Source organism: Sus scrofa, chromosome 1 (assembly GCF_054392235.1).
Source record: "Sus scrofa isolate SSC_HxYL_T2T_F1_AM1 chromosome 1, Sscrofa_HxYL_maternal_Yorkshire_Landrace_v2.0, whole genome shotgun sequence".
Taxonomy (NCBI): Eukaryota; Metazoa; Chordata; class Mammalia; order Artiodactyla; family Suidae; genus Sus; species Sus scrofa.
In genome coordinates this window covers 206,884,372-206,992,096 of record NC_139383.1, presented here as the reverse complement: position 1 = coordinate 206,992,096, position 107,725 = coordinate 206,884,372, and the positions used below count along the sequence as shown (strand labels likewise).

At 36.1% G+C, this 107,725-nt stretch overlaps 2 protein-coding genes and 1 non-coding gene across 10 annotated transcripts; 1 reads left to right on the top strand and 2 right to left on the bottom strand.

Annotated features, from left to right (window-relative positions):
* The first annotated feature begins 1,600 nt into the window (after positions 1-1,600).
* IFT74 (intraflagellar transport 74) lies at positions 1,601-96,398 on the top strand. Of its 6 annotated transcripts, none has more exons than XM_005654488.4 (20): positions 1,601-1,692; positions 5,361-5,499; positions 12,749-12,884; positions 15,166-15,214; positions 16,636-16,734; positions 16,899-16,959; positions 19,750-19,809; positions 21,036-21,097; positions 47,676-47,814; positions 49,615-49,677; positions 53,473-53,616; positions 54,824-54,864; positions 57,056-57,135; positions 79,884-79,937; positions 81,488-81,585; positions 82,626-82,752; positions 90,426-90,589; positions 91,088-91,213; positions 94,558-94,618; positions 96,083-96,398. In XM_005654488.4, the coding sequence occupies exons 2-20, from the start codon at positions 5,380-5,382 to the stop codon at positions 96,199-96,201; spliced, it is 1,803 nt and encodes a 600-aa protein (XP_005654545.1). In that variant the 5' UTR covers positions 1,601-1,692; positions 5,361-5,379; the 3' UTR covers positions 96,202-96,398. The 6 variants fall into 6 exon arrangements, 5 of the variants coding, with proteins under 5 accessions (XP_005654545.1, XP_001926178.2, XP_084839445.1 ...); XM_001926143.6 differs by having other exon boundaries at positions 1,601-1,895; XR_014820543.1 differs by lacking the exon at positions 57,056-57,135 and having other exon boundaries at positions 1,601-1,895.
* On the bottom strand, positions 32,722-67,269 carry LRRC19 (leucine rich repeat containing 19). 3 transcript variants are annotated; one of them, XM_084983328.1, is made up of 6 exons: positions 67,010-67,269; positions 45,562-45,663; positions 39,038-40,506; positions 37,186-37,699; positions 35,627-35,812; positions 32,722-35,065 (listed from the first exon to the last, which is right to left on the bottom strand). In XM_084983328.1, the coding sequence occupies exons 3-6, from the start codon at positions 39,155-39,157 to the stop codon at positions 34,737-34,739; spliced, it is 1,149 nt and encodes a 382-aa protein (XP_084839454.1). In that variant the 5' UTR covers positions 39,158-40,506; positions 45,562-45,663; positions 67,010-67,269; the 3' UTR covers positions 32,722-34,736. The 3 variants fall into 3 exon arrangements, with proteins under 3 accessions (XP_084839454.1, XP_001928336.1, XP_084839458.1); XM_001928301.5 differs by lacking the exons at positions 45,562-45,663; positions 67,010-67,269 and adding an exon at positions 45,458-45,530 and having other exon boundaries at positions 39,038-39,127; XM_084983332.1 differs by lacking the exons at positions 37,186-37,699; positions 39,038-40,506; positions 45,562-45,663; positions 67,010-67,269 and adding an exon at positions 45,458-45,530.
* A 4,515-nt stretch (positions 96,399-100,913) lies between the features above and the next one.
* Positions 100,914-101,010, bottom strand: MIR9832 (microRNA mir-9832). The gene has a single exon (NR_128519.1). It is a non-coding gene; the product is annotated as a microRNA mir-9832 (primary transcript).
* Between the last annotated feature and the right edge of the window lie 6,715 nt (positions 101,011-107,725).

Genomic DNA, 107,725 nt, shown 5'->3' with positions numbered 1-107,725 from the left:
AGACTGTCAGTCCATCCTTGTTAAGAGACAAGGAGGGACAACTTTGAAAATTTATGTCCTGCTTTTAGACAAGTAGGGGAGTGGTGGAGAGCTTTTCTTGTATCTGGTTCTTTTCAACTGCCTGTAGCTCAAGCTAATTATTTACCAAAGTGACATATTTTGAGGTGGCCAATTCTACCACCCTTCACCACAGTGACCAAAAGGATAACAAATTACCACTACAGATATGCTGGGCTCAGATGGGATAATTACATGAAAATATTTTACAAGCTTGGATAACATAGGCAAATGACATTTCATTTTGTATCACACTGATTTTAAACTACTTGAAGACAAGCATACAAAAGAATAGATCAGGACAAAGAATTATGAAAGTTGGAAATAATGTAAAAATATTAGAAGTCCACTATAAAGTTTCCATTATGGCTCAGTGAGTTAAGAACCCAACATAGTGACCATGAGGATGCAGGTTCCTTACCTGGTGTCTCTCAGTGGGTTAAGAGTCAGTGTTGCAGCAAGCTGAGGCATAGGTTACAGGTGTGGCTCAGATCCAGTATTGTGGCTGTGGCATTGGCCCCAGCTGCAACTAATTATGTTTGATCCTTAGCCTGGTGACTTCTTAGGCCAGAGTCTACGGTGGTAAAAAGAAAAAAAAAAAAATAGTCCAATATGTATGTATGTTATGATTAGAACTCCAATCACATTTAAGCTATTATAGTAAGACTGGAAGAAAATAAACTGCAAGTTACTTCTTTACTAGAGAGGTGAGATTTAAGATGAAGTAGTTACAATATATACATATATATATATATATATTTTTTTTTTTTTTCTTTTCTAGGACCGCACCCTGGCACATGGAGGTTCCCAGGCTAGGGTCTAATCAGAGCTGTAGCCGCTGGCCTACACCAGAGCCACAGCAACGTGGGATCCAAGCGCATCTGCAACCTACACCACAGCTCAGGGCAACATTGGATCCTTAACCCACTGAGCGACGCCAGGGATGGAACCTGAAACCTCGTGGTTCCTAGTCGGATTTGTTTCCGCTGAGCCACAATGGGAACTCCCACAATATATTTTTAAAAAATAATTCTTCTAAGACCACTTTGCATTTAATTTAGCCTTTCTCACAAACCTAGATCAAAAGAAGCCTGAAAGGAAGCCTAAAGACATAAAGCTTTCAATGAAATTAGGGACTGTGCGGTACCAGAATCTCATCCATACTTAATGTTGTATCAGTATGATGTGCAGTCCTAACGGGAAGAAAAACTACCACCAATTAGAAGTAGAAAGACTGTACAATGCTGCCTACCACGGAATAACTTCCAAGTAATTCTTACTAAAAACTCTGGCGTATTACAAGTGAGGCTATACAGCGATATAGTCAAACTCGCTAGGAATGAGTTCAAGTCAGGCTCACAATCAGAAAGCTTACTCTGATTATAAAGAAAACCAAGATTTTCAAATAAAAAATTTCCTTCCTAGCCAATTCGCAGTTTTCCCTTTATTCTGCAAGAGTGCTGAACTATATGGGAAACGTTAGTCCTAAAATCTCGCGAGAGCATTTCAGTCTCGCTTGCTTCGCTGAGTTGGAGGACTGGCCAGTCTGGAAGAGTATCCGTTGCCAGGATACGCGGCGGCCGGCGGCAGGCAGCTTGTAGTGAGGCCTTGAGAGCAGAGGAAAGCTGTTCACGGGTGAGAGGAACATCTCGAGTGAGCGAAGAGGTTCGCGGCCCGACTGGTGGGCTCCGCGGTGGTGGAGGCATCGGAAAGAACTTCGAGTGCCCCAGGGCAGTGCGACCCCCTTACTTCTGCACCCTCAGCGGTGCGATTCCCCGCCTTCCGCGCCCTTCAACGGGGCGACCCCCTTCCTTCCGCGCCTCTCAGCCTCGGCGGAGGTGAGAAATCCCGATTCCAGCTCTCCTCCTTGCTTCCTTTACGGGTTATCTTTGAAGATGCTGATACTCTCCAAACAAAATACATTTGGCTCTTAGCTGTTCTCCTCGGACCTATCTCCGGGCCAAGGCAGTCCCATTTCTAGTATGGCAGAGCGTGAGGAGACCTCTTCAGCAGTCTCCTGAGGAGGGGTCTGCCAAGGGGGTGACCAGAGGGAGGGATTCCGGCGCCTCGAAGAGAAAATTCACTGTGAGCTGAGGGATTTTACTGAGAGTAAATAGATTTCTGTCTGTTGGTCATGGTGGAAGGGACTTTGCAACTTTCCGCTTCATATATGTTAAAATGGCCAGTTGGGAGGATCATGATCATAAAAGTAATTAGGAGCCAGATATTTTGTATGACGTACCTGGAGTCGTCAAAATGACCGTGCAAGGTAGAGCTCACTGTCACGCTTTATAAATGAGGAAACACTTCCAGAGGGGAGAATATGGCTGGTAACTGTCCTAGCTACATTAGTATCCCTAATCTTTCTGGAACCTCTCTGGTTGTGTGAATAATCCCAGAGATTGTGTGAATTTTTGAATGACTAACCTTGGAGTTAGTGGAATATTTGTTACTAGAGACGACGTAGTATCCTTAACCCACTAGGCCACCAGGGAACTCCTCATCAGCCTATTGTTAAAACTCTGAGTATAGATGAGGTGGCACAATGAGAAATCAAAGAGGAAAAAGAAAAATAGACTGTGGATGGTATCTTGAGAAATACTGCTAACAAGGGCATGTAGAATAAAATGAAGGAAAGTGAAAAAGGAGAAACAAAAGAGGAGAGTGTCCTGGAAATGATTTAATGTAGGACTGGACACCAGTAACAGAGGTGGCATTTACATCCCTAGCTGCATTGACAGGGAACATTTAAATGGCATAGTAGGAATCCAGGAGACAGTGGAAATGGAAAAGGTAGAGAATGACAGCTATAAGCTAATTTTTAGAATTTGGCTGCCTAGAAAAAGATATATGGAACAGAACTAAAAGTGGTTTCAGGATCTAGAAATTCGTTTTTAAGGTTAGGAAATAATGGAGTTTGATAGCCAATTGAAAGAAGGGGTAGGTTTAAAGACATGTATGAGCTGGATAATGCCCCAAAGGAGACTGGGGCAGGAGTGGGAGAGAAGAAGTTGGGCAAGGAGAGGAAAGCTAACCTCTCAAAGGTGTTGGAGTGAAGAAAAGAAATCATAATAGAGACTTATCTTGAATGAGAGAAGGAATGGCTGTTGAGATTGGAGGGCAAGGTGGATATAGGTAAGTTTATGTACTCCAGATGTGGATTTCACATCTTAATTTTTTCAGGAATGAGTCATCTGCTGAGAGTGGTAGGAACAGAGGTTAAGTAGAAAAGTGATTAAGGACCATAATCATCAAGAACAGAGTAGCTAATCAAAGGTAAATAAAATAATTTCTGAGATGAGAGTCCAGCAAAATTTGGTGACTATGACTTTGCAGTTCTCTAGTCTGTACAGTTGTGGAATTTCCATTAACAGTGTTAGGCTGTCCAGGTTGAATGTAGAGAACAGTTTGTGATTTTGCCATAAGGCTTGAAGAAGAGTTCGAGGATGGTAATTAGGTGATGGTGTTCAAAAGACAGTTTAGTGTTGAGAAGAAATGAAGTCCTTGAAACTGATCTTGACAAAATTTTTTTTTTTGCTTTTTTAGGGCCACATCTGAGACATATGGACGTTCCCAGGCTAGGGTTCTAATTGGAGCTGCAGCTGCCAGCCTACACACAGCCACAGCAACACAAGATCCCAGTCACGTCTTCAGCCTACACCACAGGTCACAACAATGCTGGATCTTTAACCCACTGAGCAAGGCCAGGGATCCAACTTGCATCCTCATGGATACTAGTCTGGTTTGTTACCACTGAGCCACAAAGGGAACTCCCATTAATGGTTTTTGATGGAGATTGCAATGGATTTTTCAGTGTTCATCTTACTTGAATTTCCAGCAGAAAATGGCTTGGCTGACCATTCCTGCCTTCTCTTGGCATCCGTGACAAACACTCCTGGTTTCTCTGTTTGCTTTTGAAATCTTCATTTTCAGTCTCATACTAGTTTCTCTATTTTGCAATCTGTATGTCTTGGCATTCCTTGGTCCAGAGATCTTTTTTTTTTTTTCTTTTTCTTTTTCTTTTTTTTCTTTTTATAGCTGTACCCATGGCGTATGGAAGTTCCCAGGCTAGGGGTCGAATCAGAGCTACAGCTGCTGGCCTGTGCCCCAGCCACAGCAACTCGGGGTCTGAGCCACGTCATACCTTTTATATTATAGACCAGTATATGCATATGTGTAAACTTATATAAATATAACTGAAATGAAAATTAAATGAAATATTTACTCTATGTGCCATGAACTCTCATATTTTCTATTTTATATCATATTTAAAACATATTTGTTATAGCCTGCTAAATTGTTTTCATAAGCCACTACTAGACTGAGACTAATTGTTTTAAAAATGCTATTTTAAATTATCAGCCAAAACTTTAAATAATGTTATATTATGATGAGTAAAGGAGGGAGCTGATAAACTGGGGGAGAATGAGTGAATAAAGGAAATGGTTTAAGGGAAATGTAGTTAGAATAAAGATGAGAAAAGGGTAGGAAAGGAGATTAAGGCCAGAGAATAAAGTAATTAAGATATTTGAGATGGGAGTTCCCGTCGTGGCGCAGTGGTTAACGAATCCGACTAGGAACCATGAGGTTGCGGGTTCGGTCCCTGCCCTTGCTCAGTGGGTTAACGATCCAGCGTTGCCGTGAGCTGTGGTGTAGGTTGCAGACGCGGCTCGGATCCTGCGTTGCTGTGCCTCTGGCGTAGGCTGGTGGCTACAGCTCCGATTCAACCCCTAGTCTGGGAACCTCCATATGCCACGGGAGCGGCCCAAGCAATAGCAACAACAACAACAACAAAAGACAAAAAAAAAAAAAAAAAAAAAAAAAGATATTTGAGATGAAGCAATTCTAGATGATGACAAGCTCCATGTCTGGCCATGGCTGTGAACAACTTGAAATGGAGTTGAAAAATGGTTATTGAAATTTAGATCAAGGAACTATAAAGCTACAATGTTACATATTGAATCCAGTATCCATATGGAAGTCATCCAGGATGTTGGTGCTACTGGAGTAGAGACTGAACAATTTAGGAAAGACTTTAGTAAACAGCGGAGTGATTAGGAGGTCCCTAGACAAAAGCAGTCAGGGAAGATCTAACTAAGATCTGGTTCTAAATGGAACATTAAAGTCAAATTTGAACAGAATTAAAGCAGACTTAACTTTGTACATAGTAGTACCTAAACTGGCAGTTTGCAAGAAAACTCATTATGAATTAAATGTTTGAAGGAAGGGTTTGTGGTTACTACTATCTTGCTATCAATATCAAGATATCAAAAGAGAATTGAACTATTCTTGTTTCCAAACAGTGGTTAAAGTGAGCAAACAATGGCCACTAATCACAAACCTTCAGCAGCTCGCCCTGTTTCACGAGGTGGCATTGGACTGACAGGAAGGCCTCCTTCTGGAATACGACCCTCATCAGGAAATATTCGAGTGGCAACTGGAGTAAGTTTAAAACAAGTTATTGAATTAGTGTGCATATATTCTGGTAAAAATTGGAAAGCATGTCTATAAGAAGAGGTTCTTCTTTATTTTTCTTTGTTCTATAAGCATGGTATTATATGTATTTTTTTTCCAAAAATATCTAGAAGTATAAACTTGAGAGAGTGTTTGAAAGAGATTGTTAAAAGAAGAAGCATACTCATGCTAATATTCAATTTTATTTTAAAGCTAAAGTAATTTAAGTGGTAGAGTGTATTGGTGCCAGAATCAAGTAGAATGGTAGAGACAGAATCAGACATGTAAGAATTGAATTAATGATTAAGGTGGTGTTTCAAATTAGTTGGTAAAGCATGGAGTTTTCAATAGTGCATTCAGATACCTGATAAACCTTTTTTTTTTTTTTTTTTTTAAATCTTTTTAGAGACACACCTGTGGCATATGGAGTTTCTCAGGCTAGGGGTGCTTGGGAGCTATAGCCGCTGACCTACCCTGAAGCCATAGCAATGTGGGATCCAAGCTGCATCTGCCACCTAGAGCACAGCTCACAGCAATGCCAGATCCCCAACCCACTGAGCAAGGTCAGGGATCAAACTCGTGTCCTCATGGATACTACTCAGGTTTGTTAACCCCTGAGCCACGATGGAAACTCCAACCATTTGTTTTTTAAAAGACAAATCCCTCCCTCATACAAAATTGTAGATATTTTAGAAACTTCATATTTAAAAAATGAAAGCATAAGTATATTGGAGGAAAATACAGGCAAGTCTTTTGTATAAACTTGGTGTGAACTAGGCCTTTGTAAAAATGACAGAAAACATCAAGTGCTGAAAAGGAAGGTATTTTTATAGTTATGCATTTGAATTTGCAAAAATTGAAAACACCATGTAAAAGTTAAAAGAAAAATAACAAACTCAAAAAAATATTTACAACGTATGTGTCATACATAGAGTTCAGACTCTTAAATGAAAAAGAAAGTTCACTTATTTGTAAGAGCTGTTTCTGTAGTAAGGCTGTAAACCCTATCAGTCAACATTCCTTGAGATTTCTTTGGGGGTAGAGGAGGGAATATCATTATATGGTTCTAAAATTCACCTTATAAAACTATTCTAAAATTTACCTAGCACAGTACAAAAGCAAAATAAGAAAAAGTACAGCACTCTAATGTAAAAATATAAGTAATAAGTAAAATAATGTTCTGGTTGCCATAGCAACCTACACACTCTAGTAAATGTTAAGAACTTAATGTATAATAGAATCATAAATAAATGAATCAGTAGGAGAAACACACCACATTAGGAGAAAAAAATTTGGTAAATTTTATAAACTGGTAATTCTAAGCAGAATAAGTCCTGTAAGGATATTTGTTACATCTTCATTACAGTTATAATAGTGGAAATTTCAGACAGCCTAAATGACTTTGTAACAGGTAAATCTTAATACATTATGATATGTCTATCCCTATAATAGGCTAGCAAGTAATCATTAAAAATTATTTTTGGAGTTCCCATTGTGGCTTAGTGGGTTACAAACCTGACTAGTATCCATAAGTATGTGGGTTCGATGCCTAGCCTCACACAGTGGGTTAAGGATCCAGCATTGACATGAGCTGTTGCTGTGGCTGCGTGTATGCCAGCAGCTGCAGCTCCAATTTGACCCCTAGCCTGGGAACTTCCATATGCTACATGTGAGGCCCTAAAAAGAGAAAAAAAAAATTAAATACGTGAGGAAATAATACATCTTTATAATACATTATTAAATGAAAAAAGCAGTATGGTATCAATTTAAGATTAAAGATGTACATTTATATGTACATAGAAAGAAATGAATACACCAAAATATTCATAGTAATTTCTCTGATGCTCACAATAGATGGTTTTGCCTACCTCATAAGGTGTATATGAAGTATTCAAGTTTGGACAGTAGATGAATTGCAAGTAGAGATAATGCTGGGTCCTATGCTTAATTCATAAGTAAAGCAGAAAATTTTGGAGGGAATAATTTTCTTAAAGTTTTCAGATTTTTCTAGAGTTTTAGCTAATATTATCAACATCATCATCAACTTATACTTAAATGATTTTTATTCATTTATGTGTACTGAACTAGGATATCTTTTTCTATTAATTTAGTAAGAATTTTTTCTATTAACTAAATATTTATAAAAGGAATCTGAAATTTATTGGCCACCTATTGTTTGCTGGGTGCTTTAACTATATAGTTTTGGCAGTTTTTAAAACTAATGCTTGTTGTAAAATATACAAAGGAAAATCAGCGTTCCCTTCTTCTACCCCGGGTATTACCATTTTCTGAAATGTGGCATGTAACCTTCTAGACTTTTTTTCTGTCCATTTATAAACACCGACACACATGCATATAGGATTGTGTGGTTTTAGAATATTCCAAAATAAGGATAGTGCTATATGTATATGTTCTTATATATCTTGCCCTTTTCTTTCAACAATGCAAATATATTTCTGTGTGCATTTATAAACATTCACTCCATTCTTTTTAATGTGTGAAGTTTTAATTTATGCTTTTTTCTCTATACTTTCAATTAGTAAACTTTTTAAAAAGTAGCATAGTTTTGGAGTAGCTATCATAATTATGCTTTCATAGAGCCAAGCAAGAAATTATTCATAAGGTTTACCCAAGGAAAGATTTAACATTTTCTCCCGAAGATCACTCAGGATAACCCTGAACTCATTTCATTTGAATTTGTAGTTTACGGTATTCCTGTATACAATGTATTCTCTAGAATATGGTACTGTTACCCCCGTATTCAACATATTCAAGTTAATTACCAAGTACTTCTCAGAATTACTTGAGATCTATGTTAGCTGATAGGAAGAGGCTACCTGATAAGAGAATTGAAAACAATAAGAATGGTTGTATCGGAGTTCCTGTCGTGGCACAGTGGTTAACGAATCCGACTAAGAACCATGAGGTTGAGGTTCAATCCCTGCCTTTGCTCAGTAGGTTAACTATCCAGCGTTGCCGTGAGCTGTGGTGTAGGTAGCTGACGCGGCTCCATCTCCGATTCGACCCCTATCCTGGAAACCTCCATATGCCGCAGAAGCAGCCCAAGAAATGGCAAAAAAGACAAAAAAGAAAAAAAAAAAGAATGGCTGCATCTAGCCCCTATCTAAAATTTATACTACATATTTAAATCTACCACTTTACTCTTTGGTAGAGAGTAGGGAAAAAGAAAATAAGGAAAGGAAAATAAGCAAAAGAAGGATATCTTGGAACAGTTTCAGGTTGTCTTTTTTTTCTTTTTTTATGATTTTTATTTTTCTGTTGATTTACAGTGTTCTGTCAACTTCTACTGCACAGAAAAGTGACCCAGTCATACATATATATATATATTTTTTCTTTTTCTCACATTATCCTCCATGTTTTATTTTTTATTTTTTTATATGTAATGATTTTTTTTTTCCCATTATGGTTGGTTTACAGTGTTCTGTCAATTTTCTACTGTACAGCATGGTGACCCAGTTACACATACATGTATACATTCTTTTTTCACACATTATCATGATCCATCATGAGTGACTAGACATAGTTCCCAGTGTTACACAGCAGGATCTCATTGCTTATCCATTCCAAAGGCAATAGTCTGCATCTATTAACCCCAAGCTCCCAGTCCATCTCACTCCCTCCCCCTTGGCAACCACAAGTCTATTCTCCAAGTCCATGATTTTCTTTTCTGTGGAAAGTTTCATATATTAGATTCCAGATATAAGTGTTATCATATGGTATTTGTCTTTCTCTTTCTGACTTACTTCACTTAGTATGAGAGTCTCTAGTTCCATCCATGTTGCTGCAAATGGCATTTTTTCATTCTTTTTTATGTTTATGGCTGAGTAGTATTCCATTGTGTATATACACCACATCTTCCTAATCCATTCATCTGTCGATGGACATTTAGGTTGTTTCCATGTCTTGGCTATTGTGAATAGTGCTGCAATGAACATGCGGGTGCCTGTGTCTTTTTCAAGGAAAGTTTTATCTGGATAAATGCCCAAGAGTGGGATTGCTGGGTCATATGGTAGTTCTATGTATAGTTTTCTAAGGTACCTCCATACTGTTTTCCATAGTGGTTGTACCAGGTTACATTCCCACCAACAGTGCAGGAGGGTTCCCTTTTCTCCACACTCTGTCCAGCATTTGTTCTGGACATTCTGACTGGTGTGAGGTGGTATCTCGTGGTAGTGTTGATTTGCATTTCTCTAATAATCAGTGATGTTAAGCATTTTTTCATGTGCTTGTTGGCCATCTGTATCTCTTCCTTGGAGAAATGTCTCTTCACATCTTTTGCCCATTTTTTTAATTGGGTTGTTGACTAGAAGAAGGAACACTCCCAAAGACATTGTGTGATGCTACCATCACCCAAATTCCAAAACCAGACTAAGATGCCACCAAAAAAGAAAACTTTATTCAACTTTGATGAATATAGATGCAAAAATTCTCAACAAAATTTTCACCAACTGAATCCAACAACATATAAAAAAGATCATATACCACAACCAGGTGGGATTCATCCCAGGTTCACAAGAATGGTTCAACATACACAAATCAATCAATATCATACACCACATTAACAAAAGATACGTCAAAAACTACATGGTCATCTCAATAGATGCAGAAAAAGAGTTTGACAAAGTCCAACATCCATTCATGATAAAAATTCTTACCAAAGTGGGTATAGAGGGAACATGCCTTAACATAATAAAAGCCATTTATGATAAACCCACAGCAAATATAATATTCAGTGGGGAAAAGCTGAAAACCTTCCCACTAAAATCTGGAACAAGACAAGGATGCCCACTCTCACCACTGTTATTCAACATAGTATTGGAAGTCCTAGCCACAGCAATCAGACAAACGAAAGAAATAAAAGGCATCCAGATAGGAAGAGAAAAGGTAAAACTGTCATTGTATGCAGATGACATGATACTATCTATAGAAAACCCTAAGGACTCGACCCCAAAACTACTTGAACTGATCAACAAATTCATCAAAGTAGCAGGATATAGGATTAACATTCAGAAATCAGTCACATGTCTGTATACTAACAATGAAATATTAGAAAAGGCATACAAAAATACAATACCTTTTAAAATTGCACCCCCAAAATCAAATACCTTGGACTAAACCTGACCAAAGAGGTGAAAGACTTATATGCTGAGAACTATAAAACATTAATCAAGGAAATTAAAGTGGATGCAAAGAAATGAAAAGATATTCCTTGCTCCTGGGTTGGAAAAATTAATATTGTAAAAATGACCATACCACCTAAAGCAATCTGCAGATTCAATGCAATCCCTATCAAATTACCCATGACATTTTTCACAGAACTAGAACAAACACTCCAAACATTTATGTGGAACAACAAAAGACCCAGAATCGCCAAAGCAATCCTGAGAAACAAAAACCAAGCAGGAGGCATAACTCTCCCAGACTTCAGGCATTATTACAAAGCCACAGTGATCAAGACAGTGTGGTACTGGTACCAAAAGAGACATACAGACCAATGGATCAGAATAGAGAACCCATAAATAAACCCAGACACCTATGGTCAATTAATTTTTGACAAAGGAGGCAAGAACATAAAAATGGGAAAAAGACAGTCTTTTCAGCAAGTATTGGTAAAACTGGACAGCTGCATGCAAATCAATAAAACAGAACACACCCTCACACCGTGCACAAAAATAAACTCAAAATGGCTGAAAGACTTATAAGATAAGACACCATCAAACTCTTGGAAGAGGACATAGGCAAAACGTTCTCTGACATCAACCTTACAAATGTTTTCTCGGGTCAGTCTCCCAAAGCAACAGAAATAAAAGCAATAATAAACCCTTGGGACCTAATCAAACTGACAAGCTTTTGCACAGCAAAGGAAACCAAAAAGAAAACAAAAAGACAATTTAGAGAATGGGAGAAAATAGTTTCAAACGATGCAACTGACAAGGGCTTAATCTCTAAAATTTACAACAATTTATACAACTCAAAAGGTTGTCTTTTATATCTTCCCGTGCCTATACATAACTATGTGAACTGACAAGTAGGGAGTCTTTTGACCTCTCCTTAGGGTGTTTAATGTTAGATTGGATTTAACAGACCTGGGGTAGAGAATCATGTAGAGTAATAATATGAATACTTGTTGAATGATGTAAGTTTTTTAATACTTACATGGCTAATATATAAAATGTAAAAATGTAATTGCATTATTTTTTTAAAAAGAATTTATTTTTATGATTTTAAAGGTAATTTGAAAATATGAATTATATAAAGTATAACATTAAGTGATTATAATATGATTATATAGGGATAAACATTGTTAGTTACTATTTTTTTAATGTAATACTCGACTTTATTTTACAAAAATGGAATTATAACCATTTTCTATGGTTAAATAAGGACAAATACATGGACATTTTGCTCCGTTTAGTTTTGGGAGTATTATAAGTAATGTCTAAACATAGAATCTTAAATTTTTTTTGTTTGTTTTTGCTTTTTAGGGCCACACTCACAGCATATGGAAGTTCCTAGGCTAGGGGTCAAACTGGAGCTGCAGCTGCTGGCCTGCGCCACAGCCACAGCAACCTGGGATCCGAGCCATGTCTGCAGCCTACAGCTCATGGCAACGCCAGATCCTTAACCCACTGAGTGAGGCCAGGGAGTGAACCCACATCCTCATGGATACTAATCGGCTTCATTACCACTGAGCCCTGACGGGAACTCGCAGAATCTTAATATTTAGCAAATGTGTTATTTAATATTTATAGAAGTTTAGATGGTAATTTTATTTAGTAGTAGTTCAGACATTTTAAGATGTGAGGAAAATTTTACAAATTATATAAAATCTTTAAAAAATATTCTCTTCTCAGTCTTAACAATATTAGAGGCACAGTGTTTTTTTAGTGTATTAAAATTGAAATCTTGGAGTTTGCATTGTGGCTCAGTGGGTTAAGAAACCGACATACTGACCATGAGGATGCAGGTTCAATCCCTGGCTGCACTCAGTGGGTTAAGGATCTGATGTTGCCACATGCTGTGGTATAGGTCGCAGATGCGGCTCAGATATAACATGGCTATGGCTGTGGCTTAGGCTTGTATTCTGCAGCTCTGGTTCAGCCCCTAGCCTGGGGCTTATATATGCCTCAGGTGTGGCCCTAAAAAGGGGGAAAAAAGAGGGAATCAACTTTTCCATTAAAAAAAAATAAAATAAAATTGAAATCTTATTATTTAGATACCACCTGGAACAGCAAGACCAGGCTCTCGTGGTGGTCCTGTAGGGATAGGAGGAGTTCTGTCTTCTCAGATCAAAGTTGCTGATCGTCCTGTAACGCAACAAGGTTTGAGTGGAATGAAAACTGGGATGAAAGGTATCTATTTTAAGAAGATGAATATATTTTGTATAAGAATATTACAGTATCATATTACTAAATCAGAATTTTAGAGTGAAAAAGACTGTCTTAATTCTTATTCCTTGTTTCACAAAATTGTTGTAACGGTTAAATAAGAGCATGGATGTAAAAATTTATTGCAAACTAGGGCGTTATATACATATATGAGCTATTTTAATCTTCATTTTTATGAACATAGAATTTCACTATAACTTGAAAAATTTTGAAATAATTTGAAGAAAAGCTCAGGGGTTAAAATTAGATTTCTAGTACCATCTAGAAATATTTTGAATTTTTTAAAATTTTCATGTCAAAATGACACTAGTAAGGTATTTGCTTACTTATGAAGAGTGAGTCAAAAGTGTCACTTTTGGTAATAATATTCCATTATAGTGCTAAGTAAGAAAGTGAGGTTAACATATAGATTTATGTATCTCAATTATGCTTCTCTGTATGTATTTAGAAAGACATAATAAGTAACACTATATGTTGTTGTTGAGAAAGTTGGTCTGTATTATATATAAGTCAAAGTATGGTGAATTGTTTTATAATGAGTTTTTATTTCTGCATTTGCAAATGTCTTATCAGGGATGAAGATACTCTACCGGTACAAAATTAGGTATAAGATATCTCACTAACTGCTGTAATATAGTATATCATGCCTTTCAGGAGACTTAAATTTTCTTACTTGCATTGTACTACCACCCACTCACTAAATATTTAAAACCAATTAATTATTTAGAAATGCTTTATCAAAACTGTGAAGGAAATTGAGTAAAAATTTTGTAGTTGTTTTGTCTTTAAAAATATATTCCTAGAAATGTTTATATGTTTAATATTACTTACTTACAGACATTAAGGGTAGAAACGTAGTAATTTCTCCTTTAAAACTGAACCAATATCATTTAAGATAGTCATTTTCTACCAACATGTGAAAAAGTTCTGATTGTTAACCAACACGCACCATAATCTCCTATGCCTTTTGCTCTTACCTGCTCCAGTGCCTTGTTTTCTTTTCTAAGACACTCTCCTTCTCATCGTAGAATAGTCAGTACTCTGTAGCTTATTCTGTCATGCTTTGAGGGCACTTCACCTCTCTCAAGGTTTGTGACATTTAACCTAGGAATTCTTTTTTAGCCCTACTGAAATTTAAGTTCATGTTTCTAAAAGTCTCTGAAACAAATTATGAAAAATCATAATCTCTTGCCTACTTTGAGAAATTTATAATTTATCTAAATCTGCCGTGTCCATTATGATAGCCAATAACTACATGTAGCTATTTAAATTTAAATTAATTAAAGTTAGGTAAGGAGGAGTTCCTGTCGTGGCTCAGAGAAAATGAATCTGACTAGCATCCATGAGGACACAGGTTCAATCCCTAGCCACACTCATAGGGTTAAGAATCCAGCATTGCCGTGGCTGTGGTGTAGGTCACAGATGAGGCTCGGATCTGGCATTGCTATGGCTGTGGTGTAGGCCAGAAGCTACAGCTCCAATTCAACTCCTTGCCTGGGAACCTCCATATGCTGTGGATACAGGCCTAAAAAGACCAAAAAATAAATAAATAAAAACTAAATAAATAAATAAAATTAGGTAAGGAGTTCCTGCTGTGGCTCAGCAGTAATGAGCCCAGATAGTATCGGTGAGGACACAGGTTCAATCCCTGACCTCGCTCAGTGGGTTAAGGATCTTGCACTGCTGTGAGCTGTGGTGTAGGTTGCAGATGCTGCTCAGATCCTGATTTGTTGTAGCTGTGGTGCAGGCTGGCAGCTGGAGCTTTGATTCAACCCCTAGCCTGGGAACTTCCATATGCCGTGGGTGGGGCCCTAAAAAAAATTAGGTAAAATAAAAATTTACTTCCCAGTAACATCAACCACCCTTCAGGTTTTCAATATTCCTGTGTAGCTAGTCATTGAACAGTGCTGATGTAAAATATTTCCATTGTTGCAAAAAGTTCTTCTTGACTAACCTTGTTCTAGACTTCCTTAGTCCTGGTTTCCATTCAGTCGATCCAACCTGTCGAGTCCCCTGGCTTAATAGCCCTATCTCTAGTCCCATCCTTGTGGTCTTGATTCAAGCTTCCATCTGTCATGATGCTAAGATACTGGTTTTGTTTTCCATTTCATTGCTTCTTAATTTTCAGGTTTACTGGGGCGTTTGTGAAGGCTATCAGAGAATTACAGCATATAGTTCTGGTTGAGCTTTGGTATTTTGGTGGCATTTTCAAAGTGAACACTAATACTTAAAAATTTTTTTTTAGGTCCCCAGAGGCAAATTTTAGACAAATCTTATTATCTTGGGCTTCTTCGGTATGTTAAATACTCTTTTTTTCTATGCATGATCATGAAGTTTTATCTACGGCTTATTAAGATAACTAGGTGTCTATTGATTTCTAAGAAAAATTTTGTATTCTAACATGATTGCTGGTTAATTTGGCTGTAAATAGATACCATCACAAAATATGATAAATCAATTGGGCTGAAATTTAAAATTTTATGTATTTGAATGTATATGAACTATGTATTTAGATTCACTGTTTTTATGTAATAATAAGAATAATCTTTTATGCTTCTTTCACTAAGCTGAAATATATTAATCATACATCTAATAAGAATGGGAAAATCTATATACTTTATAATAAATAGTACAGTTTTACATAAATATACATTGTCAGTTGCTATAAATATGGTATAGTTTTCATTTATAAGCTTTGTTATACATCTCTAAGTATGCAGCTCTAAATTAAGATTTTTTTCTTTTTTTCTACCTACCTTTTTCTTTTCTCATATACCCTACTGTCTTATTTCCATTTTTCCAGTTTATTTTCTTGTTCACCCATTCTCTATATCTGCTTTCTTTCTTACTTGCATTCCATTTAATGCATCCTTCTATTGTGTCCTGCAAACTCTGTTTTCTTCTAAGTTCTTTTGTTGCTCAATTACTTGAATCCTTTTGATTCTCAAACTCCTAGAAGGCAATAAAAGAAGGTAGGCTTTCCCCATCTGTCCTCAAAGCTAACAGCAGTAACAAAGATAGTGAGACCATCAGTTGAATAACGTCTTTTAATATCCAGCCACTTTTTAATTAAAAGAAGGAAGGGAGATAGGGCTATTTCTCATTATTTCGTTGCCTCTCTTCTCCAGGATTTGTGCTTCTGTATTAAAAAATAGTTTTACCTACTTGTGTAATTGACTCTAGAACTGGTTCTCAACTGGCAGCGATTTTGGCCCCCAAAGAACATTTGGCAATTTTTAGACACATTTTTGGTTGTCATAACTGGGACTGGGGGCTATGTTGCTGGCATCCAGACCAGGGATCCTGTTAAACATCATGTGGTGCACAGTATACCCTACCACTTCCCACCAAAGTATCATTCAAAGACCTAACTAAATGTGCTACACTTGAGAAACCTTGTTCTAGAGGATAGCAAGAGCTGTGAGGGTGACAATTAGGCATCTACTTCTGTCTGTAGATTATACCAGATTGACCAGGTTTCCATTCTGGTACTATTTCATCTTTTTTTAGTGAGTAGAGAATCTGTATCAGTTTATCATTTGGGATATATCTTGTACCTCCTCCTTAATCAAATAAGCAACTTAAATTGTTTTTTTAGTGAAATTTTACAAAACCATTTTTATTATTGTACATTTATGAAAAGTTTGTTTTGTTTGACTAGAAAGACTTTTCTGGATTGGAAGTCTTGCTGACTTTTTAATTTCTTTTCGCTTAGAAGTAAAATAAGTGAACTTACAACAGAAATTAATAAACTTCAAAAAGAAATAGAAATGTACAATCAAGAGAATTCAGTATATTTGTCATATGAAAAGAGGTAAGTAATTTTGCAGTTAAAATATGCAAGGTATTTTCTTATTATTAGTAACATTTAATGTAATATGTTTCAGGAGTTTAATACTAAATTTTTAGTTATACGTAATATTAATAACATTCATCTGCTTTCATGTGTTTATGCATGTATATATTTTATGTTTGCAGAGCTGAGACTTTAGCTGTTGAAATCAAAGAGTTTCAAGGACAACTAGCAGACTACAACATGGTATTTAGTCTTTTCTGAGTGAATTTCTTTCAAATATTTTCATTGCTTTTTACTTTAAAAATGTGATTTTAAGTAGCAAATAATACATGAGTACATACTTATTGAGAAAGGTTGAAACCATATGCAGTGCCCCTTTGCTTTCTCCCTCACTTCCTCCCCGGAAATAATTTGTCTTAATAGATTGATATGTATTCTTCCATTTTTTAAAAAAAATACATTATATTAAAAATACAGAGACACACAGACTTTTTTTTCCCCATAACAGTGTTAAAGTAATAATTTTTAAAGTGGATAAAATTTATCAGGTACTAGCAATGTGATCGTTTTCCAAATATTTTTCTCCCTATGCAATGTTGTCCTCATGAAATTTTAGAAATGTAATTACTTACCTTCATCCATATGTTTCATTCATAATACAGTGTTTGTGGGAGTTCCCCTGTGGTGCAGCAGGTTAAGTAATGTGGTGTTGTCACTGTAGTGGCCCAGGTCGCTGCTGTGACGTGGGTTCATTCCCTGGCTCAGAAACTTCTATATGCCACAAGCACAGCTAAAAAAATAACAAACCAAAATACAGTGTTTGTCTTCTGTCAGAGTAGAGTATCTAACATAAATATTGTTCCACCAAGGATGATCCTAATATGGACTTCCAGAAGAAATAATCCCTTTGGCAGTGTTGATTACTGCCTCAATCGTTGAGGTAATCTTTGGCCCATGAAAATTTCTAGTGTCAGAATTTTCTTCCTTCTAATTCTGTAGGTACTGTAAGCAGCAGTGGTCTCTGGATTTACTGCAAAATTTTATCTCCCTTCTCCAATTAAAAAATAGTGTTACGCAGTAGTTTCCTGGTGGTTCAATAGCTTAAGTATCTAGCATGTGTCACTGCTATGGCTTGGGTCATTGCTCTGGTGCAGGTTTGATCCCTGGTCCTCAGAACTTCCACATGCCATGGCAACAGCCAAAAGAAAATAGTGTTACACAAAATAAAAAACATGCTACCATAATGATTAGGTAAATTATGATATACCTACTTGATATTGTTATATTGTACTCATGAACTCTGATTATAGTATATGTAATTCCCATACTGGTTGGACTACATAATCTGTAATACTCCATGCAGTTTTTTGTAAATGGTATTCTGTTCCAAATAAAAAATAGATTTTTTTATAAAATATGAAATGGTATTAGATGAAAGATTTAAAAATTTTTTTTTAATTTTTTCCCGCTGTACATCATGGAGATCAAGTTATTCCTACATGTATACATTTTTCCCCCACCCTTTGTTCTGTTGCAATATGAGTATCTAGACATAGTTCTCAATGCTACTCAGCAGGATCTCCTTGTAAATCTATTCTAAGTTGTGTCTGATAACCCCAAGCTCCCAATCCCTCCCACTCCCTCCCCCTCCCATCAGGCAGCCACAAGTCTCTTCTCCAAGTCCATGATTTTCTTTTCTGTGGAGATGTTCATTTGTGCTGGATATTAGATTCCAGTTATAAGTGATATCACATGGTATTTGTCTTTGTCTTTCTGGCTCATTTCACTCAGGATGAGATTCTCTAGTTCCATCCATGTTGCTGCAAATGGCATTATGTCATTCTTTTTTATGGCTGGGTAGTATTCCATTGTGTATATATACCACTTCTTCCGAATCCAATCATCTGTTGATGGACATTTGGGTTGTTTCCATGTCCTGGCTATTGTGAATAGTGCTGCAATGAACATGCGGGTGCATATGTTGAAAGAGATTTTTTTAGTTATATTAGAATGCATTAGCTAAGTTAGTTAATATAAAAATATTCATTAACATGTAAATTATGCTGTTTGTAGTTTTAAAGAGCTAACATCTGATATAAGGAGAGCACTTAGATTTCTAACATACAGTAAGTTCTCAATAAATATTAGATCTTATATATCACAAGAAAAATGTGATGAAACTTAGTGTTTTAGAATCAATTACACTCAAGTAGTTTGCTTTTAGTAGCCTATTAAAATTCTGACTCCACAACTTGCTGGCTTCACTTAATTAAGTGAAATAATACATATAACAAGGTCAGAACAGTGTTTGGCATAAAGCAAATAGGTAAAACATGTTTGCTGTTGCTGTCCTTGCCTGACTTTTTGAAGTAGGCTTACTAGTGTTCTCTTTGTGCCTTGCCCTATTGATTTGTTTTTATTTAATTTTTTTGTTAATTTTTGGAAGACCAAGAAAATCATTTTATATTTTCACTGATGCAAATTTGTAAATCTGTTAACACTCCTCTCCCCAGGGAGGCGGGGTGGGGGGGGGAACAAGAGATCTTCCCCTCAAATTTTATCTTCTTGATGACCTTCTTTATAAACTCAGACATCTTTTCAGAACAGGCAAGGCTCTTTGAGGTTCAGTCTGCAGGAAGAGTAGTTATTTCATTACTGCTTACTTTTCCACCTGAAAATATAGTATATTGATTGCCCTAATGCACATAGTATATGCTTATTTGGGTGGCTCAGTCTTAGAGAACTATGTCTAGTCACTTGTGATGGAGCATGGTAATGGGAGAAAAAAGAATGTATGCATGTACGTGTAACTGGGTCACCATATACAGTAGAAAAAAATTGTATTGGGGAAATAATAAAATAAATAAATAAATAGTCATCCCAATGGCAAAAAAAAAAAAAAAAGAGAAAAAGTAAAATAGTTTGGAGTGTTAATACGTAAATGACTACTCATTATTTATAAAATTGACTATTATGGATTATAGAAAAAATATATGAAGACTATTAAAAATTCTTTTGTACTTTTGTTTTTAGTTGGTAGATAAACTTAATACCAACACTGAAATGGAAGAAGTAATGAATGATTACAACATGGTAAGAAAACTTGTAGTGTAAGCAATAGAGCTACATAGCCTCTCAGACAAAGAATTTATATCTAGAAATAATTTGATCAAACCTAGTGGACCGTAGAGGTAGGTATTACCCTGATCCTAAATATTACCGTTAGAGTTGAGTTACTTTAGTTGCTCTTTTAGAATTTCTTCTTGTTAGTTGGCTCTCCCAAGTTGATGCTTTAGTGTCTTTTTACAATGCTGTGTTTCAACTTGTCTCTCACTAAGTTTTAGTTAGGGAGTCTCATCTAAATACCCTTGTATATAAATTAGTTTGCAGTACTTCTGGTTTAATATTTACACAAATGGAACTGAGTACGCAATGGAGAGTTTTATTAGAAAGGGAGAAAATGAATAGTTATCATATGATGCGAGACATAATACTGCTTTTGATGGGTGAATGAGAATTTTTGTTCAATGTTCTTAGAGTATTTGGTAGAAAACAGAAAAATGATAGCAGCTAGCTTATTTTGATTATAAACATTTGTAAGAAAATAACATGCAACTTGTAACTTAAGTAGCTTATGATTTATTTATACCAAGACTACTTCATGAAAGCATAGGATTTATAAAATGACTTTTATAAATTGAAGTTCTATAAGGTTGTGATGATGGTTGTACAAATATAAATATAATAAAATTCACTGAATTATTTTAAAAAATAAGTTGAGGTTCTAAAAGCATAATAATTTAGTGAAATTATTCTTAGCATTAGAACACAGGAGAATTCCCAATTTAAAAACTGTGTTTTTAATGCCAAATGTAAAAAGTAGAAACTTTGTGTGAGATAGACACAAATTCTAGGCTGAGTACTCTTTGAGTCAACTAAGAGTACTCAGGTAAAATCCTGAATGATATAAGAATAAAAGTTACATTGGGTCTAAATTTAATATATAACTAATAAATCATTGAATGCCCAATAAATTATTGAAATTCGATTTATATAAATTAAGTTTACATTATTTGACAGATAACTAAACAATGAATATTTTTTGTGTGAGATTACAATGCCTGTGAAAAAGACCATTTCTTTTTATTTGGTGTTGTGGTTTGTTAAAGGAAACAAATAGTATATATTTTTTAAAACTTTGAAATGTAGCATTAGGATTATTATAATAATCTTTAGTTTATAATGAGAATAACCTTTAAAGAAATAGTTTAGCTTAATGGTAATTTTTATTACTAACTTTTGTGTTACTCTTAATTCAGCTTAAAGCTCAAAATGATCGAGAAACGCAAAGTATGGATGTTATATTTACTGAAAGACAAGCGTGAGTACTATCCATTTAGAAATCAAACAGATTTATAAGTGACTTGTAGTTTAACTTCTGAGTCATTTATTTCTTTACAAAGTTTATTAATTGTTTTTCTGTTGCATTTTTTATTTAAAAAAGTTGACTGCAATACAAATTGTATCATTTATATATTTATTATCTTCATTCAAAAAAATAAAATTTCTATGTCTAGGAGTTTAAAATCTAAGAATATCTTCATCTGTCCCATTTGTAATTTTAACCTGAGCTTTTTAACTAATTTGTGAGATTTAAGCCCTACTCTAATGAAAGGCACATTATTATTCAGTGAGCTATTTATATCATTTCATTCTTTCATTATTCAATTATTAATTGATAACTAATTTTTAGTAATCTATATCATCAACATAGATTATATATATATATCTTCTAGTTAAAGATCAACTGCCAAATAACTTTGATTTGGGTAATAAGTAAATGTGATAGTAACAATAATGCCTACAGAGATAATAAGTGGATGTAATATCGTTATCCTAGTAAGTTTAGGCCACTATAACAAAATACCATAGACTGGGTAACTTATAAACAACAGGAATTGATTGCTCACAGTTCTGGAGGCTGGGAAGTCCAAGATCAAGGCAATAGACTAGTCCTGTTCTGGTGAAGGCCCTCTTACTGGTTCATAGCATTATCTTCTCACTGTATCCTCACTTGGTGGAAGGGGCTAAGGAGCTCTGTAGGATCTCTTTTATAAGAGCATTAATCCCATGAGGGCTTACCTTCATAACCTAATCACCTCCCAGAGGCCCGACTTGTTGATACAGTTCATTACCTTTGATGGTTAGGACTTCAACATTTGGAGGGATACAAATATTCAGACAATAGCAGTAGTTAACATAATTATCCTTTATTGACTTTTTTAAACCTTAATTATTGTCTAAGGCAGTACAGACATGGAATATGAGCTATTTTGTATATACACATACTATGCACATTTTGTTCCGTAAACTTATCAGTATTAATCTCCTTGGGAACAAGGATAATTAAATTTACCAAAATTCTGTAACACCAAATATAACTGTCATGTTACCTCTGCATGTAGAGTAAATATTTGATGAATAATAGAATGTTAAAATATAAGGATAGGTATTTGAAAGATAAATATAATTTTAAAAACAAAAGAATCTCTTTTTTCCATTTATCATTCTATGCTGCTGTAAAGTGCTGTCTTAAAAATTACGGGTATGCTGGAAGTATCTTCCTTTATACAAAGAAAATTCCATATTCATAGTAAACAAGTACTTACCTGAAAAATTCCTTTCGTTGTTGTTTTTGCTCTGGTATTAAACTACTTAGCAAATATTTATCATTTACTACATATAAAATATTCTCCTAGGTACCTAAATGCTGCCAGAAGGGGGAGCCCTTCAATAGCCCAAGAGTGGGCTATTGTCTAGCACTTGCAAATGAATTGTCTGAGGAGGAACGTGTATTTACAAAGTGAAAAACTTTATTGGAAAGGGGTGCTCCAGTTGCAAGCAGGAGGGTAAGGGAACCCAGGAGAACTGCTCTGCCATGTGGCTTATAGTCTCAGGTTTTATGGCAATAAGGTTACCAAATTGTCTCTGGCTAGTCATCCTGCTCATGCCCATATTTGGTCTGATTCAGGGTTCCTCCTGGCAGAGCACATTTATTAGTCAGGATGGATTCCAGCATGAGGGTTTCTGGAAGGCCGGCAAGGCATGTTATGGACTGACTTCTTCTTCTTCTTTTGGGGCCCTCCCAGATTCTCCCCAGTTAAGTGTCCTACCTCAGCACTATGTTTCCTATTGGGACTTCCCATGTGAAACATCTCATGCAAGAGGTTATTGTGCCTGACCAAGTCAGGTGGTTTCAGTCAGTGGTTCCCTAATATAAAGAATAAGAAATAATAGTAGTTCCTGTTGTGGCTCAGCAGGTTATGAACCCGACTAGTATCCATGAGGATGTGGGTTGATCCCTGGCCTTGCTCAGTGGGTTAAGGATCCAGGTCACAGATGCAGCTCAGATCTGGTATTGCTGTGGCTGTGGCATAGGCCAGCAGCTACAGGTCTAATTCGACCTTTAGCCTAGGAGCTTCCATATGCCACATATGAGGCCCTAAAAAACAAACAAAAAAAAGATATAATAAGCTTTATTATTATCGAAGGCTTTATATAGTTTATCACATTTAGGTCCTCATTTATTTCATCGTTTATCTACACAGGTATATGATATCCAAGACAGATTTATAAATATTATATGTACATATTTTATAGATATTTTATCAAAAAAACTAACTCCCAGAGTATAAATTTATGAATGTTATAGGTTTTTATGTTTGGTTCATTTGGTTAAGGAAAAGGTTATTAAAATATGGTACTTTGTCCTAAAAATGTCAGCAGTTTCAAAGCTTAATATCTGTAGCTTGTGAGGCTGAGTGAAATAGGTTCTGATCATTTTAAGAGGAAATTTAGGAGTTCCCTGGTAGCCTGGTGGTTAAGGACTCAACATTGTTACTACTATGCCTGGGGTTACTGCTCTGGCTTGGGTTGGATCCATGACCCAGGAAATTCTGCATGCTGTGGGTAGGGCCAGAAAAAGAGGAAATTTAAATTAAAAACAAAAGTTATTTTATTTTATTTTTTTACTTTTTAGGGCCGCACCTACAGCATATGGAAATTCCTAGGCTAGTGGTTGAATCAGAGCTGCAGCTGTTGGATTATGCCACAGTCACAGCAGTACCATATCTGAGCCACATCTGCAACCTATACCACAGCTCACGGCAATGCCGGATCCTTAACTCACTGAGCGAGGCCAGGGATTGAAGCTGCATCCTCATGGATATTAGTCAGGTTTGTTATTACTAAGCCATACAGGAATTCCCAAAGTTATTTTATAAAGTTTACTTTTTTTTTTCTTTTTCTTTTTTTTTTTTTTTTATTTTCCCACTGTACAGCAAGGGGGTCAGGTTATCCTTACATGTATACATTACAATTATATTTTTTCCCCCACCCTTTCTTCTGTTGCAACATGAGTATCTAGACAAAGTTCTCAATGCTACTCAGCAGGATCTCCTTGTAAATCTATTCAAAGTTGTGTCTGATAACCCCAAGCTCCCAATCCCTCCCACTCCCTCCCCCTCCCATCAGGCAGCCACAAGTCTCTTCTCCAAGTCCATGATTTTCTTTTCTGTGGAGATGTTCATTTGTGCTGGATATTAGATTCCAGTTATAAGTGATATCACATGGTATTTGTCTTTGTCTTTCTGGCTCATTTCACTCAGGATGAGATTCTCTAGTTCCATCCATGTTGCTGCAAATGGCATTATGTCATTCTTTTTTATGGCTGGGTAGTATTCCATTGTGTATATATACCACTTCTTCCGAATCCAATCATCTGTTGATGGACATTTGGGTTGTTTCCATGTCCTGGCTATTGTGAATAGTGCTGCAATGAACATGCAGGTGCATGTGTCTCTTTTAAGTAGAGTTTTGTCCGGATAGATGCCCAAGAGTGGGATTGCGGGGTCATATGGAAGTTCTATGTATAGATTTCTAAGGTATCTCCAAACTGTTCTCCATAGTGGCTGTACCAGTTTACATTCCCACCAGCAGTGCAGGAGGGTTCCCTTTCTCCACAGCCCCTCCAGCACTTGTTATTTGTGGATTTATTAATGATGGCCATTCTGACGGGTGTGAGGTGATATCTCATGGTAGTTTTGATTTGCATTTCTCTTATAATCAGCAATGTTGAGCATTTTTTCATGTGTTTGTTGGCCATCTGTGTATCTTCTTTGGAGAAATGTCTATTCAGGTCTTTTGCCCATTTTTCCATTGATTGAGTGGCTTTTTTGCTGTTGGGTTGTATAAGTTGTTTATATATTCTAGAGATTAAGCCCTTGTCAGTTGCATCATTTGAAACTGTTTTCTCCCATTCTGTAAGTTGTCTTTTTGTTTTCTTTTTGGTTTCCTTTGCTGTACAAAAGCTTTTCAGTTTGATGAGGTCCCATGGGTTTATTTTTGCTCTAATTTCTATTGCTTTGGGAGACTGACCTGAGAAAATATTCATGAGGTTGATGTCAGAGAGTGTTTTGCCTATGTTTTCTTCTAGGAGTTTGATGGTGTCCTGTCGTATATTTAAGTCTTTCAGCCATTTTGAGTTTATTTTTGTGCATGGTGTGAGGGTGTGTTCTAGTTTCATTGCTTTGCATGCAGCTGTCCAGGTTTCCCAGCAATGCTTGCTGAATAGACTTTCTTTTTCCCATTTTATGTTCTTGCCTCCCTTGTCAAAGATTAATTGACCATGGGCGTCAGGGTTTATTTCCAGGTTCTCTATTCTGTTCCATTGGTCTGTCTGTCTGTTTTGATACCAGTACCACACTGTTTTGAGGACTGTGGCTTTGTAATATTTCTTGAAGTCTGGGAGAGTTATGCCTCCTGCTTGGTTTTTGTTTCTCAGGATTGCTTTGGCAATTCTGGGTCTTTTGTGGTTCCATATAAATGTTTGGATTGTTTTTTCTAGTTCTGTGAAAAATGTCATGGGTAATTTGATAGGGATTGCATTGAATCTGTAGATGGCTTTGGGTAGTATGGCCATTTTTACAATATTGGTTTTCCCAATCCAGGAACATGGAATATCTTTCCATTTCTTTACATCTTCTTTGATTTCTTTGATTAAAGTTTTATAGTTCTCGGCATATAGGTCCTTTACCTCCTTGGTCAGGTGTATTCTGAGGTATTTGATTTTGTGAGGTGCGATTTTAAAAGGTATCGTATTTTTGTATTCCTTTTCTAATATTTCATTGCTGGTATACAGAAATGTGACAGACTTCTGAATGTTAATCTTATATCTTGCTACTTTGCTGAATTTATTAATCAGTTCAAGGAGTTTTGGGGTTGAGTCCTTAGGGTTTTCTATGTATAGTATCCTGTTATCTGCATACAGTGACAGTTTGATCTCTTCTCTTCCTATATGGATGCCTTTGATTTCTTTTGTTTGTCTAATTGCTGTGGCTAGGACTTCCAAAACTATGTTGAAGAGCAGTGGTGAGAGTGGGCATCCCTGTCTTGTTCCAGATTTGAGTGAGAAGGCTTTCAGTTTTTCCCCATTGAGGATTATATTTGCTGTGGGTTTCTCATAAATGGCTTTGATTATATTCAGGAATGTTCCCTCTATACCCACTTTGGCGAGGGTCTTGATCGTGAATGGATGTTGGACTTTGTCAAATGCTTTTTCTGCGTCCATTGAGATGATCATATGATTTTTGACTTTTTTTTTTTATTAATGTGGTGTATGATGCTGATTGATTTGGGTATGCTGAACCATCCTTGTGAACCTGGGATGAACCCAACCTGGTCATGGTGTATAATTTTTTTGGTATGTTGTTGGATTCGGTTGGCTAAGATTTTGTTGAGAATTTTTGCATCTATATTCATCAATGATATTGGCCAATAGTTTTCTTTTTTGGTGGTATCTCTGTCTGGTTTTGGAATGAGGGTGATGGTGGCATCATAGAATGTCTTTGGGAGTATTCCTTCTTCTTCAACCTTTTGAAAGAGTTTAAGGAGAATGGGCACCAATTCCTCTTTATATGTTTGATAAAATTCACCTGTGAAGCCATCTGGTCCTGGACTTTTATTTGTAGGGAGTGATTTTATGACCTCTTCAATTTCATTTCTAGTGATCGGTCTGTTCAGTTGGTCTGTTTCTACTTGATTCAGTTTTGGCAGGCTGTAAGATTCTAGAAAATTGTCCATTTCTTCCAGATTGTCAAACTTGTTGCCGTATAGTTGTTCATAGTATTCTCTTATGGTTTTTCCGTATTTCTGCAGTGTCCGTTGTGATTTTTCCTTTTTTATTTCTAATTTTGTTCATTTTGGTCCTTTCTCTCCTCTTCTTGAAGAGTCTGGCCAGAGGTTTGTCAATTTTGTTTACCTTTCCAAAGAACCAGCTCTTGGTTTTATTAATTTTCTCTATTGTTTTTTGAGTCTCTATTTTATTGATTTCTTCTTTGATCTTTATAATTTCCTTCCTTCTGCTGACTTTAGGACTTTTTTGTTCTTCTTTTTCTAATTCATTTAGGTGGAGGGTTAAGTTGTCAATTTGGGATCTTTCTTCTTTTTTGAGAAAGGCCTGTATTGCTATAAATTTCCCTCTAAGCACTGCTTTCGCAGCATCCCATAGATTTTGAGAGGTTGTGTCTTCATTATCATTTGTTTCCAGGTAGTTTTTAATTTCCTTCTTGATTTCCTCATTGACCCATTGGTTTTTTAGTAGCATGTTGTTTAGTCTCCATGTAGTAGGCTTTTTCTCTTTCCTTTTCCCATGGTCGGTTTCTAATTTCATAGCATTGTGGTCAGAGAAGATACTTGAGATAATTTCTATGCTCCTAAATTTATTGAGATTAGCTTTATGTCCCAATATGTGGTCGATTCTTGAGAATGTACCATGGGTATTTGAGAAGAATGTGTATTCTGCTTTTTTTGGATGTAGTGTCCTGAAGATATCAATTAAGTCTAACGTTTCTATTGTTTCCTTTAGGATCTCTGTTGCTTTATTGGTTTTCTGTCTAGAGGATCTGTCCATTGATGTGAGGGGGGTATTAAGGTCTCCTACTATGATTGTATTCTCATCAATATCTCCCTTTATGTCTGTTAATATTTGTTGTATGTATCTGGGTGCTCCTGTATTTGGGGCATATATGTTGACGATAGTAACATCCTCTCCTTGGATGGATCCCTTAATCATTAAGTAGTGTCCTTCTTTGTCTTTCTTTATGTCTTTTGTTTTAAAGTCTATTTTGTCTGATATGAGCGTTGCGACTCCTGCTTTTCTGTCATGTCTATTGGCGTGAAATATTTTCCCCCACCCTTTCACTTTCAATCTATATGTATCTTTTGTCCTAAGGTGAGTTTCTTGTAGGCAGCATATTGAAGGTTTTTGCCTTTTTATCCACTCAGCCACTCTGTGTCTTTTGATTGGGGCATTCAGTGCATTGACATTTAAGGTGATAATTGATAGATGATTATTTATTGCCATTTGAACCTCGTGTTCCAGTTGATTCTATGGTTCTCCATTCTTCCTTTATTTTTTTTTATTTTTTTTTTTGGTTGGATGGTCTCCTGTTATTATCTGCTTGAGTGTTTTTTTTTTTTTCATTTTTTGCAAATGCAATATTTGGTTTTGGCTTGTGGTTGCCGTGTTTTTTAAGTATGCTAACCCCTTCCCATAATTGTGTGTTTTAGCCTGATGGTCCTGTAAGTTCAAACACTTCATTACTATATTAAAATTAAGAAGACAAAAAAAAAATTAAAAAAAAGACAAAAAAATAAAATTAAGAAGAGAAACATACAAACAAACAAAAAGGGTTATTTACTTCCTAACATCCCTTGCCCACATTTTATGGTTTTGATGACTCTTTTTTATTTTTTTTTTTGAAGCATGTTCATGATTAAATCTGTATGCTGGCTTATTTGAGTGACTGCTCTCCGATTGTGGTTTCCTCAGTCCTAGTTCTTCCTCTTCTTCTTTTTTTTTTTTTTTTTTTTTTTTTTCTTCCCTTTCCTTCCTTTCTTTTTGGTTTAGAGAAGCCCTTTCAATATTTCCTTTAACCTGGGTTTTGTGTTGCTGTATTCTTTTTTTTTTTTTTTTTTTGTCTTTTGTCTTTTGTTGTTGTTGTTGTTGTTGTTGTTGCTATTTCTTGGGCCGCTCCCACGGCACATGGAGGTTCCCAGGCTAGGGGTTGAATCGGAGCTGTAGCCACTGGCCTACGCCAGAGCCACAGCAACTCGGGATCCGAGCCGCGTCTGCAACCTACACCACAGCTCACGGCAACGCCGGATCGTTAACCCACTGAGCAAGGGCAGGGACCGAACCCGCAACCTCATGGTTCCTAGTCGGATTCGTTAACCACTGCGCCACGACGGGAACTCCTGTATTCTTTAAGTTATTGTTTGTTGGGAAAAATTTTTATTTCCCCTTCTATTTTAAATGATATTCTTGCTGGATAGAGTATTCTAGGTTGCATATTTTTTCCTTTGAGCACTTTAAATATCTCTTGCCATTCCCTCCTGGCCTGTAGTGTTTCTGTAGAGAAATCAGCTGATATTCTTATGGGGGTTCCCTTGTAGGTAACATTCTGCTTTTCTCTTGCTGCCTTTAGGATCCTCTCTTTATCACTAACTTTTGCCATTTTTATTATGATGTGCCTTGGTGTGGGTCTGTTTGGGTTCAGTTTGTTTGGGGCCCTCTGTGCTTCTTGTATCTTGAACCCAGTGTCCTTGAGATTTGGGAAGTTTCCATCGATAATTTCTTCAAATATATTTTCCATCCCCTTATCTTTATCTACTCCTTCTGGAATTCCTATTATGCGTAGATTGGCCCACTTTATATTATCCCATAGGTCTCTTATATTGCTTTCCAGTTTTTTGATTCAGTTTTCTGTCTGTTGACCGAATTGAGTGATTTCCATTATTCTATCTTCCATATCACTGATTCGTTCTTCTGCATTATTCATTCTGGTTTTTACTGCCCCTAGTTCAGTTTGCATCTCTGCAAATGAATGTTCTAGTTTTTCTTGGCTCCTCCTTATATTTTCTAGTTCCTTTCTGAGGGTATCTGCATTACTGTTCATATCTTCTCTTAATTCCTTCAGTATTTTCACTATTTCTCTTTTGAACTCCAGGTCTGTCTGACTGCAGAGATCTGTTTCATTGTGGACTGTTTTAGGTGAGTTCTCCTGTTGGTTTGACTGGAGGTGGTTTCTCAGCTTCTTCATCTTGCTTGTTGTTTTATTTTTTCTGAGGGAGTTGTACTCTCTGTTATTGGGCAGTGTTTGCCTTGTCACTGCCATGGAATATTTCCTGAGGGTTGGCGTTGTTGGTCAATCTTTTTTGAGGCAGTATGGCTTTTCTGGAGTGTTGATGGAGCTAACAGTGTTTCTTTGAAGCAAAGGAGGACTTCCTGAGGGCAGACAGGACTGGGAGGTCCAGACCACGATGGTAGCAGGTTTCACTTGTTCAGGCAGTTTGTTCTGGTGTTTTTAGGCTGTGGGGTTCTTGCAGGGGGTTGGCGGTGTTGGGAAGCTGTTCCTCAGGAGTGCATCATCCCCTGGGGGGCTGGAGCAGCTATATGGGTCACTGAGAACCTAAGAGGCTCTTCCCTAGGGCAGCCCAACTCAGAAGGATGGCCTGCGAATGTAGGCAGATCTTTTCACAGTCTGGACAAGCTTGTTGCAGCTTTTCTGGGCTGCAGGGGGTCCTCCAGGGGGCTGGTGGTGCTGAGCAGCTATTCCGTGGGAGTGGGGCACCCCCTGGGGGCTTGGGCGGGTAGCAGGGCTGTTGGAGACCCAAGAGGCTCCTCCCCAGGGCAGCCTGACTCAGAAAAACCATCCGAGAGTTAGGCAGATCTATTCACGGCCTGGCTAGGCTTGTTCTAGCTTTTCTGGACTGCAGGCCTTTTCTCGGGGGCTGGTGGTGTTTGGTGCTGCTCTGCGGAAATGTAGCCCCTCCAAAGGGCAAGCAGGCCTGTGCAGGGACAGCCCCTGCGGTGGTAGGCTTCAGGCAATTGTTGAGGCCAGCCCTCCTGGATGGCAGGCAGCCCCAGGTTCGGCGAGAGCATAGGGGGTGGTGGGGGTGGGGGGAGGGGATGCACTGGGAAGCACAGCTTTCTGCTAGCTAGCGGGCCTGTAAGCTTGCTGTGGCGTGGGGGGTATTCTATGGGGACCCACCCCTTCTTCTCTCCCCTCCCCAGCACGGGCGCAGACCAGGCTCTTCTCCCAGGTTCCCTCTGATGCGGCTTTCCACTTCCCTGCCCCTGGAGTATTGCTCCCTTCCTCTGCGACAGCTTTGTTTTCTAGTCTCCCAGGCAGTCTCTGCCCCGTCAAATGGTTTCTAGACCGCCCAAGCAGTTTCCGCCCCCCCCCCCCCGCCCCCCGGCCCTTTCTCGCTGACTAACCTTCAGAGGCGAGGTCTCAGTGCCCAGCCCCCACCCAGGCGTCCCCCGGCCCTTTCCCTGGGACTAACCTCTGGAGCTGAGGATTCGGTGCCCAGCCCACACCCAGGCGTCTCAATTTTTGGTGACTGTGCCCGTAGTTCAGATGGTCCGTTCGGTTCTTGATCGGCTTTTCCGTACTCCAACTTACTGCTACACTCTTCTCTGCATCTGGAGATTGCTCCGGTTCATTTGATCTTTCCCCCGTGTAGGTGACTTTCCAGGGTGCGGGATCCCTTTCTCCTCCCCAGTTCCCTTTCGGGAGCACCCGTCCCGCTCGGATTCACCTTCTCTCATTCTCCTCTTTTCTCCCGTTCTGCCCAGTAATGTCACGAACTTCTTGCTGTTATTGGAATTTAGGTTCCTCTGCCAGCAATTGGTTGCTGTTCTGTGCGAGTCATTTATTCTGTAGATGTGCTTTTTTTGTTGTGTTTGTGGGGGAGGGCGAGCGTGTCTCCCTACTCCTCTGCCATCTTGTCCTCTCTCAAGTTTACTTTTATATATATCAGGGGATAGATCTATTTCACCTGTTAATCAGATGGCCAACATCTCAATAACACAAAGATTTACCTTGACTATACAGTCAAAGGGAGCAGTAAATGCCATACCTTGAGAAAGCAGGTATAAAAAATTCTGTCTTCATTCTATTCTCTCTGTCTCTCTTCCTCTTTTTTTTTTTTTTTTTTTTTTTTTTTTGCCATTCTTGTGGCATGTGGAATTTCCCAGGCCAGTGATTGAACCTGTGCCACCATTGCAGCAACACCAGATCCTTAACCTCTTGCACCACAAGGCGACTTCCTCATTGTCTTCTCTTTTACTACCACTGTTTACTGTGGCATGAGACCATCTGATTTATTATGGAACGTCTATTTATAATAAATTGGTTATAGTGTATAGCCTCAATATGTTACTGTGACAGTACTTGAGACACCTGGCTTTAATTCGATTTCATGTGCCTGCTGAACTCATGGTTCTCTTCCAGTTCTAGTGGCTATACTTTTCTACTTTGGTATTAGCCAAAATCATGTATCCTTTAAAAATATTCATAACTATAATTTTATGTAATTATAATTTTAAACCCATTTATTTTTCTTTGTTTAGTCAGATATTTATTGAATACCCAATATTTAATGTTGAGAGGATTTTGAATATAAGATTAGATGTAGTCTTTGCTCATTCATAATTATATTTCATTTTACTACATTTCTCAATTATTATTTGCCTCTTAAATTTGGAAGCGATGTTTTGGTAAAATGATAGGTTATTTTGAAAAAGGTGTATCATGTTTTCATAATTATCTCACTCTTATAATTGAGATTTAAAACTAATGTGGAGTTCCTGTTGTGGCTCAGCAGGTTAAGAACCCAACATAATGTCTGTGAGGATGTGGGTTCAGTCCCTGGTCTCAGTCAATGGGTTAAGGATCCAGTGTTGGCGCAAGCTGCAGCAGAGGTTGCAGATATGGCTAGGATCTGGCATTGCTGTGGCTGTGGTGTAGGCTGGCAGTTGCAGCTCTGATTCAGCCCCTAGCCTGGGAGCTTCCATATGCCTCAGGTGTGGTTGTAAAAAAGAAAAAAAATTAAAAATCCTATAATGTATAATGTATATTATCTATTAGGAAATACTGCACATAAGTATTTATATTCTTTATTGAAAACATGTTCCATTAAATATAAACAAATATGCATTATGAGTCAGTTGTTTTATTTCACAAGGGAACAGTTTTTATTTACTTAGTAGACATTTGAACTGAATTTACTTTTGATATAACCTTGGAAATAACTATTGTTAGAATATAATATACATCTAAATTATTTTTAGTCTCTTTTTCTAGGAAACCACCACGTACATACACATTTTAAAACCTTTATGTTACAGAGAAATTTGAACATACCTGAAAAGAAAAGAGTGTATATACTCCTGTGCACCCATCTCCCAGGTCCATCGCTTTTTTCCGACACTGTTCTATCCACACTGCTAGCCACATTTCCCTTACCTGTGTCATGTTGAAGAAAATCTAAAACATCATATTTTTTAATCTATAAATATATTCAGTGTTTTAGAGATAATCTTTTTTCTAAAAGATATAAATATACTCACTTTCCCCACATATGGAAGGTAAAAATAATAGGTTTATTACAGTTTTTATTGCCAGTATTTGCATTAAGTTGTTAAAATTATGGTTGTAGCCAATCGATTATAAGGAATTGGCAAATAATTCACTTTAGATTCTTCCTATATAGTCTCAAGGCCATTGTGTTCTTTGGATCATTATTGTGATATGTTATTAGCTAGCTATTGGAGACATACCTCAAAGAAAAGATTTTTTTAAGGAAGTTCAGCAGATTCTTAATACTTTGCTCTTGAAGAACAGAGAACAATTTATCTTATTAGTAAAGTCTTGGGTAAGTCCTGTAATAAAGAATCCTGTTTCGGAGTTCCCGTGGTGGCGCAGTGGTTAACGAATCCGACTAGGAACCATGAGGTTGCGGGTTCGGTCCCTGCCCTTGCTCAGTGGGTTGACGGTCCGGCATTGCCGTGAGCTGTGGTGTGGGTTGCAGACATGGCTCGGATCCCGCGTTGCTGTGGCTCTGGCGTAGGCTGGCAGCTACAGCTCCGATTGGACCCCTAGCCTGGGAACCTCCATATGCCGCGGGAGCGGCCCAAAGAAATAGCAAAAAGAAAAAAAAAAAAAAAGAAAAAAGAAGAAGCCTGTTTCACTTTGTTTAAACCTAGTGTTTCCTGTAGTAATTTTAGTTTGACCATGTACCTTTTTCCTCCATCTTGTAAATACTTCTGAATGTCTCTCTGGAAATTAATGTTATAGAAAACAATTTGGGAAACACTGCTCTGTGTACAGAATCCGGAAGAACTGACCATAGAGCAATTCAAATAAAAATCTCCCAAAGAGAGACGGAAATAGGTATTTTTAAAAACAAGATTCATAGCTAATTTGAAAGCCACCATATTATTCAGTTGGAAGCCACCAACTTTGGAAGCTACCATATTATTTAGTTGTGGCAATCATGCATTGTGATGAGAGTCTTTATTTAAAATAGTAATTTATTAGCGATTATGCCTAGACATTATGCCTGTGCTTTAACTTACTACTAAGTTTTCAGAAATTTGTTGTGCCTATTCAGGGAGCATTTGAAAAAATTTAAAGCATTTCCCAATCCTGTGAATTCATTGTGACTATAAAATCAATCTTAGTGTGTTGTCGATTCAAATTATCCGTTATTCACTTTGACTCATGATAAAAATCCAAAATCTTTATTTCTTTACTGATTCAAATGAGTAAAACTTGAATTTAATATGTATTACATCAAATGTCTAATTTGAGGATCCACCTGTTTTAATTAATAATTTACTTTATGCCTTTTTATCCTGTTATATGTGATCTCCTGAATACTGCTGAGATTAGTAATACTAATATTTTAAATGTTAGCTACCAAGGAGTGGCACTTACTGTATTTGGATTTACTTGCACAATCAATGACAAGAACATGATTTTATGATATTTATGTGGGTTGCAATTAATATGAATGTCACTAGCTACAGTTTACTATATCACATATCAAAATCTCCATGTCTAAACTGTGAGTGAGCTGGAAACATTTTTAAAAGAGTCAAATATTGAAAGAAATTAATTTTCTTCATGTAATTCATGAGTATCTATATATTTGTCTTCAATAAACCCATCATCATCTACCACAAATGAGTGCAGTTGTTCAAATATTACTGTAGTTTCTTCAGAGTTTGTATCTTGTATCTGTGAAGGAGAACTTGGATTTCCAGTAAAACTGTCTTCATAGGTTTCTGCTTCATGTTCTTCCAGGCGATGATGATTATAACTAAGCAGAAAATTGTACCATACGGGACACTTGATAGCAATCGAAATGAGGAGTGAAGTCACCAGTACAGTGACTACAACACCAATAAGAAGAGTCCAGCTTTTTCCATGAGATTCATGTTCTTTAATGGAATAATGAGAAAGAGAGATTGGGGGAATTTTGTTAATTTGACAAAAATTAAATAAAATTAAATAATCATAATTACATGTCCTAATAACTCCCCAATAATTGGTATTAGAAATAAATGTACATAGTTTTTGCTTTAAGCAAAATTTACTAAAACTACAATAAAGATATTTCATAATATGGAAAAAGGATACTTTTTTCCACAAAAGCTATCTATCTTTGCAGGTATTGTTTATTTAGGGACATTATTGATTTATATATCTTATAAGAAATTAAGAAATTTATACCTATTAAGAATTGTGATGTGACTTGTCAATACCAAGGCTCAGAGAAGTTATATAATTTGCATAATGACATTTGACTGATAGAGTCACAGACATTTGACTGACAGAGCCTAGTTTAGAAACCCACTATCTTGTAAATCTTTTGTTTACTGGAGGAATTGTTCTTTTACATTGTTTCCAGAAATTTAAAATGCAGAAAAAGAATGAAAACTACCTCAGTTTATTTAGTATGCTATCCTCAGAAATGTTAACATTGAAAACCAGTACATTACCTGAATTACTTGTTAAGTTGTTCAAAGAGCTATTAAATGTTGAATCTCTAACGGACTGAAAATGATAAAGGTCTGCAGTTATAGGTGAAGGAAATTTTGAGTAGCAGTTAGCCTCGTAAGGTACCATTTTGATATTGTAGCGGTTCAGGATATCTGGATAGCTACACATGGTGATGTTTTCATTTTCTAGTAAATTAGAAAGAATAAGATTTATTATGGAAAATAAAATTATTATAGTTAGTAATCATAATTATTAATGTTGACATTGTTTTATTTATTTATCTATTTATTTATTAATCTTTGCTTTTTAGGGCTGCACCTGTGACATATGGAAGCTCCCAGGCTATGGGTTGAATTGGATCTGTAGCTGCCAGCCTGTACCACAACCACAGCAATGCAGGATCTGAGCCGCATCTGCAACCTACACTACAGCTCATTGCAAAGCCAGATCCCCAACACACCGAGCGAGGCCAGGGATCAAACATGCATCTTCATGGATACTAGTCAGATTTGTTTCCAATGTGCCACAATGGGAACTCTGACGTCTTTTAATAATTTTTTTTTTTTTTTAAGGGCCACACATATGGCATAATGGAAGTTCCCAGGCTAGACGTTGAATCAGAGCTACAGCTTTTGGCCTACACCACAGCTGGCAGCAACACCAAATTTTTGACCTACTGAGGGGAGCCAGGGATTGAACATGTATCCTCATGGATATGAGTCGGGTTTGTTTCCGCTAAGCCAAGACGGGAACTCCCATCAAATTTTTGGACATCTGTTATCATTAAAGATATAAGAAAGAAACTGTTGTATCTGCCTACAACACACCATGGGGGAAACACATCGTTTTCCGTTTATTAAGCTATTTTATAAATATAGTTTAAGTGCAGTATCTGTTTACTGTCTAGTTTGTTTGTGTTAGAAAAGATGTTATGATTAAAATTGTGGTTGAGCATCTGGAACATGTTGAGCAGTTTAGAAAGCAGGGTACCTGTTTTCACCTTTTCTCCAACAGGATAGCCTAAGAAAAGTGGAAGTATTTTTAAAAAGTAGTCTTATGTGGGAGTTCCTGTTGTGGCTCAGTGGTAACGAATCCAACTAGTACCCATGAGGATGCGGTTCAATCCCTGACCTCGCTTAGTAGGTTAAGTATCTGGCATTGCCTTGAGCTGTGGTGTAGGTCGCAAATGCAACTTGGATCCTACTTTGCTGTGGCTGTGGCGTAAGCTGGCAGCTGGGGCTCCAATTTGATCCTTAGCCTGGGAAGTTCCATATGATGTGGCACCAAAAAAAAAAAAAAAAAGAGTTTTGTGTATCAAAACTACAAACTAAGTATATAAAGTGACAGTATCACATATATACTTTTTCTTCTCCTTTATTTTTTCAAAAAGAGGCAGAGGAAGAGCACCTCTTCAACAACTGCTTTTCAGCATTTCTTCCTGTTCCTCTTATGCAGGAATAGTTTCCTTTTCCTTAAGACATGAAACGAGAGACTTTTCTGGGGTAGAACAACCAAAAATCAATCACATTTTGGTTTTGACTAAATTATGATTGCTTACCTAGTGTCACATTTGATGTATTCAACCAGTTTTGCAAACTCAGTAGACTACAAGAGCAGTTCCATGGATTTCCATATAAAATTATGAATTCCAGATGAAACAGTTGTGGTACATCAAAATAGCTTATCAAATTGCCTTGCAGATTCAGTAGTATCAGGTTTTTTAGAGGTATAAATATATCAGAATTCAGTTGTAATATTTTGTTTTGGCAGAGATGTAACTGTTTTAGTTTATTTAAGCCTATAAAGGCATTATGTTGAATTATGTGGATGGAGTTTCTACAAATATTTAAGATTTCTAGATTGGAGAGTTTACCAAAACTATTATTATGTAAGATAATGACATTATTCTCAATCAAATAGAGCTCAGTGAGTAAAAAATAAGTCTGTAGAACCCTTGTGTCTGTAATATTCAGAGTAATTTGATTATAACTGAGATCAAGTATAGTAACATCTTTATTGATATTCTCTGGAATCAAAGTATAATTCTTTGCAGTGTAATTATACGTGACTTCCTAAAAGAGAGAAAATTAGAAATGCATTAATAAGGAGGAATACTAACAGAATTTCCCAAATTTTCATGTCCAGGCAATTAGGTATGGGAAGGAAATACCTGTAGAAAAAAAAATCTAATCTTTTGGTGTTAAAATATGAAAAAGGTAAAGCAAATACTATTTATATTGGGATGGAATACTGAAGACTAAGGAAATTTTGATATATATAATTGACCAAGAAAATTCTATTTTGTCATTCAAGTATCATCCAACTAATATCACATAGTCATTAGAGAAAGAAAAAAGATTGGCATATTGCCATTTGTATATGTGAAAGTAAATGATAAATAAAAATTCTTTTAACCTATTTAGTATTTCAGTGTGCAAGGTTCATATTTATAATGAGGAAATAATAATGTAATTTTAAAAAGTCAGTAGAGCTACCCACACTATATCTAGACCTTTTACATAATTACAAAATAATCAATATATAACTGTATAGGGTTAATAGCCCCACACTATACCTAGGACTTTTAAATAATTATGAGTTAATATTCAATAATAATTCTATAGGGTTAACAGCTCAAAATTTTGTGTTTTAAAAGAAAATATTTATCTTGTAACAGAAATTGAGCCATGTATTTTGTTTTTTAAATTATTTTTATTTTTTCCATCATAGCTGGTTTACAGTGTTCTGTCAATTTTCTACTATGGCAAGGTGACCCAGTCACACATACATACATTCATTTTCTCACATTATCATGCTCCATCATAAGTGACAAGATATAGTTCCCAGTGCTATACAGCAGGTTCTCTTGCTTATCCATTCTAAAGGTAATAGTTTGCATCTATTAACCCCAAATTCCCAGTCCATCCCACTCCCTTTCCCTTGATTTAATGTGCCAGGCAACATGAAGAAGTGCTTTCCTTACATGGATATAGAGCCAAAGAAATAGTTCTTGTTTTGACTATTTTTGCAGTTGAAATGTGCCCCCAGTAATAATATTAATAATGTAACAGCAACTTCCCTCAAATAGTGATTTTTTAAAATGCTCCCTACATTTTAAAGCATGATTTTCATGTTTTGTAACTAATCTCAATTTCATAGTGAAATTCCACAGGTTTCTCCTTTAATCAACTTTCAAAGAATTCAGTTTTTTTAAAAAAATGAAAACTGCTTTTGTCAAATTAGAATCTAGCTCAGAGATCCCATGTTTTGAGTATACACAGCTCACTAAAGAGTTCATTTTGATAGCTTGAACTTTTTTTTCTTTCTTTTACTGCCTTGGAATATTTTACTAAATTTACACAAAGTGTGCCCTTGAAAATATTTTCATCACCTTGATTGTAAAAACTTACTATTTTAGAAGTCTGGCTTTCATCTGATAATAATAGGATGGAGAGCAGCCAAAACAATATTGTGATGCTTATGGTTTTCATATCACAGGCCTGATGGAAAAGAGGGTATTTACATCTCATTAGGAGACTAGAACATTAGACATTTTTGAGGACATTTTGATTTCCTTTTTTCCCCTTTTAAATCTATTTTTTCCTAAAATATATAAAATGTGAATCAAGTAAATATCCCTTCACCCTCCCAAAAGCTCCTGGGGAGCATGAAAGATAACAGTGTTTTACCAGGTGTCTCATTAGTTCCCAGATCTATTGAGAGGAACTTTAAAACAATTGAAGTACATGTGCACAAAACAAAGTCCAGAGAAATATTTTTAAGTATATCTTATATTGTTTAAATATATCTTATATTACTCTTTCTTGATTTTTCCACTTTAAGTATATCTTATATTACTATTTCTTGATTTTTCCACTTTAAGTATATCTTATATTACTATTTCTTGATTTTTCCACTTGAGGCATTATCTGTTTATACTGTCCTTTGACTTAGCACTTTAGGAGATGAGAGTCCTCAGCTTTCTTTCAAACACTTCTACCTTCACCTCCAATACATCAAATGTATATAAAAGCTGTGTCTTCACTCTCTAAACATAGTCACTTGTATTTTGGGTTAGAAAAGTGTTCAGAGTTTATACTATCAGATATAGATAAAGCTATCAATGACTGAGCCCTGTAACGGGTTTATTACCCTTTTTTTTTCCTCTAATTAATTGCACTTTTTTTCATGTACTTAGGTTTTTTTTTTTTTTCAAGGATTTATATCTAAACTCTTCCTAGCAAATCTCTCAATAGTTCATGCATATTAGATATTTACTCTGTTTCATTTGCTTAAAGAAGTCTCTCCCAGAGCCTGCTGCCATGCTCTGATCTGGATGAGTTGATCATTTGGCCCACTACCACGGCTCTTGACTTCCACTCTCCTTCAACCCTCATCATAGAGTTTCTCTGTTGTCGTTGTTACTAAAGTCCTGTTTTCTAGAATGCCCTGTCTTGGATTACTGCCTTTTTTCTGTGGAACATCCTGCACTAGCTTCCTGAGGAGGTTCATAGGAGGAAATTTTTTTTAGGCCTTGAAAGATATTTTGGCTAGAAATAGAGTTCTAAGTAGGAAATAATTTTTCCTCACAATGTTGATGGCATTGCCCCATTGTCTTTGGGTTTCTAGTGTAGTTGTCCCTTAGTATCCATGGGGGATTGGTTACAGGAGCCCCCACAAATACCAAATCTGTGGATACTTGGGTCCCTTATATGAAATGGTGTAATATAATGAATACAGTGGGCCCTTCATTTCCATGGGTTTCACATCTGGATTCAACCAATTATGACTGTATTATTTCTGTTAAGAACTGTGATGTTATGCATTTCTAATTCTTGATCCTTTTATGTCTCTCGCCCCTTAACCTCAAACCCCAAAGCTATTTTTTTGAAGTATAGTTGCTATGCAATATTATTTAAGTTATAGGTATACATATAGTGGTTCCCAATTTTTAAAAGTTATGCTCCATTTATAGTTATTATAAAATATTGGCTATATTCTCTGTGTCGTACAATACATCTTTTTTTTTTTTTTTTGCTTTTTAGGGCCACACCTGTGGCATATGGAGGTTCCCAGGCTAAGGGTCGAATTGTTGAATTGGAGCTACAGCTGCTGGCCTACATCACAGCCACAGCAACACGGGATCCAAGTCTCGTCTGTGACCTACACCACAGCTCACAGCAATGCCAGATCTCCAACTCACTGAGCAAGGCCAGGGATCTAACCCGCATCCTCATGGATATTATAGATACTAGTCAGATTCCTTTCCATTGTACCACAATAGGAACTCCTCAATATAGCCTTAAAATCAGTATTGTGAAATTTCATGACTCTTTGTGAAAGTCTTTCCATTCATGCAGCTGGGTACTTGATGGGCATTTCCAATGTGGAAACTGGGAAATTTTCTGAATTATTTCCTTGATAGTACTGATAATTTTCTTCCTCATTAAAAAAATTTGCTTTTCTTTCTAGAACCCCTCTAATTAGGTATTGGACCCCCTGGGATGATTTTCTTTTTTTTTTTTTTTTTTTTTTTTTTGTCTTTTTGTCTTTTGTCTTTTTGTTGTTGTTGTTGTTGTTGCTATTTCTTGGGCCGCTCCCGCAGCATATGGAGGTTCCCAGGCTAGGGGTTGAATCGGAGCTGTAGCCACCGGCCTACGCCAGAGCCACAGCAACTCGGGATCCGAGCCACGTCTGCAACCTACACCACAGCTCACGGCAACGCCGGATCGTTAACCCACTGAGCAAGGGCAGGGACCGAACCCGCAACCTCATGGTTCCTAGTCAGATTCGTTAACCACTGCGCCACGACAGGAACTCCGATTTTCTAATTTTTTATCTTTACTCTTCTTACATTTCATCTCTGTGCATTTTTGCTCTGCTTTCTGGAAGCTATCCTCAACTTTATTTTCAAACTCTTCTATTAAAATGTTCTTTTTCCTGTTATCTTTTTAATTCTAAAAGCTTTTTTTGTTCTCTGAAAATTTTTTTAGTAGCATACTGTGGTATGAATGCTTTTTCTTGCTATATCTTTTGTTGTTTTCTTTTTCCTTGAATAGCCTTGGAAACTGCATTTGTATGAGTATTATTAATTTTAGATTTTACTGTAGAGTTAACTTGATGGACTGTTTTCTTGGTGAATATACAAATGTCATTGTCTTTAGATGATTTCTCTTGGGCTGGTTGGATTCCCCAAAATGACTTCTTTTTTTTTTCACTTTTAGGGCCGCACCTGTAGCATATGGAAGTTCTCAGGCTAGGGATCCAGTCAGAGCTGTAGCTGCTGGCCTATACCAAAGCCACAGCAACATCAGATCTGAGCCATATCTGTGACCGGCACCACCGCTCACAGCAACACCGGATCCTCAACCCACTGATCAAGTCCAGTTATCAAACCTGTGTCCTCATGGATGCTATTCAGAATCATTTCTGCCGAGCCATGACGGGAACTCCAACTTTTCTGATCTACTGCCTGAAAAGATGAGGCCAAGTGGCCAGCATTCTGAGAGCTGAGTGGTAGAAAAGGTGGCTTTATCAAATTATTTAGTATATAAACTTTAACTTACTTTCCCTGCTTGTGGCATAACATCCCTGAAGTCACTTGTGCCTAGTGTTGGATTCTGTTTATTTTCCCCAAAGCAAAAAAAAAAAAAAAGCCTTTTTCTTCTGCTTACGTTGGAGAGGAACTTTACCTGGCTGGTCAGTGGCAGAAAGAAAGACTTTCAAATGTCTTTCAGCCCCTCCTTCTCTACTTCCAGAATATCTGATGCTGCCAGTTTCTGAGCCACTAGGGGTTCTGCAGTGTAAGTCAGGTGACTTCTCAGCTTTCCCCACTGCTGGTCTGGGAAAGTTTTGCTTTCCTAGTCAGCGTCCACTTAACTATTAACCTTCTAGTTTCTTGATTTTATTGCTGTTTCCCCCTCTTCCATTCTCTTTATCTTTATGAGTTTATGTACATCGTATTACCTTTTATTTTCATTTTAGTATGGCTTGGGGCAGGCATCAAAGTTAGTGGGTACCTTCAGCATGCCATGATTAACTGGAAAATGCCATTTATTTGAATAAATTCTTCTTGCTAAGTACTTTCCATTTAGTCATCCTATGACCTTGATGCTTCCTGTTTTTAATCTGTTTTCTCAAAGTCAGCATTAGAAACTGTGCTGCAAACGAATGATCTGTTTGAATGTATATGAATATATCCTATTATCATTCTTAGTGATTTTCTAAAATTTAGTCTTTTGAGCCTTTACAGCATTTGTTGTAACTAGTCGATTGTGATTTTTAGGGAAAATGTATTCAGTCAGAGTGGGAAGTAGGAAACTAGTGAACAAGAATTTCAAGTTACTAAAGCCTGTTGCCACATTAGCAATGAGGAATATATTGTTATGTCAGTATTTGGTGTATTCTAGTTAACTTCCTCATTGCCTTCAATTTGATAATCTGTTTATTTCTTCCCTTTACACTTTCTTCCTTTCCATGGCAAAATTTTAAGAAAAAGCCAGTGTTCTAGATTTTACAATTTGGCTGTAGATCTTAATAGAATCCCTTTTAGAATCAGAAATGAATTCAGGAGTTCCCGTCGTGGCGCAGTGGTTAACGAATCCGACTAGGAACCATGAGGTCGCGGGTTCGGTCCCTGCCCTTGCTCAGTGGGTTAACGATCCGGCGTTGCCGTGAGCTGTGGTGTAGGTTGCAGACGCGGCTCGGATCCCGCGTTGCTGTGGCTCTGGCGTAGGCCGGTGGCTACAGCTCCGATTCAACCCCTAACCTGGGAACCTACATATGCCGCGGGAGCGGCCCAAGAAATAGCAACAATAACAACAACAACAACAACAAAAAGACAAAAAGACCAAAAAAAAAAAAAAAAAAGAAATGAATTCAAGTTATCACTAATTCCAGAATATTGCCCACAAAAGGGGAATCCTTAAATCATATATAAAAGGTAGTTTACCCATGTTTAGAGATCTCTAGCAGCTTCCTCTTTCTATATTTCAGTGGTATAGTGAAGGCCTTATCGAGGTCTCTTGTAGAATGCCCATGTGGATAAGGTAGTGGTAAGGGAGAAGTGCTATTTTTTTTTTTTAAGAGATAAACAGGATAGGGGTCATTAAAGGAGGCAAATAGGGTACAAAGAAAATTAAGTGAACCAAAAGCTAATGTGGAATATAATCAGCTTGAGAAGGTAAAGGAGATCATGCAGGACTATGAGACCTTGTAGAAATGGAGACAGAGAATTGTCTTGTATTTATTAACTTTATCATATACTTAACACTAATAATTGTTTTCTCTGATATGCTTAAGTAGGTAAAATCATAAAGGTTAGAAAAGGAATTGTTTTTTCTTTCTATTTGATAAATTTTAGAGTTAGAAACTATGTATACTCAGAGCTTCTGGTAGATTCTGTACAAGAAAGCAGTCAACAAATCTAAAGAATTATTAGGTCTAAAGCTATGAAAGGGCATTGATTGAGCCCACACAGTCCATGGCACTTTTCGTGTATATGTATGTCTTGAGAGGGGAAACATTAGAAGAGGAAATGGATGTTGATCATCACAGCACTAAGTAGAAAAACCCTTAGAAGCATTTGCTCATTGTTAACTATCTTGAAGATGTCATATCAACAGACCAACTAGGTGATAGATTATGCAGAAATTGTCCTTGAGTTAATTTACCATTTTTAAAAAGTTGATTTAAAAGGAAATAATTGTTATTGCCTTTTTCTTCCTTTGTAATTTTTTTCTCCATTTGAAACATATTTTGAAATGATATTTGGGTTTGAGTTTAGTGATTAAAAATAGAGAGCAAAAATTAGAGAACAAATGGAATATCAGTTATTTTATTTTATTTTATTTTATTTTACTTTAGTCTTTTTGCCTTTTCTAGGGCCACTCCCGCGGCATACGGAGGTTCCAAGGATAGGCGCCTAATCGGAGCTATAGCTGCCAGCCTACACCAGAGCCAGATCCTTAACCCACTGAGCAAGGCCAGGGATTGAGCCGGCAACCTCATGGTGCCTAATTGGATTCGTTAACCACTGAGCCACGACGGGAACTCCAATATCAGTTTTTTAAAAAGTTATTTTGCAAAATTAAGTGCCCTTTTACATAGCCCACAACCTACATTACGAAAAAGCTTTACGCAAAAGGAAATGGTATATACTGAAAAAGAAACAATGTTCTTAATGGAGTTCAAGGACAAATTTCTGAGGAGTTTTTGTTCATTTACTTTATATGACTATTATATACCATCAAATAAAATGATGCAGTTATTTTGGTTTTGTTACATAAAGTGTAGATAAAATAGTTTTGCCATTAATAAATATTTTAGGTATCTATGTCAGAATACATGTATTATATTGGAATCAGGTAATAATTCACAATTAAATTCTCTCTTGTAATTAACCATTTTATAGGCCCTTTTTTCTTTGCAAATTTAAAAAATTTATAATGAAAAATTTCAAGAAAATGTAAGAAAATAGACATTACCCAGTCTCAACAACTATCACCTGGTGGTCAGTATTTTTTCATCTTATAAGTTTGTTTTTAAGTCAACATCACTTCAGAATGCTCTGTGATTAACATATTTCAAAGTAGAAAGATCTTATAAATTTGATAGGCCAGATGAAACCTTTTTTTTTTCCAAAAGAAAAATAATTTGGCCCATGTCACAGGTTTAAATGTCTAAGGCAGAGCCTATGAAAATACAATGATATTTCCTACTCTTTTATCACTTATCAAAGACAAAGATTTTTGTATAGACTTAACAAATTTAAGTATGACTTTAAAAAATTCAACAACCACCATCAAACCTTTAAGTATATAGGATCTTACCTTTGCTTTTTTTCTTTTGTCTCTGTAAGTAAGGAATCTACTCTCTTTCTTCTACACCATTAAAAAAAAAAGTGTCACATGATTGCACTTCACTTTGTTTTAACCTTTGTACCCAGTGAAGAGGTGATTAAAAAAAAAAAAAAAAAAAAAAGGAAAGAAAAGAAACTAGACTTCTTTAGCAAAAGATTGACTAGAGGAGTAATTTCCTAAAGTCATCTTTGACTTTTTTAATGTAACAAGTAAGGTGGTTTGCGTAACCTTTGTGTTTCTTAATTGCTCTTGAAAAATTTAAATATTAACAAATTTACTTTGTGAGTTAAAGTATATAATATTGAGAATGCATACTTTGAATATATCTATATTGCTAAAATAATTTAAGTGTTGGTCCTAAAGGTATTTTGTATTTAGAAAGATTCAAGTTGAAAAGATACCTCCAAGTTTTATATTCCACTGAGTTTCAACTTTGTTGTTTACTCATTTTTATGACACCATCATTGGTGGTTTTACTACCAAGTTATAACACGAGCGGACTGCTCAAAGCATCAAAAGACCCAACCCTTGGCCATTGTTTAGTCTTCAGAAAATCAGTTACCTACCTTGTGCTGTAACTCGCCCTCTGTAAAACGGAATACTTTACAACATTAGTTCCCATCTGACTCTAGGACATGTATTGGGCAAAAACATGGTTAAGATTCATTGTTGGTAATAAATAATCATGGAGTTCAGAATAATTTAATTCTAATAGGTTAACTCCTCTGGGCCTCAGTGTCCTTAATCTATGAAACAAAGAGATTAAAATAGATAATCTCTGCTTGAAGTTTCTATGAGCCCATACATACATCCATGTAAATTGTAGAAGCAGCAAACACATTTATTATGCTATAGTAATTGAGGTTCAAAATGAGGACATCACTTCCTATTCAACAATGAGACAAAAATAAATAGAAATTCTAGTTTGTCTGTTTCATGATGTTCAACTTTTATTTGGTTCTTATGAGATGTTGTCTGTAGGAAAATTCTAAGTTTAGATGTTCTTATTCTGGTAATAGAGTATGAATATGTAAAGTGCGGAGGGGATATGTAGATCTATGGGGCTTAGCTAATGATTGTGAAAACTGTAAAAGTTGATACTTATGTTTGAAAGAGATTGAATAAAATAATCATATTTCAAAACTTAAGGTAGAAAATTATGATATTGAGAATTCATCTTAAAGCAGAATTTTTTTCTACCTATTGATAATTGATCTTGCATAGGTAATAAGTGGCATATCACTTGTATTTCTTGTGATTATATGGTAAAGACTGTTATTGTTTATAACTAATTTAATTACTACCTCTTATATGATTATATTTGTAATGTTCCTATTATATTTTAAGAAAATTAGCTCATTATTTTCAGTACTAAAGTTTAGCTGATAATATGTGAAATATCAATTTTAAAGCAATAGATAAAAAAGGAAATTAAGTAAAACATATTGTTAATCTAAAGCTATGAATTTCTACATCAAATTGTGCTGTATTTCTCCCTACTCCCCAGTTCTGTGGCTAAAAGATACTTGAAAACCACTATTCTAAAATTCAACTGTCTTATTTGTCTTGAGGGTATGATAACAAAAAGTGCAAATCCAAACTCATATGTATAAAGCTTTAAGGATTCTCTGTAATAACCTTTGTCTTTTTTTTTTTTTTTTTTTTTTTGTCTTTTTAGCCATTTCTTGGGCCACTCCCGAGGCATATGGAGGTTCCCAGGCTAGGGGTCTAATCGGAGCTGTAGCCACCGGCCTACGCTAGAGCCACAGCAAGGCAGGATCCGAGCCGCGTCTGCAGCCTACACCACAGCTCATGGCAACCCCAGATCCCTTAACCCACTGAGCAAGGCCAGGGATCGAACCTGCAACCTCATGGTTCCTAGACAGATGCCTTAACCAGTGCACCACCGCAGGAACTCCTCTTTGTCTTTTTTTATAAGAAAGTGAAGTAAACTGGGGAATAGGAAATAGAGGATTAGGGGATTGAGAAGAGAAAGGTATGTCTGTGTTGATAGGACCAAATTTTGTACAAGTCAAACAGAATTTTTGTGTACATTTACAAGGACTTTTTAGATCTTGAACTATGGTTGAATATCTTTTAAGTATCCTATCTCATTGAGACTAAGTGAAGTTAATTGATTTTTTTCCCCCAATATAGTAAGAGGAATATTGCATACTTTTGATTTCAGGAAGGAAAAACAAATTAGAAGTGTAGAAGAAGAAATTGAACAGGAAAAAAAAGCAGCAGAGGACATTATCAAAAATATGTCTCCTGAAAACCAAGTCAAGTACATAGAAATGAAAAACACAAATGAGAAATTGTTGCAGGTAATTCTGATTACTATTCTGTGCCCGCCATATAGCAGTCTTACTACTATAAATGTGGGCTGAAGGTGGGCAGCATTGCATCCCTTGAGAGCTTGACTAGACCTACTGCTCAGTCTTCATTTTAATCAGGTCCCCATATGATTCATATGGATGTTTCCCTTTGGGAAACACTCATCTAGAAGACTTCATTTTCTTATACTGTATGATAACCTAGCTTTTATTGTATTATTTAGTTCTATGCATCATTCATTTTAGTAGGTAATAAAAGATACATGAACACTTCTCTTTTTTAATGAACTATTTTTTTTTTTCTTTTTACAGCTGTATCTGCAACATATGGAAGTTTCCAGACTAGGGATTGAATTGGAGCTACAGCTGCAGGCCTACTCCACAGCCCCAGCAATACCAGATCCGAACCACATCTGCGACCCATACTGCAGCTTGCAGCAGAGCCGAATCTTTAACCCACTGAGCAAGGCCAGGGATTAAACCTGCATCATCACAGACACTATGTCAGATTTTTAACCCACTGAACTACAATGGAAACTCCTTAACAAAGTTTTAATGAAAATATTAAAAAGCCTCATACATTAGAGTCATATGGATATTTACTTTCTTTCCTTTTCTTCCTACCTAATAAAAAGCAAGTATTTTTCTTGCTGTGTCCTTAATTTGAATAGCTCTTATTCCCTAACTATGGTCTTTCAATAAGCAATTTGGGTGCCTGCTAATGAGATATTGAGAATCCTCCCAACATTCAGTCATGGTGATGACTCAGAATTGCAAGGTAGTGCCCTTTCATGCACAGATGTCCCTTAACCAAACACATGTCCTGAACAGAGAATTAGTTCCCACAAATACCAGTAATGAATGTAGTTCTAGTTTCTCTGATAGTCCTTTATTCACAATTTAATATAACTTTTCATTTGTGACAGGATTAATAAAATATAGTGAAACATTGAAGGAAGAGTATTATAGAAATACCAAAATACTGTCAAAATATAGCTAATATTGCAGAGTGATTTTTTTTCAAGTTGGCCTTTGAACAACTCAGGTGTTAGGCATGCCAACCCCTGTGCAGTCCAAAATCTGTGTACAGTTGGTTGTTCGTCCTCAGTGGTTCCACATCCACAGATTCAACCAACCATGGATGGAATAACACTGCAGTACATATTTCTTGAAAACCCACATGTCAGTAGACATGTGCAGTTCAAACCTGTTTCGTTCAGGGGTCAACTGTAAACAGTTCATGCATATTATCCCTAAGAGTGGGCCATGTAAATTGCTATAGGTCTTTGCCTTAAGAGAAATTAGGCAAAAGATAAGAAAACATGGTTAAAAAATCAAGAATATTTTTTTATTTTTTCAAGTTTTATTGAAGTATATTTGATTTACAATGTTGTGATAATTTCTGCTATACAACAAAGTGTATACATGTGCACAGATTCCTTAATTTTCAGATTCATTTTATATGTTTATAACTTTAAACAGTTAACACCATTAATTTGAAGTCTTCTGGTATTTAATATTCTCAGAACACAGTGATGATTTCACTGTCTGGCTGCCTTTGACAAGTTCATAAATTATTTTTAAAGTTAGATTATGGCAAAGTTTTTAGGAATAATGAAATAAATTGGCAAAAATAGAAATAATGAATGTTAATAAATTCTAGTCAACTCAAGATATTGGTTGAAAATATTTACAGAATTTACTCTGTAATTAATATTTGAAATGTTGAGAAAGAAACACATTATTCTTACTGTAATTCACCTACATATTTGCTTTTTTCCCCCTTCTTAGGAAATAGATACACTTCAGCAGCAATTAGATTCACTGAACATGAAAAAAGAGAGCTTAGAATCTGTAAGTATAAAATCAAAAGTTCTCATATTACTTAGTTACAAAATATAATTTAGCTAAATATGTTAATAGAACTTATTTAGGTACATATTTATTTATCAATTTATTAATAGGAGTATAATAACTTTTTTTCTATTCAGGGCCACAAATATCATAGTTTAGTAATAAAGTAGATTCAATTACTGACTCCTGCCCTGTATAGAAGAAATCATTCTGCAGTCCTGAAGTACCCACAAACTAAAAATGCCTATTTCTTTTCTCCCTTTCCAGACAGAATTACTCTTACATTTATTGAGTGCTTACTACTACTCTACATATGTCACCAGCATTTTCATTTTATCTTCACAACAATCCTTTAATCCTATCTTGGTTTTACTGCTATGGAAAACCTCAAGTGGGATTTACACTTGATGTGCTTTCTGAAGCCTTTTTTTTCAAAACTTAACATTCTCTCTTGAATGTTTATTGAGATCAATTCTTCTTCTTCTTTCTTTTGAGGGCTGCACCTGCAGCACGTGGAAGTTCCCAGGTTAGGGGTTAAATTGGAGCTGTAGCTGCCAGCCTACACCACAGCCACAGCAATGCAGGATCCAAACCACATCTGTGGCCTACACCACAGGTCGCCGCAACACTGGATCCTTAACCCACTGAGGGAGGCCAGGGATCAAATCCACATCCTCATGGATACTAGTTGGGTTTGTTACCACTGAGCCACAATGGTAACTTCCTGAGATCAGTTCTTAAGATATCTATATACCTCATTATTTGAAATCACTGCATTGTATCACTACATTGTATGACTATATATAGCATAGCCTTGTAGGTGATTAGGTTGTTTATAGTTTTTTGAGATTGTAAAACAATGTTATAGAGAAAACGTACATTTTATTGTACATTTTGCAAAGTTATTATTATTTTTGGTTTGTTTTTTAGGGCCACACCTGTGGCATATGGAAGTTACTAGGCTAGGGCTTGAAACGGAGCTGCAGCTGCAGGCCTACGCCACAGCCATAGCCACAGCAACATGGGATCTAAGCTGCGTCTGCAACCTATACCACAGTTCACAACGATGCCAAGATCCTCCCCCCGCACTGGGTAAGGATAGGGTTCCAACCCACATCCTCATGGATACTAGTTGGATTCATTCACACTGTGCCACAACAGGAACTCCTTTGCAAAGTTATTTTGACTATATCTCAAGATAAATTTCTTGGGGCAAAAAGTACACACTTCTAAAATGTTGTGACATTGACAAATTGCCTTCCAAAAAAGTTATTCCATTTTCTACTTCTAGATTTAATGTATGAGAGTGCTTATTTCCCCCATACTTATTAATAGCATGCTTATCCACCTTTTCCATTTTTTCTACTTTAATAGTTAAAAATTACTGTCTTGTTTTAATTTATGCAAGATGTTGAGTATCTCTATATATTTGTTGGCCAGTGAATTTCTTTTTCTGTAAACTACCTTCTCATGAGCTTTGCAACTCAATATACTGTTTGCATTAACTCTTGCCTGCTTTTCTTGATTTCCTATGTATTCCTATGTATTTCCTCTGATATCTATCATGATGATAGGATTAGTAATAACTGTAAATAAGATTGCCGTCATCTACCTTGCAAAAGAAATAAACATGAGTATTTTGTAATCATTCTTTTTTTTTTTTTTTGTCTTTTTTTGCTATTTCTTGGGCCGCTCCCGCGGCATATGGAGGTTCCCAGGCTAGGGGTCAAATCGGAGCTGTAGCCACTGGCCTACACCAGAGCCACAGCAACGCGGGATCCGAGCCGCGTCTGCAACCTACACCACAGCTCACGGCAACGCCGGATCCTTAACCCACTGAGCAGGGGCAGGGACCGAACCCGCAACCTCATGGTTCCTAGTCGGATTCGTTAACCACTGCGCCACGACGGGAACTCCTTTTGTAATCATTCTTTTGAAAATTTGCTATTGAAAAAAATAATTTGCTTAAAAATATTAAGAAAATTTTCTGTTTCCAATTTCTACATGTGGGTACACATAATTTTTATTTTCTTTGGTCTCTATGGTAATAAAATATGCTTCAAGGAATAAGGACTGTAATTAATATTAATACAATCAGCTTTCAGAATTCTTCACTATCTTTCATTAGGGTATATAGGAGTGAGTCAGGTCTTATTTCTTTGGGAGATTTAGTTTCAATAGAAAGAGGCGTGAGATCTAACCTTGAATTTAGTGTTTGTATTGATGCCACTGCTCTTTGGCATCAGCACACATATGGCTAAAATTACGTGAATTTAAAAAAAATTATAGTATTCTCAAATCAAGAAAATGTAAGTCCTAACTTTATTTAACTTTAGATAGATTCCTTTGTGGATTTTTGGAGGGGTGGTGGTGGGAGGGACTTGTTCTTCAAGAATCATATCAAATATCAGTCAACTAGTATTTATTGAATATCTGTTGTATTCACTGCTGTGCTAAGTATTGCTTATTCTTATATAGGGATGTGAAATAAATCAGGTGAAGGATCAACATAAGCTTGAGTCTTCAGGAACAGTTTTATGAAGATGTAATTTGAACATATCTATAGGTGATTAAGCAAAAGGGAAGATTTCAGATCATGTTTCCTTATCACTCTAAAACAGAGATGATAATGATATCTTATAGAATTGCTTTGAGTGTTAGAGATAGTGTATAAAAAATCTGGAGTACAGTGCCTAGCACAAAACGTGTTCAATAAATAACAACTTCAAATGTAATTTTCATCATTATCATCATCATCATCACTACCACCACCACCACCATCCCTAACACTTTTGGTTATCTTTAAAAATTATCACATTCCTTCATTTTCTCTTTATGAACAGTAGAACAATGGTGAATACATAACTATACTACTCATGTGTGTTAGTTTCCTAGTGCTGCTATAATAAAGTATCACAAACGGTGACATAAAACAACAGAAATTTTCTTATAGTTCTGGAGGCTAAAAGTCTGAAATCAATGTGTCAGTAGATACTTGCTTCCTTTGGGACTCTAGGTAGAATCAGTCCTTCCTTGCTTCTTCCTAGCTACTGGTGGTAGATGTCAATCCTTGCAATTCTTTCCTTGACTTGTAGCTGCATCCCTTCCCTACCTGTATCATAAAATGGCATTCTCCTTGTGTGTTTCTGTTTTTATATCTTCTTATATAAAGATTGCAGTTATGCTGGATTAAGGCCCACCTTAATGACCTCAACTTAACTTGATTAAATCTGCAACAGCCCCATTTTGAAATTAGGTCACATTCACAGGTGCTAGAGATTAGGACTTCAATATATGTGTGGGGGGGATATAATTCAACCTATAACATTGTAGGAAAGCATATATCTGATCTATTCAGAGGAAAATAATTTCTAGAGATCAGTTCTTTGGACTTTGGATTGAATATTATGATTAAAGCTGTACATACATCATGATATTTTCTTTTATTATCTTCCTATTGGTAGAGATGTCTTTATCTTTGTTTAGGTCTTATATTTAGAAAATAAAATAAACTTACGCTACCAGCATCTTGTGAATCTTAGACTGAAAATAGCTTCTGAAAGTAGGGATTGGCAGAATATTGTAAAGCAACTACAATAAAAAGTTTTTTTAAAAAATAAAAAAGAAAGTATATAGGAATTTATTTCTAGTTTAGAAGTGTGCTTTGTAGGATTATTGAGTACTATAGATACTTGGTTTCTTTTGGTGGTTTAAATTTGTCCTCAGTATTATAACCTGAAGCCTATTTGAATAGTTTTTGATAAAATACTAAAGCAATTTTTTTATTCTCTTCAGGAAATAGCACACTCCCAGGTAAAACAGGAGGCTGTATTGCTGCATGAAAAACTTTATGAGTTGGAGTCCCATCGAGATCAAATGATTGCAGAAGACAAAAGCATGGGATCTCCAATGGAAGAGAGAGATAGATTACTTAAGCAGGTGGGAAAACAAATATAGTTATTTTAATATGTTAGGATTTGGTAAATGTATCAGTTTGTTTTATTTAAGGCATGTGAATTGAACTGGAAGCAAGTAAGTTTATTGTCTTAAAAAACAGTGAAAAGTGGACTCCACTTAAATTAATATGAACTCCTTGACCAAGAAAATCTAGGTAAAGGTCATTTCTCACATAAAGTGTTTTTTGATTAAATCAGAGTTTTATGTGATCTTCATGCATATTCTGGCAATTTTCTTCATGTTTTAAATCCTTATAAGGAAAAGTTAAAACTTTTTATTGATCAGTAAATAATTAGATAATACTATTGAAGATCTGTTCCATTATTTGTGTTGGGCCTTGTATTTGGGAAATGAAGTGCCCAAAGGGTGATGATTTTATATAGTTATTTCTATCAATGCCTCCATGAAGTGAATGAAGTTAAAATGTCCTGTGAATCACAGTATTTCATCAGGTTGTGTCACCTGTGTTCAGTAGCTTAATATCCTGAGGCTGCTTTAATTGAGCCTATTGTTTATCCTGAGATGCCCTAATTGCTGGGCCCTTAGGAGCTTCTATATTTGGGAATTGTTCCAGTCAGTAACCTACAAATGAGATGCCTTTGTGGTTTTAGAGTGAATCCAAAGGGTTTGCAAGAAGCTTAGGGATCAACTTAGGAGTTATTTAAGTATTAGAATCATTTTAGAAAAGTATTAAAATCAAGAAACTCTGAAGTTCCTTGGAAAGAAATCACTGAAGGCAGGGGAAGAGAGAGTAATCTTGGGGTCAGATTGCCAGGTAAAATACAGAATGAATGATTAAATTTAAATTTCAGATAAGCAATGAATAATCTTTAGAATAAATACATGTGCAAGGATGATGAGTACATTCTAAATATTGCATGGTATATAGGTACCCCACAAGTTATTCACTGTTTTTCTGGAATTCAGGTATAGCAAGGATTGCTAAATCTGGCAACCCTACCTTTTGTGTGGGTTGGAGATGGGTAGCAGGAGAGCATGGGTAGGAAGATAGGGTCACAAATCCTAGATACTTACGTAAACTGATCCAGGCCTGAAGATATATTAACCTTATGGTGTCATGTGGATAGCTATGGATATATCAGTTACCATTCTTCCTGTGGGAGAAAAAAGTCTATGAATGGTTTCCTAATGATGTTCCTTATACTATTTTCTTTTTATGCCTTTATAGGTTAAAGAAGATAATCAGGAGATAGCCAGCATGGAGCGACAGTATGTACATTTATACTAGGACATTTTACAGTTATTTCTCATCTTTTAAATTATATTCTAAATGTATAAGAGGTGCATGACTGTTAATAGTCATATTTTTCTATGGCTCATATTGACAATATTGATACAACTTTCAGTTTTATTTACAGCTTTAAATAATTTTTTGAATGTTTAGTTAAGAGCCATTACAGAGTATAATTGCTTTTAAAATTTTTTTATTAAACTCTAGTTGATTTACAATGTTCCTTCAGTTTCTGCTGAACAGCAAAGTGATCCAGCACCCCCTCCCCCCTATTTTTTTTCCATTTCCCATCATATATTTTAATTGCTTTTTAAAAACAGTAATGTGATATAACACACACCTTACAATTTGCATAGTTAAAGCATACAATTCACAGGTTTTTAGTATATTCACAGAGTTGTGCAAATACCACTTCAGTCAAACTTAGAATAGGTTAATCACGATAATAACCAATATCCCTTAACCATCATATTTCTCATCCCCTACTCCCAGCCCTTGGCAACCACTCTACTTTGTCCTATAGATTGGCCTGTTCTAGACACTTATAAATGAAAGCATTTGTGATCCTAGGTGACTGGATTCTTTCACTTAATATAATGTTTTCAAGGTTCATCTCTCTTGCCGGGAGTATCAGTATTTCATTTCTTTTTATTGCCAGATAATGTCTCATTGTATGGATATACCATATTTATCCATTCATTAATTGATGGAACATTTGGATTGTTTCCATTTTTTGGCTATGCTAGTATGAAGATTTGTGTATGAGTTTTTGCATAGACATATATTTTCACTTCTCTTGGGTATTTACCTAAGAGTAGAATTGCTAGTTCACATAGTAACTCTATATTTAACTTTTTGAGAAATGCCAGACTATTTTCCAAAGCAGCTGCACCATTTTACATTTTCACCAGCAGTGTATAAATGTCCAGCTTATCCATGACCTCATCAACACTTGTCTTTTTTGATGTTATCCATCATAGCGGGTATGAAGTGGTGTCTCATTATGGTTTTGATTTACATTTCCCTGATGACTAGTGAATGACTTTGAACTTCTTTCCTTGTACTTGTTGGTCATATGCATGTATTCTTTGGGGAAATGTCTGTTCACATTCTTTGCCTATTTTTAAATTGGGTTATTTATTGTTTTGTTATTGAATTATGATTTCTTTATATATTCCAAAATAGTCTCTTATCAGATAAATGATTTGCAAATTTTTTCTTCCATTCTGTAGACTGATTTTTCACTTTCTTTCTGGTATCCTGTGAAGCACAAAAGTTTTAAATTTTGATGATAGCTAGTTTATTTCTTTTGTTGCTTTTGTTGCTTTTGCTTCTGATGCTTCTGCTTTTGTTGTCACATATAAGAAACCAATGCTTAACTTAAGGTCATGAGGATTTATGCTTTTTTTAAAAATTTGAGTGTTTTATAGTTTATCTTATGTTTAGCTCTATGACCCATTTTTAGTTAACTTTTGTATATGGTGTGAGATAGGAGTCCAGTTTTATTCTTTGGCTTGTGTGTATCCAATTGTCCCAACATCATTTGTTGAAACACATGTTACTTAATATTCTTTCTCTGTTTAATCATTTTGGCACCTTTGTCAAAAATCAATTGTGTTATATAGATACAAGGTCCTATTTCTAGACTCACAGTTCTATTCCATTGCTATATATGTCTGTCCATTCTAATACCATACCGTCTTAATTACTATAGCTTTATAATAAGTACAACTGCTTTTGTTAAAACTTTAACCCATACAGTCTTCTCTCAGTGGTAAATTTTCTCTTATTTTCTAACTTTTGTGACTAATTTGACAATTTAGTTCTGTTTATACAAATCTACAGAAAGAAGGTTGTTAAAAGATTTTTTACTTTCTTGATATCACAAGTTAAACTCAAAATAAGGCTGGGGAAGGGTCTGCTGTTGAAATCAGGCAACCTAGCATTCTCAGAATACACTTGGACTCCAGATATGAATCATGAAAAAAGATTTAGAAAAAGTTTTTATCTCTAAATTTATAGTATTGTCCTTGGAATAAGGCCTATTATTTCTTGGTATTGTTTCTGCAGATTAGAAAAGATTTTAAGATTTCCTAACATCATCATTAAATGTTTTTACTAAGTATCTAAATCATCTGTCATAAATTCATTGAATAATATTTTCAATAGGTTAACAGATATAAAAGAAAAAATAAATCAATTTAGTGAAGAAATTAGACAACTTGACTTGGATTTAGAAGAACACCAAGGTAAATTTTTGGTATTTTTATAATGTATAATAATAGATACATAGCACTATTTATGCAATATTAACCTGGGCCTCAGGGACTGTTTATTATAATAAACAGTGGGGTTTATTATTAATTATTTATGATATCACTAAATTGAAGTACTAAGATTCTAAACTACTATAATACTAAGTAAGTATTATAGTTAGTATTGAATTATTTAAGAAACCTGATGTAACTTTAAATGGTTATATAATGACAGGAATTTATTTTGTTCTGCAAAGAAAAACAATTTTAAGTGAGAAGTGGTTTAAAGTTGCTGACAGATTTCTAAGTTATCCTTATTCAACAGGGTCAACTATTAACTGGGATAACTGGTAGAGCTGTAAGAGAGTGAGGATCAAGTCACAAATGACACAAAAAATGCAGAAAGAATTAATTCCCTATGGGGCCCAGTAATGAGGTGGCAAGTACTGATTATTCCAATCCTCTTTTAACTTTACTCAGCAGTAGAATTTGAAAAGCGAAGGCAGACACCAGAGCACTTGGATAGGCCTGGGATGTGAATAGGTGGAAATGCTGTGGTGGAGATTTGGTAGCTACAGTGTGTATGGTTCGGCTAAGAGTTTGGGTATAACATGTTCTTAACCAACTTCTTTCTAATAAGGGAAAGAAAGGTGTGTTCCTATGGCGCTTTAATCACAGATTAACTGCAAACTAGTTAATGTGCTCTTGGATTACCAAGAATTGACAAACTTTTTTTTTTTTTTAAATGATTTTTATTTTTTTTCCATTTTAGCTGGTTTACATTGTTCTGTCAATTTTCTACTCTACAGCAAGCTGACCCAGTCACACATATATATGTACATTTTTTTCTCTCACATTATCATGCTCCATTATAAGTGACTAGATATAGTTCCCAGTGCTATACATCAGGATTTCATTCCTACTTACCCATTCCAAAGGTAATAGTTTGCATCTATTAACCCCAAATTCCCAGTCCATCCCCCTTCCTCCCCCTCCCCCTTGGCAACCACAAGTCTGTTCTCCATGAAGGTTGACTGTTCTTTTAAGTTATGTATGATATTGTATATATACCTATTATGGCTAAAGAAACCTTCATAACAGGGAAAAGGGTGTTCTTTTTCTAACAATTTTTTACTTCAATTTTAATAGTGTATTAATTTCATTTGTGCTTTTTCTTTTCTTTTTAGGACCACACCTGCGAATATGGAAATTCCCAGGGCAGGGGTGGAATCAGAGCTGCAGCTGCCAGCCTATGCCATGGCCACAGCAACATTAGAACTGAGCTGCATCTGTGACCTACACCGCAGCTTGTGGCAATGCCAGATCCTTAACCCACTGAGTGAGGCCAGGGATCAAACCCACATTCTCATGGATAATAGTTGGTTTCTTAACCTGCTGAGCCACAATGGGAACTCCTATTTGTACTTTTTCTTGATTTAATAATAGCATTAGCTACTATTAATTAATTGCTTACCTGGACTGGGCAGTTTGTAATCTTTGTAGCAACCCTTTGACGCTTTGTAAACTCTTTTATACTTGAATCTCATGTAAGTTACTCAATTCTCACAGCTATTAATAGGCGAAGTCTAGATATAAACCAAGTTCTCTTTGACCCCAGAGTCTTAGTTCTACTGCCCAGGCCTAATCTTGGCTTTCTGATACAAAGTTCTATATTTGCAATATAAAAACTTTCTTGTGAAATGCTTACAGTCTTATTTACATGTGACTACATGTAGATGATTACATTGTTTGCATGTAAATAAGACTACAAGTAAATAATGACTACATGTAAATAAGACATCTAAAGGTAGGTAAACTTTAAGTTCCAGTTATTAGGTAAGTAAACTTATTTGAGCTTTTGTTTTCTCAACTGCAAAATGAATATAATGGTCCTACCTCACTAAGATTTATGACTGTTAAATGGTACATATGGCAAGGTAGGTTCACAATAAATTGTTAGTAAAATGTGTTTTTCTTTATTATTTTATTGCTTTTAATTTATATAGATCTAGTATTGTAGATTTTCTTAAATTATTCTGAGAAATCTGATAATGTTCTTGATTTCAGATGCTTTATGGGATACAGTTTAAATAACCTTCCTTCTTATAAATTTAAATTTCTAGTGAGATTCTACTTATTTTTCCAGTAAAATGCTCATTATTATTAATTGCTAGTTCTAAGATAAATAGAATGCTTAGAATTATAGCTTCTATTTTCCTTTTTTATTTTGTAACATTCTTTGTCCTTTTTGATTAATGTAGAAACAATCAGTAATATACTAGTAGCAAAAAGGCACTATTACGATGTACATATGTGCTATAATATGTATTTAAGTAAATATTATATATACATGTATGTATGTATTTATCAATGTATTAGTGTTTTGTTCTTCTGTATTATTAGTTCAACAGCAGAGAGGGTTTTTTTAGAAGGTTACTTGTTAGTTCAGGACCTCATTTTTCTTGCCTGAACTATTGTATATCCTCCTGTTTTGCTTACCTCCAGTTTTGCTCCCTCTCAGGTTCATCCACCACAGTGTTGCCAGAATGACTTATGCGAAATGAGCTTCTCTATCATTCTCTTACTTAGCAGTGGATCCCTTTGACCTACTTACAAGATAAAGTTTAAGAATCTTTATATGGCATTCTATAATCTGGCCTGTACTTGTAGCCTGGTACCACATCAGATTATTATTATTAGAATGTAAGGATACACTGTCAGCCTGCACTCCTCTGCCCTTATCATTCATATCCTTATATTCTAATAATAATAATCTGCTTGTGGTATCTCACAACTCACCCCATTTACCATACATCAAAGTATTGTTTCATGCTCAATTTTTTGCTCCTTTCATTTGTTCCCTTATTTTGAATGATCTTTTCCCTGTGATCTACCATACTAACGTCTCATCTTTTAAGATTTTTCTCAGATGTCCTTTCACAGCCAACATTATATCCCCAGCTTCCTTCCCTGACCTATTTCTGGGCTGGACTACGTGAGTGACCCCCTCCATTGTCAGAGCACACTGTGTAAATATATAACTTCATTGACCACTTTGTATTACCACTGTCTGCTTAGGTGTTTGTCTTTCCCAATTGTACATCCTCAAGGACAGGGACTATGTCTTACTCACTTTGGTAACCTCTTTCATCAATACAGTGCCTGAGACTGTAAATGTTCAATAAATCTTTGTGGAATGAACTAAACAGTCCAGTATTTTGGAAAGGAAAGATTTGTAGAATGAACTAAACGTAAGAGTAATCCTCTAGTCACTTCTTTGGGCCCTCTAGTTCTTAGGATATATAAATGCATTCTTATCCAGAAAGAGCTTAATTAATTAGCAAAAATTTTATTACTTTCTAGAGGGTTCCTACCTTGGATTTATGGTTTCCAATAAAGAGGTGGATTCTTATCTATATCTGCATTCTCAGCATTCCCTTGTCTCAAGATTCTGGATAATCTGCTCCTTAAGATATGGAGGATTAATTAAGTTATTTTGACTTTCTGGTCTATACTTATCTCTGCCCCAGCTTTCTTCCCTCTGGGCCATTTTATTAATTTCTTAGATGTTACCTGGTTTCTTCCATTTATAGTACCTGTGAAGAATCCAGCTAGGCCACCTTTTGCTTTGTGGGAGTTCAGATTAAGGTAGCATGTGAACCATAAAGGATGTTTGTACATGTCTGACTTTGTTAGTACTTGCTCCAACTTTTCAGTTTTCAGATAAACTTTTAAAAGATTTTCATAATTCATTCTCATTTTGAAGGCAACCTTAGGTATTGGTTTAGGTACAGTTACATTCTCTGCTAGGTATTAATGGTAGTAGCTCTATAATCCAACAACTTCCTCAAGTGCATCATATTTATGCATTTTTTAAGTCCTTAAATTTATGATTTGCTAAAAATTATATTGTCTCAAAGCTAGCTAAATTAAGTTGGTTAACAGTTATTTGACTATTCTATGAAAGTCTTCATTGTTTTCCAGGTGCTGAGTTATTTGTTTCTGTGACAATCTGAATAAAGCAGAAAAAAATCCTCCTAATACACTTAGACTTTTGAGCAATTATGTGTGGGCTTCTTTGCTCTCAAATTTTTGTTTTTTGTTTTTGTTTTTGTTTTTGTTTTTTGTCTTTTTTGCTATTTCTTGGGCCGCTCCTGTGGCATATGGAGGTTCCCAGGCTAGGGGTCCAATCGGAGCTGCCACCGGCCTACACCAGAGGCACAGCAACGCAGGATCCGAGCCGTGTCTGCGACCTACACCACAGCTCACGGCAATGCCGGATCGTTAACCCACTGAGCAAGGGCAGGGACCAAACCCGCAACCTTATGGTTCCTACTCGGATTCATTAACCACTGCGCCACGATGAGAACTCCTGCTCTCAAATTTTTATTTAGACTTTGTAAATAATTTTTAAAAATGAAGTAATCTCAAAAACAGAAAACTTCATTGTAATAAGATATTATTCTTTAAAACTGTTAGGTGATTTAATTTAGTTCTGTTATGTTAGGTATTTGCTAGACTTCACCCATACAAGTAGTTTCACTTTATTGATGGATCAGGTGATTTTGTTATATGGATTCTAAAAATATTTAGGTTTAAATATGTGTACTGTCTTATGTTTTAGCAAGGAAGGAATTATTATTTTTGCTAGGTAGGAGCAATGAGACATAGCTCTATTGAAAATTGTTATATGGTCAGAATTTGGCTACAGACTGCATCATTAAAGGACTGTTATTAGAGTACTGTTGGCAGATACCATGCTGCTTTTTAAAAAAGTCTAATTTCTACTGAAATCCATCTTGATTTCTTCTTTCTCAGATGAAGTTCCAGTCATTCAATATTTACTTAATTGTTGCTTTTTGAAATGCTTTTTCTGTGTAAGAAAGTAAAAGTAATGGAAAAAACCTGTTGCTCTCGGTAAAGAAGCAAAAAAAAATAGTAGCCTATATACTCACTTAACATAGGATACGGTTTTAATAAAGATCCTTTTACCTGAAGATTTACTTCTAACATATAGTGAATGGGGGGGGGGGGGTGTTTGTTTTTCATCTTTTGAGGACCGCACCTGTGGCATATGGAGGTTCTCAGGCTAGAGGTCAAATCGTAGCTGTAGCCACCAGCCAGCCTACATCATCCCTCCCATAACCACATCAATGCGGTATCTGGCTGCATCTGCAACCTACACCACAGTTCAGAGCATTGCCAGATCCTTAACCCACTGAGCAAAGCCAGGGATCAAACCTGTGTCCTCATGGATACTAACCAGATTCCTTTCCACTGAGCCATGACGGGAACTCCAGTAAAACTTAGTTTTTGATAAGGTAATTGTTGGCTAAGAAAATTTTTATTCTCACCACAAATTAATTTTCATATATGTCATATTTAATGTTCCTCAAAGTAAATAGTGGTTTTTGGTCCATTTAAATCAGGCCTCTACTTTACTCTCCACTGTCTTACATTAAATTCTAAAAAAGAACAGTGTTACCATTTTAAAATATGACAAAACCTTTCATGGTATAGGAACACAAAATAAATAGTTTTCTATGCAGAAGTCTGGGCCTTTTGAAATTAGGATGATTCTCAACTTTACTCAATGCAGCTTAGGTTTAGGCTTTCTCAAAAACCACTTGTCCATCTACTTCTAGCTTCCAAAATTTTAGTACTGTTGTTTCCTCTCCTATTTTCCTCATTGCTCAGAGTTTGTAAAAATTCTTTTTAATGGAAAGAATTTTAATTTTAATGGAATTTTGTAGGGGGAGGTAAGGGTTATATATACATGTTCAAAAAATTACCAGTTGTAAACTTACCCAGAATTTATAAAGAGTTTTAATTATCTTGATTGTACTTCATTTTATTGGATCGTGTATATGTATATGTATGTGTGTGTGTGTTGCCTCAAATGATCATTCTTACGTGTTTTCATTAACTGTGAAATTAGTCTCAGCATCTAGAGACTAATTTACCCCTTCCTGCTTTAAAAAAATTTTCCATAAATTAGTTATTTTAAAGATTCTAATTTCTTTTTTAAAATTGTGCACTTTCTGTATACAAACCTGGTATGTACTTAATGTGAAAAATTCAAGAAGTTTGCAAGTGAATAAAGTAAAAAGTCATCTCCTTTCTCATACTCATTCTGTTCTTCAGAGGTAGTCATTGTTTGCAGTTTGGTATTGAAAGACCTTTAGACTTTTTTCTATATACAGCATATATGTACATATATATTTTTTTTAATTGAGTGATATTATGTAGTTCTTCTAAGCTTGAGTCTTTTCATTTAGCTATATATAATGAACATTCTTCCATATGTGGATGTGTACTTCATTCTAAGAAGTATAACATAGTGGTCAATGTTAGGGCTTTAGTGCCAGACTAAGAATGGTGCCTGACGTGTATTTAAGTTCTTAGAACTATTAGCTGTAGTTATATTGATATTGTTGTTATATATAGTATTAGCTGTATTAACATTGACATTAGGTTGTTTTTAGTTTTTCAGTACCAAGAACAATACTGCAGTTAATAACCTTGATACATACATGTTCGTTAATTTGTGTATTTCTATAGGTTAAATTTCTAGAAGTGAAATTTTAAATAGAATGTTACTTACGTATATAATTTTGATTATTTTTGAAAATTTCTTTTCAGAAAAGGTTTCACCATTTTATACAACCAGAGGCAGTGTATGAAAGTATTTCTTCTAACCAATGCTAGTTGTTAGAAATTTCTTAGTTTTCATCAGTCAGGATAATATACACTTTTCTGACAGTTTACTGTTCTCAGTGGCCTGAATTTGTAGTAATACCATGATCCACAAGATGGGGCCAATTTTCTGGACATCTATAAACTAAGACTAGTCTTGTTGAACACATTTAATAAAGTATTTTTGGGGCAGTGTTACTTACTATAAATTATTCCTTCAATTTTAGAGTGTGGTATCTTCCCAAGGATTGATTAGATTATAAAACCGAGTATCATGTGGTTATAATAGAACATATCACAGACATCTAAGTATCTAATAGCTGTAGTGTGATAAATATGTATATAATAGAAGTATGCATAAAATACTGTAGGATCGTTGGATTACTATCCTAAACTCCGAATGAATTCATTGTGGTATACTCCACAATTTATAGACTGCTTTCAAGAGTAGTAAAAACAAAATATAACAACTTTCTTTGTTTTATCTGTAGGATTTTTCTTTCCACTCAGAGTTCCAAGGCCTAGGGTAGAAGCTTTTATTCTTTGATTATGTCAGGTAAAATAAAATTTATAAAGACAGAATAGTTTTGTTTTAGAGTACGAGTTCTACAACTCAAACACCAGAATGCAAATCTGGGCTGTTTTACTGGCTGATCTTAGACATGCTACTTGAGTTTTCTGTACTTAGTTTCCTCATCTTTAAAATAGAGATAACAATAGTACCTACCTTCCTCTTAAGGTTACTGCAAGGACCAGGTGAATGGAGTGTGTGTGCATGTGTATGTGAGTCAGAATAACATGTAACTTAGAAATTGCACATAAATGTTAGTTATTAGCTGTTTTTTTTGTTGTTGTTGTTGTTGTTGTTGTTGTTTTTGTTTTTTTCTGTACCTATGACATGTGGAATTTCCCAGGCCAGGTATTGAACCTGTGCTACAGTTGTGGCCTTTGCCACAGCTGCAGCACACTGGATCCTTAACCTGCTGAACCACAAGGGAATTTCCTATTAACTGCTATTATTAATGCTATTAATTTATAAACTGAAACTTAAAGAACTTTCCTCAAGATTTTCCCAAAACATGTTTGGAAAGTATTTTCCCAGGAGGTACAAGATAATGTATTCAATATCTTCTGGTAGTTTCTCAATATACATTCAATGAAGAATGAATCATTGCTTATTGTTCATTTTGGAGACTGGTTAAACTATACTTTGTACTTTTTGTTAAGATGGTGGTATTATCTTCAGACCAGGCACATGAGCACCATCTGAAATTTGTTAGAAATAAAACTTCTTGGACTTTACCTAGGACATACTGAACATGAAACCTTTGGAATGGGACGTAGCAATTTGTGTTGCAACAAACCCTCCTGATGATTCTGATGCATGGTAAAGTTTGATAACCACTGCTTTAGGAAATAATTAAGAACTTACATTTTGTTTAGTACATGCCAAGGATTACTCATTATACCATCTGATTTTATTGGTATTAGTCTGTTGAAACAAACTTATTCAAGCCCTTTTTCTTTTCTTTAGAAATAGTGAGGTATTAAGCAATAATTTAACTTTTCATATTTAGATAATTTTTGTTGTTTTTTTAAATGCCTCTTGTAGACAGAACTGGAATCACAGATTTTTACAGCTGTAAAAAAAACCCTTCCTGGGAGTTCCCGTCGTGGCGCAGTGGTTAACGAATCCGACTAGGAACCATGAGGTTGCGGGTTCGGTCCCTGCCCTTGCTCAGTGGGTTGACGATCTGGCGTTGCCGTGAGCTGTGGCGTAGGTTGCAGACGCGGCTCGGATCATGCGTTGCTGTGGCTCTGGCGTAGGCCGGTGGCTACAGCTCCTATTCAACCCCTAGCCTGGGAACCTCCATATGCCGCGGGAGCGGCCCAAGAAATAGCAACAACAACAACAACAAAAGACAAAAGACAAAAGACAAAAAAAAAAAAAAAAAAAAAAAAAACCCTTCCTGCAAAAATTTAAAACGTTTTGTGGAGAATGTATGATTGATATATTGGGTGAAGCCTGAAGCTAAAAGTTAAAGGCAGTAAAGTTATATGTACTCATTTTAACATACCAATTTAGTAGTATTTGATATACTAGTTTATTACTTACTGTTATAGTGATATGCAAAAAGTAGGTGAGAGAGAGAGACAATATAAAAATATGGACTCAATAGAACTCTAAAACTAATTAAAATTGAAATAATAGTGGGAGAGGAGAAAATATTGTAGCTTACTAAAATATGTGTAAATATTAGAGGGGATTTAGATATCAGCTCAGTGTGAATTCTTATGATATAGCTTCAGAAACAGCTGTAATCCTAGATTGCATTAACAGAAGATGAATATATAGAATATGAGAAGTGGGAGTTTCCATTGTGGCTCATCGGAAATGAATCTGACTAGTATCCATGAGGACACAGGTTCAATCCCTGGCCTTGCTCAGTGGGTTAAGGATTCAGCCTTGCCATGAGCTATGGTATAGGTTGCAGATGTGGCTTGGATCTGGTGTTGCTGTGGCTGTAGCGTAGGCCAGTGGCTACAGCTCCGATTCAACCCCTAGCCTTGGAACCTTCATGTGTTGCAGGTATGGCCCTAAAATGATAAAAATAAAATAATAAAATAAAGTAGAATATGAAAAGTGATAGTCTGCTTGGAATCCTAAGTTTATTGGCATCATACTTTAAAAGGGATATATAGGAACTAGAATTCCTTTAAGAGTAAAGTGAACAGAATGGTAAAGAGACTGAAAACATGCCACATAAGGAACACTCTTATGTTGCTTTCTATTGCCTTTTCACCTCTAAAATCAGTAGGCCTACTCAGCCTTGCGGCATGGGGAATCACTAGCATACACCTTGTTGTACACTGATCAGGAGAGAAGATTGGATAGCTCCCTGTTCTGGAAAATGTTCTGGAAAATGGTGTTCTGGAAAATGGTGATCCTTCTCTGGGATCAGAACTGCTTCTCAGTATAAAAGTCGAGATTGCTCTGTAAGCCCTGATTCAAGAGAACATTTTGATAGAAAGGTAAAAGAGTCAGATGACCCTAATGACAGTGAAGACAAATGTGATTGTGGTGGCCTTCAGCCCTTTGGTGTGGCAGCACTGGCTGTCTATAGCAGAGAGTATCAAAAGTGGTGTCTTTTCAGAGTTCCCGGTATGGCACAGTGGTTAACGAATCCGACTAGGAACCATGAGGTTGCTGGTTCGATTCCCTGGCCTTGCTCAGTGGGTTAAGGGTCCAGCGATGCTGTGAGTTGTGGTGTAGGTTGCAGATGTGGCTCGGATCCAGGGTTGCTGTGGCTCAGGCGTAGGCCTGTGGCTACAGCTCTGATTAGACGCCTAGCCTGGGAACCTCCATATGCCACAGGAGCAGCCCAAGAAATGGCAAAAAGACAAAAAAAAAAAAAAAAAAAAAAAAAAAAAGATGTCTTTTCTACAATATTCCAAGTCTTTTGTAACACTCCATACTCATTTCTTCTTTCCTCCCTGTGAGGGAAAAAAGACCTGAATTTATAGCCAAAAATTTTGGATACTTGTCTTATGAGAGTATGATTTTTTAAGGAAATATCTTATTCACTGCTATAGCTCCTATATTACCCATTAAAGTGCCTTGCTGATAGGATACTTTCTACATAAAAACCTCCTCAACTCTTTTCACCCATCTAGTTACCATACTATTTCATTTATCCCTTAGTAACAGTACTTATCCTGCATTGTAACTCTTTGCTTTTGTGCACCTGATAGATTGTCAGCCCTTCTAGGATAGAGTGGTAACTGTCTTGTTCATTTTGATATTCCCCAGAACTTATTATAGTATCTGACACAGAGTAGATACTCATTACATTTGGAAGAAATAAATTATGTAAAAGTATAATCACATCAGATATTCAAGAGTTTGAGGATAGCTCTAAAATAACCCTCATTTTATGAGTGTGTCCTTTTCCTTCTCATTTGGTCTTCTCATTGTTAATCTTTCTGCATTAGACCTTTTTCTGGCCTGCTTTGCACCTCCAGTGTGATAACTGATTAGCTTACCCATCTATGATCTTGTCCTCTCCTATGATAGTAAATTTACAAGCCTTATATTTAATCCTACTTTAGGACTGCTCACATCTATACATTGCTTCTCATGGGAAGCTCAGATATTAATCCACCAACTGAGGAATCATAAAGTAGAGACTTTCACTAGGGCCATGATCTATTTTCGTTTTAATAACAGTAATCAGGGAGGAGGTTTTATGAAGCTTAGGAATCTGCTAGATATATGGGTGCTTTGTCCTATCTAATCCAGCTGGCCAGCTGTGTAGCTGGAGACATTGACCAGATGTGACTTCCAACTCCATCTGATGGCACCTTGCAGCATGGATATTAGAGGGGCAGGAGGGAGGAATATCCTAGGCTTCTGACATAGATGGTAAGTATATGGAGAAGGGCTTTTGAATATAATAGGGAACACAGAGGGATACAGACTTTGAGGGGGAAGACTGATGTGTTTAATTATGGATATACTGTGTATTAGGATGTCCCAGAATGTATCCACATGAATGTATCTAGTAAGCAATTGGACAAAACAATCTGAAAATTAGGAAGAAAGATCATTTGAGGGTTCTTAAACCACAAGAATGAGTGGGATTTCCTTCTAAAGTAGCAATAGAAGTCAACTAAGAGCAGAATCCCAGAATTTAAATGAAGAAAGGGAAAGGCGTAAGAGAAGACAGAAAAGGAATGATCTGAGAGTAAGAAAAACCAGAAAAGCCCCACCCTCAGATAGCAAAAAACACGAAAAAAATTGAAAGAAGGAAGGAAGTATCAATAGTGTCAAATATTACAGAATAAGGTAAGAATTGGAAATTGCTCCTTGGATTTGATAATTAGAAAGTCATATGGTCTTTTTTTTTTTTTTTTTGTCTTTTTTCTTTTGTCTTTTTAGGGTCGCATCTGCGGCATATGGAGATTCCCAGGGTCTAATTGGAGCTGTAGCCTCTGGCCTATGCCACAGCCACGGCAATGTCAGATCCGAGCTGTGTCTGCAACCTACACCACAACTCACAGCAACACCGGATCCTTAACCCACTGAGCAAGGCCAGGGATCGAACCCAAAACCTCATGGTTCCTAGTCGGATTCGTTTCTGCTGCCTCACAATGGAAACTCCAGAGAGTAATATAATCTTACTGTGAACAATATTATTGGAATAGCAGGAGAAGAAGCCTTATTGTAGTGTCTTGAAATCTGATAGCAAGATGAGACCTGGAAACATCATGTGTAAGAAATTCTCAAGTTTAGAAGAAAGATAAGATCGTAGTTAAATTTCTATAAAGCCTAGGATACAGGCTTTCTTCTTAATCCCTTGATGCCTGACCAATCTCTCCACAGGGCAATTTAGCCACATAATGAACTAAGATTCTCTAAGAAATTTAAGTCATGTCAGGTTCAGCTGATACTTCATGTGTTATGTGACGTTTATGTGCACATCACCCTCTTATGAGGGTATTCCAGATCATGTATGCTACAGGCTCATATTCTTCTCCTTGTTTCCCACCACAGAAACTTGCTGTAAGTGAATGGTAACATTATTATAGGACTAGTTTTAATCCATCTATAATGTATTTTTTTAAAAATGTAATCACGTACAAACTTATATTAGTAAGAAACCACTCTCTCTCCTCCCCCTTACAACTAATTGTGCCACATCAGGTACTCTTGAGACCGTTGTTGTTCATTTAAACCAAATAGTATTCAGTTAAGTTGTAAAGGCATGAAAGCCTTAGTGAGGTGAATTCCAACTAGAAGTGAATTCCTAGTAGGAGTGTTTCCCATTGTTTCTGAGTGTTTCCTGGCTAGGAATTCATGACCTCTGGGTATTTACTATTCTTAGACGGTAGCTTTCAGCTTTTTACTACCAGTACTGTTGTGGGGGCCTCAACATGATTTTCTTTATATCAGGGCTGTCCTCAATGAGTTTGAGAAAAATATTTTCAGATCAGAAAGCTGAAAAGCTGTCTGCTGACTTGGGTCTCTGACTTTGCCATCACCTTTGTGTACTCATAACTCACTTCTCACCCAAGCAAATATACAAGTGGGAGTCTAGGCCTCCATGTAATTAGGGATTCTACCCTGATTATTTACATCCACTCCCTAATATTATTGCTGCTCTAGCCAGTACTTGGAAAAACTGTATACCTTATAGGAGGATAAAAGAACACAGGACCATTGGGTTTTAGCCTTTGGACTCTTAACCAATGGCTCCCCCATTTTCTTTGAACTCTTTCTAGAGGCCAGATTCTTATCAGGAACCCCCTTAGAAATCTCTAGCCTTTTATTCTGTCCATCTTTGCTAGGTATCATCTTTGTAACCTTCCTTAGTTTCTTCAGATTGCTAAGAACTAACTGACTTTAATAAAGAACTTACAGATTGGAGCAAGCACAAATTTATCTTGCTTTCTCTGACTGGAGCCCTGGCAGCACAGGCTTGAGCCATCTCACTAGTCCAGGAAAATAGCCCTGTGCCTCCAAAACTCAATTTCTGTTACACTGAAAATCCTCTTGTTCTAAAATAATCATAATCCACCGCTACTAATGGTTCCTTTATTCAGCTGAAGTGTCAGATTTCACCCATCTGTATGGGCCTTGGATTTATACCCTTTTAATCATGGCTTTCACATGTATTAAATGTAACATGTCTACAACTGCTACATACAACCTCTTCCTCAATTTGCTTTTCTTTTCAGTAAATAATACCACCATGCCCTCAGTTGCCCGAGCAAGAAACCTGGGAACTAACTTGACCCCTCCTTCTCTAACCCTTACTAAAATCCATTCACTCTGGCTCTTAAATATCTCAAAAATCCTCTACCTTACATCCTAATTGCCACGAGGCAATCTTCATCTTTCACCTGGATTACTGTGGCAGCCTCCAACTGGTCTTATTGCCTCCAACCTTACTTCTCTTTTTTTCTCCCGATAAGGAGATTGAAATTTGAAAAAAATGAAAATTGAAGAATTCCCTTGAGGCACGGCAGGTTAAGGATCCATCATTGTCACTGTAGCGGCTCTGGTTGCCGCTATGTTGCATGCTCAGTCCCTGGCCTAGGAACTTTCACATGCCATGGGTGCAGCCAAAAAAAAAAAAAGAAAATTAAATTAATTATTTTATTCCTCTGCTTAAAATTCTTCAGTAATTTTACCATAGTCCTTAGGAGAAATTCCAGACTTTTATAACATGTGTCATAAGTTGTCGCATAACTTACCTCATCTTTGTGTTACTTTTTCACTTCACATTCTCAGCCTGAACCATACCGCTTTTTTATGCCACTTTTTCAGTTTCTTTTGCTACCATATTCATCCTCACTTTCACATTTCTGTACTTGTAATGCTTTGACTTTGAACTCTTTTTGTATTTTGACCAGGTAACTCTTATTCATTCATTATTTATATTGCAACTTATATATTACTTCTTTATAGAGGAAAATTTCCTGAAACCCCAAACTAGATTAATTGTCCTTGCTATGTGCTGCTATAGCACCATTTACTTTGATATGATAGCACTTGGTACATTTTAATTGTCTAAACATTAAGCTCTGTGAAGGAAGTAACCCTGCCATCTTGTTTTCTGTTGTGAGCTAGTCAGAGATGAAATAAGCTTTTGGGAGAGTTTATGTTCTATCACCAGTGTGTTCATGCGTAGGCTGAATATCTTCCTGTTGGAACTGAGATTAAAAAAATTGGAAAGCCCATTCAGAAGATTTTTCTTTCCAAATAGTCAAATATATGTATGTAAAACTGTTTTAAAAGACTCTGTAAGTTCATGTAATTGAAAATATTCGGTATTTAATGACTAGTGGTATATAGATAGCCTAAGAGATATTTCTTTTTTTTTTTTTTTTTTTTTTTTTTTTTTAATTTTATTTTCCCACTGTACAGCAAGGGGGTCAGGTTATCCTTACATGTATACATTACAATTACAGTTTTTCCCCCACCATTTCTTCTGTTGCAACATGAGTATCTAGACATAGTTCTCAATGCTATTCAGCGGGATCTCCTTGTAAATCTATTCTAAGTTGTGTCTGATAAGCCCAAGCTCCCGATCCCTCCCACTCCCTCCCCCTCCCATCAGGCAACCACAAGTCTCTTCTCCAAGTCCATGATTGATTTTCTTTTCTGAGGAGATGTTCATTTGTGCTGGATATTAGATTCCAGTTATAAGTGATGTCATATGGTATTTGTCTTTGTCTTTCTGGCTCATTTCACTCAGTATGAGATTCTCTAGTTCCATCCATGTTGCTGCAAATGGCATGATGTCATCCTTTTTTATGGCTGAGTAGTATTCCATCGTGTATATATACCACATCTTCCGAATCCAATCCTCTGTCGATGGACATTTGGATTGTTTCCATGTCCTGGCTATTGTGAATAGTGCTGCAATGAACATGCGGGTGCATGTGTCTCTTTTAAGTAGAGCTTTGTCCGGATAGATGCCCAAGAGTGGGATTGCAGGGTCATATGGAAGTTCTATGTATAGATTTCTAAGGTATCTCCAAACTGTTCTCCATAGTGGCTGTACCAGTTTACATTCCCACCAACAGTGCAGGAGGGTTCCCTTTTCTCCACAGCCCCTCCAGCACTTGTTATTTGTGGATTTATTAATGATGGCCATTCTGACTGGTGTGAGGTGGTATCTCATGGTAGTTTTGATTTGCATTTCTCTTATAATCAGCGATGTTGAGCATTTTTTCATGTGTTTGTTGGCCATCTGTATATCTTCCTTGGAGAAATGTCTATTCAGGTCTTTTGCCCATTTTTCCATTGATTGATTGGTTTTTTTGCTGTTGAGTTGTATAAGTTGCTTGTATATTCTAGAGATTAAGCCCTTGTCAGTTGCATCATTTGAAACTATTTTCTCCCATTCTGTAAGTTGTCTTTTTGTTTTCTTTTGGGTTTCCTTTGCTGTGCAAAAGCTTTTCAGTTTGATGAGGTCCCATGGGTTTATTTTTGCTCTAATTTCTATTGCTTTGGGAGACTGACCTGAGAAAATATTCATGATGTTGATGTCAGAGAGTGTTTTGCCTATGTTTTCTTCTAGGAGTTTGATGGTGTCCTGTCGTATATTTAAGTCTTTCAGCCATTTTGAGTTTATTTTTGTGCATGGTGTGAGGGTGTGTTCTAGTTTCATTGCTTTGCATACAGCTGTCCAGGTTTCCCAGCAATACTTGCTGAATAGACTTTCCTTTTCCCATTTGATGTTCTTGCCTCCCTTGTCAAAGATTAATTGACCATAGGTGTCAGGGTTAATTTCCAGATTCTCTATTCTGTTCCATTGGTCTGTCTGTCTGTTTTGATACCAGTACCACACTGTTTTGATGACTGTGGCTTTGTAGTATTTCTTGAAGTCTGGGAGAGTGATGCCTCCTGCTTGGTTTTTGTTTCTCAGGATTGCTTTGGCGATTCTCGGTCTTTTGTGGTTCCATATAAATGTTTGGATTGTTTGTTCTAGTTCTGTGAAAAATGTCATGGGTAATTTGATAGGGATTGCATTGAATCTGTAGATTGCTTTGGGTAGGATGGCCATTTTCACAATATTGATTTTTCCAATCCAGGAACATGGAATATCTTTCCATTTTTTTACATCTTCTTTGATTTCTTTGATTAAGGTTTTATAGTTCTCGGCATATAGGTCCTTTACCTCTTTGGTTAGGTGTATTCCGAGGTATTTGATTTTGTGAGGTACAATTTTAAAAGGTATCGTATTTTTGTATTCCTTTTCTAATGCTTCATTGCTGGTATACAGAAATGCAACTGACTTCTGAATGTTAATCTTATATCCTGCCACTTTGCTGAATTTATTAATCAGTTCAAGGAGTTTTGGGGTTGAGTCCTTAGGGTTTTCTAGGTATAGAATCATGTCATCTGCATACAGTGACAGTTTGATCTCTTCTCTTCCTATATGGATGCCTTTGATTTCTTTTGTTTGTCTAATTGCTGTGGCTAAGACTTCCAAAACGATGTTGAAGAGCAGTGGTGAGAGTGGGCATCCCTGTCTTGTTCCAGATTTGAGTGAGAAGGCTTTCAGTTTTTCCCCATTGAGGATTATATTTGCTGTGGGTTTATCATAAATGGCTTTGATTATATTCAGGAATGTTCCCTCTATACCCACTTTGGCGAGGGTCTTGATCATGAATGGATGTTGAACTTTGTCAAATGCTTTTTCTGCATCTATTGAGATGATCATATGATTTTTGACCTTTTTTTTGTTAATGTGGTGTATGATGTTGATTGATTTGCGTATGTTGAACCATCCTTGTGAACCTGGGATGAACCCAACCTGGTCATGGTGTATAATTTTTTTGATATGTTGTTGGATTCGGTTGGCTAAGATTTTGTTGAGAATTTTTGCATCTATATTCATCAATGATATTGGGCGATAGTTTTCTTTTTTGGTGGTATCTCTGCCTGGTTTTGGAATGAGGGTGATGGTGGCCTCATAGAATGTCTTTGGGAGTATTCCTTCTTCTTCAACCTTTTGAAAGAGTTTAAGGAGGATGGGCACCAATTCCTCTTTATATGTTTGATAGAATTCACCTGTGAAGCCATCTGGTCCTGGGCTTTTATTTGTAGGGAGTGATTTTATGACCTCTTCAATTTCATTTCTGGTGATTGGTCTGTTCAGTTGGTCTGTTTCTGCTTGATTCAGTTTTGGCAGGCTGTAAGATTCTAGAAAATTGTCCATTTCTTCCAGATTGTCAAACTTATTGCCATATAGTTGTTCATAGTATTCTCTTATGGTTTTTTGTATTTCTGCTGTATCCGTTGTGATTTCTCCTTTTTCATTTATAATTTTGGTGATTTGGGTTCTTTCTCTCCTCTTTTTAGTGAGTCTGGCCAGGGGTTTATCAATTTTGTTCACCTTTTCAAAGAACCAGCTCTTGGTTTTATTAATTTTCTCTATTGTTTTTTGAGTCTCTATTTTATTGATTTCTTCTTTGATCTTTACAATTTCCTTCCTTCTGCTGACTTTAGGACTTCTTTGTTCTTCTTTTTCTAATTCATTTAGGTGGAGGGTTAAGTTGTCAATTTGGGATCTTTCTTCTTTTTTGAGAAAGGCCTGTATTGCTATAAATTTCCCTCTGAGCACTGCTTTCGCAGCATCCCATAGATTTTGAGAGGTTGTGTCTTCATTATCATTTGTTTCAAGATAGTTTTTAATTTCCTTCTTGATTTCCTCATTGACCCATTGGTTTTTTAGTAGCATGTTGTTTAGTCTCCATGTAGTAGGTTTTTTCTCTTTCCTTTTCCCATGGTTGATTTCTAATTTCATGGCATTGTGGTCAGAGAAGATACTTGAGATAATTTCTATGCTCCTAAATTTATTGAGATTCGCTTTATGTCCCAATATGTGGTCGATTCTTGAGAATGTTCCATGAGCATTTGAGAAGAATGTGTATTCTGATTTTTTTGGATGTAGTGTCCTGAAGATATCAATTAAGTCTAACTTTTCTATTGTTTCCTTTAAGATCTCTGTTGCTTTATTGGTTTTCTGTCTAGAGGATCTGTCCATTGATGTGAGGGGGGTATTTAGGTCTCCTACTATGATTGTATTCTCATCAATATCTCCCTTTATGTCTGTTAATATTTGTTGTATGTATCTGGGTGCTCCTATGTTTGGGGCATATATGTTGATGATAGTAACATCCTCTCCTTGGATGGATCCCTTAATCATTAAATAGTGTCCTTCTTTGTCTTTCTTTATGTCTTTTGTTTTAAAGTCTATTTTGTCTGATATGAGCGTTGCAACTCCTGCTTTTCTGTCATGTCTATTGGCATGAAATACTTTTCCCCAGCCTTTCACTTTCAATCTATATGTATCTTTTGTCCTAAGGTGAGTTTCTTGTAGGCAGCATATTGAAGGTTTTTGCCGTTTTATCCACTCAGCCATTCTGTGTCTTTTGATTGGGGCATTCAGTCCATTGACATTTAAGGTGATAATTGATAGATGATTATTTATTGCCATTTGATCCTCGTGTTCCAGTTGATTCTATGGTTCTCCATTCTTCCTTTCTTTTTTTTTTTTTTTTTTTTTTTTTTTTGGTTGGATGGTCTCCTGTTATTATCTGCTTGAGTGTATTTTTTTTTCATTTTTTGCAAATGCAATATTTGGTTTTGGCTTGTGGTTGCCCTGTTTTTTAAGTATGCTAACCCCTTCCCATAATTGTGTGTTTTAGCCTGATGGTCCTGTAAGTTCAAACACTTCATTATTATATTAAAATTAAGAAGAGAGACATACATACAAACAAAAAGGATTATTTACCTCCTAACATCCCTTGCCCACATTTTATGGTTTTGATGACTCTTTTATTTTTTTCTTTTTAATTTTATTTTGTTTGAAGCATGTTCATGATTAAATCTGTATGCTGGCTTATTTGAATGACTGCTCTCTGATTGTATCTTCCTCTGTCCTAGTTCTTCCTCTTCTTCTTCTTCTTTTTTTTTTTTTTTTTCTTTTCTTTTTTCTTCCCTTTCCTTCCTTTCTTTTGGTTTAGAGAAGCCCTTTCAATATTTCCTTTAACCTGGGTTTTGTGTTGCTGTATTCTTTAAGTTTTTGTTTGTTGGGAAAAATTTTTATTTCCCCTTCTATTTTAAATGATATTCTTGCTGGATAAAGTATTCTAGGTTGCATATTTTTTCCTTTGAGCACTTTAAATATCTCTTGCCATTCCCTCCTGGCCTGTAGTGTTTCTGTAGAGAAATCAGCTGATATTCTTATGGGGGTTCCCTTGTAGGTAACATTCTGTTTTTCTCTTGCTGCCTTTAGGATCCTCTCTTTATCACTAACTTTTGCCATTTTTATTATGATGTGTCTTGGTGTGGGTCTGTTTGGGTTCAGTTTGTTTGGGGCCCTCTGTGCTTCTTGTATCTTGAATCCAGTATCCTTTAGATTTGGGAAGTTTCCAGCGATAATTTCTTCAAATATATTTTCCATTCCCTTATCTTTTTCTACTCCTTCTGGAATTCCTATTATGCGTAGATTGGCCCACTTTATATTATCCCATAGGTCTCTTATATTGCTTTCCAGTTTTTTGATTCGGTTTTCTGTCTGTTGACCAGATTGAGTGATTTCCATTATTCTATCTTCCATATCACTGATTCGTTCTTCTGCATTATTCATTCTGGTTTTTACTGCCCCTAGTTCAGTTTGCATCTCTGCAAATGAATGTTCTAGTTTTTCTTGGCTCCTCCTTATATTTTCTAGCTCCTTTCTGAGGGTATCTGCATTGCTGTTCATATCTTCTCTTAATTCCTTCAGTATTTTCACTATTTCTCTTTTGAACTCCAGGTCTGTCAGACTGCAGAGATCAGTTTCATTGTTGACTGTTTTAGGTGAGTTCTCCTGTTGGTTTGACTGGGGGTGGTTTCTCAGCTTCTTCATCTTGCTTGTTGTCTTCTTTCTCCTGAGGGAGTTGTACTCTCCGTTATCGGGTAGTGTTTGCCTTGTCACTGCCGTGGAATATTTCCTGAGGGCTGTCGTTGTTGGTCAATCTTTTTTTGAGGCAGTGTGGCTTTTCTGGAGTGTTGATGGGACTAACAGTGTTTCTTTGAAGCAAAGGAGGACTTCCTGAGGGCAGACAGGACTGGGAGGTCCACCCCACGATGGTAGCAGATTTCACTTGGTTCTCAGCACCCTCTGGGGTCTTGGGCGGGTAGCAGGGCCCTTGGAGACTCAAGAGGTTCCTCCCCAGGGCAGCCCGATTCAGAAAGACCGTCTGAGATCTTTTCCCGATTCCGCCAGGCTTGTTGCAGCTTTTCTGGGCTGCAGGGGGTCCTGCCTGGAGCTGGCAGTCCTATGCAGCTGGTCCACTAGGTCTCAGCACCCCTTGGGGTCTTGGGCGAGTAGCAGGGCCTTTGGAGACTCAAGAGGCTCCTCCCCAGAACAGCCCGACTCAGAAAGACCGTCTGAGATCTTTTCCCAATTCGGCCAGGCTTGTTGCAGCTTTTCTGGGCTGCAGGGGGTCCTGCCTGGAGCTGGCAGTCCTATGCAGCTGGTCCACTAGGTCTCAGCACCCCTTGGGGTCTTGGGCGGGTAGCAGGGCCCTTGGAGACTCAAGAGGCTCCTCCCCAGGGCAGCCCGATTCAGAAAGACCGTTTGAGATCTTTTCCCGATTCGGCCAGGCTTGTTGCAGCTTTTCTGGGCTGCAGGGGGTCCTGCCTGGAGCTGGCAGTCCTATGCAGCTGGTCCACTAGGTCTCAGCACCCCCTGGGGTCTTGGGCGGGTAGCAGGGCCCTTGGAGACTCAAGAGGCTCCTCCCCAGGACAGCCCGACTCAGAAAGACCGTCTGAGATCTTTTCCCGATTCGGCCAGGCTTGTTGCAGCTTTTCTGGGCTGCAGGGGGTCCTGCCTGGAGCTGGCAGTCCTATGCAGCTGGTCCCCTAGGTCTTAGCACCCCCTGGGGTCTTGGGCGTGTAGCAAGGCCCTTGGAGACTCAAGAGGCTCCTCCCCGGGGGAGCCCGTCTCAGAAAAACCGTCGGAGAATTAGGTCGATCTATTCACGGCCTGGCTAGGCTTGTTCTAGCTTTTCTGGGCTGCAGGCCTTTTCTAGGGGGCTGGTGGTGTTTGGTGCTGCTCTGTGGAAGTGTAGCCCCTCCAAAGGGCAAGCAGGCCTGTGCAGGGAGAGCCCCTGCGGTGGTAGGCTTCAGGCAATTGTTGAGGCCAGCCCTCCTGGATGGCAGGCAGCCCCAGGTTCGGCGAGAGCGTAGGGGGTGGCGGGGGTGGGGGGAGGGAATGCACTGGGAAGCACAGCTTTCTGCTAGCTAGCGGGCCTGTAAGCTTGCTGTGGCGTGGGGGGTATTCTATGGGGACCCACCCCTTCTTCTCTCCCCTCCCCAGCACGGGCGCAGACCAGGCTCTTCTCCCAGGTTCCCTCTGAGGCGGCTTTCCACTTCCCCGCCCCTAGAGTATTGCTCCCTTCCTCTGCGACAGCTTTGTTTTCTAGTCTCCCAGGCAGTCTCTGCCCCGTCAAATGGTTTAGAGACCTCCCAAGCAGTTTCCGCTCTTCCCCGCCCCCCTAGCCCGGGGACTAATCTCTGGAGCCGAGGTCTCGGTGCCCAGCCCCCACCCAGGCGGCGCCCCCCGGCCCTTTCTTGGGGACTAACCTTCGGAGGCGAGGTCTCGGTGCCCAGCCCCAACCCAGGCGTCCCCCGGCCCCCTCTCGGGGACCAACCTTCAGAGCTGAGGTCTCGGTGCCCAGCCCCCACCCAGGCGTCCCCCGGCCCTTTCCCGGGGACTAACCTCTGGAGCCGAGGATTCGGTGCCCAGCCCCCACCCAGGCGTCTCAATTTTTGGTGACTGTGCCCGTAGTTCAGATGGTCTGTTGGGTTCTTGATCGTTTTTCCGTACTCCGACTTACTGCTACACTCTTCTCTGCATCTGGAGATTCCTCCGGTTCGTTTGATCTTTCCCCCGGTAGGAGACTTTCCAGGGTGCGGGATCCCTTTCTCCTCCGCAGTTCCCTTTCGGGAGCGCCCGTCCCGCTCGGATTCACCTTCTCTCACTCTCCTCTTTTCTCCCGTTCTGCCCAATAATGTCACGAACTTCTTGCCGTTATTGGAGTTTAGGTTCCTCTGCCAGCGATTGGTTGTTGTTCTGTGCGAGTCATTTCTTCTGTAGATGTGCTTTTTTTGTTGTGTTTGTGGGAGAGGGCGAGCGTGTCCCCCTACTCCTCCGCCATCTTGTCCTCCTCCCTCCTAAGAGATATTTCTAACTTAGAGCACTATATCTGGAGTTTTTCTTTTTCTTTTTTTTTTTTAACCTAAACAGATCTGGACCCAATTTTCTTTCTTTTTTTTTTAATATTTTTTTTTTATTTTCCCACTGTACAGCAAGGGGGTCAGGTTATCCTTACATGTATACATTACAATTACATTTTTTCCCCCATCCTTTCTTCTGTTGCAACATGAGTATCTAGACATAGTTCTCAATGCTATTCAGCAGGATCTCCTTTGGAGTTTTTCAAATCAGTGTTATATATATATTTTTAATCTCTTATAGGTGAAATGAATCAGAAGTATAAGGAGCTAAAAAAAAGGGAGGAAAATATGGACAGTAAGTGATAATATTTTATATGTGAAAATGTTATAGTCTCAGCTGTTCATTTGTACTAAAGCAGAAATCTCATTTTGGGAAGATGCAAAAGTGCAGAAGTGTGGACATCCAAAGAATTTGCCTTGAAGTGTTACTAAATATATAGCATAGTTTAGGGATGGGTAGAGAATTCTAGAAATATTTTGTATGTGTATATGTACGTATATGACTGTTTGTACATCAGAGATAAGATTCTAAAGCTAAAATTTACATTTATAGTCTGACTAGAGAGTCTGTAGAACACGTGATTGAATATTGAATATTCTCTATTACATGCTTCACTATGTTCAACTTTAACATCTTTCACTTTTTTGTAGCTTTTCATAATACTTATTATTTATTAGCCTTTACCTCTGATTTTGTTACTTGCTTCTATCACTAACTGAAACTTTAGTAGCCTGCTGTTATAGCTTCTCATTCACTTTTTCAAAAAAACCTGAAAAAAAAATCTAAATTTGACTTTGTAAGTAGATCTTCACTTATGTTGTGCATTCAGAAATTTATCAAAATTGACTATATAAACTATTACTGGTTTCCTTTTAAAATTATCATTTTTCTAGAATCTGACATTTTATAGGTCTAATGTCAGTTGTTACCTTCATAGAAGCATGTTCTAAAACAGCAATTTCCAACTCTGGTTTAACAATATCTCAAGATTTCTTTAAAAATCTCAACAAGTACCAAAATTATCTCAAAATTAATTTATTGTTTCATACTAATAATAAAGTTATTTTAAGTTAATTTTTAGAAGATCCATAAAATACTTTGAATATAAATTAGAACAAATTATGTACTAATTCTGTATAAGTTACTAAACTTATTTAGTTGAGATTATTCAGAATTATAGGTAAAATACTCATTTTTAAGTAAAAAAGGTAATTAGTAATAATTTCAGAAGTAAAATTAGTGGCTAATGGTAATAATGGCAGATGTAACAAGGAGATCCTAGTGTAAAAACATAGGATTTATTCTGATCTCCATTTTATCAACTGTTACTTCTGGGCCTGTATTTATAAATTTTTAGTTTACTTGTATTGACATAACAGTTAAACTTTAAAAGTTTGAAAGTATGTAGAAATATTCTTATTGAATAATTTAATTACCTTTGGGTTAATAAAAAATTAAAGTGGTAATTTGAAATTTGCTTTGAGGAGTTCCCGTTGTGGAGCAGTGGAAACAAATCCATGAACCATGAGGTTGCGGGTTCCATCCCTGGCCTCCCTCAGTGGGTTAAGGCTCCAGCATCGCCGTGAGCTGTGGTGTATGTAGGTCGCAGACTCGGCTCAGATCTGGTTGCTGTGGCTCTGGCGTAGGCTGGTGGCTAGAGCTCCGATTAGACCCCTAGCCTGGCAACCTCCATATGCCAATGGTGCGGCCCTAAAAAGACAAAAAGTAAATAAAATAAAATTTACTTTGAATTTCTAAAATGTACTCTTCAGACCTACAAATCAGAGTTTATATAGTCTTTAACTAATCAGTAGTAGTCTCTCATCATATTTTTCAATCATCAGCTTTTATGGAGACTTTTGAGGAAACTAAGAATCAGGAACTGGAAAGGAAGGTACAGATAGAAGCTAACATTGTTGCACTTTTGGAGCACTCTAGTCGAGTAAGTACCTTGTGCCTGTCTTGGTGTCTTCATTATTTTTACTGTGATTACCTTTCTAAATGCAACTCAAAAACTGCAACTTAGAGTTCCTGTTGTAGCTCAGTGCTAACGAACGTGACTAGTGTCATGAGCATGTGGGTTTGATCCCTAGCCTTGCTCAGGGGGTTGAGCATCCAGCATTGTTGTAAGCTGTGGTGTAGGTCGCAGATGTAGCTCAGATACCATGTCGCTGTGGCTGTGGCATAGGCGGGCAACTGCAGTTCCAGCTGAGGCTCCTAGCCCAGGAACTTCCATATACTGCAGGTATGGCCTTAAAAAAGCAAACAAAACAAAACAAAGCAAAGCTGCAACTCATTGTTATGTAAGAGTACAGGATACCTACTGAGTATCTTGATTCATCAAAAAATATTTATTGAGCAGCTATTAATATGTGGTATCATAGGAGGAAAAATGCATGGTCTCCCTTCAGTATTTTAAGTGAGGAAGTTTCCATTGTGGAATTCTGTGGGTTATGAATCCAACTAGTATCCATGAGGATGCTGGTTCAATCCCTGGCGTTGCTCAGTGGGTTGAGAATCTGGTTACCGTGGGTTGAGAATGCCGTTACCTGTGGTGTAGGTCGAAGTTGCAGCTGGGATTCCCCCGTTGCTGATTCAAACCCTAGCCTGGGAACTTCCATATGACACAAGTGTGGCCCTAAAAAGCAAAAAAAAAAAAAAAAAAAAAAAAAAAAAAACCACAAAAAAAAACACAAAACACAAGAATCCAGTGAGTTCCTAAAATAGTATAATTGATTTTTTTCTACAGTGAAATAAAGTAAATGTAAAAGAAACAATCTGAATTTTAATTTAGCTCCTCCTTATTGAGAAAACCTGATTTTAAATCTCTCTGTATTCTTTTATAAAATATGTATAATGAATGATATATGTTTAAAAAATACCCTTTCAAAACATCCAACTTTTTAGCATCATTTTAAAGACTTGTATTGGAAAGTTAAATCAGTGGAATTTTTTTCCATTTTTATTTCTCTGCAAATACAGAATATAAATCGTATGAAACAGATATCCTCTATCACTAATCAAGAGCTAAAGATGATGCAGGATGATCTCAATTTTAAATCTACTGAAATGCAGAAATCACAAAGTACAGCTCGGAATCTGACTTCAGGTGAGAAAACAACCTAGATTTTAATATGCTTTTTTTCTTTAACAAAGTGAAACCTTTAAAATATAATGTTATTCTCTTTTATTTTCTTTTGAAAATTGAGGATATAATTTACTGTTGCCTGTTGCTACAGTAAGTCATAGGCTTAGAATTTTGTGTAACTTGTCATATCAACTTAAGAGTAATTCCTTGGGAAATTCTCATTCATTTAATTTTTTTAATTCATTGATATATATTTATTTTTTTATATATAATGGCTTTTATTTTTTTCCATTATACCTGGTTTACAGTGTTCTGTCAGTTTTCTACTGTACAGCATGTTGACCCAGTTACACATACATGTATACATTCTTTTTTCACACATTATCATGATCCATCATAAGTGACCAGACATAGTTCCCAGTGCTACACAGTAGGATCTCATTGCTTATCCATTCCAAAGGCAATAGTCTGCATCTATTAACCCCAAGCTCCCAGTCCATCCCACTCCCTCCCCCACCCCCTTGGCAACCACAAGTCTATTCCTCTAAGTCCATGATTTTCTTTTCTGTGGAAAGTTTCATTTGTGCCATCTGTTCAATTCCAGATATAAGTGATATCATATGGTATTTGTCTTTGTCTTTCTGACTCATTTCACTCAGTATGATAGTCTCTAGTTCCATCCATGTTGCTGCAAATGACATGATTTTGTTCTTTTTTATGACCAAATAGTATTCCATTGTGTATATATACCACATCTTCTTAATCCATTCATCTGTCGATGGACATTTAGGTTGTTTCCATGTCTTGGTTATTGTGAATAGTGCTGCAATGAACATGTGGGTGCCTGTGTCTTTTTTAAGGAAAGTTTTATCTGGATAAATGCCCAAGAGTGGGATTGCTGGGTCATATGGTAGTTCTATGTATAGTTTTCTAAGGTACCTCCATACAGTTCTCCATAGTGGTTGTACCACGTTACATTCCCACCAACAGTGGAGGAGGGTTCCTCTCCAGCATTTGTTCTTTGTGGACTTATTAATGATGGCCATTCTGACTGGTGTGAGGTGGTATCTCATGGTAGTTTTGATTTGCATTTCTCTAATAATCAGTGATGTTGAGCATTTTTTCATGTGTTTGTTGGCCATCTGTATATCTTCCTTGGAGAAATGTCTCTTCACATCTTTTGCCCATTTTTCAACTGGGTTGTTGGCTTTTTTGACAAGTGTTTGCATAGCAAAGGAAACCAAAAAGAAAACAAGAAGACAACTTACAGAATGGGAGAAAATAGTTTCAAATGATGCAGCTGACAAGACCAAGGGCTTAATCTCTAAAATATACAAGCAACTTATACAACTCATTCATTTAATTTTTATTGAATATTTTCTCTATGCCTTTGCTATTCCTAAGTATATAGAGATTAAAAAAAAAAAAAATCCAAGAGTTCCCATGTGGCTCAGCATTGCCACTGCAGCGGCTTCAGTTGCTGCTGTGGTGTGGATTCTCTCCCTGGCCTGGGAACTTCCATGTGCCATGGGTGCAGAAAAAAAAAAAAAATCCAGTCTCTTTCCTCAAGAAACTTTGAATCTGGTGGAATGACAAACAGCTGAAATAAAATGCAACAGTGCTGTGATAGAAGCATAAAGAGCAATGGAAATGATAGGGCTCATATCCCCCCTGGTCTTGGGTAGCTAGGAGAGGTATTCTAGAGGTGGTAATATTTTAATTATAATTAGTTTCAGCCATTATGTCCAACATAAGACTAGAGTAGCACTGTCCAAAAAAATGTAATGCCAGCCACATATAATATAGATGGACAATTGTTACTGTATATATTTAAGTATACTTTATCTGCCCAGATTTGTTTAGAGTTTGTTTTCTATAGTTTTATTTGTACATCCGAATACTTGGCATACAATTCAGATATACAAATAAAACTATAGAACATGAACTCTAGAGGTAATTAGAGGAGGTAATTTTAAATTTGGTTTATACCTACTACAGTCTATGAGTATTTGTTAATTGTGATAAAAAACATGTAACATAAAGTTTACCATCCTAACCATCTGTAAGTATATGGTATAGCAGTGTTAACTATCTTGACGTTATTATGCAACAGATCTTTAGAACATATTAATCTTACAAAACTGAAATTTATACCCACTGAAAAACTCCCTCTTTCCTTCTCCTCCTAAGCCTCTGCTAACCACACTCTACTTTGTAACCACTTTAGATACCTCAGATAAGTGGAATCATGCAGCATTTGTCTTTTTGTGACTAGTTCAGTTCACTTTTCATATTGTCCTCAAGGTTCATCTATGTTATATATGATAACATATGACATATATATGATAACATATGACAGGGTTTCCTTTTCAAAGGCTGAATAATCCTCCATAGTATGTACATAGCCATTTTCATTATTCATTGATTTGTTGAAGGACCTTTATGTTGTTTTCACCTCTAGACTATTATGAATCATTCTGCAGTGAACACAAGTGTGCAAATCCTATTTTAAGTTCTTTTGGATGTAAGCAACAATGAGTATTTTTACATCTTTATTTTATAAGCTAAAGAATTTTATGTTTAATTACCTCATCTGAGAAACTTCTGTTATGTCTTTTAGACCATAGTTTTAAGTTTTTCATTTGTCTATGGTTGATATTAATTCAGCAAGCCATTACCTCCTTTAAGCAAGCTTCATATAATTCCTTTCAATAAATATACATTTTTTTAGGGTAAATTATCAATACCAGCAAATGAATTCAATAATTAGGACTTCGTTTTCCTTCATCATGGTCTATCCTAAGATATTGGATATAGTTCCCTGTGCTACAGAGTGGACCTCATTGTTTATCCACTCTAAATGTAATAATTTGCATCTACTAACCCCAGATTTCCAGTCCATCCCACTCATTCCCTCCTCCCCCTTGGGAACCTCAGGTCTGTTCTCCATGTCTGTGAGTCTGTCTCTGTTTTGTACATAGGTTCATTTGTGCCATATTTTAGATTCCATGGTATTTGTCTTTCTCTTTCTGACTTCACTTAGTATGATAATTTCTATTTGCTGCATTTCTTCTTAAAAGCTAGTCATTATATTTTCTCCCAGAGATGTAAACTTGAAAAAGAATGAGAATTGGCTTCAGTGGACATAAAAATCTAGTTTGTTACTATGATAAGAATTTTACTGGAAGTTTCCCTTATTGAAGTTTGAATTCTCTAATCACTACAATTAATTTCATTTACTCAGTTATTTTAAGTATTAATTTAAGCCAAGCATATAAACTATTTGTCCTCTCTATCTTTAACACCACCCTCCACAAGACATTTCTTGTATATGAAAATCACCGTAAGAGATTTACAATACTCTTATTCATCTCTAATTTTACATTTCCCTTTTGTGAATTGCCTCCCTTTGGCCCTTGAAATTATAACTGGAACTCACCTGACTTTCTTATGTGTACTTTATTCTTCTTAATGGGGAAATATCACTTCCAAGGGGGCAAAATTATTCCTTGGGAGGAGGGCAAACAAAAATCTCAGACACTGTAATGGTCTGTAGCCCTCAAAAGGGTCACTGTTCATAAACAGATATACATCTGTAATATGAAAAAATCACTGGAGGAGGTGATTGGGAAAACAATAGTTCACAGAAGCCTCCTTAGGGGGACAATAATGAAAAAAAAAAAGATTAAGAAACACTGATAAACTACATGAGTAAAGAGGCAAGGAACCTGTCAGCAATAGTTTTTATTTATATTTTTGGAACGGAAACTCCAGGGAATAAACAAATACGCTGATGGCAGAATATTTCAGGAACATTTCCCCAGGTCAAAGTGGTTCCTTCTGAGATTTTGCTACTATGTACACACTGCTTGGTAAACTTTGCAACTTCATAGCATATCAGAAGGAACTAGTCTGCATCCTCTTCCTGTCTCTTCTCTTGGTGAAGCTTTTAGCTTTTTATGGGGACCTGCTGTTAAAGGAAGATAAACTTTACCCTATACCAACCAATCATTTTCTCCTTTTCTCTAGGAAAAGCAGTACATGTACTTTTTAAATGTATTTTCCTAATATATCTTTAAATTAAACTGTGGTTAGATTTATATAATTTTTTCACCTAACAGCCAAAATATACAAAGTACATTTCCTATTTAGAGCATTGAAACACCATAAGCCCTAGTGATTTTGATTCAGCACTTTGATTGTCATCTTAACTATTTCCAACACTAGTAGAGATATTAATCCAATAAAACAAGCCCTGTTTACAACATATAAGTCCATATTAAGTCTTTAAAAATGACATGTAAGTCATTGTGTTGCGTCTTAAGGCTCCTTAAAGGGACAAAAGGAAATACTCGCATTTAATTATATGAACTGAAAACAAATTTGATTGGTAACAACCTCCTTTCTTAAATGAAAGTTTTTTGCAGCTTTTTTCTTTTACTATTTGGTATTTTATACTCTATGTGACTTTTGTTATATTCATAAGTAGAAGAGTCACACAATTCTTGAACATGATACTTTTATTATATTGTCATCTTTCGAGTACATCTTTCTGGTAGCAGAGGAAGGTTTGATAGCTTTTTATTTTAGTTTCCATTAGAGACTCTATACAGATAATAAAATTTAATTCCAAGTAAAATTTGCTATGTCTTATATGAAGAAATCAATTTACTGATTGCCTGCCCTGTATAGGAGAGACATTCTGGTAAGAAAGAATGTCAAAAACCCATGTATAAACTCAAGCCAAATCCTAATCTGCCTACTGAAATATGTATGCATTGAGTAGACTTTATGGAACCTAGGAAAATGCAGCAGCTAGAAGTTAAAAGAACTGAGTACAGAGATTTCAGATGCTTCTAAGGAGAAAAATTTAGTTTTATTTAGTTCAGCAAAGTTTATTGCTCATTTATAACATAAATCAACACTCTTCAAATAAGCACAGAAGAATACAGAGTTTATACGACATATCATTTGAAGTGTCCATTATACTATAAAAATTTACTAAATGTGAAGAAAGAATAAAATGTGAGTCAAGGGGGAAAAGCAGTCACTGTACACAGAACATGAGATAATCCAATCCAGAAGTTGAAATGAAAAGAAAAGGACTTTAAAAGTTTATAAACATACCTAAGGACTTGAGGAAAAATTCCAACAGAATAAATGAACAGATGGAGAATCTCACAGAGCAATGGAAATTACAAAAAAGAACCAAATGAAAATTTCTAGAGTTGCAGATATAACTAAAATGAAAAATTCACTGACCCTAACAGAAGATTGGAGGCAGCAGAAAAAAAAATCAGTGAATTTAAAGATAAATCAATAGAAATTATCTAATCTGAAGAAGAAAACATAATGAACAGAGCCTAAATGACCTGTGGGACAATATCAAGAGTAATTAGAGTCCCAGAAGGAGAGAAGGGACAGAGAATGGGAAAGAGAAGATAGTTGAATAATGGCTGAAGATTTCCTCAATTTGATGAAAAACTTAATTGTATGGATCTAAGAAGTGCTTTGAACCCCAAACAGGGTTAATATAAACATTCCTAACCCAAATCCCTATTTCTTGAGTCCCTACAGATCTTTCCTGCATTATTTCTTTCTTTATTTTTATTTGACATAACTATATCTTATATATACAGTCTTCTTCCATTGGAATATAAGTTCTTTGTTCATTGCCAAATCCACAGGTCTATTTTCCTGGCACAGAAAAAGCATTTAATAAATATTGTTTAATGAAAAAAAAATCCTCATCAGTCTAAGATTTCTTGCCTAGATAACTGAATCAACACTTAACTGGTCTTTCTGTACATAGTATGCTATTCCTATTAATTGTCCACATTGCAACCAGAGTGAATTTTCTAAAATTTAATTATGTCACTCTCTGATTTAAAACTCATTGACGACATGCCATAGCCCTTAGCATAAAGTCTCAACTCCCTATCTTTACTTAAAAAGCCCTTCATGAACTGAAATCCTGATTTTTTCAGTTTTATCTCCCACCACCATCCAGTCTGAACTTTGGCTTCTAGTCATACTGAACTTCTGATATTTGCTCCAGACCTTTTTGTACATATTGACTATTTACTTTGGAACACTCACTTTTTTCTGTTTGGTTGATTCCTAATTCTTAAGACCTTAGTTAAAAGGTATGTCTTTAGAGAATTCTTTTGTACAAAATCACATACTCTGTGATACGCTAGATTACTCTTTTCATAGTAGTTATCCAGTTTGCTGTAAAGCTTATTTAATTTCCTAATTTAACCTCTAGAATATAGCTCCTTGAGTGAAAACAATGTTTCTGTTTATTTCCATTATATTCTTGGCACCTGGCACATAGTAAATGCTCAATACCTTTGAAAGAAAGAATGAGATACACACACACACACACGCATACACACTCGTGTGCATTAATGGATTCTGTATTTGTAAATTTGCCTTATCACTAAAATTAATTTGTAAACCCAAACTCATATTTACAGCAAGTTCATGATCATTTGTGGACACATGCAAAGGTAAAAAATTTGAATGCTTGAGTTCCTAGCAGAAATTGAATAAGACAACACTGTTCATTCTTGCTTTAGTTTTTATACTATAAACAAGTATCCTTTTCGTGGTATATTATTTAATGGCACTTTTAAAAACCACATTTTTGTTCTTTTTGTTGGTGATTTAGCTATTTAAAATGGCCCCCAAGTATAGTGCTGAAGTGTTGGCTAGTGTTCGTAAGCCCAAGGCTGTGATGTGTGTAACAGAGAAGATATATCTGCTAGATAGGCTCTGTTCAGTCATAAGCTGGCCTTGAGTTCAGTGTTAAAAAATAAACAACGTGTATTAAGTAAGACATAAAGAGAAATATACCTGAAACAAGGTTATGTATTAGTCTATTGATAAAAATATTGTAATCAGAGGCTCAGAGCAACCTAACCCTGTATTTCCTCTAGGAGTTTAGTATTTGATAACTCTTTGTTTACAGTAACTTTACAGAATATAACTACCATGAATAATAAGAACTGACTGTATATGTAATTATAAAGTTTTCCTCAAATATATAATGTTTCATTACCGCTTTTTCCTCCACATAACTGTATATATGTCATGCTCATATTAAAAATAATGGGTCTTTATCTCCTAATATATATTATATTATTAAGTAAGAAAAAAGAACTATGTGTGTTCTTGTATGTTTGTGAACATGCAGACAAATGTGACTAATATACATCAGGTTATGTTGGTTATCTGGGGTCTGAGTAATTTTCTAAAATTTATCTTTGTACTGTCTAATTGGTTGCAGTGAAAACATGTTTCTGGTGTTGATCCTTTTGTAAAACATGATTTTTAATGTTTGCATTTCCTTTCATGAAAGGAATAAGATTTGGGGTTTTTTGTTTGTTTGTTTGTTTGTTTTTGCCTTATAGGCCCACACCCATGGCATATGGTAGTTCCCAGGCTAGGGATCAAATCAGAGCCATAGCTGCTGGCCTGTGTCAGAGCCACAGCAATGCCAGATCTCAGCTGCACCTTTGACCTACACCACAGCTCATGGCAACACCAGATCCTTAACCCACTGAGCAGGGCCAGGGATCAAACACCCACATATTCCTGGATACAATCAGATTCGTTACCGCTGAGCCGCAACGGAATCTCTAGGAATAAGGTTTTGACTAATTATGGTCTTGAATTTTCCTGCATTTTAGATAGTCAGCGTCTACAGTTGGATCTGCAGAAAATGGAGCTTCTGGAAAGTAAAATGACTGAAGAACAACAATCTCTAAAAAGCAAAATTAAGCAAATGATAAGTGATCTGGAGACATATAATGATTTGCCATCTTTAAAATCAGCAGGTGAAGAAAAGAAAAAGGTAAATGGTAACCGTCTTATGAAATTTGTTTCTTGATTAAATTTAATAATACAAGTTTAAATTAGTTTAAGTTGTTTGATTTTTAAGCTAAGAAAAAATAAAAATGTTTATATATACAGTAGGAATTCAGAGTTTCAAACAAAATACAAAAACTGAAAAGCAAAGGATAGAGTACTTCAACAAATAAAATTTTGTTAGATGCAAATTTGATTATGATATTTTCTTACTTAAGACTTATCAGTGGCTCTTTGTTGCCATTTACATTAACTTAAAGTAAATTTGGTGGAGTATGAACACATATGGCAGTCCTAGTTATTATTGATATAGTTAATACTAATTTATAGTTAAAAGGATATTTTTATAAGCAAGTTTCAGAGTATAGCCTTGGTAGAATTTTATCACAATAGTATTGAAATTATTTAAGTCAAATGCAGTTTATATTGGTTTACTAGATACTTGCAACAAGCCTATTATTTACTTCCGTTTGGATCTATCTAGAAATTACATCAGGAAAGAACAGTATTATCAACCCGCAGAAATGCCTTTAAAAAAATAATGGAGAAACTAAATGTAGAATATGAGACGCTAAAAACACAATTACAAGAAAATGAGACACATTCTCAGGTAAAAAGAAAAAAAAAGACTGATATTCATTTCTATTTTCAAGTTATCTCTCCTATTCTTTTACTCCTTTTCTGCCTTCTATAAGCCCTTAGCAAAGTCCAACTCTATGCTAGGCACTGTTCTGGGCATAGTCATTAGCAGTAGCTTTTAAAACCCTTCATTTTTTTTTTTTTTTTTTTTTTTTTTTTTTGTCTTTTTGCCTTTTCTAGGGCCGCTTCCCATGGCATATGGAGGTGAAAAGTAAAGTGTTTCTAAAGCAGAAACTTTGCTAAGACATAAATGCCACAAATGAAAGTAAGCCATAATGACTAATATCCCACCACTCAGAAGAGATAATTCTTTCTTTATGTTCATAGATACTTGTAGTCTATATGTATAAGTTATAGGTATACTCACTTTATACATATACATAAGTACACATTTATTTCTGTGTATTTATCAACATGGTCCCATATTGTACCTCTTTTTGGAAACTTGTTTTTCATCATTAGCTATACACTGTGAGTACTTTCCCTTGTCAGTAGCTTTTTAAAAAATATAACTTTATATAATATTTGACTATATGGATATAGCATATTTTATTGAACCAATTCCAAATTGTTGGACATTTAGATTATTTCTCATTTTAAAACTGTGCAAATAATGTTATAAAGCATGGTCTTACTCTTGAACTTCTTTATTTACATCTCTGATTATTTACATAGGATGTACAAATAAGCAAGCCCCTTTTCCTATCACTCATCCTGTTGATAATTACCTAAACAAGGTCTGAGATCTTCAGCATGTGTATCATATACAAAATCAGTAATCATGGTCTGATAAAGATTGGTCATTCTGACATATAATTATTAGCAATTAGTCTGTATTAGCAATTTGCAACTATATTAACACTAAGTGCGTTAAAATTTTTTCTTCCTTTTCTTTATGTGGTGATATGACTGTTACAGACAGCCATCATTAACATTTTGGTATACTATCCTTATGAACTTTTTTCTTTTGCATTTATACACCCTTATTAATTATATTATTTTTACAAATGATGATATCATTCAATGCATATAGTCTTTAAGCATTTTCTTGCTTAAATGTTTTCAGGCGTTTTTTTGGATGATATTTTTATGACATCAGCCATTTCAATATATGCATGTGCCATTTTTTTTTAAAAAAGATAAACCTTACATTCTTCTTGAAAGGTGTAGACTTTCATCAGCATTTGCCACAAGTGCTAAAAGCTTAGACGTCACTAATTTATAGAATTCAAATTTATTAGTCAGTTACTCTGTCTCTACTTCATAATATACAAGACTAGAGGTAGACTTGAAAGTAGCAAAATTATCATAGTCTATTTATAGCGGGGGTGGATACTGGAGAAGAAACCTAAGAAAAAATTTATGAGACCATTGTCTTATAGTACATAGGAAAAAATATTGATATTTTATATGGATTATTGCCCCTCCTCTTCCACTGAATAGATGATTTAAAGAGGAAAAGATTTGACAAAAACAATTCTTAGAGCCAGTCAGTGGCTACCTTGTTTATTTCCACATTAAGTGCTAATCTTATTCTTAACCCCATACACAGGAATTTGTAATGTAAACCACACTTTATAATGCTTCTCTGTATTATTTGTTGCCTTTTGTGAATCCCAACTACTTGATTCAAATCCTGGTCTCCCTATATTTTGCAGTTATTTTCTCAAAAACTTGGCTTTTGACATCTATAAATAATTTTACATAATAGACCTTTTTTGAGTTGTTATTTATTTGAAATCATTTAAACATATTTATATTGGACAAATTGTAAAATTCCTAGAAGAAAACATAGGGGAAAAGCTCCTTGACATTAGTCTTGGCAGTGAGTTGCTTATTGTAACACCAGAAGCACAAGGAGCAGAGACAAAAGTAAACAAGTGGGTCCATATCAAACTAAAAAGTTTCTACACAGCAATGAAAGAATCAACAAAACAAAAAGCAACGTACGGATGGGTGAAAATATTTGCAAATTATATATCTTATAAGGGGTTAATATCCAAAATACATAAAGAACTCATTATAGAGTTCTAAAATAAGCTGTAAGAAAACAACAGATGTGTACTTCATAACATCCTTAGACGTTTAAAGGCAAGTCACTGAAATAAATGTACAATATAGATGGAATTTGACCATCTGACATAGTGTTACTTTTATAGCATTATTCATGTAGCACTTAAGAGGTCTGCTGAATTATAAGAAGGCCACCTCTTTGTATGAAACAAAGAGGAAAAATTTGGCACTTGACTTTGCAAAAGGTTATTAGAGATTTATTGTCAAAAAGTGCTGACTGCTTCCTTAACTTCATCTTAACTTGAAGGTTCTATCAGGGGAAGCTAGATCTGATTTGGTAGCGTTAACTCACAGCAAGCACATACAGTTCACATAATTAATTAGTTATGATTCATCCTAATATCTAGATTTATTTCTTTGGAGGAAACAATGGGATGGATGCTACATTAAGACTGAACTTATGCTCTGAAAATAATTTTAACATGAGAATAGAAAGAAATGGTATTAATAATGCTGCTTCAATTATCAGATTTTTAAAATGATGATTACTTCTTGGAAATGTTCAGGCAGAACATTATTTTACTGTTTCATTTTTCAGACTTTCCTTTGCTTAGGAAGAAAATCTATGTGCATCTTAAAAAAGAAAGACCGTAACCCAGAGTTACAAGGTTAATTAAATCAGAAAAACAATTTAATTCTATAACAGTAAAATTGTCTTTGGAGGAAGCAACCATCAATATAATATCCACATTAGCTTCCTGTTGATGCAGAAATTATTGTAACAGTGCCAGCTTTTTACCAGCCCTCTTATAATCTTCACACTGCAGCTCTGCTCTTATCACAGCTTGTGGAATTAGACAGGAAATTTAGCCCTGGAAATAAGGAAGTTTCTCCTATATAGCTGAACCTTTGAAAGTGTTAGAATATATAGCACATTTGTGGCATTAGACCTTCAGATTTCAAGGAAAGAGTCCCATCACGTCCCATTCTTCTTTTGTAAATTCTTTTAGGAGGAGGAAAAACCATAAATTGTCTTTCAGTTGGCATGTTCATTGGTATAATAAATATTTTAAACGTTTTCCAATTAAACAGAGTAAACCTGTTGTCGAATTTAGCATTGAATTTATTATTGTATTTACTGTTGTTTAATCTTTTCTAAATTTCTTTTTTATCTATTATGACTATCTCAATAAAATGCTGGGATTGAAAGGATTTAAAATTATGTGTTTTTTATCCTCTTAAAGAGGTATATAATTATTCTGAATTTGGGCACTAGTTAACATTATTCTTTTGTGTTTTTAGCTTACAAATTTGGAGAGGAAGTGGCAACACCATGAGCAAAATAATTTTGTCATGAAAGAATGTATCCTTTAAAAAACTGCAATTGAACTTGACTGAATGATTTTTTTTCTCAGAACTTCTTTAAAGACTGAAATAAAATTCAGCATCAAATACCTAATTTGTACAAAACACTGGCTAACCTATATGGGAAATAAATGAATAAGACTTAGTTTCCATTCTACAATAGGGAATGTGTGTGTGTGTGTGTGAACCAGAGTAACTAATAGAAGGCAGACTATAAGAAGCCATAGTGCAGCATAGTCACTAAGTGCACAGGTTTTAGAGTCATGAGGTCTAATTTTAAATATTGACTCTAGGGTGTTTTCTTGTGGTGCAACAGGTTAAGGATCCAGTATTGTCATTGCTATGGCTTGGGTCACTGAATGGGTTCAATCCCTGGCCTGGGAACTTCCATATATTGCAAGCATAGCCAAAAAAAATAATTGACTCTACTACTTATAAGTAAGTTGTTGAAACTTCAACTTCAATTTTATCGTCTCAGGTACAGTTAATATTTCCCTTCTGCAGAGTTGTTGGGAGAATTATATGTAGCCATGTATATGTATATGCATATATATATGTATGTATGTATAATTATTGTTATTAAGAAGCTGTACCTTGGATATCTGGGCAGTAAAGGGAAAGAAAAACCATGTAGTGTCAGGAGAAGTTTGACCTTTGTCATCTGTATTTCAGCCAATTCAAATTCATCTACTAATATTGTACTGATGACCCATCTTATTTCTACCAAGATGGCATTTATATCCAATCTTCTTGTTTATCTTTTTGTGTGATCATAGAAGGAAGCAACTGCTGAGGACAAGTGTTGTGGAGTTGTAGAAAACATTTCCTCAAAAATTGTTTCCTACTCCTTTCTTTGACCTATTCAAGGACATATTTGCTTGGAGAACTAGATCCTGACTCAGTGGTTGCATAGGTTCTCCTCTAGGATACTACTGAGTGTCAGCTCAGAGCATCATGGACCCCAGCTTACCTCCAGATGAGATGCATTAAGGGCTCTATTCCCAGTGGTTGTGCAACTTATTTTAAAAGCAAAAGGCTCCTCTTCACAGTATACTAAAGTCCACAGCTCTGGTTTTATGTAGCATAAAACAGGTGATTTTGAAACGGAGTGAAATCTAGTGGCCTGCCTGAAATTCCTCATGATACTCTAAAGGACATAGTTCTTCTGAATATTGAATTGTTCTATAACCAGATTAAGATTTAGATGATAACATATTAACTATAAAAAAGATTTTATACTGTAGGTGAACTTTTTTGAAATGAGTTTTGGCAGGCCTTTTAGGTTTCAGTTGATGCTTAATCTGTTAAAATATTGTTTTATTAAACTATTCTAGTTGTGCTTTTTCTATGCCATCTTCAGTTTTCAATAAGAAAAACAATAGTACAGTTTGGTTCCTTTCTGAGTCACAAAATTAGATTAGTATTTGTTTTGACAGTGTTTCCCCTTAACTCATGTAATTAGTTATAGCAACCAAGAGTCAAGAGAGTGATTACCAGCCAATTATGAAAAATGTGACAAAGCAGATTGCAGAGTATAATAAAACCATCGTGGATGCTCTACATAGCATGAACAGAAACTGAGTCTTAACCAACTGCAAGTTTCTATAGAAATATCCTCTTGTTGCTAAACTTTGTACACGCCAACTGAAAAAAAAAAAAAAAATAGCTTACCCTTGAAGAGTTCTACGTAAAATTTTAGAATGCTATAATTTTGTGGCCTCTTTGAAGAGTGATGTTTTAAGTAGTATAGTAGTTTAATAAATAATTTATGTATAAAATGTCATCTCCTTTTATATTTGTATTTTATTCGTGTGAGTGATTAAAAAAAGTCTCAAAGAACCAGGAGATAAACTAAAAGTGGTCATTGTTATTCATTTAGTTGGTATAATCCATCTGTGACAACAAATGAGGTCATCTTTTCATGTGTCAACTTTAGGAGGTATGCATGTCTTAGGCATGGAGCACTTGTATTTAGCACTTGTATCAACCTTGCTAGTTTTTACTTCTAGAAAAAGATAGATAGTAACAATAGAACAGAGATATTTTGTTTGGGGCATAGAAAGTCACAGGTAGAAGTACAACATATTTTTTATATATCAGTTATTCTTAAAGATTTGGGATTAAAATTCTTAATCTTTGCATTTTTAAAATACTTTCTCTCATGTATATGTTATGAAAAACATGAAGTTTAAAAGAATACTGTACTTATGATGGACTCTTTTGGACTATGACTGCAGCTGTTCGTTTCCACCTTGGAATATGCATTCACTCTTTTGTACCATAGGAGGACTTAAGTAGATTAATTTGTAAGCATTGCCAGAACAATTGAAAGGAAAAGGTAAAGAGGTAAAACTGTGTGATATAAATCTGGGAGACATGGTAACTAAAAATGTATCCTCTCTTTTGGGGAGGAATGAGCACCATAAAGTATTCCTTGAAACTGTCATTTTATTGCTTTGATCTCATGTTCATGAAGTTACTCACTAATCCTGAAACACAAGCATATTAGTTTCTTTTTTTAAATTATTTTTTGAGATACAACTTATGTACAATAAAAGCACCCATGTGTGCTGCTTTCTTGAAATAAATATTCAATCACTAAAGTATTCAGCTTTAGTTGTGTGTGAGTTTAGGTAGAGGGGTGAGCTTTTCTGAGTTTAACTCTGGATTACTAGTATATGTAAAGATCCTAAGCAATGATGCATTAAATGTGTTCTCATAAAATATGTTCCTCAGATCCCGAGTCCTTGAGGTTATTAATAGATGTTATAAGGATTCATGTCAAAGAAATTTGAGAAACATCATTTGAAACAAAAATAAATTGTTTTCTTTCTGACTATTCAGGACCCTTAATATGCTGATTGCGATAAGTTCAAGAAAAATATGTGCTATTAATAATGGAGTTTTTTCAGAGTAGTGAGATTGTGGGTCTTTTTATCTTCACTGGAATTTCTGATACTTTCTCAAAATTATCTCTGATATGCATATAACACTTAGAAAAAAATTCAAGGTCCTATATACAGTCGGTACTTTAACTTGTAGAAAGGACATATGAGAGTTGAGACAACTCTGTAGTCTTTGAACTAGAACTGAACCAGTACTTAACCAGAAAGTAGGAGGAAAACTGCCTATCCATTAACTATGTGTGTTTGTGTTATAACAGTGTGAAGTTTGGCAGAAAAGAAAAAAAAATTTTCTTGAAAAAGCAAGGATCCCAACTTCCATTCTGAATTACTCATATATGATATTTGGGGAACATAATTGAGTAGGATTTATTTAAACTAAAATGTGTTATCTGAGGGAAATTCTTACTAATGTCTCTTCCTTCCTCTCAGGGCTTTTCAAAAAATCTAACAAGAATATTCTCTCAGCTAGGATGGACCTGGAGGCTACTCTCTGTGTGAACTGGCTCTTCCTCAGTCAGTCGCATTGCTCAGTGAGTTTCATTCCCGTTGTAATAACACCTTGTAAGTCATATGGAAAGAAGTTGCAGGCTGAACAAACATGCTGAGTAGTTTTACTAATGAAGATCAACATGGGAAAGTTAATAAGTCTTTGTTTTTCCCATTCTTATCTTTATCAATAAATAAATGTGAGTTCTTGATAATTTTATTCACTAACAACAGTCTCTGATTTGGACCATATTCTGGTTTATTGTTAAAGTGTAAAATTTAGGCAAAGTGAGAATTCAAGCATGGAGTAATGCCATTCTCACTAGAGATGACAGACCAGTTAAAAGGAGCTCTAGGGGTTCTTGCTTTCCCTCTGCCTAATTTCTGTATAGCTCTTTCCTTTAGCTGTATGGTTCTAACATAAAAACCTTAATAAATTAGAATTTTTAGGCTTAAAGTAAGAAGAAATCAAAGTGGACTACTAGAGAATTGTGGTGATCTATTTTAAAATTATCTTTCATTTTCGTGTATCTTTTTAAATAAAAGCAGGTTGTATCTTTAAACTGCAGATGCACAGTTTGAGATCTGAGATTGAACATCTTTAAAAAAGACAATTTTTAATACAAAGGTAGAACATTTAGGAAAGACAGATAAACAAAATGGAGAAAATAAATTACTTGTAATCATACCAGTCCCTTTAATTGTGCGTCTCTATGTCTTGTCATGTGTATTTATAAATTTATGTATTTTTAATAAAATTAAGATCATATTATTCTTAAGATTAAGATCTTAATTTTGCTATTTATAGTTTTGTAAGCATGTGTTTGTATCCTTATATATTCCTATACAACAGCATGTTAAATTGCTACATTTTATTTTATTGTAGGAATACTTTCTAAACCCCATGTTACTGAGTAAAGTTTGTGGGGGGTAGGGTTAAATATAAACTTTGAATTAGGTAACTGAGTTTGAAGCACAGCTCCACTGCTAATGTCATATGTCCTTGGGAAGTTACTTAGTCTCTGAATTTAAGTTTCTTCATCAGTAAAATGAAATAATAGTGCTTAACTCATATGGGTCAGAGAATACAGAGTCCAAGGCTGTTGACACAAATGGTTCTCAGAAAGGTGGCATGATTAGCAGTATGCAAGAGTGCTTGTTTTCCTGCACTCTCACCATCACTGTTATTATCCAAGTGCACTACGTCGTTTAATTTTTTTAAGTAACCAAACTGCCCCCATTACTACAACTAGAATCTTTTTTGTGTTTTAATTAAGAAAAAACAATTCAGGATGTGTTTTCATAGTAAAAATAGGTATAAGATTTTTTTAGAATTCTATTAAAATTTCTTATTCATTGTAACTTTGTAATAACAAAAGCTTAATGCTTACTGCTTTTTTAAAAGATAAAAGGTTATAATTTGCTGCCTCAGCATCATCTTTCATAACATTTTGCAATGAATTGCTGCTCTGAAACCTGACTGTATAACTTTAAGGGACATAGGAATAACTCATCTATAAATAACCTAGTTGGTAACCAAGGCTGTTCTGCTTGGTCATTATATCCTCCTCCAAGACAGAAATGATTACACATAAGGAGAAGCTGTGTCATAGGAGGGAAAATAACACCCACTGGAGAGTCCAGTATAAAAGAGAATTTAGAGGAAGCATTAGTCAGAAGGATTTGAGTGGTCCTCCACCTAAAAGAGTCTTAGACACACTGGATAAGCCTTTCACAAAAAAAAAAAAAATATATATAAACTAAAATGACATTTTCAAGATTAACATCTGTTTTATTTCAGTATCTTTTTGTAAAACAGTATTCTTACCATGATAATAACATGGTAATACCATGGAAGAAAAGCTAACTTAATCAGTTAGAACTGTATTTGACATAGGCTCAAGAGAGAACTACTACTCACCAAACTGAAATATGTCATTTCTGTGTTGTTACTTTCAACAGATAAACACCCTATTAGAGGAAGTCCAGACTGACATGATACAGTCCATAAAGTCAACCTGAATTTTTTAATCAAAGTAAACTATAGTTCATTTTTAAAGGGCTCTCTCAATCTTTAATTAGCTTTTTGTTAAAATGAACTTTCCCTTAGTGTACTGGAGTGAGGGAGGGCCACCTTAGAGGTTAACTAGAACCACCCCATTCTCCCACCCCAGCCAAGGACAAAGCAAGGATCTTTTGTCTCAGGATTAGGGGAAATGGTTAAGAAGGAGAGGAAGAGAAAATTGCTTTTCCAGCCTCTCTAACTTCCCATGTAACCTGCAGAGAAAGGCAAGCATCCCTTGGGAGGAAATAACAAAAGTGCCAAACAGTAGATAGATGGATGAAGCCTAAATCCTTTCAGTGTACTAGAGCTCTTGCCTTCATAATGCCAAATAAACTCCATCCCTTGCTTATGGTGGTTATCAGAAGGCCAAATAAACATTTACTACCAATTAACCCTACCCTCCTAGGGGTCTCTAGCCTTGAAAAGGTATTCCTTAGCTCAGTTCATTTTCCTGCCAGAAGTATCAAAGTCAGAGAAGGGGGTCTGGTGAAGCTGTCAAAGTCCAGTTGCCTTGTTTCCTTTCTCCGTGGCACACAGGAGGTAGCCAGTTAGACCATAAACAGTATATATAATAGACCCTAAGAAACTGTTAATTGAAACAAGTGTCCAGTAATAAGAGATAAGCAATCTTCTTAAAAAAACCCACTCACCACTGTATTATCTCTAAGGTGTCCCCAACTCAGCCAAAAGAATAATAAAAGGCTTCTATAAAATAAACATTCAAAGTTTCTGTGATCCAGTATCTTTTTATTGCACAAAAATTGGATTTCCAATACAGGTTTTCCTTACTACATACTCTGATTTGTCAGAATTTTGATTCCTAAGATACTTTATAACCTCACCATCTGCCATCCTCCTCTCTAAACAATAATCTAAACAAGCCATATCTCTAAATTATCTTCTGAGTAAGTATTAGGGTATCACCTGATGAAAATAATTTTTAAAAGAGCATATAGAATTGGTTGTCTAAAATTCCATAGCAAGCTAATGCTTTGACCTTGTGTTGTCACAGCCTCAGAAACTGTAATGTAAACAGAAAGGACATTTTTTCTTTTCTTTTTTTACAGCTGCACCTGCGTCATATGGAAGTTCATGGGCTAAGGGTCACATCAGAGCTGCACCTGACAGCCTACACCACAGCCACAGCCACAGCCACAGCCACACCAGATCTGAGCCACATCTGTGACCTACACTGCAGCTTAAGACAGCAACACAGGATCCTTAACCCACTGGGCAAGACCAGGGACTCCATACTGGGTCAGATCTACCTGCAGTTCTTAGAGAGTCTCCTGGGAAAGCAGGGGGCAGGTAAAGCTTGCTATGGGGACAGGGCATTGGAGGAGGAGGTCCCAGGGAATACTTATTGATGTGAGCTCCCTGAAGGGTGCAGTTTTAGAAAAATCTGGTGCCACTCATCAGGGCTGAGAAGCCCTAGGCCAAACAAAAAAACAGGGTAGGAACACAGCCCCACCCATCATCAAACAGACTGCCTAAAGTCCTTGGAGTCACACAGCCTCCGCTGTTCATACCCAGAGAAAAAGCACCCCCACCCCCACCACCATAGGCACAAAAATCACCAGTGGGCAGGTACCAGTCCCCAGTCCCTCCCATCAGGAAGCCTGACACAAACCCCTGTATCAACTTCACCCATAAAGGGGCAGACACCACAAGCAAGAGAGGCTACATCCCTGTAGCCCGCAAAAAGGAAACCACACAAAAGAGCTGTACAAAATAAGAAACGGCAGAGAAATATGAGTGAGATGAAGGAAAAAGACAAAAGCCCAGAAGAACAGCTAAGTGAAGTGGAGATAAGCAACCTATATGAAAAGACTTTAGAGTAATGATCGTAAAAATAATCCAATATCTTGGGGGAAAAAAAACTGGAGGCAAAAGCAATAAATTACAAGAAACATTGAATAAAGAAATAGAAGAGTTAAAGATTAAACAAGCAGCAATGAAAAACACAATGGCCAAAATGAAAAAAATCACTAGAAGGAACAAATAGCAGAGTATAGGAGGCAGAAGAATGAATAAATTAATAGAAGACAGACTGATGGAAATCTCTGACATGGAACAGACTAAAGAAAAAAAAAAGAAGAAAGTCTAAGAGAATTCTTGAACAACTTTAAGTGCACCAACATGCATTTTAGGGGTGCCAGAAGAAGAAGAAAAAGAGAAAGGGCCAGAGGAAGTATTTGAAGAGATAATAATATTTCAGCTAAGTATTCCTAACATGGGAAAGGAATCAGTAACTCAAATCCAGGAGGCACAATATATACCACATAGAATAAATCCAAGGAGGACCTCCCCGAGACACATATTCATCAAACTGACCAAAATTAAAGACAAAGAGACAATATTGAAAACAGCTAGGGAAAAGAAACAACATTCAAGGGAACCCCGATAAGGTTATTGGCTGATTTTTTTTAGCAGAAACTCTTCAGGTAAGAAGGGAGTGGCATGATATACTTAAAGTGATGAAAAGAAAAAATTTCCACTGAAGATTACTCTACCCAGCAAGGCTTTGCATTCAGATTTGAAGGAGAAATCAAAAGCTTTACAGATGAGCAAACCTAAGGTAATTCAGTACCACTAAACCAGCTTTACAACAAATACTAAAGGAACTTCTCTTAGGTGGAAAAGAAAAGGCCACAACCAGAAAAAAAGAAAAGTGAAAATGACAAGGCTCACCAGTAAAGGCAAACATGTAGTGAAGAGTCCAAGGATAGACTTTCTGTTTCCTCCATTCTGTGGAGCTCTTTTCATCCAAAAAGATATATACACCCCAATGTTCATTAAAGCACTAGTCACAATAGCCAAGATATGGAAACAATCTACATGTCCATCAACAGATGAATGTATTAAGAAGATGCGGTACATATACACAATGTAATACTACTCTGCCATTAAAAAAATTTCATTTTTTTAATGAAATGCCATTTGCAGCAACATGGATGGAACTAGAGAGTCTCTTACTAAGTGAAGTAAGTGAGAAAAAAGACTAATACCATATGTTATAATTTATATTTAGAATCTAAAATATGGCACAAATGAACCTATCTACAGAACAGAAATGGACTTAGAGACATGGAGAACAGACTTGTAGTTGCCAAGGGGGAGAGGGAGGGGAAGTGATGGTGTGTTTGGGGTGAGTAGATATAAACTATTACATTTAGAATGGATATGCAATGAGGTCCTACTGTGTAGACTTGTGATAGAACATGATGGATGATAATATGAGAAAAATAATGTGTGTGTGTATATATATATGTATATATATGTATGACTGGATCACTTTGCTATGCAGCAGAAATTGACAGAACATTGCAAATCAACTATAATTTAAATTTTTTTAACGGATTAAATACCTAAGCATAAGACTGGATATTATAAAACTCTGAGAGGAAAACATAGAACATACTCAGACATAAACTGCAGCAATATCTTTTTAGATCCACCTCCTAAAGTGAATAAAAACAAATATAGAGAAAATACAAACAAAAAATGGGACCTAATCAAACTTAAAAGTTTTTGCACAGCAAAGGAAACAATCAACAAAACAAAAAGACAACACTCAGAACGGGATAAAATATTTGCAAACAACTAACAAAGGATTAATCTCCGAAATATATAAACAACTCATGCAATTCAATATATATAAAAAAAAAAAACCCAAACAACCCAATCAAAAAATGGGAGGAAGATCTAAACAGACATCTCTCCAAAGATGACCAACAAATGTCCAAAAAGTACATGAAAAGATACTCAACATTGCTAAGTATTAGAAAAATGCAAATCAAAACTATGAGGTACCACCTTATCCCAGCCAGAATGGCCATCATTGAAAAGTCTACAAACAATAAATGCTAGCGAGGGTGTGGAGAAAAGAGAACGCTCTTACACTCTTGGTGGAAATGTGAGCTGGTGTAACCATTATGGAAAACAGTATGGAGGTTCCTCAAAAAACTAAAAATAGAATTCCAATATGATCCAGCAATCCCACCCCTGGGCATCTATTCAGAGAAAACCATGATTTGAAAAAATACTTGCACCCTAGTATTCATTGCAGCACTATTTACAATAGCCAAGACATGGAAGCAACCTAAATGTCCATTGACAGAGGAATGGATAAAGATGTGGTACGTATACACAGTGGATTATTACTCATCCATAAAAAATGAAATAATGCCATTTGCAGCAACATGGATGCACCTAGAGATTATCATACTATGTGAAGTAAATTAGACAGTGAAAGACAAACATCATATGATATCACTTATATGTGGAATCTAAAAGTATACAAATGAACTTATTTGCAGAACAGAAACAAATTCACAGACTTTGAAAACAAACTTATGGTTACCAAAGGGGACAGGTGAGCAAGAGGCAGCCCAGACCATCTTTTGCCCTAGCTATAGCAGAGGGCTAGTTGAGAAAAAGGCAAGGGTTGCTTTCTGGAACAAACTCGCCTTAGTGCTGCTGTTGGTTCCCCAAGTAGAGTTTTCCTTTCAAGAATGCAGCTGGTGGTAGGAATACACTGGGAGTTTGGGTTTTGACTCATGAACACTGAGGTATATGGAATCACTGGCCAACAGGGACCTGCTTTACAGCACAGAGAACTCTACCCAATATTCTGGGATAATCCATCTGGGAAAAGAATCTGAAAAAGAATGAGTGTGTATACATATATAACTGAATCACTTTATTGTGCAGCAGAAATTAACACATTGTAAATCAACTCTACCTCAATAAAACTTTTAAAAATGGGAAAAAAAGACTAGATTACCTAACACCTTGATCTTTTTTTTCCAAACACTGTTTCTTCTCCTCCGCTGAAATTGTGTTTGTTAACATATGATATTTTAATTACCAAAATTAGTGGACTTTTAGGTTTTGTTCCAGTAAAATCTCTTTTTAATTTCTATTTAGACCCAGTAGGGTTTAAAATTATTTCTCTCTTGAAACCATTTCTTCCCTTGCATTTTGTGACATCAACTTCACTTAATTCCTCTAACTTTTTGTCCACTCTTCATCCTTTTCTCTAGGCATCTTTTTTTCTGCTTCTATAAGAGGCTTAGAGAATTTTAGCTTGCCAAATTAAATTCTATCTTCTTGGCTATTTGAATCATCTCAAAGATGTGTCAGCCTGATTTCATATTTTGATAACGATTTTGTGATTAAGATAATGAAAATTGGATCATGACTACTTATTTCCCACAGGCTTTTAAAGTGTCACTAGATGTAGATAATTTTCAGTAAAAACTAACATCAGTTCAGTTTAAGCCTCATCTAAAGGTGTAAAAAGCCATAGTAGCAGCAATCAAAACAATTTAAAAACCTCATTATTAAACGTTCCATGAATGCTGGTGGTGTTATTATAAAGTACATGAGTCATTTGAGCATCTTGTCCTCGTCCAGGTGGTAGGAAGAACTTCTCATTTCTACTAAACTATGAGGTCTTTTACCAGGCTTTGGGCTCCCTCCAGACAGGTTTGATGTCTTAGTCATCAGTGTCCTCTCTGCTGAGCAGACCACTTGGCACATAAGCTCACCGCGAATGCTTGTTGAATTGAATTTGTTTGGGTGGGATAAACTAAGCCAATATTGAAAAGGCATTGAGGCTGTTTTGGAAAGCTGCTTGAAAATTTCTTAAAAAGTTAAACATAGGAGTTCCATTGTCATTCAGCAGGTTAAGGATCAGCATTGTCACCACTTTGGCTCTGGTTGCAGTTGTAGTGTGGGTTCGATCCCTGGCCCAGGAACTTCTGCTTGCCATGGTATGGCAAAAAAAATTTAAATATAGAGTTACCATGTGTCCTAACAATTCCTCTCATAGGTGTGTATCTGGGAGAGTTGAAAACATATATTCATACAAAACTTGTACACAAATGTTTTATAGCAGCAGTATTCATAATAGCCTAAAAGTGGATACAACCCAAATATTCATCAGCTGATAAATGGATAAATAAAATATGGTATATAAATATACACAATGGAACAGTGCCATAAAAAGAAGTGAAGTACTAATATACCCTACAATATGGATAAACCTTGAAAACTTGCTGAATGAAAGACGCCATTCAGGAGTTCCTGTCATGGCTCAGTAGTTAATGAACCTGACTAGTATCCATGAGGACTCCAGTTCTATCCCTGGTTTCCCTCAGTGGGTTAAGGATCTGGCATTGCTGTGAGTTGTGGTATAGGTTGCAGATGTGGCTTGAATCCCATGTTGCTGTGGCTGTGGTGTAGGCTGGCAGCTGCAGCTCAGATTCAGCCCCTAGCCTGGGAACTTCCATCTGCCACGGGTGGGGCCCTAAAAGGACAAAAGACCAAAAAAAAAAAAAAGGAAGAAGAAGAAGAAGCCATTCACAAGAGGCTACATATTGTATGATTCTATTTATTTATTTATTTATTGGCCACATCTGCAGCATATGAATGTTCATGGGCCAGGGATTGAATCAGAGCCACAGCTGTGACCTATGCGGCAATGCAAAATCTTTAACTTACTGCAGCTACAGCAGGAACTCCTGTACAGTCATACTTATATGAAATATTCAGAATATACAAGTCCATAGAGACAGAAAGTAGTTCAGTGGTTGCCTAGGGGTGGGAAGGGAGAGAATTGAGGGTGTGGTAACTAAATGTACAGCGTTTATTTGGGGCTGATAAAAATATTCTAAAATTAATTGAAGGGATGTTTACACAACTGTAGACATTATAAAGAATCATATAATTGTACACTTTATATGGATTTTATGATATATGAATTACATCTCACTTAAAAAAAGAACACTAATAAAAGGGAACCATATAAATCTAGACTAAGAGGTTTTGGTTGATGTGGAAGTGACTCAATAAAATTACTCATTATTTTTTTAAAAAGGAGGGGGCATAGGAGTTGTGGGACACAGTTACTCAAGAGTCCTTTCAACATTCTCCTGGATTCTGCAGAGAAGCAGAAATGTCAAAAATTCCATTCTTCCATAGCACCACTATTGTAATCCAAGAGCAGTTTTTTGAAGCTTATTCAAAGACAGGCCAGGTTTCTGTGCCTCTGGGGATATTTTGATGATAGATAGATAGATAGACAGATAGATGATAGATGGATAGATAGATAGATAGATAATGGAGAGAGAGAGAGAGAGAGAGATATGGAAAATAGATGGTTACACTTATACCTTCGGGGGGAAAAAAATACAAAACTTGCCCTTCTGTGAATATCATTCAAGAAGAGCTTTTTTGTGGAGTATTGGAATTGGTGAAAAATTTGATAGCTATTATAATACTTTTTGATAACCACAGCAATTTATTCTGTCTTCAGTTATACTGTGGTTGAAGGACTATCTGTTGAGATTTATCATTTAGGCTTCCATTTGCTACCTTTTTTCTTAGGGTCAGTAATTTGATTATTGGGAGGCAGGATTTTTTTTTTTTTTTAAATAAAATGACCGCTGCTTCCCTAAGAACGTATACCCAAAACAGTAAAAGTGAAGACATTATAACTGAGTCTGGTAGATACTCAGAGCACCTGTACAGCCAGTACAATTTTCAGTCATTTTAACCTCTGTGGAGATGCATTTGGAAAATGAGGGACAAACCTATCTTCAAACCTATCTTCCAGAGAGAGCTAGTGATTAAATGGATGGTG

What these genes read in the sequence shown, in the direction of transcription:
- LRRC19 (XM_084983328.1), bottom strand. Translation starts at nt 39,157, where the DNA reads ATGAGATGTAAATACCCTCTTTTCCATCAGGCCTGTGATATGAAAACC. An exon ending in AAAGCCAGACTTCTAAAATA is followed by an intron (nt 37,700 to 39,037) that starts GTAAGTTTTTAC and finishes TCTCTCTTTTAG; the next exon opens with GAAGTCACGTATAATTACAC. An exon ending in TACATCAAATGTGACACTAG is followed by an intron (nt 35,813 to 37,185) that starts GTAAGCAATCAT and finishes CTAATTTACTAG; the next exon opens with AAAATGAAAACATCACCATG.
- IFT74 (XM_005654488.4), top strand. Translation starts at nt 5,380, where the DNA reads ATGGCCACTAATCACAAACCTTCAGCAGCTCGCCCTGTTTCACGAGGT. An exon ending in AACTAGCAGACTACAACATG is followed by an intron (nt 16,960 to 19,749) that starts GTATTTAGTCTT and finishes TTTTGTTTTTAG; the next exon opens with TTGGTAGATAAACTTAATAC. An exon ending in GGATTTAGAAGAACACCAAG is followed by an intron (nt 57,136 to 79,883) that starts GTAAATTTTTGG and finishes AATCTCTTATAG; the next exon opens with GTGAAATGAATCAGAAGTAT.